Source organism: Pongo abelii, chromosome 18 (assembly GCF_028885655.2).
Source record: "Pongo abelii isolate AG06213 chromosome 18, NHGRI_mPonAbe1-v2.0_pri, whole genome shotgun sequence".
NCBI classification, from domain to species: domain Eukaryota; kingdom Metazoa; phylum Chordata; class Mammalia; order Primates; family Hominidae; genus Pongo; species Pongo abelii.
The window spans coordinates 79,095,311-79,239,489 of record NC_072003.2 but is presented as its reverse complement, the minus strand read 5'-3'; the positions used below and the strand labels follow the sequence as shown (position 1 = coordinate 79,239,489).

General features: G+C 40.9%; 1 protein-coding gene across 1 annotated transcript; it reads left to right on the top strand.

Annotated features, from left to right (window-relative positions):
• Positions 1–36,829: 36,829 nt before the first annotated feature.
• On the top strand, positions 36,830–85,953 carry LOC103892713 (uncharacterized). Its single transcript, XM_009250970.2, has 7 exons — positions 36,830–36,931; positions 38,310–38,388; positions 49,827–49,891; positions 55,238–55,300; positions 66,463–66,553; positions 69,487–69,490; positions 85,648–85,953. Exons 1-7 carry the CDS (start codon positions 36,869–36,871, stop codon positions 85,793–85,795), a joined length of 513 nt encoding a protein of 170 aa, XP_009249245.1. The 5' UTR covers positions 36,830–36,868; the 3' UTR covers positions 85,796–85,953.
• The last annotated feature ends 58,226 nt before the right edge of the window (positions 85,954–144,179 follow it).

Here is a 144,179-nt window from a genome sequence, read left to right as displayed (position 1 = left end):
TTCTGGATTCAACCAGTTTTTGTTTTTTCCAAGGCTAAGCTTCTTCTTGGAACTTTCTAAAACAACAACAACTCAGGGTGTAACAGTTACAAGTAGATACTTTTACACAGTGCATTCCCCAAAACCCAGAGACCCTGGGTTACACTTTCAGTCTGTGATGAGTATTCCCATGAATCAAGCTACAAACTGCATGCACTTCATCAAAGGCTTCATTTAATCAGTAGTCCTGAGAGCAGAAGAAGGAGCAAAACCAGAAGTTAGAGGAGGCCCAGTTTTCGGTTCAATGTTAAGAGATCACTTTCTTACAACTGCAGTTATCTGAAATAGAAAAGGTTGCTTGGAAGGTTTGTATCTTTCCATCTCTGGATGTGCTGAAGGAGAAGCTTTCTAGCTTCTTTTCTGGGATGTGGTGGTGAAAATCGAAGCATTGATAAGGTGTTTGTGCTGAAAGACTTGTTAGTTTCCTTCCAGCCCTGATGTCCTAGGAGACTATACCTCTTAAGTGGGAGAGATTCCCAGAGGGCATTTCATAAACAGGTGCTGACTGCAATAAAACATTCTCAACTAGAGTGGAGAGAAGGGCAGTTCTTTGCAGCATCTAAGTAACTGGTAAATTGAATCAATGCTGATTTCCTATACACCCTATGTAAGTTCAGCAGAACCCAGCTGAGTCCTCAAATATTAATTGCCAGGAATGACTTGTCTGCTCTAAGGAGTGATGCATAGCTTTGGGTCCATCTTTATTCTGTAATATCGCCCACAAGCAAAGTACATTTATTTTTTTTCCCTGACCCCCCACCCCCACCCCACCCCCGCCACACACACACTGCCCTTCCTCATGCCAGGTTAATAAATGTCAATGCTTTGTTGTCAGAGGCAATTCTCTCTGCATTTTAGATTCCATCTTCTTTTGGTGGGATACTAGACCCATGCTCCCACAGACTAAAACTCTCAGCTACATAAATCATAGAGCAAGGGGATTTTTATGCAAAATAAAGCACTTTCCATGCTTTTTCCCTTGCAATGATTACATGATTTTCCCCTGAAACCGAACAATGTATGTTTCATAAATAGATCTCTCTCTCTGTAAGCAAACCTTGGAAATGAATTATTTGTTTGGTTTGCATTTTGTTTCCCAGTGTTGCAGCAACCAGAAGCCAGTTCTCATAGACACACCACAAAGAGGAGGAATGAGAAGGGCTGCAAGTCATCAAAGAGCCTGTCCTTTACTTAGGGACTTGCTGTCTCTGAATGGCATATTGCTTATTATAACTTGGATCGTGAGACAGTCAGAGAGTGTTGAAAAGTGTCCATTTCTAATCCTGGGGTGGGGGTTAGTTCTCAAATTATTGGTGAGAAAAAAAAAGTGAGAAAAAATGTGTACTTTAACATCTGAAAGTTCATAGCATTTCTAAGCAGATGTTTATTTTTAATAACTTCATGTCATTTTTGAGAAAAACTAAGAAAGTCTGACGTTTGAGGGGTATTACCAATCTCTGCAGAAGGTACCAAACTGTAGGAAGTCTGTGGCATTCTTCACATAGTAGCACGTGTTAGATACACAGTCTGTTGAACAAAAAAGACATTGGGGATCCCTTTGAAAGATATGATACATTTAATACCAGGGTTGCAGGTGGTGTTCGATAGCAAAATACTTCTAAAAGGTATTTATCCTCCATTTCAGAGAACACCTGTGGTGCAGAAGTCCCCTCCCACTGTCAGAGATGGAGATGTAGATTACATCTCCTGGCTCTCTGACTTAGCGTGGCCAATGGCCATGTGAGAGCCAGGGCTCCATGCCCAACTTCTCTAAAGAGACTAAGTCATTTGATTCCCAGGACAAAGGAACTCCAACAGAGTGGACACAGCCCAGCAGGGAAATCCTGACATCACACAAAACAGAGACAACCTCATTCTTCCGGAATGTGAAGGGTTTAAAGGATAGCAGAGTTGAAATGTGCCTTTGTACCTTACCTAAATCTGAACTAAGCCCATGAGTTTTCAAGTATCACTGAGAATATGGTAAATAATCTCATTGCCTGCAGTATGTGAAACATTTGATGTGAATTACAGGTTAGTTCATTTCAAAAGATCCTCTATGTCTCAGGAAGGTAATATAGCCTCGTGGCTTCAGACCCTGGAACTCTGAATGTCAGACCTCCTGAACTCAAATTGCACTTCTCCTACATGTTACCTACACGATAACTTTGCAACAAAATGCTTCTCTGAACCTCAGTTAACTCATCTGTAAAATGGAATAAGAACGGATGATTGTCAGAATGTACACAATTCTTACCTGATAGTATACACATTATCGTCATACTGTCAGCACTCTCATCAGTGCAAAAATAGATTTCCTAAATATTTTGACTGGTCATCCTTTGCTATTGCAGTGACACTAAGTTGAGAACCCATACACATTCAAAATTACAAAAATTCTAGACATGAGAATAAAAAGCATCCAGGGTTTAAAGTCTGAGTTCTCGAGTTCTCTACATGCAAATGCATTAGCATGTGTTTTGACACGGATGTTAATTTTAATGCCTGTGATTGAGAGAAAGAGCAAAAAGCAGGGCAACTAATGTACATGGCAAGTCCAATCCCTGGTACACAGCATGGTTAGCATGGTTTTGGCTTTCCATCAACTCATAGCCAAGTCCCTGTGCTTGACAAGCCTTTGAGAATGCAGGGAGGGATTACAGTACCAAGACATGCTGTCTGGTTGTTCTTGATAAAGGGTCTCTTGGAATGGGGCATAACTCTAGTATCTGCTATCTGAAACCTCCTCATTCCTTGTGCCATACTTCAGCTACCTCTGGCCATAGCATTCAGGCTACTTTCCCTTCACTTCTTGGACTACAAGCTTTTAGGAGCAGCTGAAGGGTCTAGGTATCTTTCTCATCCCCAGTGTACAGAACATGAGCAATGTATGTGCGTGAGTGTCAATCGTTAGGTGCGTAATGAATGAATGAATAATGAAACATTGCCTTTCCCTATTGTTGAACACAGCAAGCCATATCACATGTGTTGATTTAATTATGTCTTTTTAGGCAGCACATATATGCTGGTTTTACTTGGTGTCATATCCTCAGGCTGAACACAGTGCCTGGCCCATGGTGGATGCTTAATAAATGTTTGTGTTGTGAATGAATGAAGGAGTGAATAAATGAGTAAACCATGGACTGGCTCAATAAATATTTAATGTTGTAGGCTAAATAAAACATTTGCCATCTGATGATTTGGGTAACTTGGGGTATATGCATCAGCTCATTAAGTATATGGCAAAGAATCAGTCATTAAGCTTGTCTTGTTATAAAATATGATTTGAGGGCTGCAATAAACCCAGAATTATGCATACATGAAATAAAACTTTGGTTGTAGGCTTTCTGTAGCAATTCCTTCATCTAAGTTCCATCCTGACTTGAAGGTCTTTTTTTCAAAGCCTGTTTTGATTGTTTGTTTGTTTGTTTGTTTTGTTTTTTCCATTCCCCATCTCAGGGGCAGACCTGTAAATGCCAGTATACGCTTTTCGTAAACTCTTTCTCACAAAAAGATAAAAATAAAGCATGATCGGGTGTGTGATTCTTTTCATAGACACAATTCAGGCTTTATTTTATAAAGCAGAGAATGTACAAGGGGCTTATCAAACACAAATGTCAGGACATCCCTAAGTGTTGGCAAGGATGTGAGAAGAACTGTCATACATTACTGCTAAGAATATGAAATGGCAAAACTACCTTAGAAATCTGTTTGTAGTTTCTATTAAAATGAATCTTACAATTGCACTATAACCCAGCAATTCTATTCATAGGAATATATACCCATATATTTGCATATGTCCAAAAATACATATATAAGAATGTTTACAAATGACTTACTTATCTTAGCCAAAACATAAATAGATGCAGTGTCTCCAGTCAATGGAATACCATATAGCAATTAAAAAGAACAAACTACTGGTACAACCATACTGTCCATGTATAACTTAGTCTGGAAGAATCCCATACATATTTTGTTGAGTTAAAGAAAGCAGACAAAAAGAGTATGTGTCTATGTGTGTGTGTGTATGTGTGTGTGTGTATATATATATTTATATATGTGTATATATATATAAGTGTACATACATAAGTATATATATATACACTCTTTGTTTTATATATATATACATATATACATATATATATATACACACACAAGCATAAAACATTCAAAGACAGGCAAAACAAATCCATGATGATGGACATTTGAATAGTGGTAGAGGGAAGAGTACAGTGGTGGAGGGAGGCACATGGTAGCCCTCTAGAGAGTGGAGATGTTTTCTATCTTGCTCTCAGGGGTGTGTACATGGGTAACCTGTCTCATTAAGCTGTATACTTAAGATTAGCATACTTTATGTACACCTGACTATAGGTATATTACTCCTTATTTAAAAAACTAAATAAATAATGGCACCTGGACCAGTGGCTCACACCTGTAACCCCAGCACTTTGGGAGGCTGATGCAGGTGAACTGCTTGAGGTCAGGAGTTCAAGATCAGCCTGGCCAACATGGCAAAACTCCATCTCTACTAAAAATATGAAAATTAGCTGGATGTGATGGTGCACGCCTATGATCCCAGCTACTCCAAAGGCTGGGGCAGGAGAATCCCTTGAACCTGGGAGGTAGAGGTTGCAGTGAACCGAGATCACACCACTGCACTCCAGCCTGGGTGACAGAGTGAGACCCTGCCTCAAGAAACAAATTAAATAAATAAATAAATAAATAATGGCAACAAATGTCAGGATACTCTCGCTATACCAAAATTGCTTAATTCCTTCATTCATAACTGCAATCTTCTTCTTGGTCCAATTTAAATAACAACAAATGGCCTTGGTTAGATTTCCTAGGTGTTACGTTAACAAAATCAGTGCATCTACTCTGATGTTGGTAACATGGACCTGTTATTGCAGAGGACAGTTGTCATATGCTGCATCTAGCTTTGACCCAGTAGCCATGTGAGTTGGGTTGGTATTCTGGCTTTGCTGTATATTATCTATGGGACCTTGGGCATGTCACCTTACCCCACTCAAGTCTCAGTCCATTTATCTAGGAAGTGAGAGTAATATCAGTGTAACCTCATAGGGATGAAATGAGAAAATATATGTGAAAATGGTTAGCTCAGTGCTTGGCACAGAATAAAGGTTGCCCAGCCATGGTATCAAGAGAATTAATACCAGTATTTGTGCTAGCATAAAGAGCAATTGCAAAGGTAGTAACAGAATTACTAGAGTCACATTGATCTGTGCAGACCATAGCCTAGATAGCTGTGTTTTGAGCTACAGGGATCACAGTGAGGGGAATATGAGTGCTGGTAGTTCTAATGATACTGTGGCCATATCATGTCAGAATGGAAACCTCCATTCTGGCTGGGAAAAAGGGGAATGTGGCCTGTAAGATATTTGTTCCTGGATCTGGAACAGCCCATACTTAAGGTAGGGCATTTATCCATGTTCCTGGTGTCACCAGACCCCAAAATAAAGCCAGATGTTCCATGCTCCTGCCTGCACCCCTGCCTGTGGTTCAGTGGGCAGATGGACCACATAATTCTCCATAATGATTCTCCTCCAGTGGCTGCCGCAGGACAGTGTGTGATTGCCACGAAGAAAAGGAAACCAGGGGTTAAACCTTGGTGGAACCCATGTCTGGTTAGATCATTTACGTTCGTAATTACTTTCCGTCACCACAATGGAGTGTGTCTGGTTGTTCATTATGGGAAAAGTGATTTGCTGTGGTGTCCACATGGAGAAGGCTGCATGACTCATAGGTCGGGGCCCAGATCAGGGAATGCCAAGTCCTGGATAGGGCTGATTCAGCCTGAGATGTTGCCACTTTTCCTGACAAAGCTTTAACATTCAGAGGTAAGAAAGGCGTGCACTCAATTAGCACATAGAAGATAAATGGATGATTCTCCCAGCAAGTCGTACCCTTACCAACAGCAATGGAAGCTGCCTTTTGTGTAGTACTCACTATATGCTAAGCACTTATGTGCAGTGTGGCATGATGACCTTGCATGGTCTTCTATTCTGTCTGTCTAGGCACAATTCATCCCCACTTTAAAGATGATGAAATGGAGGATTATAGGAATGAAGTCAAGCATGTAGGTAACAGAGCCAGATGTCAAATTCTGTCATGCAGGATTCTCAAGTAGGGGCTTCCCAAGAGGACCTGGCTGACTCTTTGAGAGTCTAAACTTCTGCCAGCTCTGACTAGGCTCCATACTGAGGCTCTCCTTAAGGATGATCAGATTGCTTTACTCAAGGGAACTTTGTCTGTATTGGGCCAGTTATCCTTGTCCTACATATCAGCTCTCAATCTCCAAACGAAATATTACATTTATTCATGCAGGGTTGTAAGTTCATGGAGGCTTCTGGATTTTTCCAACAAAGCTGACTACACAAAGAAAAATCTTCAGGAAAACGCAGATTCAAAATAACTCAGATTTTACAGGTGAAATCTCACACACATTTTTAGATTCCTGGAAGATCCTAAGATGAAAAGAAGAGATACAAAAACTTACGTTGGCTCCACCGAAACACAAGCTCACATCTCAATGCACTAAAGTACCATAATGGTTTGACACTAAGACAGTATCCAAAAGCTTTGACGACAGAGCCCAATAAATAAAAGTAGTTACAATTGGCTCTTATGCCTAGTATACAAGATGTGTTCAGTGAAGTATAGTAATTGTTTGTCATTCTGTAAAAGATAGATAGGTATTAGTTTTTATCTTCTGCAGGTGAGCCAAGAGACTTCTTAAAATAATTCAGCTTCCAGACAAGACTCTATCCCCCAAGAGAGTCCCACACACCATTCTGCATGGAGAGTAGATTCCACCTTTGCCCATGGGCATCAAGTTCTCCTGGACCAAGTTGAAACCCACTTCTTCTACAGAATCATGGGAGCAATGTGTCTTCCAACCAGAGGACAGAGTCAAGCTCTTGTTAATGATGTGGAAGACTAGAGGAAAAAAACAAATGCACAAGCATTTGCTTGAGAAGAACTTATGCCTAATCTGCAATGAAATTTATTTATTCCCATCCACTCTGGGGCTGCTAGGAGCCACTGTGGCTGGCTGGTGTAGGGATATTGTCCGCCAAGCCATCTCCAGGGACCTCAGACATGCACTCACAGAAACAAGTTGCATGCATACAGAGGGTGCTATGGTGGCCTGAGATTGTAGCAACTGTGCATTGAGAGACACTAGAAGTCGAAAAAATGGCAGGCAGGGGTGAGTTGCAGTCACATGTCCCAGATTCACATCTGCTTAGAATATTTTTAGCTCAACACATTTCTTGTCACTGAAACTGAGCATGAGCTGTCACGTACATTTCAAGATAGGGCCAGACTTGACTCTGTTTCCTATTTTTCAGCAGCGAAAGGCCCATACTTCAGAACTCATTTGGGTGATTATAGGAATGATGAAGTCATGACAATTTCATCATCGGGAAGGCCTGCCATGTCTTGTAAGTGATTTGATATTTACATAGATGGGGCTTGGAAAATAATAAACTCTCAAGAAAGATATGGACACATCTCCCTAAGTCACAGAGAAGAAAATGCTAATTGCAAGGAAGAAACCAAAGCAATGTGTCCCCAAAGTTGCTCTGTGGAAGCCCAAATGTAGCTACCTTTCATGAAAAGACAATGGATGCCTATCATAGCACCATTTTAGAGATCTTCAAACTACATCAGCAAACAAAAGGCTCTGAAGTCCAGCAGTTATAAAACCTTCATGGCAGGATTTCCTACAAGTCTTTGCTCATGAAAACATTTTTTTGCCCAAGGAACACCTATTACCTGGAATGACTTTTAGGAAATGCTGGCCAACAAAATGGCTTGTGTTGTTGCAGACGTCCAGAAAAACATTTTCTCCTAATTTGCAAGTCCTTAGAGACGCCTCCCAAACAAAAGTCCTGCTGAATAGATTCTATCTGGCAATAATTAGTTCACACTGATTTTCAGAGAAAGAACTAAGAGGCTGGAGTTAAATCACACTCAAAAATAAAAGAAATCCCACTTCTGGGTATATCCCAAAGGAATTGAAATCAGTATATCAAAGAGATAGCTGCACATTAATGTTCATTGCAGCGTTATTCACATTAGCTAAGATATGGAATCAACCTAAGTGCCCATCAACAAATAAATGGATAAAAGAAATGTGGTCTATATAAACAAAGGAATACTATCAGCCTTTTAGAAATAGTAAATTCTGTAATTTGCAATAACATGGATGAACTTGGAGGATATTGTGCTAAGTGAAATAAGCTAGGTAAAGAAAGACAAATACTGCATAATCCCACCTGTATGTGGAATCTAAGAAAGTTGAGTTCAAAGAAGCAGAGAGTAGAATGTTGGTGACCAGAGACTGGGGAGGGGTGTGGGTGGGGAAAAAGGAGATATTGATCAATGGGTGCAAAGTTTCAGTTAGACGAGAGGAATAAGCTTTAGTGATCTATTGCACAGAATGATGACTATAATTTTTAAAAATGCATTGTACATTTCATAATTGCTAAAAGGATAGATTTTCAATGTTTTACCAAACAAAAAAATACATATGTGAAGTGCCAGACTTGGTAATGAGACTCATTTAATTACAAGGTAGCCATATCAAAATATCATATCTTACCTTATACATATATACAATTAGCATTTGTAAATTAAAATAAATTTAAAAAATAAATGAATGCTTAAAATATGAAAGAGAAGTTCTCAACTTTCTTGTAATTGCCACTCAAGTTCCTTTCTCGGAAAGGAAGTCAAAACTCCAGGTAGAAGGCCAGCTGCGACCTTCAGAAAGTTCTAAGCAGGGCCTTGGTCACTGACCGTGGTTCTAAAGTTGGAAGAACAAGTTTCTAAGTCCTTTTTCCTTTCTTGACTTCAGTGTAACCTCTAATGACTTCCTTAACCTCCTCAACCCTCCCCATCCTGACCTTTAAAATGAGAAAAATACAGTAATACCAGCAGCACCTACTTGTTTGATTCTCATGTGGATAAAAGGAGGCAACAGATGGAGAACTCCGAGCCTGTTGTTAGCATCCATCCATTCCATGGTGGCTATTAGGACAATTGGCCATTTGTGTTACTCTCCAGTGTTCCCATAGCAAGCTGCACTGAAACCCTTTAAATGGTGAAACTTCATTATTTTTTTTTCAGGGCAATGAAGAAGGTGGCAGCCAGACTGAAGGGAAGAGGGGCTGCAAGACGTGGAGTTGGTGGTGGCGACCCTGGAGAGGAAAGGAACATGGCCAAGAGGTTGGGATTCGTGCTGGATCAAGAAGGAAGAACCCAGAAGCAGCCCAGAGGCTTCACAGCTACATAAGAAAAAAAAGGGGGGCCAGGCACGATGCCTCATGCCTGTAATCCAGCACTTTGGGAGGCTGAGGCGGGTGGATCACGAGGTCAGGAGTTCAAGAGCAGCCTGACCAACACAGTGAAACCCTGTCTTCACTGAGAATACAAAAATCAGCCAGGCTTGGTGGCGCACGCCTATAATCCCAGCTACTCAGGAGGCTGAGGCAGGAGAATCCAGGAGGTGGAATTGCAGTGGGCAGAGATCACGCCACTGTATTCTGGGTGACAGAGTAAGACTCCATCTCAGAAAAAAAAAAAAAAAAAAAAAAAAAAAGGATGCGACTATTGCCAAAACCAACTTGTAAAACATCACCATGAAATGTCACCAAGCTACCTATGAGATGCTGGGCATACCTTCGGGGGAAGGAAGAAACAGCTATACAACTTTGGGTTGCTTCATTTTTCTCTTGCATTTCTAGTTCAGGTTGGTTTTGGTTTTCTGTTATTGTTGCTGTTCTGCATTCCAAAAAAAATAAAAAATAAAAAGAATTGCTATCATCTGGGCCTACAGGTTTTTCAAGAATATGTAGCCTGCTCATTACTTACATTACATGGAGCCTGGGCATGTAAGCCTGAATGAAAGGAGTACCCAGCCCTGCTCAGAATCCACGAGGGGTGCTCAGATGGGCACTTCGGGGATGGGTTGGGGCTTCACTTGTGTGTGAGTTTTCCAGGGTGCTGTAACAAATGATGAGAAGCTGGGTGCCTTTAAACAAGAGATGGAACCGAAGTATCAGGAGCCTATGTTCCCACGGAAGCCTCCAGGGGAGAATCCACTCCAGCCTCCTCCAGCTTCTGGTGCTCCTGGCCTCCTTTAACTCCAGGCAGCATCACTCAAGAACACTATGAAAATAGTATTATGAGACCCATTTTACAAATAAGGAAATTAGAGTCCATATTGATTAAGCAATTTGTAAAAATGTGCATAGGTATTTCATGGTGCGAGTGGAATTTGAATCCACGCCTGAGTGGCTTTAAAGTTCGTACCCTTAAGCACTAGTTCAGGTGTTCTCAAACTTAAATATGCATAATAATAGCTTAGGGGAATTGATTCAACATAGGTTTCCAGCCTCAGAGGATCTGGAATCACTGGTATGGACTGGAGCCTGAGAATGTTCATTTTAGCAAGAAAGGTGATCTTGGTGTGATTCTTAAGAATTACACTCTACAGAAAGTTACACTGCATGCTAAGCTCACGCCCAAAGTAGGGCGACCAGCTGTCTTAGTTTGCACACAGAAAGTCTCTCATGCCAGGGAAACTGGGATAGCTGGTCACCCCGCAGGCCTCACTCAAGCCTACACAAACCACTTTTAGCACAATGCCTGGCACATGGTGGACCCTTGAAAAATATTTGGGGAATGAATGAAGGAAGGAAGGAATATAGCTCCCAGTGGAAGCCTAGGGTTGACTGGCTTGGCTTCCCTGCAGCAAGAGATTTAAGGAAAACTTCAAAGGCTAACTCAGAGGGACAGCTTCGCCTGCTGCCCTGAGGAGCTGGTCACAGCCCTGGAAAAAGTGGTACCCCATCATGTTCCCATTTGTGCTGACATGTGCAGGCGACACTTGTCCTTAATGCAAAAAGAAAGGAGAAGAAGGCCGGAGTAAATCTCTTCTGTCATGATTACTCTTCCTGCCTTTTCACTGTCCTTTCTCTAAACCCTCAACCCTCCCCTTCCCCTTCTGCAGAGAGACCTGTCTACTGAGGAGTGGGAGGTGAGGGAGGGACCCAGGCATTGGGAGACTGAATTCCGTTCATGCTCTGCCTCTGACCCATTGATGCTTCTTCTTGACAAATCAGTGAATCTGTTGGGACCTGAGAAATGTCACTGAAAAGCTATGGGGATTGAGCTCCTTTCTTATGTCACAAGGTTGGCCTGTGTTATGTGCATGTGGACAGCACTATGCTAAACCAGCAAGGCTCAGATAATAAAATGCAGTTCTCTTAAACATCCATTCATTCATCATTCCCCTATGCAATGGGTGGCTTGAAGGCCCTGTTCAGAGCTAAGGCCAGCACTGGGCTTTTGGAATCTTACTAGTTCAGAACTTTTGATCCTTGAGGAAGACTAGCATGTAACAGACAATCATATAGACCAGGATACATAATTATAATCATTATATCATGACGTGTGCTACAAAAAAAAAAAAAAGACAGATTCATCAGACTGCATAATATGGGGACCTGACCCAGTCTTGTGGCTTATGGAAGATTTCCCCAAGGAAATAACATTAAGGTGAGGTCACAGATTGAGTTGGAGTTCGCCAGGTGAAGAAAGGGTGGAATGGCATTCTAAGACAACGGAATAGCTGGTGCAAACACGTTGTTACAAAGGGTAGCAAAGTTTTTCAATCCATCCATTTTTTTCTCTTTCCCCTCTTGCTCCCTCTCTCCCTCCTTGTCTTTTTCTCTCCTTCTCCTCCATATCATTCTAACATCTTTCTCGTTTTCCTTCTAATGTGGTCAATATACATTCATCTGCTTTCTATTGGTGTCGTTAAACAGATATTATCGCTGGATCCCCAATTGACACAAATATTGTGGTAGACTTTCCTTCCAAATTTCCATCTCTAAGCATGCCCCAACATAAACACTGGCATTCAGTGGTGTGAAAGAAAATACAAGGCCACAAAAAACTCCTCATTCCATTGAGTTTTGCATTACATTGCAAATCTCTCAAAAACACGATTTCTGGTACTGACCTTGCACCAGCTTCCGAGGTGTCTTGGGCTGCTGGTGGATCCTGAGGTCTTCAGGTGGGCAAGGCAGCCACAGTTGAGTTGGTTCAGCTTGCAGATTTGGTAAAGAACTTGGAAGACATTTCCCCGGGAGTAGAAACAAGTGGCATCCTTCCAGGAGAAACAGAACTCTTTTTCACGTCGTTCGCTCTAATTTGTGCTACATTAAAATAAACCTTCAGTGTCAGCTTCTGGTGCGAGCCTTAGGACTCTTCTAAATGTATCGTTTTCACAAAGACATTTTCGGTGTTAATCAACAGAGCGCCATGGATTTGACGCTCTGGTATTAGAGTACAGGTTTTGCAGTTATTTATTTACTGAGAGGGAAACAGAACAGTGGTTCCATTTGCCACTCCTAAATTTATTGTCAGTCCTTCTGCGTGGTGTAAAATTGTTAGTCGTCTTCAACAGCTCTCAGAAATAAGCATTCCAAATATATTCGCCTACTGTACTAAGATGTGCTGATGCCACTCCTTGCAATTTTGCCAGAGAGGATGGGAAATAGTAGATGTAACTGGTAGGAAACGAATCTTGGGGAGAAAACAAAAACCTAGGACTTTTGCAAAGGCTATGAAATAGCAGAAATTGCAAAGGTGCTTCCTGGCACAGCCTACTTAAAAATGCCCGGGTTAATCACTACAGGCATAAAAGAGAACAGAAGGAGAGTTCCCATATTAACACAGTGGGAAAGGGCAAGAGGATGAACTTTCTGTGCAAGATGGTCCCAACCAATGATCAACCAATGGGCCCACCAGCGCTTCCATCTACATCCACTACCTGGCAACTCATACCCTTCTCTCTTCTCTGCCAAAAGAAAGAAAAATGGTCTGATACTGACCAGAGAATTAGAATTGTGTAAACTGAAGCAATCTGGAAGTCCCCAAACCTTTCTGCCTGAGGGAGAAACTTCCCAAAAATAAACAGGAAGTGGAACAGGGATTTGCAACTATTTTACCACCCAAGTCAAAGGTGTGCTGGGCCACGAGTGCCCCAGGTCACGGGAGCTGATTGGAAAGATCTCTTTCCAACTCAGCATTCAGTAACCTCTTAACGGCAGTGTGAAATCTGCCATGATTATCAATCAGGACTAAGCTAATTTATCAGCACACTTCTGCCTAACATCTACAGTTATCCACTTCCTACTCCTAGATTATATATCTATTTATTCATTCATTTAATTCATATATATTGAGCCCTTATTACGTGCCAGCCCTCTGGAATAGGAAATCCAGTCCCCATTTTATGCATGTAAAAGCTGAAGTTTAGAGAAGTGAGTTGACTTGTCCAGAAACACTTAGTGCCAGCCCTCTCCCAGGCACTAGGAATACAGGATGAAAAAGACAGTTTAGGTCGCTGCCTACATGGAGTTTAGATACCGTCCCCTTTAAAATCTGCATTTATTATATAATTATTCATTTATTTTTCATTTTTAAGAAATGGCTTGAAGGCATGTAAAACTGCCCAGTGGAACTTCCGATCAGCTGAAAGATGCAATGTGATCACAATGAACTAAAGTCCTGTCACAAAAAGTAAAGGCATTTTATATGACTTTGTGGGTGTTGAAGATGTCTAAGTGTGTGTCTGATTTTCGTTCATATTGCCAGTCACCAAAAAGAGTCATAGATAAGCCCTCGGGGTAAAACTCCCAGTTCCCATTTTATACGTGTGAAATGGGAGCGGTTACACCTTTAAGAAGTGGGAAGTGCCAATATCACATCTTTAGGAAGTGGAATAGGAATAGTGATTGACGCCAGAGACCCCCAAAATGAGGCTACATATTCCCAGGTACTTTGTAAATAAAAAAGTGCTTTAAATTGTCACCACTGATTGCCATAATTATTAGCGGCTGGCATTGTTATTAGTACCACCTAAAAGCATAAGGTCTTCTAATACCAAACCTGATCCTGAGCTTAGCTTTCTAGAAGAAAGAAGCAATGTTAAATTTTTAGGTGTTGTTGCCTCCATAGCAGCCCTCCATAGAATTTCCTGGAGTGGTAGGGAGGGGATGGGAGAGAAGGGGGGTTAGACAGCCAGGATTTTCTGAGGGCCAATGCTCTGCAGTGTCTGAGATGATACGCAGACGGAGATTCCATTAGCTCCACTGATCCAGCATTGGGCTTTAGCCAACAGCAGACCCATCACGAGACCCTGGGCCAAAGATGAGCAACAGCTGCTAGAAACCGAGGCTTCTCTCCCCATCCACACAGTAAACCACTCTTCCTAGCGAAACAAAATGTTCTCATTTATAATTATTTATTTATTTTTTAAAGAAAGCCATGCAAGGCATTAAAGTTGTGCTGAAGCTGGTTGTGTTCAAAAACTCCACAAATGATAACAAATGTTTTTATTTTATGTCATTTTATTTTCCAAACCATACGGATGTGCCAGCTCAACGCATCACCGCTTGTTTATGCCAGAGCAGCTGTCGGCACTCTGATAATGCTATATAGCATCACTCAAGTGCAAATTGCCAAACCAATGGAAATCATCTCACAAATTGAAAAAAATAATACAAATGAAAATAAAACCCCACTTCAAATAAGATTCCAACAGTAAACTGCTGCAAGAAAGAGGGTCGGGTGGGGGCTGGGGTGTGGAATCCTATAAGTAGTCTTAAAATTCAGTATTGTTTTAACCAGAGTAAAGTGTGACTCGTCTGGTTAATCACAACTAGTATTTGACCTTTACAAAGGTACAATTTATGTTTCATGGCCAAGTGCAATTTCGTGTTTTCTTTTTTTAATTATAACACTATGATTCAGAAGTCAGCCGCAAGAACAGAGTTTGGAAACTTGATTCCCTATAGGTTTTAGGCACTTTTTATGTATTTATTTGTTTCGACCATGAAAAAATAACCACTCATGACAGGGGTAAGCAGCCAAAGACACACATCTCCGCCTGGTGTCCTAGAATCACCCAAAATCTTTATTAAAGTCAGTTCACATGTCCAGCCCCTGCGTCCTACATAGATGAGAGTAAGTTAAGCAGAGGATTACACTACAAAGAAAAGTCCTCCAGCTGGAAGGAAGCGAGCTCTGAAAGAACACATAGAACGTTGTGCTTCTGTTTGGCCTCTGTGAGCCAAAATTCTACCTGCTGGAACTTCCTTTTTTGTCAATATTTCATGCTTTCATGCTGCAAACAGCTAGAAAGAAAGAGGAAGAGAAGTCATAGGCACAGCCCTCCAATGCAGGAGGCACTATGCATGATCTCATTCAACCCCTGACTTCAGCGAGGTAGGCAAGATTATGCCCATTTTACAGATGCAGTAATGGAGGCCTGGAGTGGAGAAGTCACTTGTCCAGGGTTGTTGTGAGTTGAACTGTGTCACCCAAAATATGTGTTGAAGTCCTAACCACTAATACCTGTGAATGTGACCTTATTTGGAAATAGGGTCTTTGCAGATATAATTACGACTCAAGTTAAGATAAGATTGTACTGGAATAAGGTGGGCCCTCAACCCAACGTGGCTGGTGTCCTTATAAGAAAAGGAGAAGAGACACACACACGGAGGCAAATGTCATGTGAGATATGGACATGTACAGAAAGAAGAGGACGGAAGGACACATGTGAACACCATGTGACAATGGAGGCAGAGGTTGGAGCAATGTGTCTACAAGCCAAGGAAAGCCAAAGATTGTTAGCAACCACCAGAAGCTAAGAGAAAGGCAGGAATCAGACCCTCCTCTAGAGTCCTCAGTGAGAGTGTGGCCCTGCCGGCACCTTGATTTCAGACTTCTAGCCTCTAAGCTGTGAGAGAATAAATTCCTGCTGTTTTAAGCCACCTCATTTGTGGTAATTTGTTATGGCAGCCCTAGGAGATTAATACAAAGGTTAATATGTTTCAGACATCTTACAATGGCCAGATATCTTTTACTCAAAATGAGAAAGAGAAACACTCTCGGCTGGGAGCAGTGGCTCACACCTGTAATCTTAACACTTTAGTAGGCCGAGGCACGAGAACCACTTGAGCCCAGGAGTTCAAGACCAGTCTGGGCAGCATAGTGAGACCTAGTCTCTGCAATATTTTTTAATCAGCTGGACATGGTGGTACACTCCTATAGTCCCAGCTACTCAGGAGGCTGAGGCAGAAGGACACTTTGAGCCCAGGAGTTTGAGGCTGCAGTGAGCCATGATCCCACCGCTGCACTCCAGCCTGAACGACAGCGTGTGACCCTGTCTCAAATAAATAAATAAATAAATAAATACAATATATAGAGAGAAGCAATTTCTATGCAGGAATTTTGGTGTATTTCAAAGAATTTCAAAGATAAAGGAGAAATATATGACGGAATGGGAGAATTAGGGAGCATTCTCCATAGCTGTATTCATGACTCAGTACTGAATGCCTTCTCCATGCCACGTGTCTCACCAGGTATTGAGGATTCAGAGCTGAGTCCATGGGCCCAGCCTTGGAGAGCTTAGCGTTCGGTCTATAAGGCTAGGTAGTACTGGAAATGCCAGTGATGGATTTTACAGTGCAGCGAGGCACTGGAGGCATTCTCACTAGAGAACTCACCTTTGTATTAGACTTAAAAGGATGAACAAGATAGTGCATGATGGAGAAGGCACAGAAAATTGCCAAGCAGATGGAGCTGTTTGAGCAAAGGCCTAAAAGCAGAAGGTTGCTGGGTTTAGTAACAAAAGAAAACCAAATTACAGAATTCCAAGCTAAGTTTGAATTTCAGATAAATAATGAGTTTTTTTTAGTATAAATATTTGTTATGCAATAGTTGGGACATGACTTATACTAAAACAGTATTCATTGTTTATCTGAAATTCAAATTTAATTTGGCATGCTATATTTTCTCTGGCAATCTGATTGAAGCATGAACAGGAGCATTGTGTCCAGAGAACCACTAAGGTTTCCATATAACAGGGGGAAAGAACAAAACTGAGCAAAGGGCTGGCAGGAAAAGAATCTGAAACAGCAGAGGGAGACCAGGTCTTGAAAGGGTTTCCATGCCATGCTATGGCAGTGGAGAGACAACACTGTGGTTAGGAACCCGAACTCTGGTGCCAGAATGCTTGGGTTTGAACATCACCTTCACTGTTTACTCATGATATAAACTGGATCCTCAGTTTACCCATCTGAAATTGAGTGATAAAATAGCATCCAATCCAGAGCATTGCTGTGGCAAGTAAATGAGTGGGTACATTGTAAGCATTTGGCCATGTTAAACTGCTTTTGTTGACGCTGGACACACGCTTATGTATAAAAGCAAGAAAGAAATGCGACTATCCAAATCCAGTTGTTATCAGAAGTTGATAGACAAATATTGAGAGCACATATTGTGTACTTGGGATACAAATGTTTGTGATGAATTCTTTGCTCTCCAGAGGTATGCATGTGTTTGGATACAAATTACCTAGAATATCAACTATGACAGTAGGTCCAATTATTTTTAAAGTACTTGTTGCCAGCTATAATTTATTGGGCACTTTCTACGTACCATTTCCAAAGTCAAATGCAATGGAGTCTATCAACTCTGACATGCTCTTTACAAAATTATCTGGTTTAATTCTCATAAAAATCCAGTGATGTTGGCATCATTATCCCCAATTTATGGATGAGCTATCCAAGAATGGAGATGGAATCGTAACAATAGGAGTTTGGATGCCAAACATCAGTGCAGGCAAGAGCTGAAGACATCTTCTTCTTAATAGCATGGGGGATGTTTAAGGCAGAATTTGATGGGTATGTGGAATTAGATTAGGTGACAGGAAGGGTGGTGATTGAGGAACAACTGCAAGTAAAGATCCCTGGCAATGATTCACGCATTGGGGTGGTGAGGCAGCACTGAGGAGGAAGGTTGATTGATGCAGAAGCCATGTGGTGGCAAAGAGAAGCCTGGCATCTTCACAGGAGGGCCTCCCTTGGCAGGGTGAGTGGTTTTCTGTGGCTCTGGTGATCTGCTGCAGGTTTTACAGAGAGGACAGACAGACAGGATGCCTGAGCTAGTTCTAAATGACAGTCTGGAAGCAGGGTGGGAGCCAGAAAAGTCAACCTCTTGCCCAGACTCATCCCTGGCCAACGGCTTTCTCAGGTTGATTTATTTCTCTGGAACCAGTCTAGCCAGTGTGGGAGCTCTAGATTCACTAGCAGTGAGCCAAACCTGTGGGCGCCCAAGGCCTGATATATCTACTTGCCCTCCTCTCAAGGGACATGACATCATCCAAGCACCAGAATGGGTCATTTTGATAATGCGCTACCTGGCCTCAATGGGCAAGAAAAATCCTACCAAGGAGAAACTGCACCCCAGTCCGGGGACCTACGAGTAGTGGGTTTAAGGAATGAAGAACCATTTTGCTTGCATGAGAAATATGTGGGTCTCTTCAAAGGCAAAATGGTTTTACAGGAGGAGAGCGTTCTTTGAAATCTTAACATTTACTTAGCAAACCAGGTTTACTCCTCATTGCATGTTGCAGTTCAGATTTTTTCCTGGGTTTAAGATTTAAACCAATTACTGTGAACACATAAATCTCCATATTTTTCAACATGTTTACTCAGTGTCTATTTTGTGTTAGTTTATTGAGTATCAGTTTTATGTCAGGCACTATGTTTGACTTTTACATACTCTTTGAACATTAGTACATTCTCACTTAATCCTAATGGCACCAGGTGTTAACCCTATTTCATAGATAAGAAAACTAAGATTCAGAGAAGTTAAGGGACTCACCCATGATTAACTAGCCTGTAAGTGACAGATCACAGACCTTGAATACAGGTCTCTTGACCCTAACCCTTACCTTTTTACCCACTTTTTATCTTTACAAAGGATTAAAAGACAAATAATGTTCATTTTCTAGATGACGAAAGGAGAGAACCATAGCCTGATTTTTTACTGACTCAGAGAGACAGAAAACCCTTTCAGAATATCCTGCTCTTCTGAACTCTATCAGCTCAGAGATTCTTCCTGAAATATTCCTATTGCCAAACACATAACACACATACACAAACACACACACACAACTGAAGCTATAAAAACATCTTTACTCTTCAAAGGGGTCCTGGAAACAGCTTGAAATCAAAGATGCCAATCTTTTAACACTTTGTCCTAAGAAAATGTCGTGGGTAAAAATCGTGGCAATGGGTTTCGGGTAGTGAAGTTAACAGGTGTCTCTTACTCTACATAGTAATTTCTTTGCTAGAAGTTGCATGTAAATTGATTCTTGCTTAATTCAATGTGATTTAAAATTCACTTGCAAAACTTTAATTGAAATGAGTTCTACAGCATCTTGGTTTATAAGATGAATAGTCCTTTTGTAATCTGTGCATTTACAAATTGTGATTCCTTTAAATTGTGTTATAGGAAAGCTGTGACTATCTATCTGCTAGAGAGGTTGATCATTTCTTTATTTTTCCTCTTCTTGGAAACAACTCTAATTTAAGATTGGTCAATCTCAAAACATTAAGAGATGTAAGTCTTCTAAGTCTCCATGAGGCACTTAATATAAACTCTTTTAAAAAATTCACCTGCAGTTAGGTATAGACATTCCAAGTTCTTGGGTCTCAGTGTTCCCATCTAAAAACTTAGATTAAATATTCTTTTCATTAACTTATATTTCTGTCAAATGCTCTCACATCTCCCAGGCTCTCTAAGTCAGAGTTTCTGGATACAGAAGTATAGCATAGCCTAGAAACGATGAAGAGACTTGTTTTCACACACACGAAAAATGATAAATTCTAAATAGGAAAGAGAAATGATAATAAACAATTCCTGGAGCCACCTGCTTTGCAGAACTTTTATTATTCAGACAAGAATGTCAAGCTGCATAGAATTTACTCATTAGAGTCCTTACTGAAGACTTAAGCTGCACCCAGAGAGGGCCAAAGAGTCCACGAAAATAGCAGCCATTCAAAGATCATCTCCTTTCATGACAAAAGCTCTCACCAAATCAGGTGCAACAACAATGTATGTCGACATAATAAAGGCCATATATGACAAGCCACACCTAGCATCATGTTCAACAGTGCAAAGCTAAAAGCTTTTCCCCTCTAAGATCAGGACAAGACAAAGATGCCCACAGTCACCACTGCTATTCAGTGTAGTACTGCAGGTCATAGCCAGAACAGTTACACAGGAGAAAGAAATAAAAGGCATTCAAATCAGAAAGAAAGAAGTACAATTGTCTCTGTCTGCAAAGGAGCAATAATTTGGGGGTGGTAGTGCTAATGGTGATGATGGTGATAATACTGATGATGGCAATAGTGGGCATGGTGATGGTGATGGTGGCAGTAATAGTAGTCGTGGCAATGATGATGTTGATGATGGTGGTGGTGGTAGTGATGGTGATGGTGCTGGTAGTAGTGATAATGGTGGTGGTAATGATGATGGTGGTGGTGGTGGTGGTGATGGTGATGGTGGCTATAATCATTGTGGCAATGATGGTGGTGATGATGGTGGCTGTGGTGGTGGGGATGGTAACGGTTATAATAGTAGGTGTGACAGTGGTGCTGGTGAGCATGACAGTGGTTGTGGTGGTGGTGATGGTGGTGGTAACGATGGTGATGGTGGTAGTGATGGTGGCGATGGTGATGGTAGTAGAAATAGTTGTGGCAATGATGATAGTGAGCATGATGGTGGTTGTGGTAGTAATGGTGATGGTGATAGTGGTGGTGATGATGGTAGCAATAGTAATTGTGGCAATGATGCTAGTGATGTTAATGGTGGTGGTGGTGGTGATGGTGATGGTGGTAGTAATAGTAGTTATGGCAGTGATGGTGGTGATGATAATGGTGGTGATGATAATGATGGTGATAGTTGTTATTGTGGTGGTGCTGTCAGTGGTGATGGTAGTGGTGGAGGAAATGGCATGGAAACTGTTATTTTAATAGCCTTGGAACTAATACATACTCTCATTCACTGCCCTTGATTCAGCTTCCACTCTCCCAACACTCAACCTCTAACCAGCATCCTTCTCTTGGTGTCTCCATACAACTACCCACCTGATATAAGTCTATCTTATCACCTCCCGTTCTCGTTATTCCTCTTTTCAAATCTAATTCTCCAACCAGAGACCTGTCTCATCTGCTCCCACTGAATCCAAATACTTTATTAGTGCCCCTGTATTTCTATTTCTGCCATGTGCACTATTTTTTCTTCTCCTTTTGCTCTTTTGAAATGACTTCATTGATTCTACCATCTTTTATTTACTTTCAGACCTGTCTTCTGTGGACACCATCATATTGGAGCAGTCCTCTTCTCTTAAATGATCTCCAAAATTATTTGGCTATATGGTGTTTCTTTGGAATAAGCCCTAAAATGGTGAAATGTTTTCTCTTTCTGAAACTTAATGACCGTCGTAAAGGCCTTTATGCACTCCTAAAAGCTTCCCTCTCCAGTTCCAGAAGGCATCTGGACTGGCTTAGTCCACCTGTCCTGATATTGTGCTAAGAAACTATTACTGCATTACACATTCTCCTTCATGTTTTCTTTTCTAAACAAATAGCTGAACCAGTTAGACAATCCTAGCTCCTCCAGTACATGCAAAATGCCCTTTCTACTCTCTTCTATTAACTGAAGTTTCTTTGGCCTTGGGTCTTCTCTTATGTCATGAGTTTATACCAATACTGTGAATCTAGGTTTAGCATATACAGTTGTTGTCTATGCTGCACTGTGATCTTGCATATATTAGATTCTCCTCATCCAAAAATCACTTTCAAGGATGGCTGTTGGAATAAGAAGTCAATGGGTGACTGAATGAGCAAACACTGATTCAGTGCTGTAGACCTAGCACAATCGTCAGCATCTATTGGGAACTTGGTATTTGTTGACAGACTGACTGATTGACTGAATGAATGAATGAAAATGAGGAACCCAGAAAGAATGAGAAGACATGTTCCAACCATTCTCCTTGAGATGATCAGAAAAATTGTTACAAAGGAGGTGAGGCAATTTGCTTTTGGTGGCTAGAATTTGGATTGACAAAGAAGAAATGGATAAGGTGATAGGGTCCCTAAGAGGAACAAATAGGATATGAGGGTGGAGGTAAGAAGCAAATCTCATCTCTTTCCATGAGAATATTTCCAAATACAATCTCCTTCTCCTCCTCCTCTTTCTTCTTCTTCTTGGATAATGGCTCTTTTCACTTCTTTCTTTTTTTTGCCTTTTATGTATTTATTTATGGTTGTTTTAACTTTTATTTTAGGTTTAGGTGTTTATGTGCAGGTTTGTTATATAGGTAAACTGCTGGTGGTGGGGTTTGGTGTACATATTATGTTGTCAGCCAGGTGATAAGCATAGTACCCAATAGGTAGCTTTTTAATCTTCACCCTCCTCCCACCTTCCACCCTCAAGTAGGGACTGGTGTCTGTTGTTCTCTTCTTAGGTCCATGTGTACTCATTGTTTAGCACCCACTTTTAAGTGAGAATATTAAGAATTTGGTTTTCTGTTCCTGTGTTAGTTTGTTTAGAATAATGGCCTCCAGTTCCATCCATGTTACTACAAAGGACATAATCTTGTTCTTTTTTTATGGCTGCACGGTATTTCATGGGATATATGTGCCACATTTTCTTTATCCACTAATCAAATCATGCCAAGGCCACTGACTCCTAGAAGGTGCCTGGAGTGAATGAGGTGGCTCTAGCCATTTTCCCGTGGTTTCTCACAATCCACCAGGACTCAGCCCTCACTTGCTTGGCCACATGGACAGTGGTTCTCAGTGGCCACTGTCCGTGTTTTATATTCCCACGGTCTCTGGCCCCATTAGAATGGTGACAAAACCTCCACTGCTGGTTCCAGGTGGTGACCGCTTTTTGGTTTCTATCACAGTGCTAAGCTCCTGAAGAACATGGAACCCCTGGCAGAGAACTCTTCTCTTCATAGGCTAAGGGAGCAGAAGTTGGTGAGCAGATTAGCTCATCACTCAGCAAGGCAACAAGGAAAGAGCTTTGCTGTCTGTTCAGACCGAACGCACCCAACTCATACTGTCACATTGCAAGTTTATCTCCCCAACTAGTTGTACATTCCTTAGAAGCAAGGACTATGTTTCTTTCAACTCTGTACTCCCACAATGCCTAACACATGGTTTGAAAACAGTAAATATTTATAAGAACAAATTGGTGAAAGCTTATCCCTTAAGCCGGCCTGAAATGAGTCATCATCAATGATGCTTAGGATGATATGGTATTTGAGACTACAAGCTTTGGACCCAGAGGGACGAGGGGTTATGTCCTGATTCTGATCCTGTTGAATGACCTTGACCTTGACAAGTGATTACAATTTTAAGTGTCAGCTCCCTCATCCACGCAGTAAACACACCAGAACCTACCTCACAGGGTCAGATGAGGATTAGATAAGACAATATACTTAAAACGCCAGATAGCACCTAACATATATCAAATGTTTAGTAAATATGGCCCACAGTTATTCCTTATGTTATGGCTTAAATATATAGAGTATAATCCACAAATACCCATAACAAGGCCATTCCCCTGTTCAACTTCACAAAGATGCTCAAGATCAAGGCGATCTAAGATGACAAACCCAGCAGAAATGGAGGTCCCAAATGATGATCTTGAGACCTCTCAGACAAGCAGAGGTGCAGGGAAACGTAAAGTACGTGGAGACGAGATCTGAAAAAATAAGAAAATTAGGCCCCTCTTAAATTACCTTTACCCAGCATTAATCACAATGGATGCAGCACAAGGTCTATTTTTATACCAACACTAAAGGTCATAGCCAGTGGACATTTTAGATTTTTTTTCTCTACTTCTCAAATTACTCAGGACTCAAAGTGGAAAAGACGACCTGTTGGTTTGCTGACGGGATATTTTAGGCAAAGTCATGGGGCACTGACTTTTCTCTCCTCAGGACAAAGTAAAGTGATGCTTTGTCAACCACCTGGCCAATTTTGTTGCTGTCAACAGTGGATCCTAATAACATGGTCGGCAAAGTAGGCTGGGGGCTCCTGTGTGATCTACTTTAGCTCCTGGATTCCCTATACAAGCTGTCTCCATTGATCAGATATAATCGAATAATGGCTGAAATTCTGCATCTCCTTGGGCCCTATAGGGCATTTCTTTATGACATGACCAAATTGGCCATAGCGCATTCAATTTGTTTTAATGGCCAACACAGATGCAATTAAGCGGATTGACTGCGCAGCGATCCAAATTGTCCATTAAGAAGGTGGCCGAAATAACTGGACCAAAAGCATGTACCCCCCATCCACTTATTTTGGGATGTCTAGACTTGGCCACACCTTTAATTTTCTTAAAACCCCTGTTAACTAGCTCTGTTTAATGTTGATGCTACAGCATTTTTGAGAATGAAATGAAGCAGGTTTGAAAAAATAAAAAGATATTTTTAGGATTATTCTAAACCTTCTGATCTGAGTGAAGTAATAGGAAGTAAGCACCTCATTCGAGCTCTGAAGATTTACAAGGATATGAGAAATTAAATGCATTGGTGCAGATTGCTACTAATACTCGTTTTATGAGGAGGGATTTATCCTCTCACATTAGCAGCCCCCAAGGTTGTGATCTGTCTCTATAATATGTACCTGCATTGGAACAATTGACAATTGACTTCATCTGTTCCTACTTTGCTAATTCAATCTGTGAAGAATAACTACTCTTGCAGGAATTTTATAGATGAAAAACACATCCATTATATTATTGAATACAATTGATCTTTGAGTACCTGTGTATGGTTAGATATATGCATTTGATTCCTTTGTACAACTATCAGACAGTCTATATAGGCAGTCTCATTTATTAGGTAAAGGTAGAATGTGTCTGCTAAGATATTTTCAACTAGATATTTAGCAGTACAGGACCAGTTATTGCTAACAGAAATAGGCAAAAAAATGAATAGAATCAATCTGATCTATCTTGAACTTTCATGTTTAAAGTCTCTACTTTCCATTTCAATGAGCATTTTTCTTTTATATATGTATCATCAATAGTCATGGGCAAAATCAAAAAAGAGACGCATCAAAATAGAGTAACTAGCAAATAAATAAATGCATCTCAGCTGCCTTCCAAGCAATATATTTCTCCCATCATTTGCTATAATTACTAGTATCTTAGATTGATACTGTGTTTTTTGACTTCGAAAATACATTTTCACTACAATCTCATTTTATTCTCCAGGACTTCTAAGTCAGGCATGGCTATCCCCATTTGGCTGATAAGGGAAGCACAGCAAAACTGAGTGACTTACCAAGGTTACATGGTAATTAGTGGCAAATGGAGGAACTAGGGCTGCTGCCTCAGAGCCTTGGTCCCCCTCCTGAGAAGGCAAGGAATGCTCTGCAGTCACACTGACTATCTAGGCCCAGTTCTCTTACAGATTCGGAGGAGGATGGCTCATCTCAACCAAACCATCCCATCCCCAGTGTCTCAATTCTCTTGATCCCAAGCACTTTCCTCGGAGGCAATATGGTGTCATGGTTAAAAGTGAAGTATCTGGATTTGAATCATATCTTCATTTTTGTTGGACATAAACTAAAGATAACAAAATCACCTACCTCATAGTGTTGTTCTATACTATCTCCTGACTGGGTTTATGAGTTCTCTCCTGTTGACCAGTCTATACTGATTGGGCCACTATGAATACCTAGCATTCAGTAAATATTTGTTGAATGAATAAATGAGAAATAAACAAGATGAAAATGTCAACTGCCTGTCACATAGTCATAAATACTCTATAAATGTTCACTATTACTAATAAAAGTCTTTGTAATAGATTATATCAGAAAGACGGAGCCTTAGTTTCTTTATCTCTAAAATGGGCTAAATAATATTGCTCTTTTAGGGTTGTCAGAACTATTTTAGAAAGATCTATACAGGGTGCCTGATATGGTGTTTAGTCTTAGTGTTGCTGAGCTGTTATTATTATTGTTGGTGCTTGTGGTATTTAAACACTTTGGGACCCCTCTAAGAATTTACATATGTAAAGAAAGTGAAAGTGGAAAAGAAACAATTGAAAAAGGCTATTAGTCATTGGGCAAAATCAAAAGACAGAGGCATCAAAATAGAGTAGCTAGCAAATAAATAAATATATCTCAACTGCCTTCCAAGCAATATATTTCTCCCACCATTTGCTAAAATTATTAGTATCTTAAATTGATGCTGTATTTTTTTGACTTTCAAAATACATTTTCACTGCAGTCTCATTTTATTCTCCAGGACCTCTATGTGTTCACCATATACCAGATATTTTATGTACAACACAATAACTAGTGTGTGTGGAAAATATCTGTTTTGCAGGTTGCAGAAGCTGAGGCTCAGCCCTGTGCAAGGTCATGGCCGATGGAACTTCGGTGCCATTGTGCTTTTCTCCAAAATCTTTGATTTTTTTGAACTATATGTCCCTCGACTAGTGCTCTTGCCCTTCCCCACACTGAAGCATATTCTTCTCTAGGAATTTAATGCAGAGGCAAACTTTGAGAGCAGAGGCCACGTGAGGCTATTGTAGCTGCTCCCTCATTGGTTTGCGGGTAAGGCAAGGACTAGCATCAAATATCTGACATACAGCAGAGGCACAGTAAATACCTGCTGGATGATTAATAAATTCTTCCTTATCTGGGGAGAAGATCAGAGGGGTAGAAGTCTCAAGGCCTCCTCACCTGCCTTGGGTCTCAGGCAAACCCCAGAGGCTCCATGAGAACTCAAGACCATAGTGGATCTCTGTCATGCTATTGCTACTGCAAACACTTTTCAGGATATATCTCATATTTTCTCTCAATTTAGAAAGACAGATTTGTTTAGTAGCCCTACATTAATACCTTCCCTTCTGCTCTGCCCCACAGCTCCTGCATTCATCAGGCCCCCAGAAGACCCCATTTGTAACACACGGCAAATTTAATGATACTTGCAAAACATGAACCACCTCCTCAACTCTTCTATTTTTTTTATGGTGACACAATTAGCCAGATGACGAAGCTCTTTAAAATGAAAGAAAACACTAAAAAAATATTGATTTTTCTACAGAGCCATAATATTAAATGTATCATTCCAAACTGAAGTGGGGACTAATTTAGAAGCGATGCATAAATCTAAAACTATCTGAGTATGGTGACAATTTTTTTAAAAAGCCTAACAAAAAAATTATATATATGGAAACTTGTCTATCATTAAATTACTTGGTTTGGATTTCCACTAATAAAATATAAGGACTTGTTACTATATTAGGCAAGTCACTCCCATTATTAATTTGTTAGATAAATGGCTCCTCTATCTTGGAACTTTAAATGAAATGGAATTCACTAATCCTAATTGCTTTGCCTTCTACTGGAATTTTTTCCCATTAGTTCAGCATGTTTTTTTTTCTTCTTCTTCTCTTTTCCACTTGAAGAGGGGAGCCTTCTTCAACTTAAAGCCTTAGGGTATACTTTATGGGTTTATTAATTATCAGGTATTCATTCAAAGGGGTTAATTAAGCAATAACTTTCTATTGACTGCAGTATACAAAGAATTAAAGGCTTGACTTCACCTGCTGATTAAACACCTAGTGACCATGCCTTCATGTTCCTCCCTGTGGTTGGGTGAAATAAAAATCTTTGACCAGTTCTGGTCATGGGTTGCAAGGCCACTCAGGAGGACAATTAAAACCAGTATGTATTTACAACTCAAGCTACCTTGAGATTGCCCAGAAAGAGAAAGGACTTCTGCTTCTCAGGGTTTCCGAAGAGAAATTTTGTCCCTAGCATCTTTGCTAAGAATCACAATTTTTTTTTCTGCAGCATGCTTTTCAGCAACAGAAGGTGAAGGATGATTTCCTTCCCCGCCTCTGAGTTTTATAAAATTAAAACAAGTCAACATAATAACCTCACAGGGGTGACAGTAGTTTACTCACCAATCTTGGAATTTTTGGGGATCATTTCAAGTTCAGGGTACATCTAAGCTTCATGTCCAGTGGTTGCAATTCTCCAAATCAAACTAGTGACAGAGGCATATCATACTTTCAAGGAAGATGGGCTCTTTGAAGACTGACCAACAACTCATCAAACAAGGGAAGAAGGAGATGAGTGTTAGCTCAGAAGATTCCACAAATTCAGCTTTTAGGAGGGAATAAAATAAAGCAGCTTTAAAGTCATGGTCTTGGGATGTGCTAGGATGTTCTTCTGAGAAGAGAAAATAAAAGGACAGTTCATGAAAAACCCATTCAACAGATGCTTCTGATTCATGGCCAACCCTACCCCAAAATTATGTGGTGATAGGAAAAAACAGAAAACTGCATCCTTGGGTCTCCAGTATCATCCTTTCCTACTCCTTCCTTTACCAGAATAACTCAAATGAGATGGTACTTTATCCAGGAGGACATACAGCATACAGTACGGTATTCACAAACATGGATATGGAATGATTTGCACTTGGATTTGAGCCACACTTCTCCCATTTATTAACTGAGTGACCTTGGGCTGGTTATTACATTATCTGAGACTCACACACATACAATCCCATTCATTCCACATAAAAATTTCATAAGGTAGATATTTCTCTAGTTTCCGTAAAACTGATGAGGAAATGGAAGAATAGAGCAGTTAAGTGGATGATCCAAAGCCGCTCAGCTATCTCAAAGGTTGATATAAGATCAAATAAGATGCATGTAAAATCTTTGGAACAGGACTGGTCCTACTAAGCACCTGATAAATGTCAGAGGTTGCTATTATTATTACATCACTCTTGTCAACTTAGCCATCTTTTTCTTAGCTAAATATAATCTAAAAGAAATAGGTACATACAGGGTAACCATATCTTTTTTTTCTTAAAATGTAACAGAAATAAATCTATTAAGTTTTTGCATGTAATTTTGACCTCACAATACACACACACACACACACACACACACAAACGCACACATACCCACGCAAATAATTTTGCTCATAACTCTGTATTTTATAAAATTTGCAAAGCATTGCTTTTAATGGCAAAAAACTGCAATTACTTTTGCACCAACCTAATATCAAAAACACACAGAGAATCCATTCTCTGTATAAGGAGACATACATATATAAGACCACATAAAACTATTGCAATACACACCCTTGAGAAATGACATCATGCTACTCACAGTGGAGAACAAAAATCCATATGCTATAGTGACTCTCTTCCAAAGAGTACAGTATAGAAGGTAGGGGACAAGAGTTACTGTACAATGAGAAAACCTGGCAAACAATACTTCAGCCAGGTAATCAAGGTAATCAAGGTCAATGGCAACAATTCCAAATCCTGTTGATAGTATGTGCCCTTGATGTGGTGTGATGAGAAGGGCACTTTACCTCTGGAGTCTTTCTCCCAAGATCCCTTAAATGCAGTCCAATCATGAGAAAGTCATCAGAAAAAATTCCACTGGTGGGACATTTAGAAAATAACTGGCCAGTATTTCTCAAAACTGTCAATGTCATCAAAACCAAGGAAAGTCTGAGAACCTGTCCCAGCTCATAGAGACACAGCAACTAACTGGAATATAGAATCTTCGATTGGATCCTGGAATAGAGAAAGGATATTAGGGGAAAAAACATGGAAATCTGAATAAATTAGGGACTTTAGTTAATAATAATGTATTGATATTAGTTTGCTGATTGTAACAGATGCGCCCCACTAATATATTAATAATGAAAACTGAGTGCAGGGGGCGGGAAAGAGGTAATATGAGAACTCACTACTATGTGCCCAATTTTTCTGTAAATCTAAAACTGTTCTTAGTTTATTAATAAAAAATACAAAAATAAATTTTTAATAAACGTTAAGAATGCGTATAGCAAACAGAGGCCTGCCTTACTGCCCACATGCCAAGCTCTCACTACCATGACCAGGTGAAAGGGGGGCCCCAGCCAGGCAAATGTTCAGGAGGAGAGTTCTTTTGCATGTTCACTCCCTGAGACTGGAGCCCATCTGGCCAGTAGGAGCATCCATAACCTAAGGGTACCTTTGATATTGGAAGTCCCCAGAGCAAATCTTGGTACCTTCTGAAGAAGGGGGTCCTTTAAGGACAATGCTGGGGACGTAGTGAATCCATGACTTCCAAAATCAAGTCTGTGTCCTTTGGTCAAACCTCCCTTCTCCACTTCTAAGTAGGTTGGAGAGGCTAAGAAAAGAGGCAACACTCACTTATGCATTGAAGCATCCTAAAAATATGTATTAAGTGGTAACCCTGTGTCAGGCTCTGATCAGAGCAATTGCCTGGCTTCAGGGAGCTTAAAGTCTCCTGAAAAAGAACAGGGAGGTGGCCCTACTACAAGGTAACACCAAAGCTCTGCCTTATAAAAGGCCCCAAGACAATGATCTGTGAAGGGCAGGAAGGGGATTATAAATCCCTATGTTCACTAAAGGGAAGGGTCTAGAAGGTCAATGTTTAGATATGAGGTCACAGTGGTGCACAGACCTGGAGTCTCTCCCATGAGCTTGCAGCCCTCTTTCTATTTGCCTTGTCCCGTCCTTCTGGGATAAAGGCAAGCCTAAATTCAACATTTAAGAGAACAAAAGAGAAGCAGTGTGACCCAGAGACTACAAATGTTTTTCTTAAGCAACCACAAGGGACAGGCTGTTTGGTGAGCACACTCACCAGATGGCTGGGGCTCATCAGCTGCTTCCAATCAAATCTTGCACCACTGAGTTGGTGCATCCCACACACTCAGCAAGATTCTGCTGAGGTTGGGGGGAAAAACACCCTATTTTCTCCATACCTAGAAAGTGTGCTCTTGGGGTTTTCAGGGCAGAATCCAAAACTAACAAGAAAGTATCAGGAGAAGGCAAAAGGAAACTGAAGACAGCACCCTGTTCTGGGCCATGTGTTTTCTTTTAAGTTTATGACTTTGGAGTAAAGGCAAGGAGAGAAACTGGTTCTTCAAGTCTGTGTGGCCATAGAGAGGCAGGAAAGGGTTGGAAGAGGAGATGGAGGGAGCTGGCTGGGAAGAGATGAATGAGAAAGAGGGAACAAGAAAGAAATTCGAACATCTAAAGATAATTTGCAAAGATCACAAGGTGCAGAAGCTCAATTCATGACAATTAATATTATTTTGTAAATTAGATCTTCTTTACTTAATTTCAGATATGGAGAAAATCAAAGGCTGAATTTATTCATTTATATATAAATATGAATGTTGTACATATGGATATATATTCATATGTATGCATATAAATATGCACACATACACGTATATACACACATATATATAAAATAGGAATTTTGGAAAATGCACCTTAGTGGAAATTTTAAAATGTATATTCAATATCCTACCTCCTTAAAGACCAGAATGTTTCCTTTTAAAGAAATGACCATTAGAACAAATGTTCTTCCATGAAGGGGTTTCAGTGAGGAATGAGATGCAATTCTAATCATCAAATATGATGATGTTTGACTTTTAGCACCTCCCTGTCCATGCATCCACAATAAAATATAGCTCCCGAGTATAACCTATAATCTAGATAGCACATTGGGCTTTGAACCACAGAACTCCAACAAAGATTCCAGTAGAAACAAGTGGGCATTAGAAATGCTGCCTCCAACAGACCCTCCCTCTCAATCTGTCTCCTTCTCAATCTGAATGATGAGTTTTTCAGCTTTTTCCTAGAAACAGAACATCTTTTCGGGCACTGGAACGATGCTTGCTGAATTGGACACCCCTACATAGTTCATAGGCTCTAAAACACAGGGGACTGCAAAACACCCAGGTTTGCTGAGGACATTCAGTGTCATGTAGGTATGCACACCTTGCCATGTCCTGGGGCCACCAGGCTTGTTCATACCTGCTTATCATTCCAAGATGCACAGCAGGCAGATCTGTCCCTATGAGACACTTACATAAGAGAAAACGCCAGACTCTACGTGGAACAGAACACATGCCCCATCCCAAGCTATTCCAGACAGCAGGGATGGAAGAGGCCTTATTGGAGTTCAATAAAAGGCTTAGTTTTTGCCTTGTTCTCCTTTCCCTCCACTAAATCACAGGAATATAAAAATTAAGCCCAGCAATCTCTTACAAATGCAAATCAAAATTATCACTTAGATTATATACCTCTTGCTATCCAATGCTTCTTCCAAGCCCAGTATAAAAGCACCACCAGACAGGATTTGAGCACTGGACATGCTAAGGTTGAAAGTGTCTTAGTATGGCCGGGCACAGTGACTCACACCAGTAAACCCAACACTTTGGGAGGCCGAGGCGGATGGATTACCCGAGGTCAGGAGTTCGAGACCAGCTTGGTCAACATGGCGAAACCCCGCCTCTACTAAAAATACAAAAATTAGCCAGGTGTGGTGGCAGGCTCCTGGTAATCCCAGCTACCCAGGAGGCTGAGGCCCAAGAATCTCTTGAACCCAGGAGGAGGTTGCAGTGACCCGAGATGGCACCACTGCACTCTAGCCTGGACAACAAGAGCAAAACTCCATCTCAAAAACAAAAGTTGTGTTAGTGTGAACTGGACACATATATATGAACTGGAATATGAAACCTTTCAGGGAAAGAAGAAGAGTGGAGAAGAAGGGAGGAAGAAAATCGCTACTCTTTCCTTTACTTAGGACGGAATATTACCTTCCAAATTGGTCAACTTCTCTCTGCCCAGGAGTGGCTGGAATCCGTGTACTTTTACCGCCTATGGTTTGATGGTTAGAAATCTGTCCCTAAAACTCGATCAGTAAGATGGTTAGAAATCTGTCCCTAAAACTTGATCAGTAAGCTATAATTTTCCCTCTCCAAGATTGCTCCATTGTGTAGAGATTTTGCTTGCTTGTTTGTTTGTTTATTTGTTTTAATTCTGATGAGATGCTAAAAATACCATGGGACTCATTGTTGACAAGGGTTGCTAAGTGTTTCTAAATCAGGATTTCAATGGATTTTGCTGCCATTATATGTAAGCTTTCTCTGAGAAAGAAGAAGTACGATGAAAAGGGCCAGGATGCAAATATACTATCCTGTTTGTTTTATTTTAATTCAGTCAAGACTTTCCTCAGTCTTTTAAGCCAGCCAAAAGCATTTTAAATATTACAAGATCCCAGGTATCTACATTATTATTCATCAGTGGGTTATTAGCCCTTCACTAAAGTGATTCATAGTATATAACAGATGACCAATAAATATAGACTTGGAGGATAAAGGGGTGGCTGTGTAAGAGGATGACAGAATTAATGGTAAGCGATTTCAAGGTTCTGGCTAGTTCTTTCTCTCTTCAATTCATCACTCAAAACTCTATTTCCTAGAAAATGCACAAATTATGCCAGGTGAGCCTGATTGTAGGCAATCTCTAGGCTGTCTCTGGCTTCTCTCCCACAAACTTCTCTTAACCTGTCAGAGTGCTTGCTCCTGGTTTGTACAGAGCATGTAAGTTGCAGGAGTGTTTCCAAACTCCTCTGATCAGAACCATCACCTGAGATGCTTACTAAACACACAGCTTCCCAAGTTCCTCCTATGGATTGCAACTTCGGTTGCACATTAGATTCATCTGGGGAGCTTTTAAAACTCCTGATGACCGAGCTGTCTTTCAGACCAACTCCATCAGAAATGCAGGGTATGGGATTCAAACATCAGGAGTTTTAATGCTCCCCAGGTGATTCCCGTGTGCAGCCCAGTGTGAGTACCACCGTAGAGACTGGGAATCAGCAGATCTGCTTTGAGACCTCAGAGAATGTGCAACAAACCCCAGGTAATATTTGCCAATTTCACCTAGAACCAAATGGTTTAATCAACGAAGCCATTTGCTAATAATTGTTTTATTTTTTATTTTTTCTGAAACACCAAGCAAATCATTAGACTGTATTTTGGTTAGACTGAGATTTTTAGTTGACATTAAATAAACTGTAAATTGGTCTGCAATGTCAAAGGGAAGTAACACATCATTACCATAAAGCCTCAAAAAACTTGAGACAAAACTGAATTAAGAGCAATTAATGACCCAAAGTTAGCTTAATGATGACCAAAATAGTTAACTTCTATTTGGTAGGACGAGACTCATTTATTTAATCTATATTGTCATTAAAATGGGCTACCATGGCACCATGATAATTTGAATGGTTTAATATTGCTATCTAGGAATGAAGAATAACAGAGTTTACATCTTGGCTAATCCATTAACAAGTTGAGGGACCTATGCAAGTTACTCCATGACTTTGTGCCTCACTTTCTTCATCTGTTAAGTGGAAATAATGCTGCTTATGTTCTCTCAATATTATCCAGAAGATTCTCTTAAATGAGATGATATAGACAAAACAGGAGCAAACAGCAACCACTAATACATACTGGTCACCTTCCCTTGTGACCCCATATGGTTATTTATTAAGTCAATAACCTCTCTTCACAGGAACTGATTACGGAATGTTTTATGGTATTTTTCTGTTCATACAGAAAAGCAAGAAAGAGCCCTGGGTCAGAAGTCAGGCAAAGTGGATTCTAACCTATATATCACTACCACCTAGCTGTGTAACGTGTAGTAACTTAGCCTATTTCTCAGGGCGTCAGTTTCCCTCAACACCAAATAAAGTGCTCCAAAATTTGGAGATGGTTTCAAAGCCATGTCAGAGTCCCTTACAACTGCCACAGAGTATGATTATCTTTGTTGGCAAACTAAGTGTGAGGGAAACACTCAGGCTTTCTTCTCATTTATTTCAGACTTTCACGCCATTGGTGATTTACTGATCATTTCATCTCTTAGCTAACAGAATTAGATCAACACAATCCAGAGAATAAAAACTAGGCCTATCTTTACTAGAAAAGAAGATTCAGATTTCAGGGTAACACAGATGCAAGAATAGGTGGCTTTTCTGCCAGGCCCAGTGGAAGTGTATTCAAGATTTGTTCCCTCCAGGGCCAGCCGGCATCACACCAACCTCACTCACAGTCCAGTGTTTACAGGCACTCCAAAACCTCCTAAGAGTGTATTTCATAAAAGCAGGGCCTGTCCAAATCCCCTGTAATGTCTCCAAAGGGAAAGGATAGAGTCAATAATCAGGGCTGTATCTGTGTGTTGTAAATGCCCCAAACCTCTATTCCCTCTCTGAGTTCTCACACGCACGTGTGCATGCACACACACGCACATAAACACAGCCATAAATATATACACTCCCATTTAATAGACTGGGGATTCAAATTACAGTTATAGTGTCATAAAACTGACTATCTGCAGGGTGTGTGCAGAAGTCTAAGTGTGTGTGTGATGTGGGTTGGGGCAGCCAGCTTACAACCTTTCTCCTTTCCTTGAGGTTCTACATTCTCAAAACGTGAGATTCCTCTGGGACATTTAAATAAGCTGTATTCATAGAGGCGGCTACATAATTTGCAGGCCCAGTGCAAAATGAAAACACGGGGCCTCTTCTTCAAATCGTATTAGTAATTTCAAAACAGCAACAGCAGAGCAGTAAACCAAGTGTAAGACCTTCTAAGTACAGAATCTGTGCATTTGGGCTGGTCACACACCCACAAAGCAAGCTGGGGTTTGAGGATAACACATAGAGAGTCTGGATTCGATTTTTGCAATATGCACCATTTCTTTAGGAAAGTTCAAACTTTCCCCCTGAAGGCTCTAATCTGAGTCTGCTGAATGAATTGACAGGAAATTAACAGGAGAAAAGCCGTAATAAATCTATTTAATCATAGTTTTATGTGACATGGGAGCCCTCAAAATGAAGACCCAAAGTCCCAGATAAAAATAGATACCCCGGGTATCTATTTTTACCCGGGCTTAAGTTTGATGAAGCATGGATACCCAGGTAGAAGTAGGGCTGGACAAAGAAGAGTCTCATCTAATAGCAAGAGACTGAGGCAGAAAACCAAGCATGGCCTGTCTGTTCAAACTTTTCTTAGCTTCTCCATGTAGCACGTCTTCCTCTCCAGTATGGGGCAGGACCTACAACCAACAAGATAGGTCAGAGAATTTCTTTATGGCCAGTTCTGAAAAGTGCTTGCAGAGGTGCCTGGCATCATGAAACCAGAGTGTCTTGGGAATCAGACTGGCTTGGGTTTGAATCCCGTGGAACCATGTACTAACAGAATTTCTCTGACACTTCCACTCACCATTTTGAACTTCAACTTCCCATCTATTAAATGGAGACAGGGCAACCCACTCTCCGAATTACAATTAATTAGAGGATTAAATGCAATAAGGCATAGAAAGCAAACAAAAATCGAGGTCAAAGCCGGGTACATAATAAGTGTTCCAAATTGCCCTTCCTTTTGGGCACAGATCTTGCAGATCAGTTCAAACAAAAACACACTATATATTAAAAGTGAAGCTATTGTAATAGAAGACCAAGAGAGATTCGGAAACCTGACAAATCGTTTTCAACCTGTCCGTTCTTTTGCCTCTAATGAGACTTCTCCTTTGGGTGGGAAGAGATGACCTTCTGAAAAGGCCCTCCGTCCGCGTCAGAATTTGGCGACTAAAGCATGCATCAGCTGGGAACGGTGACAAGTTGCAAAGGGAAAGGGGGAGGGTAGGCAGGGTACGAATGAAAACTTAGGGCTGGGGTGTGAAGGGTCTTGTGGTTTGTTTTCCTGGCTGCGACAGCGAACGTCTCCGCACCCAAGTTTCTGGAGCGGGGCCGGCCGCTTCGCGGCTCCCATTGGTCCGGCCGCGGCTGTTGCTAGGCGGATGGACCAATGGCGCGCGAGGGGCGTCTGGGCTCCTCCTCTTCTGGGCTGCGGCTGGAGCCCGGGAAGCTGCGGGCTCCGTGCTTCTCCCCGCGGCTTTTTCTCTTCTTCTTCTTTTTTCTTTTTTTTAAAGGGGGGGCGGGGCTGGGGGCGCGGCGCCCCGGAGCTCGGGCCGGTGGAAGGTTCACCTGCTAGGCTCGTCCGACATGTCTCGCGCTCCCATCGCACTCCAGCGTTGCGCAGCCTGGAGGGACAGGACGGACACGCGTGTTTTTTTTCCCCCCTCATGCAAATGTGTATTTTGTGTTTTAATAACTTTATCAACTCGGTGAACTCTCGCGAGAGCACTCGCTGCGTGTCTTGCCTCTGTCGTCCTTCCTAGTCTCTAACCGGCCTCTGGGCCACCTCCCACAGTTGAGCCCCGACCCCCTGAACACACACACACACACACACATACACACACACACACACACACACACACGCTGAGCTACCGCCAATGCTTGAGCCCCCAGCCCTTACACACACCCATACACGTGCACAAACACACACACACACGCTGAACCACCTTCAACACTTGAGCACCCAGCCCCTAGACACATACACACACACACACACACACACACACGTTGGACCACCTGCAACACTTAAGCCCCCAGCCCGTGCACACATACACACACACACATGCTCTGGGCCCCTTCCAACACTTGAGCCCCTTCCCCCCCGCCCCCGCACACACACACACGCTGATGCGGAGCATTTAGCACAGTTTCCTTGCTGAAAAAGCAGGACCTCACTTTAGAAAATGGAAATTGCCCAGGAGGAAAAGAGAACTGAGATATATGCAGCCCCAGGTACTTCGGGTTAGTAATAATAGTTAATAATACTATCGTTTCTGAGGGCTTTCTACCAGATACTGTGTTGAGTAGTTGCCATGCTTCATCCTATTTAGAGCTTGGTGTGCCCATGGGTAAACAGAGACACTGAGCAGGGGAGGCAGAAGCAGGACTGGAAACGTCTGTGTGACGGGAACTCTTGGTTCTACCCACTTACTGGTGTGGTTGCATGGCTGTACAACTGCCCATGTGGTTATGGCCCCCATCTGCGGATAGGTCTCAGTAGAACCTACGTCGCCAGGGCTATGCCAGCCCCATGCAGTCCTACGCATAACTACCAATTCTCAGAAGGAGCATGTTTATCACCCTTGGCCCATCCTGCCCCATCACTGTATTTAACACTTGCATCTTAGGTGGATCTTCCTCAAGAATCTAGGAATGAGTAGAAAAGACACATGTTCTGTGTGTTTGGGGAACATCTTGTCTTCATCCTGCAACACATATCCACCTCTGCAGCTTCCCCTCAACTAATGTGGGAACTACCACTCAGAGAGGAAAGTGACTGGATCAAGGCTACTCTGATCAAAGCTGGTCACTTCCCACATCTGTGAGACAGTAGAGCCAGTTCTCTGCCTGGTGAAGAAAGTCTGTAAAAGCATTTCTCTAACAAGTGACTGCAGAGTTCATGTAAACTCAACTGCATACTGGAAGTCACTGTGATTCTAATTTTATGAAGAATTATCAAGTTGAGCATATTTAACAAACTGTGTGGGTTTTTTTTTCTTATACAGTTTCCTTTTTTCTTTTTTTCCAGGTGCCTCCTTCTAATTCATCTTGTATGGCTTCACCATTGTGGTTGTCAATATGGCATGCAGAATTATCCCTCTTTCCAGGTGAGGACGCGGAGACATGGAGACACATGTAGCCCAGTCGCATAACAACACAGTAGGCAGGCCCAGTCCTGGAGCACAGATTCCCCCTCCCACTCCCCACACCTTAGCTAGCTTCTCTGCTCTCCCAGAGTGCCTATGGCTTACAAGTTATCCATTTACAACAAAAGGTTGTTTATTCAGAATGTAGGGACTGGGAATGCAGAAGCCAAAAAAAAAAAAAAAAAAATGAAGTGAGAAATGAAGTCTCTTCTGTTTTTTTGTTTGTAAACTGCTTGGGAAGTGGCCTGCCAGCTAGGAGCAGGGTTGGCCGGTGAAGAAGCCCCTGCTGGCATGACATTTTTCTGCTTAGCAGGCACCTGTGTGCCACCCTCGCCCTTGCTCTGAGCCTGGCACTCGAGGGAAACGTGTCTGTACTCACTGTGCTGTTGTCTAACAGGCTCAGCAGAAAGGCCCCAGCTAGCTTCCTTCTTCCCTTCGCAGCAGGAGAAGACCTAGGCATGCCCACCTCCTACCCTAACAGACAGCACCTAAGAGATGGTTCTTTTGATAACTTAAAGGAGATGTTTTTGAACGTCAACACAAGACAGTATCGCCCAGCAAGTGAGAGGTTTTCGGCTCCACCCATCCCCAGAAACTCACTTGGTCTCAGAGAGATAGTACTGTCTCCTTTCCTTAAATCCCCCTAGCTTAAAAAGCCTAGCCAGAACTCTGCTTATAATCTTTCGCCATAAAGTTTATCTTCTAACTTTTCTTTAAAACCTATGGAAAATAAAAATCGGGATCGGAGCAAAGCAGATTATTCTGTTTGCAGAGGCTGATATAATTGCTGGCTGTTTTCCCTGGGATCCCACTGTAACTCGTTAGGCAGCCCTGAATTTTAAAGGATGTTTGCAAAACAGCTTTCTTCCTGAACACTGTCCTAAATCCCTCCTGTTGTAACCCTCCACTCCCTCTGTTTGCCCGGCTTTGCCCGGTGTAGTGAGACGCCTATCCACACAATGGTTTGTCTCTCCTGCTTTCAGTTTTCTTTTCAGCCAACAGCTTCACAAGCATTCTTTCTCCCTTCTGTAAGTATTCCTGTGGAGTGTGTTCTGCCTCTCTGCTAGACGCTGGGATATAGGGAGCCAACACAGACAGGGCTTACAGTCAAGTGGGAGAAATAATATTACCCAAACCTTCACAAACCCAAACTTAACACTACTACAAAGATGTATGTTCATGACACAGTGACAACGTACGCTAAAGGGACTTAAACCCAATTAGAGCAACCAAGACAGGCTTCATAGAGGAACAGACCTGTGAGGTCTCACAGATAGACAGAGGGTAGAAGTTGGAGATGAGAGTGGATAGAAGTAGAGCTAGCACAGGCAAATGCCCTCTGCTGGGCTTGGCATCTGCCCTGAGAACAGTTAACAGAGCCTGTTCAGGCCAATCCACTTTCCATGGATGGGAAATTACTTTTTACGGAAACTGGTAAAAATTAGCTTCTGTAAGAACACTGGTCTTTCCCTTGAGACAAGAAATTGGGACCATATGTTTAGGCCTGGTCTTGCTAGGTGGGTGTACAGCTCACCAAAAGGACAAAATCAACACATTTTTCACTGCTTCCATAATCAGGGAGTGGGAACGTTGGAGTCCTACTGATTTTTGCCTTGGCTCAGGGTAGCTTATATTATTGAGAAAGGCTAAACTTTCAGTGCCCCTGCATTGAAAGAGTTCAGATTCAAATTTAACCGAGATTTATTAAGTGCTGACTAGGAACCTGGTATTTCCTAAGTATTACCCCTTGGAAGCCTTACAACAATTCTAGGAGATAGAATTTTTCAACCCCTTTTCACAGATGAGAAAACCAAGGACTAGAAAAACCCCTGGATCCTCATCCCAAGTGTTTGTCATGGATGCATAGGAGGATAAAGTCTTCTTTGACAGCTCACCAAATGAATGTTTTATGTCACAGGCTCACAAAATGTCAGGTTCAGACAGCATTTCATACAAACATTTTTTTTTCAATTATTTGCCAGTGTTTGATCTTTAGCATCCTTGACATGTCCAGCCTCAAGTTGAATCTCTCTTCTCTTAGGAAATTCACTGCCCTTTTGATGAAGCCAGTTTGACTTTCAGATAGATTGTTCAAAAAAGCTTTTAGCCTTCAGACTTCCAATTGGCTTAAACAGGAAACATAACCATTTTAGGAATGATGTGGATATAATGTTTAAGCAAAGGTAATGGGTATAAACAGAATCAGGGTACTAACAGCAAAGCTCATTACTTGGTGATTATGCCAATTCTGCAAATAAAGGAAGAACTCAGAGTAGCTTCATAAACACCATAATCTAAGTGTTTAAGAATCCCTGAGGGCTAGGCTCATCTCCTCTTGACCCTACAACCTCTCCTGCATTCTTGGGATTCTAAATTGCAACATTAAGTCATTGAATTGACCGTTCTTCTCAATGGCCTAACAATGGAAATCCTTCTAGACCTAATACCACCAAATTGCTGCTCTGAGGTTTACCTTTCCACACTTCTATGCCGGGGTTGGAGCAGAAAGGGCCATGAAGTTGACATATTCGGAGCCAATGATGAGCCAAACCTAGAGTCAGTTTCCTAACTCCACCGGCAACCTACGTTCTGCTTCATATTGCTTCTCCAGTTGGGTGCTCCCTTGATAGATACCAATCGGATTGCACGTGTCTTAAGTATCAGTCACAGCAGTCCCCTCCACCACTACCAGATAGAACCTCTCTTAATTCATCCATCCATCCAACAAATATTTACTGAACTCCCACTATGTACAACAGTGAGGGGGTGAAGTGAAGTGAAAAAGCAGCCCTGTCTCCACTTTCATGACATGTGCAGTTTCGTGGAAGAAAAAAGATAATATTTAAAGGGTCAGTAATGAAATGGCGAAGTCCAATGATTATGCATAATCACATTTTCCCTTCAAAAATTTATCTTTGGTTCCTGAGAATGGAATGGAAGACAGAGAAGCAGACTTTAATCTCAGTCCGTTGCTAACAACACTGACATTTTATGACCTTTACTAATTTTTTTTCAAGTACCTATCAGGCTGTGAGGTTATTGTGTCTGTTGGCTTGTTTACCAATTGATGATCTTCCTTTACTCCATTAGAATGAAAGTTCCATGAAACGAGGAACTTTCTCTAGCTTACTCACCTCTGAACCTCCAGCCCCTATCAGTATTTCTGGAACCAAGTGAGAACATCATCAGATTTTTTGAGCTAACACATGACTTTCTACTTAAACCTGACTGAGGCAGGAGTGCTAGAAGCAGCTCAACATCCAGGTGAGCAGGAGTTTCAGCAGGCAGCTTTCCCAGCCTGCACCTGTCTGGAGCTTCCTGCTGCCATTTTGTGTTATTGTCATTCCAAGAGCTCTAGTTTACTCTTTAGCAATTCTTTGGGGATTTGGAGAGAAGGCTATTTTTGTTTTAATAATTTAATTACTGGTTAATTATTACATCGAAGTTCAGAGATAACTTCTTGAGTTTGCAACTGAAAACCTTTTTTTCTACTTTCTCTCCCTGATCATCCACCCATCTCTTCCCAGAAATAGGGGCCTAACATAAAACCCGTGTACTTGGCAGCTGGTCATGGTAGCATGTGACCCTTATCCCATCCTAATCAAGGAAGGGAGAAATGGAAAACTTGATCCCCAGGTGGCTTCATAGGATCCAAAAAAAAAGAAAAAAATAGAGGAGATGCTGGCATTGTCCAATGCTGATAACATTTTCCTTTTTTAAAACAATCATTATGTTTGTGCTTGCAGCATGCTTTGTAATCACTTCTGATCACCATTCTTTACATCAGCACAGCATTTTATCCATTTTGAGGAAGCTGCAGTTGAGGTCAAGAGTGGATGAGGGCCTTCTCCTTGAGATAGGACAAACAGCTCTAACCCTGGATCAGATCCACATCCACAAAAGTCTCTGCTGTCCCTGCTACCATTTCCTCCAATGATTAAATCTCCCACTTGATCAAGTGCAAAGGGGAACATCCACTTTCTGAGTGGGATTTGCGCATGAAGAAAGAAGTAGCATCTCCAGGAAGCTGTTGTCAGGGCTGGAAGCAGGGGCTATGCTCAGAGCCCAACATCCACCCCGTCTCTGTAGTGTGGCACTGGCAATTAGGGATGTTGTCTGTCATCCCCAAATCCCAGACTAGGAGGGGGGCAGTTGGATGTCACTGGAGGAGACAGAAGATGGATGGTCCTGGGAGGTTCCTCTGTCCTATCGATGCAGACACACCCGTCTCTCTGTCTCATTGCTTACATCACTTTCAATTTGACCAGATGGACATCATGGGAGGATTTTCGTCTGGATCAAGATTCTTAAAACACTAGCAAAAAGAGCTGGCTCTTGGGAGAAATGAGGATGGGGCCATTAATAGTTGGGAGCTGGGGCCATTAGGAAGCAGCCAGGCTGTGTGGAGGCACAGGGGGATTTCTGCTCAATAATGAGAAATGTGAACACAGGTTAGTGCTGTGATTACAGCATCCTGGAGGGGGGCCCTGAGAGGCCAGGAATAGATTATGACTCACTCAAGCAAAACGTAGGGGAAGGGACTAAGGTTGCCCCTCCAGACTCTGGGAAAGGCACCCCTGTGGGAAGAGATATTCCACTCCAGGGTGTGGATGGGAAGGGTCATTTCAGAGCATCACACTGGGAAGTGGCATGTAAGTATTCGTGGACCTGGGAGAACTAGACCAGATTGGATCAGTTCAATGAAAGCCCAGAACAGAACTCTTTAGAGAGCTTGTAAAAGCATCTGCTAGCCCTGGAGTGGCAAGATCACTGAATTGTGGAGTTTTCACCCTGTTTCTGGGGGGTAATTTGGCAACATACATCCAGAGCCTGGGGGAACGAACTCAAAAACACAGATTTATTCCAAGAAAATGTTTAGATATACACATAAAGATTTATACGTAAGAAAGTACATCCGTGGGATATTTATGTGGGTGAAAAAATGAGAAATAATCTAAATGTCCCACAACAGAGGAAATGACTTAATCAATTTCAGTGCCTTCCTACAATAGTACTTAGCAAACCTTTAAATATAAAATCATGTTTTCAAAGCAATGTTAATGACATGAAAGAATGATTATGACATGCTAAGTGAAAAATGCAGCTTACCTTATGAAAGCGAATTGGACATAATCCCAATTTAATATAGAGAAAAAAACCCAAAAGGAAATAGGCCAAACTGTTAACAGTGGTTATCTGTATATAGCAGAACTAGGGGTAATATTTTTAAATGGTGTTCAATGTTTCCCAGAGTATCTACATATTAATATGGATTGATACGTATGTGTGTATAACTAATATATATATTACGTACACATTAGTTTTTCTCTCCTCCTTATCTTTCTTGCCCTGCTTATTCCTCTCCACACCAATGTTCACCACTTGACATACTATGTATTTAGTGGTTTATTTGCTATATTTCACTGTTTGCTCTTTTTGTCATCATAAAAATTAAATATTCTTAAAATATTTTAGAAGAATAATTATAATTGCAGAAAGGCTAAGCTTTCCCCATTTTTATAACCATGACAAGTCAAGACCAGGATACAGGATATATTAAGCTTATCCTTTGTCATGGGGGCTGGTCAATGGCAGCCATTAGTTTCAGTCCCAAATGGGGAAGTAGAGTTAAGAGGCTCCCCCAGGAGTAGAAAGATAGCATTGATGACCCCAGAGTAGAGGCTCTGAACCCTGCAATTCCACTAGGAAAAAGACTAAGTCCTTAGGATATAAATTCCCAATGTAAGACTAGCAGGTACCAAGGGCTGACTGCGGCAATGTGAATTTAGTCAATTCATCCATAATGTCCAAGTTCTCCCGTGAATCACTGTTGCTCCAATCACGATCAACCCGTGACACATTTTGCTTGAAGGCAGGAGTTTAGATGTTGCATGGTATACTGAAAATGGTCAAATATATATGTTGATTTAGAATCCTGATTTCAGTACTTCTTAGCCATGTGACCTCACTGAAGGTATTTAAACTGCTGTCCTAATCCTTAGTTCCCTCACCTGCAAAGTAACACTAATCTCCCTAAGTTATTTTAAGTATGAAATGAGTCTATAGATAAAAGTTCTCACACAGGGCTGGGTATAGGGTCTGCCCCAAATTCACCCTGGCCACTGTTCTGAAAGTCTAGTTTTCTAAGAACAAACCCAATCAGTAATAGCTTCATACAACACATATCAGTCTCCACATTGGCTTAATCATGATTTAATGATTCTATAATCTCATTGCAGATTGTAATCAGGACATAAAGGGGTCTTTGAGCAGGGAATTCCTCTATTTCAGTGTGGTGTGGGGACCCCCAACATCCCAACTCCCAGCAGGGCTTGTTAAAATAGGGCACAGGTTAACAATGAGGAGTTCCTGGCCTCACTGGACATCTGAGTCACAAGGTCTAGGGGTGAAACCAGAGAATCTACACTTTTAGAGGGTCACCAGGTCATTCTTTTGCACAGTAGAATTTGAGATCCACTGCAACTAATGTTTCCAAAGATCAACAGAGGTGCTCATGACCTTTTTTAGGTCAAGGCACAAACTTTGCATCCTTTCTCCTCTTCCAACCCATAATTCTTTTTGTAAGGGTGATGTCTAAGAGAGTGGCCTTGCAGAAAGAATACAGTCATTTTCCATGTAGTGTTTGCGATCCTTCCGAAGATTCCTGTTCAGTGGCAAAACTGTGACATGTTGAGCCTGGCCTTGCAGGGCTGTGGTTAGCCATACAGTAGTCCTGAAAGTCTGGGGTTCAACACGGATTCATACAGTCTGTGCTTTGGTTCCAAGACTTATACAAATGATCTCACTGAAATCAGAATCAAAGAAAGAAAAGATTTATCTTCATTTTCATAGCTCCCCACAAATTAATTTTTTTCCCTGTTTCACCATATTTCTTCCTTGCAGGCCTTGAATATTTAAGTGTTATAAATTCATAATCATTACACTGATATGCTTCTGAGATACGGGTCTTTTAATTTCATGATCAATATTCTTTTCGCTTTCCCTTTTCTGGTGTTCCTCCCATGCTATAGAATTTCCTTGTAATAATTAATTCTTAACCTTTATGAGACTTTGCAGTTCTCACAGCATTTTCATGCCCATTATCTTATTAACAGAATAATTTATTTAGATAGCTTTGTTCCTTCTCATGAAAAGTATCTCAACAGAGATTCACCCAGCAAAGTGGTTAGAAGCATGAGCTCTGGAACCACAGACCCAAGTTTAATTCCTGCCATTTAATAACTGAGAGAATTCAGACAAGTAATGTAGCCTCCCAGAACCTGTTTCTCTTGTCTCTACCATGTAGGTAGATAATCACAGTACCCACCCAAAGTGTAGGATGAAACGAGATAATCACTTGTAAAATGCTTAGCGTGATGCCCAGCATAGAGTAAGGGTTCCATTAACGTCAATAATTATTGTCATTATCATTGTTATTAAAATATTAGATAAAGACTTTTAATGACTATAGGAAGTAAGAGGAAACTAACTTCATTTGACCGGATCTGACCCCCAAATCTAGCTTACACCAATCCAGTTTTCAGCCCAGAGTTCAGGAAAGAGAGGAAAACATTTTAGGCAATGCCCATCACTGATTGTCTAATGGAGAGATTATGATTCCGTATTGTAGAAGTAACAGCTTCACCTGAGACAGAGAGATAACTTTTGAGTTTTTACACCAGACTTAGATATAGCTGGTTAAAATTAAATCCAAATTTTTCATAGCTTAGAAATGTTTGAAACCTGCTTTTCATAGTTTTCACATGGTTCTTTTTAGACTGGGTATGAGAATGAGGAGAGGGGGTTCTTATTGCCAAGTTTCTCATGGGGAAGCATGTTCTTGCAGGCCCCAGCAAACTTGCTTGGTTCCAGGAGTTCAGGCCCAGGTAAGCTTTGGACAAACACCTGAGGCTCTGGGAAGCTTAATTGAGATGAGCCTGAACTTAAATGTTTTATGAGGTACGCCCATTGCTAATTTTCTTGGCCAAGTTTGAGTCTGTCTCACTCCTGCTAGCACCTGACAAACTCAAGTCTTCACCATGAAGCCTTGATTGATTTCACCTTACTGTTTCTTTGAGCACAGTAGACTGTGTGTGTGTGTGTCCTGGGCACCCAGCACTGAGACCTGCAGCCTCCTATCCTTTCAACCTGGGAGTCATTACTGCCTTTGTGCAACTTGTCTGGAAGTTCCGGAAAAGCCAGGCCTCATGTCTTCTATAGCAAAGTCCTTAAGGACAAGACCAAATTCTCTCTCAAATATAACAAGTCTGGTGAACAAGGGAACATGAAATCCAAGCATCTTACCAAGCTTCCATGTGACTTGGGAGCAAAACAGCCTATTTTATGAAAGAAGAAAAAAATACCCCAGCTAGATAAAGCCCATGGGGTGATCTGAGAGAGAAGCCAATTACTCTACTGAGATTTGCCATCTCTTTTTGGTTTCAACAAGCTTTTCCCCACCAAAGTTCAGAGTCATCTGGAAAACTTTTTCTCAGCTACCTCCAACCTTCAGACTGTATATCCCTCAGTTGATTTATTTTTTGTTTATATCAAGAATCACTCATACATATGCTGACAATATTATCAGAAAACGCACACCAAGAAAGCTTGAGTGGAACAATACCTATGGGTCCATGCAATTTTCAGAATGTTTTTCAGGCCAGCAGGAAACAAACTGAAAAGTCACCGGCCAGTTAGATAACAGCACACTGACATTTCACTTCTACATGTGTATTGCTGTTTGGAATGTTCTAGATGTTCTAGATTAGTTATGTTCCAGCCAGAAGAAGAATCAAAGCCTAGGAGCTCAATGGCAAACATTCAATATGGGAAACCATATCATAAGGTACAAAGACATTAAAGGGTATGAGGAAGCAACCCACGGATTTGCAGCAGCTAGATTCTCCTAGGGCTGGAGAGACAAAAGGATGTGGCTTTCTCAAAACTCAAAAGCCGGAGCTGTGTGGCAGCAGCTTGGATGATAGAGGCTTTCTGGGTGGAGTTGGAATTCTGGAGGAGAGACAAACATTTGCTGGAGATGCTGATCAGAGCATAACAAGAAAAGGAAAAGTATCCTGGCTACTCTCTTTCTCTCGCATTCCCACTGCAACCAGTGGTTCCCATTGGCTAAAGCCAATCAGGAGCCAGTTCCTAAAGGAATGGGAGAAATATAGTTTTCAGGATTCAGTTTTCCCAAGGAATAGGTCTAAAAATAGTCAGTATACAGCCAGCACACAGATACAACCAATGCCATTATATGTAATTTTTATACTTGTTACCTAAAATCAAAGTTACCAAAGAGCAAAGTACATTTTTTTCTTTTCTTTTTTTTTTTTTTTTTTTTTTTTTTTGAGATGGAGTCTCACTCTGTCGCCCAGGCTGGAGTGCAGTGGCGCGATCTCAGCTCACTGCAACCTCCGCCTCCCGGGTTAAAGCAATTCTCCTGCCTCAGCCCCCTGAGTAGCTGGAATTACAGGCGCCCACTACCATGCCTGGCTAATTTTTGTATTTTTAGTAGAGACGTGGTTTCACTATCTTGGCCAGGCTGGTCTTGAACTCCTGACCTCGTGATCCACCCGCCTTAGCCTCCCAAAGTGCTGGGATTACAGGCGTGAGCCACCGCGCCCAGCCAAGCAAAGTACATTTTCAAGTGCATTAGTATGTGTTGCCTCTATATTACTATCTTCACATGTTGTGGTAGATACTTTATTCTCATACTGTCAATACCTAGTGCATACAGTAAAACCTCCATCAATGTTTCTGATTTAAGAAAGAACACCAAGTCTATGAAGAGCAAATTTTTAACTCTAAGGAGAGACAGCAGGAACGTAGGTGGTGAGTGGACTCCTGGGCTGACGGAAGGATTCCGTGAGATGTTAGATTTATATATGCCTCATAAGTGTAAGGCCCAGACAAATACACACATTGTCAGTTCTCTTTGCACTGTGTGTGCCAGTAAAACAATCCAACATCTTTTTTTCAGGGTGATGTTGACACATGTCAAATACATTAACATTCCTATTGAAATGACTCATTTACAGGGAACAGTCAGCTCAGAAAGATAGGAGGGGAAGAGTGAGAAAAGCATTTTACAATTGTTCAAGATTTTATGAGCAGCACGTCTTTTGTTTTTTGTTTTAAAGACGGCAATCATGGTATTACTGTTATCATATCGTTATTTTACATCATCACGATGGTTATTGCTGTAATTTGTATGTTGCATTAACTGCACCAACTTAGAAGTCCAAAGGAGGTCACCGAGCTAGAGACTGGACGTGAATGACAACACCTCGCCTGCCGGGCTGCTGTAGCTCCCCATGCTTGCTAGGTTCTCTCTCTTCCTTAGTGTGTCGAAAGTGGCAGTGCCCTAAACCTTCTCTGGCATCTGTGTGGCTCCTGCCCCATCCTCCTTTCTCTCACACTCTGCTGAGACCTCTGCTCAGCCTCCTCAGGTGGGTGCTCATCCCACGAGGCTGAACTCTGGGGTCAGGTTTTGGGGAGCTGCCCTCCCTTCCCTTCAAAGCCTCCTCTGCATAAAGTTAGAACTTTGCTGTTGATGTTGCTTGGTTGACTTGCGTTTTGTTTTTAGGAATATTTGACTGTATCTGGGGCTGTAAATGAAAGGAAACAAGAACCTATCAATTTTTGCAACTAACGGTGAGCCTGTTTAGAACACCCCCACCCTAGGCCTAGACCCTTCCTCATGAGGTCTTCACAGAGCTGCCTCGCTGTGTGCATTCTAAACTTCTCCATGCAGGGAGAGCAGCTTCTCTCTCTAGGAAATAATCTCAAGCATGTCTTAGTCCCAGAGTCCATGCCTACTCACCATGGGATGCAGAGGGAGGGAACTGTGCTTCCTGCATCATGTTTAAGACCAGCTTTCTATCTCTGTCCTAGTATTGACCTCAATCCTGGATAATAGACAATGGGGATTTCCATTGTCTTCAAGAAAACACATCTCCTCCCCATCGTCCACACCTGCCACCCACACACACACACATAACGCTAAATAGGTGATCAGAATGCAGTTGTCTGACATCCAGGCAGTTATCCAAGCCTGAGCCATTAAATGTTCAAGAACTCTGCCCATAGATTATCAACACAATGGTTTAGGGTGGTCTTTGTCCAGGATGGTCTACTTTCTGTTTTTCACCATGCTTTTTCAAGATGACAGGAGCATTCACCAGCCATCTTCTGCCTTATACATTATAACAGAAACACGCTAATACCACCAAGGACAAGCCCTGGTTCACAGGCACAGTGCAAATGGAATCTCAATGGAAAAAAAAAATTCCACTTCTGTTCCACCTGAAAACAGAGCTATGGCTCAGCCAAACATTCCATTTTAAGTTACCAAACTTCTTCTAAAAATGTATATTCAATTTCATGGCTCCTTACAGGTTTTCCTCAAGGACCCTGGACAATGCTGGTTTTTTCTATGTGCACCACCAAAGGGCCCATCCAGGTAATTTTTCTCAGACAAGAAAATAGGGTACTATGTCCCTAAAGGGGTAGTCATGTTTTTAGCAGAAAACTGCCTGCAGATCTGAAATGATAGAGCTTCCAGCTTTGACAAGACCTAGGCAAGGACTTGAAAGGCAGTTTTAGTCCTGACACATATACACCACTGTTGCTCAAGTCTGGTGGCTTCAACAAGTGGTTACCCTGCTCGGTAGTGACCCACTGTGGCCATTGGTCCTGTCTTCACTTGATTTACCCATCGCATGGTTCCCCACCTCCCCCTCATATGTACACGCCATTGCAAGGCCTCTGCACATGTGATCTAATTTAGACCAGCTGCCTTCCCTGTGTTAGTCCAGATAAACATACCCCAGGAAAGTGCTCCATCAACTTGCCCATGTGAGAAGTCCAACTGCAAATCAACCTCTCAAGCCTGGAACATTCTCTCTTGTGACATTTGATGTGTCTTTCCTGCTTGAATGCTTTGGATTTTTTGATGTTATTGGTGATGATTTTCTGTATATAGCATCTTCAGTATCTGTGCCATCTCTCCTACCAAGAGATCACAGGATCTTCCCTTGAACTTCAGTTTCAGCTACTTGGAGAATAACTATTTCTTAGAAACCTCTGTAACCCCTACACTGAAATTTATATGTGCCATAAAGCTTACAGTAGAAGGAAACCCATTGCAAAGAAATCCTGAAAATTTTGTGATATTGTTTGACTGTCTTTACATGATGCAACAATAGACAGAGTTTTTAAAAAATGGATTTGTGGTAGAAAGCAAAAGGAGAGGGTGTTTTTAGAAACTGTGACTCGCCTTGAGAAACTGTTCTTCCATGCAGTCAACTCTGTTTTGCCACCGTGTTGTTTCCCTGGGATTGCAGGGTAGGTTTCCCTGATTTCAAAGCCTCATCTCTTTTCACATTACCACACTGCCTACCATTTAGTTGAGCAGTTGTTTGACAGCCATGTCTTAGTTCTGTGATGCATCACTCAAATCAAAGTTCTGAATTCTGCAGTCAGTTTACCCAGAAAAACAGCCAGGAACAAACAGCCTCAAACTACCCTTCCTACCTTCCTTCCTTCCTTCCTCTCTCCCTCCCTCCTTCCCTTCCTGCCTTCCTGCCTTCATTTCTTTTTTCCTTTTTTCCTTATTTTCTTACTCCCTTCTTCCTTCTTTCTTTTATCCTTTTTTTCTTTATTTTATCAGTTTTGGTAATTTACCTGGGTATCTTTTAACTCCTATCAAAACTTAATTTGCTATCATCTTTTACCTAAGCACATGAAAATTAATCTTCTCACAGAAGTGGAGACATCTGTGATTCATTTCCTGAGCTTCTCCAGCTGCTGTCAAATTGCTTTCACTTCACCTCTGTCCCTACCAGCCTGAGCCCAGTCTAGGAGAAACATTCTAAATCACCTCCACAAACCTTTTCTCTCCTTTTTCCTATGAACCCAAAATATCAAAGGCCTTTCTAGAGAGAATGGCCATTTTCCCCAGTGTATGCCTATTGTCCTTAAATGGTTATTTCAAACGTGCCCTTTAACTCTCAAAAGTGTCCTGATTTTCTGACAAATTATGCAGCCGCTCAATTCCTAAGAGATCTTTCAACTTGGCTTAGACCCCAATTTCATGGCTTGGGGCAAGCAAGCTGAAGCCCTCCCCGGGATTTCCCAGAAATCTGTGCGTTCCTGAGGTTCACTCCCACTTGCTTCTTTGTGCCTCCCTGAATTTTCTTTTTCTCTCCTACCAACCTGGATACAAAATTCAGCTTTCATTGCATGACTCAAAATCTCCACTAATGTAAATCTTATAAGCCTTTTGATATACTTTATTTAAATTTTGAGAGAGTGCTGGGAATAGCCACATTGTGGTTTATAAGCCCCTCCCAGTTGATCCTTCTGGTCCTCTCCCACTTCCTGGGCCTCAACCTCCCTATCTCTCCTCCTCAGCTCAGGAGCAATAAACACATTCCTGTCTGCCCCCTACAGAGCCTTGCTGTTCATATCAAGCCCCTAGAGGCCTCAGCTCATATCCTAAGTACTTGCCAAGAAAGTTTTCTAAATAACTTGTTCTTCCTGAAAGAAAGCCTGGTGAATTCATTTTTCATCATGTAATTAAATCTAACTACCTAAATACATTTGATTTCATTGTACTTATCTTGGTTGTCACTGGCATGTGGACAAGAGTAAGCTTTGGCAGAAAATATGGGAGAAAAGAAGTGATTAAAGCTTAAAAGAAAAAAAAAGCATGGGACAGGAAAAAGAAGAGGAGAAGGAAAGAGAGGGAGGAAAGGAAGGAGAAAAGGAGGGAGGGAGGGAGAGAAGGAGGGAAGGAGGGAAAGAAGGAGGAAGAGACCCTTTGTTCTGCAGTTTAAGATGTTATCCTCATGAACAGTGATTTTAAAACTTTTCTGTGAGTAGGTGTTCCTGGGAGTGTTTGTTAAAAGTTTAGATTTACAGAGTCTCACACTCAAAGACCTCGACCTGGTAAGACTGACAAAAACCATGCTTTGAAAACTCTTCTGGAACACGCCTAAGCTTAAGGGAGACAGCAAGATTATATGAAACTAAACACAGCTAAATCGGAGAGGATCACAATTATTTTTTCTTTCACCGATTTATTTGAACTCTACAGAGATCATCCTGTCCGGCTTGATACCTCCTTTTAGCCTTAGAATATGAAGTCATCTTGAGTGACAAAAGTATAGAACACAAGCATTAGAATATCAAGGTCCTTTTCAAATCTGACCTTAGTTTAAACAATGTACATATTAGCCTTATCCAGTATCTTTGTAAACAGACACAAAGCCAGATCATCCAGGAGAGCATTGGCCAAATTACTGGGTTGTTTACTGAGCTTCTTTGAAAGAGCGTGTCAGGGAAATATTAAATAGTACATGGAAAGTACCTAGTATTTTGCCTGAAATCAAGTATTATTATATTGGAAAGGACAATGATTTTTCTGATGGAGACACCGAATGACAAGCTTCTCAGCACATGATGTCCAATGTATTTAAACGATGTCCTGATTATGAGGAGTGTCCCTAGTCCAAGTGGGTGACACTGACAAAGCTGACATTAGCTGGTGTTGAAGGGGCCATCACAAAGGCTATATGTGACCCTTGCTCTACTTTCATTCCTTCTGCAGTTGTCATCCAAGCAATTGTCCCCTGCTCCTTCATGCCCATGCTATCCCTGGCTCCCTCCCTCCTTCATTGCAGAGCTGCAATGGGGCAGACAACACAGGTGATCAGAGCTCACCAGTCAAATACGAGGAACAGAAGACCATACCCATAAAACTGAAAGAGCTAACACATGGGCATCAGAATACAACTGAGAAAAGAAACCCCACAGTAAAGAGGCTGTATGAAATTAGTCCAGTGTGCTTTGTGAATATCTTGGAAAACCTTCTTCAAATGGACACTTCCTGGTCTGCCATCTTGCTATCTGATTCTCACCATACCCCCAATTCTATGTCTAGCTCATAAACTGCTTTCTTGGTTTTCCCGTCTTGGCTTTCTACTTAGAGCTGGCTTCTGTGCTACATTCTTCTATATATCTGCCCATAAAGGAGGAAAATCTGTACCCCTCAGCCAGAGAACTAAATTCTCTTTTAAGGAAAATCCAAAGACCCCCAATAGCATTGTGGTAAGTCTTCTGTTGATGTGTTTTTGTCTCCACACCTCCTTCAAGGCTCCTACAGGTTGGTTACCTTCATTCTCCAGGAAGTAGAGAGCCTCGTAAGACCTCCCCAGGGTCCTTAAGCAGATCCCCTCTCTCAGTTCTCACAAGTGTGAGAGATCACCAACTCTCATCATTTTAAGATAATAAAGTCAGGTGTTGTTTTTCATGCAAAAGAAAAGTTGAATGTCTTATCTAGGGCCAACCAGTGACTTTGTGCGAGATCAGATCTGGATGAACAACAGTTCTGTAAAGGACCCGTACAAAGGTCAGCTCTCCCTGTATTCACTCCTAGTCTCCTGGTACTAAAAACAAGTTTGAGCAGGATCTATTTCACAGGACCTTGCTCACTCAGAGGCCACTGGGCAGATGACTTCATCATCTTCCATGTAGATATTAAGTTTCAGAATCCCTAAGCAATCATATGGGAATACTTATTTTAAGTCTCATAATTCATTGCACATACATTCATAATCACAAAGAGAAATTTACAAAAACCACTTTTTGGTGTGAACTGAGCTTGGTATGTTTTGAGCACTATCTGATTCACAAGAGTTACTTAAAATAGATGAATGCAAAATGATGTACCCTCCAGAGGGATTTTCATACTGGCTTGCTATATAGCTGTTTGATAAATGGGACTTGCTTTAGCATTTTTGGGGTCAGATTGAGAGGGCTCAAAATATACCTATCCTCATGACATGGGCCCTCCCCTTGACCAGGAGTGTGAAAAAATGCACCCACAGCCTCCATCATAATGTTTAACTTGCCTTGGGATCCTTCCCTCAATACTGGGGATAGTCTAACGTGACATATCTGCAATTAAAGGGTGATGTCAGTTGACACCATGCCACAGAGACCAGTTAAACATTGTTCCTTAGAAAATAAGAGCAGGATTCAATCCTAAAAAACTTTGGTAGTAGTCCAGAGACTGAGTCATTTGGCGCACTCGGAGCGTCTCAGCTAGCTGGAACACGTCGAGAAGCACAAGCTCCCTTCACACCATGGAAGCAGGAAAGCAAGAAGTAGGAAAATGTAATTTCAAAATAACATACTGTTCTAGGTATCTACTATTTCCCTCACAATTCAGGTCTAATCTTATTCATGGGTATTAACCCTGGTACTGCAGTTCACCACCTCTGCTGGGTGGAAAAAGTGAAGAGCTGCACTTCTATATTCTTTCCATATTCAACACAATGTTAGGTGCTTGCATTTTTTTCTCTTCTTTGCTTCTTGCAAAAGAGCTGGGAATTGAAAGATTAAATCTACTTTGATTTATGGGCACCTCCCATTTTGATGGGAATACTTGGAATGTACTATATGCTTGTAAAATAAATGACTTAATGGAAACTTAAAAGTGTACCCAAGTGAATCTGTGCTCATGTTTGCTGGATTGAAATTTCATACAAAAATAAAGATATCTAGTGTGGAAGAGAGATACTGTGCCTACCTCTCTAGGGGGAGAATGCAGTTAACTTCCTGCAGGAGTTTTTTTATGGCTGATGTAGCAAATTACCAAAAACTTGGTGTCTTCAAACAACAGATTCATCACTTAGAGTTCTGAAGGTCAGAATTTTAACATGCGTCTCACTAAAATCAAAGTGTCAGCAGGACTACATTCCTTTGAAGGCTCTCAGGAGAACCCATTTCTTGCCTTTTTCAGCTTCTAGAGTCTACCTGGTTTCCTGGGCTCATGGCCCCTTCCTCCATCTTCAAACCAGCAATGGTGAGTTGGGTCTTATTCACATCGTATCTCTCTGTGATCATCTTCTGCCCTCTCCTCCACTTTTAAAAACCTTTGTCATTAGATTGGACCTGCCTGAATAATCCAGGATAATCTTTGTATTTTAAGTTGAGTTGATTAACAGCCTTAATTTCATGTGCCATCTTAATTCTTTGCCAAGGAAAGTAACATCGTCACAGGTTCTGAAGATTAGGGCATGGACATCTTGGAAAAAGGGCACCATTCTGCCTACTGCGATTTCTAACTTATCCTATGAAGTAAATCATACCACGTAAATTCCAAATGCGAAGGAATTCTTTTCCATCTGTTTTTCTACAAAGAAAAACAACTGAAATTGGCTTCATACAACAATTACATGAGTAAACTTCCAGTTATAATTTATAGTAGAAAGAGAAAGGTGTTTTCTGATAATGCATTTTGGTTAAGAGCCAAAGAGTCTTCACTAAAAATTTGCTGAAAATACTGCTATAAACAATGACTATTAAAGTTAAATAATCATCAAGTTAAGTAAAATTCAATTTAACTTAAATATTTATTAGGAGTGAAAGCCAACAAAAATGTTGAAAACTCAAATCCTTATTTCTCAACTGTCTCCTCATTTTTCCACAATGTATTTCTGGCTGTTCGGAGGTAATTTCCTAGGTTTTATTAACCTGTAACAGAAGGAGTTTACAGCTGAATCCATGCCAGAGAAAAACTCATTTGCAACCCGATGTCGCAGCATCCAGGGCCAAAGAGATTGAAAGAAAAAAAAAAGCATGAACTCAGAAAACCTTGTTGCCTGGAAGCTGCAACAGGATTAGAAAAAGAGGGTCACCCCAAGAAATGTAGGTAACCTGATCCATTAGCAACATGCCAGCTTTTCTTTGCTAAAAATTTCCAGATAAATAGAGTATACATTTAAAAAAATTATTAAGTGACTAATCTATGCCTAGCATGGTTTCAGCTACTGAGAATACAGTCATGCTGTGAACAAGGAAGACCAGGTGTCTCCCTTTGTGGGGTTTATATTCTTGTAGAAGGTGTTAGACAACAGAAATGTAAATGCTGAAAATGATGAAACAATTTAATTGTGAGTTTTAATAGCTAGGTCTCTCTGTCTCTGTCACACACACGCACACACACACACACACGTGCGCGCTACTAAACCCATGACACAAATCGAATCATTAAGGAGAATTTCATACAGGACTATTTATAAAGGTGTGAGTAGGTTCACAGTGGACAAAGGAAGGATGGTGCAGTACCCCAGAGCTAGCAATTGCAGGGAGCTGTTACCAGACCCAGGCTTGAAGGAAAGGACCACCCGATTCAAACCCAACCTTCAGAAGCAGCGTGTCCTTAATCCATGGCAGCCCAGCAGGAAGGGGACTGGGGACATCATTATTCTGATTCATACTCCTATTGCCTGACTGCCCTCCCCCAGCTAAATCCAACTGGAAGCCTGAGGTTCAGGGAACCCACTACTGCAGTCCATAAGGATCAGCCTCCCTTGGCACAGAAGAGGATGGGGAAAGGTGGAGACTGTATAGCTAGATGAGCAAACCAAAAACTTCCAGCACGTACTGCTATGTGGAGATGCATTGCAGTAACAAAATGGGGTCTGGTTGGGTATGGGATGGTGCACTGAGATTATTTAGGCAGAGTTCAAGAAATATTTCTTTTAGAGGGTGACATGTGAGCTGTGGCCACAAAACAAGAAGAGGCCACCAAGGTACAATAGTATGGGCAAAAAGGACCAAGTGCAAGTGCAAAGGACCTAAGGGAGGAATGAACTTGGTGTGTTGAGAAGGGAAAAAAGTTCGGTATGGGTGTAACCTAGTCAGGTAGGAAGCAAATTGTAGATGAAGTCAAAGAGATAGGTGGCAGCTATGTCAAAAAAAAAAAAAAAAAAAAAAAAAAAGCCTTGTCTTAGGTTGGGTCTCGCCAGAAGAAAACCACAAGATGAAGGTTTGAGTACAAACAGCTATTTGGGAGGGCACAATAAGGTGAGTGGGAAGTGAGAGAGGGAGGGAAAAGATTCCAATTAAGAGTGTGTTATTGACCTGGCTACCATATGGGGCTCTATCCCACGGGGACTGTCCATGAGGCTGTACACAGCACATTGCACACTGCTTCCTCCAGAGAGAAGTGGGCTTCTTACTCCTCCACCCATCTTAGGCTCCCTAAGGAGCCTAAGATTAAATTTATTTATATTTCCTGGCTCTTCTGAAGAAGGCACAATCCCCAGGTGAGGAGTTGCAAGTGTTTGCAGTGGGATGCTGCTGTGCAGGTGTGATCAGGAAGGGTAAGTGCTGGATGACAAGGGTCAGGCACCCTCAGAGTCTGCTAAATGTCTGAAAGTCATTTGGACTTTTTCTAAGTGTGATGGAAAGCCATCAGAGGTGATGAATTATTCACATTTGCTCTCTAACTGGGCTGAGTCATTAGAGTATAGGGGTATGAATGGGTTACTTTTATTATTATTGAGATATAACTCACATACCATAAAATGTACATTTAAAGTGCACAATTAAGTGCATTTTACTATATTCATAGAATCACGTAACCATCATCACTATTTAATTTTAATACGTTTTCATCACCCCCAAAAGGAACCCCATACCCATTAAGTCATTCTTAAATGGTTGTATGGGGAAGATGGTTAATAATTGTCTCAGTGTCCATAAAGGAAATATTGGGATAGAGAAAATAGTATTGGCTCCTGAGTCAAACACCCCTGGCTTTGATTACTGTACCTCTTTCCAGCCCTGTATCTATGGCATGTTGCTTCCTTCCCTGACCTCAGTGTTCTTATCTATAAAACGGAGGTAGTAGTGTCTCGGTGTTATAGTTTTTCTGACAATTGCAAGCACTCTTGTGAATAAGAGTGCCTGCCCCATAGTCAGCTTTGACGCATTTTAGATGCTATAATCATCACATGTTATATACAAATGTGGGTTGGGGATGTTTGCTTCAGATAGGAAAGACAGTCCCACGAGAGTGTAAAGTCCTATGTTTGGGAAGAATGCAAGACTTAGAAACAAAAGAGTAATAATAAGTTAGAAGGGAAGTTTTGGTGAGTTGAGGCAGGAAGCAAAGCTTCCTGAGAAGGGCTGGTTTGGGATGCTGTTTGGAGTGTTGCCTTCCAGTCAAGAAATACAGAGATAGAGTGACAGATAGCAGCAACCCCAGGCAATATGGAACTTGCACACCCGAGACCAGAAGTTGCTGGTGACCCATGGAAAATGACCTAGCTCTGTCACAGACAAGGCGAGCTCAGAAAAAATGCTCTGGCTAGGGTGATGGGGAAATGGACTGATATTAGGAAGAGGTATGAGGTCACTCAGGGAGCCAGGGTGGGGCAGGGCGTGACTCAGGAGGGAGCTAAACTCAGTACCTGGGCTGTGTACCTATCATTTATAGGCCCGCATGTATCCCCTTCCATGAGTTTAAATATGTGGCTTGGCCAAGGTTGATGTTGCAAATGAACTGACACTGAAGAGGGGGAAGGATACAGAACAACGTGGCAAAAGGGGTGACGTCTTCTCCCCAGCACTTGAAAAGCAAACACAAAACTCTACCCCCAAGTCAAGGAGCAAATACTATCGGTTTTTCTTAGGTGCTCTGAGAATACTGTAATTACCTCAAGCTCCCATACCTCTGACTACCACAAATAATCAATGACACTTATTTATAGAGTCTGTACCAACTTTATCATGCCCTGCTCACCACTCTGGGAGCTTGTACAATAAATGATTCATAGTTGTGAAAGGCACCCCATGTAGCACATGGGAAAACTAAGGACAGAAATCTAATAAATTGTCCAAATTCTAAATAGAGCTGGGATTTGAACCCTGGAAGTGTAACTCCACAGCCTGCACTCTTTGACACCAATGAAATATCAAAATGGGAGTATTATCTAAGAAGTCACAACATAACAAGGTGGACAGTGCCAAATTACCCATTTTTACAGAGATACCAAGATGTTAGACTCTCATGCACTCACATTTTCTTCTTCCTCCTCCTCTTCTTCTCCTTCTTCTCCTCCTCCTCCTTCCTCCTCCTTCTCCTCTTCTCCTTCTTCTTCTTCCTCTTCCTCTTCTTCCTCTTTCTCTTCCTCTTCCCCTTCCCCTTCTCCTTCTCCTTCTCCTTCCCCTTCCTCTTCCTCCTCTTCTTCTTCTTCTTCTTCCTCTTCCTCTTCTTCCTCTTTCTCTTCCTCTTCCCCTTCCCCTTCTCCTTCTCCTTCTCCTTCTCCTTCCCCTTCCTCTTCCTCCTCTTCTTCTTCCTTCTTCTCTTCTTCTTCCTCTTCCTCTTCCTCTTCCTGTTCTTCTTCTTCTTCTTCCTTCTTCCTTCTTCCTTCTTCCTTCTTCTTCTTTGGTTAATTGCTTCAGTGTCGTAAGTACATAATATAATATAATTGAACAACAGAAATAGAACCTACACCATGGGATGTGGGGAGTAATAAAAACACCGACATCAACCATCCGCCCTTCCATCAGGGCCTCACAGGCTCCTCCTGGTGCGTTCTGGAGCCTACAAACCAAATTAGGAAACCATTCACTTCTCAAGGCTGAAGCTCACCCTTTAAGAAAGACCTCAACGATGAGACCCAGGAGTAGAGATGTTGAGCAAACGTTCAACAACCCTGCTTTGAACGCTCCTTATGCCCTAGCTGGAAGCTTTACAACATTACACCAATTCTGAGGCAAGCGGAGACAGTGAACATGTACCCCTGAAGATCTGGGGACATCACCACCAACTGCCATAATTTTGACAGTTTCATCACATAATCTGACAGTCCCTGTTTCAACTTCAAAATCTTTCAGGTTTTGCATTCATCTTCATAATGTGGCTATAAAGTTATTGTTTAACAGTGAAGGTGCGGCTGGGCATCGTGGCTCACACCTGTAATCCAAGCACTTTGGGAGGCCAAGGTGGGTGGGGCACCTGAGGTAGGTTGGGAGTTCGAGACGAGCCTGACCAACATGGAGAAACCCTGTCTCTACTAAAAATAGAAAATTAGCCAGGCATGGTGGCACATGCCTGTAATTCCAACTACTCAGGAGGCTGAGGCAGGAGAATCACTTGAACCTGGGAGGCAGAGGTTGCAGTGAGCCAAGATGATCATGCCACTGCACTCCAGCCTGGGCGACAGAGTGAGACTCCATCTCAAAAAAAAAAAAAAACAACCAAAAAACCAGTGGAGATGCTTTTTTCCAAATGGCCTGGGATTGGGTTGTGGCTCCAACAATTTCAGGTTGAATAGATATGAAATTTAATTTCTCTATGACTCAGTTTTTTCCTCTCTATTAAATTATAGAGATGGTATAATGTTGCTGTGAGAAAAGAATTAATAAATACCTGAACCCCACTAAGATCAAGGTCTGATGTATAGTAAACATTCAGTACATGTTGTCCTTTATATATTTACCCAAGAAATAGTAAATAAATGTTCATACAGACTTGATACTGTCCTGGGTTTTGGAGAGACAGCGATTTTAAAAAATTGAAACAGTTAAAGAAAAAGAGTCCTTGTCTTCCTGGAGCTTACAGTCTAGTGGTAAGAGATTATAATAATCTCTGATCTCATGAACAATTTAACAGAATGATGGTGTTTTATATTTTTACTAATAAAGCAGCCAGCCTCTACCCTCTAACTTCTCAATCTTCTTTGAAGATTGATAATGTAGAAGGATGCCCATGTTTTATTTCCTGCATTCCCATACTTGCTTGCTGTCTGCCTCCGTTTAAGGAGCCAGGGGTGCTAGGGGACTTCGATGAAGAACAGAATCTCTACTAAGTGCCTCAAGAGCAGGATCACGGGGCCTAGAATCAGACTGCAGGGCTTCACATCCTCACTCTGCACTTCCTAGCTATGGGACCTCAAGCAAGAATCTTGACCTCTTAGTTTCCTCATTTGTAAAATGGAAACAATAATAATAATACTAATAATACCTATTATATATCCGAAGGTTGCTTTGATTACCAATATTAATTCATTTTGCAATCACCAACATGATTGCAAAATGAACCAATATATCTAAAGTACTTAGAAAAAGTTTTGGCATAAAACCAGTTCTCAATGTGTATTAGCTTCTACCATTTTAATTATTATTGTTTTTATTATATATCATTATAATTATCTTTATATATTCAATGCTAACCATGAAGTGTGTACTTAAATCTTTATTGAACTAAATAGGAGATGATGCCTGGCATGGAGATACTCATGGTCTAGTGAGAAGAAAGACATGAGGATAACATACAAACATCCAAAGCAAGCTGATGGGTGCTAAGGGCGGCCTAAGAGCCAGCCAAGGCCAAGTGCACTGGTGGCACCATTTGCCTTCCCTCCCCACAGTTCCTGATTTGTCATATATTGAGAAACCAGAACTTGTGAAAGTCTCCTTCCCAATTCAAGGAAGAGTCAATAACTCATCTTCCCACATCAGGGAAGATGATGTGGGAAGATGAGTGTTTTGTTTTGTTTTGTTGAGATGAAGTTTTGCTCTTGTTGCCCAGGCTGGAGTGCAATGGCACGACCTCAGCTCACTGCAACCTCCGCCTCTTGGGGTCAAGTGATTCTCCTGTCTCAGCCTCCTGAGTAGATGGGATTACAGGCGCCCGCCACCCTGCCTGGCTAACTTCTGTTTTCTTTAAGTAGAGATGGGGTTTCACCACGTTGGCCAGGCTGGTCTCAAACTCCTGACCTCAGGTGATCTACCCGCCTCGGCCTCCCAAAGTGCTGGGATTACAAGCATAAGCCATCACTCCCGGCCAGAAGATGAGTTATTATTTCAACTTATGTTGTAAGTTGTGATAAATTTTTTTATTATGTATTATATAAATTGTGATATTATTTTACAAATTGTGATGAATTTCATATAACATAAAATTTACCATTTCAGACAGTTTAAAGTGTACAATGAAGTGGTTTTTAGTGTATTTATGATGTTATACAATCATCACTACTGATTTCAGAACATTTCCATCACCCTAAAAAGAAATTACTTACTTCCCAATTACTTCTACCCCATCATCCACTGGCTACTACTATACTATTTTATGTCTTCCTGGATTCATCTGTTCTAGACACAATATAAATAGATTTATACAATTTTTGGCCTTGTGCATTTGGCTTTTTTCACATAGTAAAATTCTTTTAAGATTCATGCATGTTGTAGTATGCATCAGTGCTTCATTCCTTTTTATGATTGGATAATATTCCATTGTATGGATAGTCCACATTTTGTTTACCCATTCATTGATTGGTAGACATTTGGGATTTTTTCCATTTGTTTGGTATTATGAATAATGCTGCCATGGCATTTGTCTACTAGTGTTATATGGATATATGTTTTTATTCTTTTGGGTGTATATTTAGGTGTGGTATTGCTTAGTCATGTGGTATCCCCGTCTTTAGGTTTTTGAGGAAGTGACAAAATTTTCCACAGTGGCTGCTATATTTTACATTCCTATCAACAATGAATGAGGGCTCCAGTTTATCCACATTCTCACCAATACTTGTTATATTTCTTTTTTCTTGTTAATTATAGCTATCCTAGAGAATGTATATTGATATGACATTATAGTTTTCATTTGCATTTCCCCGATGATTGATGATGTTAATCTTTTTTTATGTGCATTTTAGCCATCGGTATACTTTCTTTAGAGAAATGTCTGCTCAAATCCAAGTCCATTGCATATATTTTAATTAGATTGTCATTTTATTGCTGAGTTGTAAGTGTCCATCACAGATTCTGGATTCTAGACCCTCATCAGATGTATGGTTTGAAAATATATATATTTCCTTCTATCTGTGGGTTATCTTTTTTACTTTCTTTATACTATCCTTTGATGCACAAAGTTTTTAATTTTGTTAAAGTACAATTTATATATTTTTTCTTTAGTTGTTTGTGCTTTTGGTGTCATATTTAAGAAACCATAACATAATCCAAGGTCATCAAGATTTATATCTATGTCTCCTTCTAAGAATACTATGACTTCAGTTCTATATTTAAGTCTTTGATCCATTTTCAGGTTCTTTGTATAAGGTGTGAGGTAGAGGGTTCAAATTTATTCTTTTGTCTGTGCATATCAAGTTATTCCAGTACCATTTGTTGAAAAGACTATTCTTTCCCCATTGAACGGTCTCAGTTACCTTCTTGAAAATCAATTGACCGTGGATATTTAGGTTTGTTTCTGTATTCTCATTTCTATTCTGTTGATCTATATGTCTATCTCTTTGCTAGTACCACAAAGTTTGATTAATGTAGCTTTGTATTACATGTTAATATTAAAAGTGTGAGTCCTTCAACTTTGTTATTCATCTGGACTTTGGTTATTCAGGGTTCCTCACATTCCCATATGAATTTTAGGATCAACTAGCCCATTTGTGCAAAAAAAAAAAAAGCAGTTATAGTTTTGATAGCAATTGTACTAAGTCTATAGATTAATTGGGTACTAATGTCATCTTTACAATATTTTCTAGTTTTCCGGTTCACTAATATGAGATGTGTTTCTATTTATTTAGGTTGTGCTTTCAAAAGTGTGTTGTAGTTTTCAGTGCTTAAGTCTTGTACTGTCTTGGTTAAATTTATTACCAAGCGTTTTATTCTTTTTGATGGTATTGTAAATGTAATTGTTTTTTAAATTTTGTTTTTGTGTTGTTCATTGTTGGTGTACAGAAGTAGAACTGATTTTTAAATTAATCTTGTATCCTACAACTTTCCTAAACTTATTAGCTCTAATAGTATTTTTTATAGATTCTTCAGGATTTTCTCTACATAAAATCATGTCTTCTGCTAATAGAGATAGTTTTGTTTCTCATTTCAATCTAGGTGCTTATTCCTTTTTCTTACCTGACTGCTTTGACTGGAACTTCCAGTATAATATTGAATAGAAGTGGAGAGAACAGACATCCGTATACTGTTTCTCATAAATAAAATGTCCAGCCTTTCACTGTTAAGTATGACGTTAGTTGTGTTTTTTTTTAAATAGACGCTCTTTATCAGATTGAGGAAGTTCCCTTCTATTCCTAGTTTATTGTGTGCTTTCAACATGAAAGGTGACAGATCGTGTCTGATTCTTTTTATGCATCTATTGATATGATCCTGTGGCTTTCTCTCCCTTTATTCTATAAATATAATGTATTATATCAATTGATTTTTAACAAACCTTGCATTCCTTGGATAAACTCCACTTGGTAATGATGTATAATTCTTTAAATATGCTGGTGGAGTTGGTTTGCTAGTATTTTGTTGGGAATTTTTGTGCTAGTGTTCACAGGTGATATTGATCTATAATTTTCTTTTATTGTGATTCTTTGTCTGACTTTGGTATCAAGGTAATACTAGCCTCAGAATAAGTCCAGAAGTGTTCCCTCTTTTTCTATTTTTGTAAGGTTTGAGAAGAATTGATGTTATATTTTTTAAATGTTTGGTAAAATTTACCATAAAGCCACGTGATCCTCAGCTTTTCTTTTTTAGAAATGTTTGTTGGATTGTTGGTTGGTTTTAATTGTTGACTCAATATATTTACTTGTTATAGGTCTATTCCGATTTTATATTTCTTCTTTAGTCAGTTTTGATAGTTTGCATGCTTCTAGAAATTTGTTATATCCAAGTTATCTAATTTGTTGGTATACAGCTGTTCATAGTATTCTCTTTTATTTCTTTTTATTTCTGTAAGGTTGGTAATGATGTCCCCACTTTCATTTATTATTTTAGCCATTTGAATCTTCCCTTTTTGCTTGGCTAGTCTAGCTAAAAGTATGCCAATTTTACTGATCTTTTCAAAGAACCACCTTTTTGTGTCATTGATCAGGGTTTATTTTTGAAGGGAGGTTTTCACTTTGTAATATCTGCTTGCAATTTGAGGGAGATTATATTGGTTTCTGCAATCACTAATGTACTGTTCTGTAAGGTGCAGTGTTTAAAAAGTGATGTCTCTGTATTTGATGAATGGAGTAATACATGTATTGACTTACAGAGAAAATTCTCCCCCTTTTGGTTAAATGATGTTGGCTACATTCTGACAGATGAAGCCTTGAGCAGGTAATAAGGAGAAATTATTGCTAAGGACACTGAAATGTGTTACAATAATTTTAGTGCTTATATTTTCTGCCAAAAATAAGTTAAACCAAATATAAATCTGCAAATGTAAACAATTCCTTTATGTTGTCAACTTATTCTCAAATTCTTCCTCAATTTTTTATTTTTATTTATTTATTTTTTTGAGATGGAGTCTTGCTCTCTCACCCAGACTGGAGTACAGTGGCATGATCTCAGCTCACTTCAATCTCCACCTCCCAGGTTCAAGCGATTCTCCTGCCTCAGCCTCCTGAGTAGCTGGGATTACAGGTGCCCACCACCACGCCTGGCTAATTTTTGTATTCTTAGTAGAGACGGGGTTTCACCATGTTGATCAGACTGGTCTTGAATTCCTGACCTTGTGGTCTGCCCTCCTCGGCCTCCCAAAGTGCTGAGATTACAGGTGTGAGCCACCGCGCCTGGCCAATATTTTATTCTCTATGTACAGCACTACCTTTTTTTTGTCTTTTCTTTTTTTTTTAAAACAGAAGGCCCCTTTCATCTTATCCCACAAACCCATAGAAATCTCCCTTTCAGAGGTAAAACCAGAAAAGAAGTCCTGACAAATAGCTACACAGCCTTCCCTTTTCCAGATCTGAAACTTTTCACAGCCTGTCTGCTCTGCCCCATGACCTGATCTATATCTAGCAAATTCCTATCCATTTTCTTACATCTTTCAGAATAGAGAAGGGTCAAGAATGCTGGACTTGTTTTTGCCAGAAGAATCTTTATGAAGAGCATAAAGCAGGTGGACCTTGATCTACTAATTGCAGAAAAGCAAATACATGGTCTTGTGCACGAGGCAGGTCAGTCACGCGTGAGCGATGGTCTGGGCAAAGGGTTAGTGACAGGAAAAGCTGAATTGAGAACAAGACATCACAGGATAGCTCAAGATCTGAATATAAAGTCTAAAATGACCTTCACCTCCCTGCCAGATACACACGCATGGGTGCACGAACACATGCCATGCACAAGTACACATACAGACCACGAAGGCCTTCCTTTCAGTCACACAAAAACATATGACTACCTGTGATCTGAAACCACTTTCTTTTGCATTTATCTCCAAAGGAAATGGAAATGAAAGCAAAATGGAAGGACGTGAGGTCCTTATCCTTGGAGATCCTATGGCGTCTCCACAGACATTCCTTGAAGAAATCAGGTATGATGGATGCTAACGCAGAGCCTGGCGTTTAGCAAAAGTGAGTCCTACATTTCGTGAGTTGGATTATGTGTGTATGTGTTAGATCATCTACACAGACAACCACCAGCAGTTCCTCCCATTCCTGTACACTCATGCCACTACTTCTATCAAGAATAGGAGTCTCCTTCTCCTGAATCAAAGCTGTTCCTGTGATTGTTTTGACCAACACAGTGCAACAGAAGTGATACTGTTTCTTGGGAAGCCTGAAAGTTTTCACATTTGCCTTTTGGAATCCAGCTCTTATTGAAAGAAGCTGGATAGACTACTTAAAAAAGAGAGAGAAACAATGTGGAGAGAAAAAACTCATTTGCTTACTTTTATAAGATCTTAGGTGGTTTGACTTCTTAAAAACATGGCTTTCAATTTGAAATAAAAGTAAAATAGCTGTGTCTGTTAAGTGCTAGAGAGGGATGCAACTGCACACTGGTCTGTGAAGTCATGTCTGCACAGCCTACACACAGCTTCTAGAAATAGGCTTTCAAGACTTGGTTCAAGATGCCCTTAAATATGTCTTTGTTTTCAGGGTGATGAACATAATGTTTCTTAGAGAAGCAGAAAGTCAAGACTTGGGTCACATATTCACCTCTTCTAGTCTTGAATACTTCTTTGTATGGGGAGCTCATCAGCTTCCAAGGCAGAAGTTCTACATAGAGACTACTCAAATGGAGAGTGAAGTTCCAACAGAATTCCAGCAGAGCCACAAAATCAATCCATGTCTCATGCACATTCCATTCTCTGTTCACACTAATCACTCCAAAGGAGAATTAAGGGACTAGGCAAAACTCGTTAACTTTCTCAGGTCCCCTGGGTAAATGTCAAATGACTGTGAAAATGGGACTCTAGTGAAGGAGAGAATGGGGCTCTGCAGAGTCTGACTTGTTCCAGCTAAGAAGGTTTGGACTTTTGAGGAGGATCCAGGTTCCTTGACTTATTTACCCAGATTTATTCCATTCTTACTCATCCATTTGCTCATTGCATAAATATATATCTATTATTGATCAAGTGCATGTGTTGGGAAGTATCTTTAAATACCTTAACGCTCATCTTCAAAACACTCTACAGAGTAAGTATTTTTATCCCTTTTACAGCAGATTCAGAGAAGGACTTTGCAACAGTCACACATTTAGCTATGGCCAGAGTCAAAAATCTTACAAGGTCTTTGTATTTCAAAGCTCATGTTGACTCTGTTACCTTTGTGTTACCCAGCTGACATGAGATTGAAACATCTAGTTTAACCTATATTATAATTTGCTTATTTAAAAAAATTTTACTCACTCTTTATAAATAAATTTATTTTAAGAAACTCTGCATGGTTAGCAAGAGAAAAATCATACATTGTTTTAAATATCATAGCAATATTACTGACCACAAATGGAAAGGAGCAATGAAAATGAAGCTGAATTGTTGGGTTTTGGTTAGATAAGAGGCATTTTCAAGGGCTTGAGCCTAAAGTTTGTTCTCACTGTTATAAAGGGAAACTAGCAAGCAGTACCCAGAGGTATTAGAAACATATTGACACACAGCTGAGACTTTTCCCCCCTATTATTTAAATGAGGAAGAATAAAAGAGAATTCAAAGGGCAGTGAGTTCTCAACAGGCGTTCGCGACCTTCCTTTTGTGCACCTTCTAAAACTACCCCCATATCACTGTCAAAGAACTGCGGCTGTGTATGGTGTTTCTTCTCTCAAGAGTGCCTTGAAAGATCTTGAAGAGACAGACAAAATCCAGACAAATACCATGCAGTATGAAAAGTATAATGTCATCATGATCTCCAAACTTTTTGATCACAAACTCTTGTAATAAACTTTTGAACCTATAGTCTCTACATATATTTATAGTCCCCCTTTTAAAATGAATATATGTGCAATGGCATGCCAGTATTTTACGCATCTTGTAAAGCAAACAAAAGTATAATTTTTTTAAATTAATATTTTTTTTTTCTGAATTACTCAAAAGAAGGCCATGAGTTGTCCCATTTGGGAGACTACGGGCTAAGGTGGAAAGTGCAGGGAGCACAAATAGAAGGCGCCCAGCTCACCCAAAAAGATGAAATGGAGGCTCAGACAAGGCTCTCTGGAGGGGGGTTCACATGAAATGACCCTGGTGTCAGCAAAGTAGACAACTCAGAATAGAAGGGGCCAACCCAAGTGGGCATCCATACACATATACACAGGCTGCAAATGAGGGAGTAGGGAAATGAAATGGGAGAAAAGGGGGAGGAAAGAAAGCGGAATCAGTTCCTGAACAGCTTTGCAAGCTGAGCTGAGCCAAGAGGCAATGGGGAACCATTGAAGGGTTTTAGCAGGGAGCAATCCAAGCTCCAGAATATCCTTCCTCCATTCTCAAAAACTCACACATGGGTGCACAAAGCCACCCTCACCCTTACACAAACAAGGAAAAGAACTGCCTGCCTACCAAATGATTCAATTCACAGCAGTCATTTGTGCAGTCATTCAGCACACATTTATTAAGTGCCTACTATGTGCTATTTGTAGTGGGTAGTCAGAAGCGAACAAAACATCATAGAGCTTTCAGTCATGTGGGGAAGATAGACTAAAAGCAAGTAAATAATCAAATTCATTCATAATCAAATTGCAGAAAGAAAGAATGTGACTATGAGAGAATCGGAATAGCAATTGGCAATTGAAAAAGCAGTATCCTGAGGTGGGCTTCTCAAGCAAGGCCTCTGGGTAGGAGGTGGGTAGGCCAAGATATGAGTGAATTAAAATAACCAGTCTGTAAAGGGGTTGGGGAGGAGTTGTCCAGGCTCTAGGAATGTTTTAGATGAAGAGACCATGAGTATACAAAATCTTTGCATAGGTGGGGAAACAAAGAAGCCTGGAAAGCTGAATTAGAGTGAGGGAAGATGAGATCATAGATGGTTTTATAAGATGGGCAGACACCTGATGCCCAGGAAGCAATGGGAAGGCAATGAAGGTGATTGACAGGGAGGAGTGAGTCTTGCATTACATTTTGACTTTAAAAAATGCTTTTAAAGAGATGGGGTCTTGCTATGTTGCCCAGGCTGGCCTTGAACTTCTGAGATCAAGGGATCATCGTGCTTTAACCTTCCTAGTAACTGGGAAGACACGTGTGCACCAACACTGTGCCCAGCTCACATTACATTTTGAATAGCTCCATCTGGCTGCTGCGAGGCCTGGTGATTTTTGTTGTTGGTCTCCTTCAGGGGAGCTTGCTTGGCAAAAGGTGGTAGTCATAAATGAAGAGACAAGTAGACATTTGAGTAATAATATGGACAGAACTTGGTGATTGTAAGAGTGAAAAGAGTAGAATTTGGGAAAAGACGCAGAACTCAAGCACATGATGTCCAGAGAGCCCAACTGCATAAAACAAGGAGAGCCTCAGCCTCCAGACAGCGTGGGGGCAGGACTGTCTCATGTCACAGCAACAGGGCATCTCACTGCTTCTGGAAGGAGACAAATCTCTCAGAGGATCCGGGGTGTCCTGAAGTCCAAACTCAAAGGGTGGCTGGTTACATTTTTCTTTGTCTCCAAAAACTTATGCATGTTTGATGCTGCTTTTCAAAACAACATTGAAGAATTAAAAATTATAATGAAATCTGGAAATGTGGTACTGATCAGGGGTGTTTTCTTCCTTCATTACTGGGCTCTGGAGTGACTCGGAGAGAGCTCAATGCAGGCATGAATTATCTTTTCCATCAACACTATCGCCCATAAGGAAGCCACATCTGCAGCACCACTCACCAACCAGTTTTGGGGACCACCTGGGAAAGGGGTGGGGGGGACTCCAGTTGATTACTCAGGACAGACCACCCTTTGGTAGGAACTGCCCCCAGGAAGCTGATCTTCAGCCTGATCTAGCCCCCAGTGTTTGCTTTTTCCTTTGTTTTCTTCTTCTTGCTTCTTCCATTGATCCTAAGTCAATAGCAGTGCTTTGAGCTCTCTTGGAGAAAAGGGAACTGACGTTTTAAGCAAGAAAGCACTTGCTACAACCAAGTCCCTGAGTTACTGGCTTTACATGGCTTATCTGATCAGAGGTTCACAGCAAAGCTTCAATGTGGGAAGTATTACCCCTGTGTTACCAACAAGAAAAATGAAGTTCAGAGATGTCAAGAGAGGTATCCAAGGGTCTTGCAGCTAACAAGTGGTAAGGCCAACAAGACCACAGATAATAAAATCAACAGTGTCCATTTTGATAGCTTTACCATGGGCTAAACAAGGGTTTAAGTGGTTTACACACACCTACCTAAATAATCCTCACCCTCAGTCCTCAGGAGGAAGCAATAAGGAGGAAAGACCCCCTATGAGGAAGGTGTTCCTATTATCCCCATAGCCCGAGGTCATCCAGATAATAAGAACTGGGATTTGATCTCAGCCATTCTGGGTCTACTCTCTGCCCTAGATTTGCTCAAATTTGTACCCTTTTCATTGTACAACTTTGCACACAGAATCACTTAGAAGACAGTAATTCTAAACCCATTATGAGGACCTCAGTGGGAGTCAGGAATGAGAGATAATTAAAGAAACACTTTCTGTAATGAATGTCACATGGGCCCACTGCCTGGGTTTGCATATGTTTGCATATGTCAGCCACATGGGTACATTTCAAGGGACAGATAGCATGAAGTCTTGGGGGCTTTTCGTGTTCTTATGTGTGAGCTAGAACACATGGTTGAAGCTTTCTGTCCTCAGTTCCCTCACTGTTAAAATGAGGCTAATTTCTTCTACATGAGATATCTCCATGGAAGTGTTTTATAACATCTAGCACATAGAGGCATAGACACACAGATGTCAGTCCCTTTCCCACTTCTAAGGAATCAGTGTGTCAAGAAAAGAAAAGTGGAGGAGAAAGAAATGGACACACAGGTTTTCTTTGGGTTCAAAATGGAAGCACTTACTGAAGACACAGTGCCTACAAGGGAATTCAAAATGGAGATAGAATAGAACCCAGAGGAATCAGGCAATGAGTGTGATAAGAACAACTAGAATAGCAGAAGAAATATTATAGTGAAAGAATCTCTTATTAGTCAGATTGTAGGGAAACAAAGGGTCCGGCCTGCCAATTTTTTTTTCTTTTTTACAATCTGCATATGCCTCACCCAGACACACTGTAGGCCACCCACAACGAGTATAATAGGCTTTCAGGCTAAAGAGAATCTCTTCTGGGGGGGATGAGTTGGACACCCAGACGTTTACATATTGACTTATTCAGAGTAGAGATAAACAGGGACGTAGAAAGAGAATGTCTCCAGCCTCCACTGAGGAAAACTGGCCACTGAGCAGCATAGACAAGAGGAAGGAGTAAAATCCAAGTATAACATGGGAAAGAAGATATTGCAGAACAAGAAACCAGGAGGAGAGAGTGTGGAGGGAAAAGACTCAGGGATGTGAGGAAAATGAGTGAGGTGTGCAGGATTCAGGGTGGGTTTGGGAGGGTATGAGTTTTGCGGAAAAAAGATGTTAAGGAGTTACTGAAAAAAAATGGGATAGAATTGTAAATTCTCAAGAGTTTTCCCTTTGAGGCAAAATGAAGTGGTGGGGAGCAGGGCATTTTGTGATACCTATGATTACTGCTCAGTGTAGGATGGCCTCAGGGTAAGGACTTTGTTTCATTTGCCTCATGGCCCCTGCTATCCAGCAGGATGTGGACACACAGTTGGCGCTCAGTTAGTGCTGAATGAATCAGCACCTATGGTAAGAGGGGAGTCATCTTGATCCATGGCCCCTGCTATCCTGCACCATGAATGCAGGGAGCCCAGAATCCCAGCAGCAAGGTGAGGATGGAGGTGGTTGGGTTGGGGAGACAGAAACCCCCCAGTAGCCAGTGCTGTGTGCTGGAAGGAGAAGCCCTTCATCTCTTTGCACTGCCCACAGGCACCCAATCAGCTGAGGGGCGAAGCTGTGTGCTCTGCACTAGGGCAGGAGAAAGGAGGAGAGGTAGCAGTGGTGGGATGTTCTCTCTCCAGGGGGGCTGAACCTGCCCAGACCTCTCTCAGTCTCATGCCAAACCAGACTATGTGGCTTTCCATCCCCCTCCCTCCCACAAATAGATCCTTTTGTTTGCCTTTCTTTTAGTTTTCTCAGAGTCAACTTGAACTCCCAGTGGTCAGTATGAGGTCACCAAGATGTTAGTCTAACACTATCACAGACGAGAGTCAGGGCAAAGACTAAGGACCTGTACTGAGTCCTCATTATGTACGAGACACTGTGCTAAGGGTTGTACGTGTCTTCTCCAGTCTTCATAATAACCAGAAAAGATGTTGTCCAAGTCCATGATGAATTACATGAAGATCAGAGTAGATTCACAGCTTTCTCAAGATAACCTCGCTAATAAATTTGGTCTTTCTGGCTCTTAAATCTCCTCCTATAAAACCACATGGGCATTCAGCCATTTTGATATTAGTTTTTGGGGTGGTGATGGGGTGATAATGGTAGGGATGGGGAAGGTGACAATAATCATTTCTATGATTTTATCATGATAATACTGAAATAATTATAGATGAGAAAACTGAGACTCAGAGAGGTTAAATGATTTGCCCAAGATCACAGAATTGGTAGATGAATCCTTAAAATACACCAGAAAACTACTTAGAATGTGCCACACTGCTGATACACAGACATAAATAGAGATTGAAGAGTGGTGGGTGATGGGTTGAGGTTTAAGGCATACATTTTCCTCCTACACCCAACATGTTGCATTCAGACAAATTACTTGTTTTTACGCTAACCAGTAGATATGTTAGGTATGCTGTATGGCCTTACTGCAGCCATTTTTGGGGACTGTTTCCATGTCTATTTATCTTATTCCACCGCCTTGGGATCTCACCATAGAGGGTTGGAAGGGAATGAACAAGTCTGACCACAGACCCAGCTTGGAGAAGAACCCTTGGTAACAGAAAGTAAATTTCAGCCATTTAATATCAGTTTTCATTTCTTATTGATCCATTTTATTTTCCTTTTATAGAAGAGGAGCGCCCCTGCAGTCTAGCTCATCAGTGGACCTTTAAATGTTTCCTATTGATCTGTGAAACTATTGTCTCAGTCTGCATTATCCCTTTTGGAGACACCCTTTGCTTTTGGGTCATGTTCTGTATTTAGCTTGCCTTCCCAACATGGCTTCTTTTCTGGGAGCAAAGAGTAGACATCTTGTGCTCAAGCTTACAGATTGATCTGATGTGGTAATGCTGCTGACACCTTTTTTGGGGCTCCAGGACATCTGCAATTCTGAAAAGCAATGGGCAATGTTGGTAGAGGGGTGAGGGTGTAGTGAGGACCCAATGGCCTCATTCCAAAGGAATAAAGTAAGGTTAAAAACAAGAACTGCCCTTTAGTGAGCACTTTGTCCTTGCTTCATCCTCACAACAACCATGGGAAGAAAGGTTATACAGATGTAGAAACTGAGGCTGAGACATATGTAGTTGTTTGTGCAGACATACTCAGCTTTGAATCGTTTTACTAGAGCGCGTCTGTGAAATCCTTGTCTCCAAGATGAGAATCATGATAGAACATTCTAGGGTCATTCTAAGGTTCCCATCAGGTGATACATCTGAGGCCCCTTATAGAGTGTCCAGCACAGAGGGCGTACCCAGTAGATACTTGATGAACAAAAAGATACCTCTTTCAACCCATCTGCTTATAAAATTCATTTGTCTCCTCTATCCCCGTCATTAGAGGGAAATCCATTATTCTTTCTAAAACTAACACTTTCCATGAAGTGTAGCTTCCAGATTATTTTTTTAAAAAGTATTTGAAAATAGCTAGTTTAGTGCCTGGCATACAGTAGGTGCTCAATACATGTTGGTTATTTCATTTATTCTTCCTCCCCTGGCTCCTGAGAAACTCTATGACTCCTGTCTCCAGCATCCTCAAATTTCCTTATTCTTTACCTTCTGACACAATCTTCCTAACATTCTTTTTTTTCTTTCCAACTTTTATTTTAGGTTTGGAGGATACAAGCACAGGTTTGTTAATGGGTAAATTGCATGTTGCAGGGGTTTGGCATATAAATTATTTTGTCACCCATGTAATGAGCATGGTACTCAATAGTTAGTTTTTTGATCCTCATCCTTCTCCTGCCCTCCACCCTCAAGTGGGCCCTGGTATCCATTGTTCCCTTCTTTGTGTCCACATGTACTTAATGTTTAGCTCCTACTTACAAGTGAGAACATGTGGTATTTAATTTCTGTTCCAGCTTTAATTCACAAACACTATTAACCTCTCTCCAATATTTTTTTTCAGCCATACTCCTTGAGCCTTCATCAGCACAAGCTTTCTTCCTCGCAGCTCACTCTTTTCTTCTCAGCTCCTAGGAATTGCCTCTGACTTCTCCTAAGCTCCTATCTCTTCAATGTTCTATTGACCTATTCATTTCTTGACATTCATACTTGTCTTTCTTAGCCTCTCTCTTGCTTTTTATAATGTTCATTATCCCCTCTTCCTTGACAAAGTGCTCTCCTCTCTTGGCTTCTGGGTCATTTCATTAGTTCATTCATTTATTCTCTCACTCCACCATTTCCATGTGCCTTTGTGTGCTATAAGAGGCACCAGAATTAAACATAGCAACTATTCAAGGAGTATTGAGATACGATGGTATACTCTGAGCTTTCTTTTCTCTTCTGCCCTTCTGCCTTCTGTCCAACCCTGAAGGATCCTTTCAGCCTCCCTACAGATGTCATCATCTCTGCAAAGACATCCTGATCATCCTTAGACTGGGACTATTGTTTCTTTTTGTCTTCACTGTTTCTATTCATTCAGCTTACTTCAATCATTGCGTATATCCCTTGGATGGAAATTCTCTAGTTTTGCTCCCAACTCACACTGTGCGTTCCTTAGAGGTATGGAATAGGCGAGGCTTGAGAAGTATCTACTGAGTTCAATGGAATATTGCTAGTAACTCCTTCACTTTCTCCCGTGCTTACTCGTTTTCGTTCTGTTCTATAAATGGAGACATGTCTTGAGAAGTTCAATCTTTGTCTCTTCATGCTCTTTAGGTGGTTTGTTTATTATAAAACAAGCTGGAAAAGACATACTCTATTTATTCCATTATGGCCTTCAGCTATTATCTTGTACACAACCGTACAAATAGAAACTTACCATTTTTTCTCACCTTGGCCCTCATTTTCCAGGGCAGCACTCACACATCCTTTAACCAGGAATCTTCTTCACCCCAGTCAGTTGTGTCTTGCATTCATTTCTCAAGGCTGTTATAACAAATTATCACAAATTGTGTGGTTTAGAACAACAGAAGTTTATTATCCTGTAGCTCTAGAGGCTGAAAGTCTGAAATCAAGGTGTTGGCAGGGCTGTGCTCCATCCAAAGGTTCTAGGAAATAATCTGTTCCATGCAACTCTCCAAGCAGCTAGTGGTGGCCAGAAATCCTTGGCGTTCCTTGGCTTGTAGCCATATCACTCTGATATCTGCCCTTCTTACCTCTGTCTGTGTCTGTATCTTTACAAGGACACTAGTCACTGGATTTATGGATTTATTACCCACCCTAAATCATTATGACTTCATCTTAATTTCATTATATCTGCAAAGACCCTATTTACACATAATCTCACATTCTGAGGTTCTGGGAGGACATGAATTTTGGGAGGACACTACTCACTCTCCATTCTTCAATCTATCTTGCTACCAAAATCACATTACCCAGTCACTGCATGGTCGTATCCTTCCAGGCCTCAAAAAGCTGAAAACAACTTTACATGTTCCCGCTTTCTTGACCACCATAAGCTACCTAAGCAGTCTGTTTTCCAATCATAGTGCACATTAATTTTAAGTACTTAAAAGAATTATGACCCTGATAAACTATAAACTCTATGGGAATAGAAATCTAGTCTGCCTTTTTTATTCTCATTTCCAAGCATGCTACGCAGTTTGTGTGTAGGTGTTCAATTGCTGTCTCTTGAATGAAGATGCGGTGAGTTAAGCCTCAGTTTCGAGTCCTCTACCTGACTTTGAAGAGTCCTCTGTTACCTGTTACTGCACCATCTGCTCCCGTCAGCATTTGCTGAGCAAAAATTAGGTGCTCTCAATAAATACTTGCTGGTTGATTGATCAATCCGTCAACCAGGTTTCCTGCTCTGAAGCGTTTTTAATCTGGGTCTCCAGAGGGGTGAGGTAAGGGGCATAAGAGGGTCAAAAGATGGACAGTAGAGACATTTGATCAGCATTCCCACCTTAGAACTTCTGGGACTTGCCCACGGTTTCAATTTGCCTGAGAATCCACTTCTAGTCCTTCAAGGAGAGATAAAAACAATGACCTTTGGAGCCATGGAATGTGGGGACCAGTACCTGGACATGAAGATTCATATGAAGAATATGGTATGAATTAAGATTCACGTTTCTCTGCAGAGAATGTTGGAGAAAGGCAGGGTGCTGACTTAAGTTGGAGAGATGCCAGTAACTTGTATTCTCACCTGGATCACCAATAGGTCTGTGCCAGTAACAAAAGTTTGTGAAAGTTACACCGGATGGCCACACATCTTCTAGTACACACCACCTTGGCGTAACTTGCACCTGGGTCTTTGAAAAATGATGTTCTGAGACTCTGGATGAGGTTGCCACTAGAATAAAGCTGAGACTACTGGAAGCAGCTGTTTCTGATGTAGCTGATCTTTCTGTCAGTTGGCTTCTGCAGAAAATGTTAATGTCTATCTAGGATGATTACAAAAAAACAGAAAGAGCAGAGGAGAGGTTGGGGTACCAATCACTTTACTGTGGAATTTGGTCATAGGCCATCACAATTGTTACCCACATCTGAGTCAACTCCCTTCCCCACCTCTACCCCAAGCTGATGTGCCCTGAAGCAATGAAGTTCAGACATCTGGTAAGTCAAAAGACATGTGCATCTACTGTTTTATTTTTCCGTGTTGGTTTTTCTTTTGTAAGTGTCCTAAGTCACCCATCCTCTTAGCACTTATTTTTTTCAGGGATTACAGAACTAAAGCTGGCTTTATTTTGTTTCAGTTCCCTTGTATCCATTTCAATAGAATCACTAATACCACTCATTTTCAGATTTTGTGTGCTTAATAGATTGGGAATATGAGGTCATGTGTCCAAAAAGATAATTATCATTCTGGGCAATGATTGAATGGTTTCATTGTCCTCAAAATATACTGCAGGCAAAAACGACTTTTGTTATGGCATTACCTGATGTGTGTGTGATTCCCGAAACTTCACATGACTCAATTTGCCATTCTAGAATAACAAAAAGTTAACTTTGCTACAAGGAAAGTGGAATTTTAATAGCAGATACATCTGTATTATCAGGAAATGCAAGCTATGCAAAAATTGTATTAACTACTAGTCTATCAGATCCTGGTGAGTGAGAGTTTATCACATGTGCCTATAAGTTACTGAATTTATTTATTTCCAAATAATAAATCACTTGGAGCTGGAGGGATGAGCAGCACCTCCCCTGGCTTTCTGTAGTAAGAACATTGGTTGACAACACTTCTTTCACAGCCTCTTTTACTTCCTGGAGGCAGAGAGGGCCTCAGCTTTGTGCTCTCCCGGTGGAATGTGGATGAACTGAGGTCACCATTCCCACAACTCTTTGAATCCCAAAAGGACTGACATAAAGGATTCTTGGAAAGAATGTACAGCTTCAGCCCAAAGCAGGAAATAGGAAATGCCAAGGACTAGGTGCATAGATTAAATCATGACGAGCAACCTAGAACTTTCCTTTTCAGTATTTCAACTCATCATGTTGCTGCTGAGCTCAACATGGACGTGCCAAGAGTGGCCCCACTTAGAGGTCTGCCTCATCTGTGTGGCTGTGTAGCTTCCCTATGGCTCCAGACTTCCCACCGCTCCTGACCTAACCACAGCAGCACCCAAGACAACAGGGCACCACGGACAGGGTTTATGTTGCCATCTCTGGCCAAGCATGTTTCATTCTCTATTTGCTTTCTATCTCTTCAACATCCCCTTCATCTCTCATCATCAATCCGCGTCAATGTAGCATTAATCTTCAATAATAATCAAAGATGAGACCAATCAGTCAAAAGACTGGATGTAGAAACTGAAACTTTAGGGTATGAGTCTCACTGCATCACTTACTAGGTGAGTGAACCTAGGTAAGTGAATGAACACCTCCCCGCATTCCCAAGCCTAAATGTCCTCCAATAGAAAACAGGTAACAATACCCACCTGACACAAGCTGAGATTCAAAATGCCTGTACCACATGCCATAATCCAGGGTCAGGGTGGGAAAACCGCCTTTGCTGCTGGAACTTTTGAACCATGTGCTCTCATTGCAACGATAATCTAGAGTAAAATTGGCAAAGCATTTTCTGCGCTATCCGAATGACCCTTTATATTTAAAGAACTGCCATTGCATTTTAATGCTGATGGTTGCAAAGAAAGTTTGCAAGATCTAATACTAATTTGATTGGCTCTACTAGTGAAAAAGGAATAAAAGGGAAATAAATTTAAAATGATGCACTGCTGTCAAATCAATGCCAAGTAACATCATGATTCCCAGTATAAATGGGGAGCAATCATGGGACAGTTGAGTCATCATACCACGTGTAGTCTTGGTGAATGGAAATGTCCTGTACAGCAGAATTCAATACCGCTTTTGCGTAGTAAGTTTTGAATCAGTTTCATCAAAACTATATCATCTGTTGCATTTAAGTAAAATGTATATAGCTTTGTTTGCATTAAATTTATTAATTTATTTTGTTTTATAGTTTCTTAGCAGCAATAAGCATTGGGAGGTAAAACAGAATTTTACTTTCCAAATATTTTTTTAAAATGTCATACTAAAAAGAATATGTCAGATTTTTTTCTGTACTTTAAAGGAATTCTGTGCGTAACTAAATTGGGGAAGCATTCTAATAACATACTTGAACTTCTACATAGTAAATGACCCATAGAAGATACATAAGACATGCTGAGTTTTCTTTTTGGAGGTGTGTGTATGGCAGTATATCTTCCGCATGGTGAAGGATAGGAAGGATAAAAAAAAATGAATAGTCATAAATCTGTCTATTCATCACTTTTTATGTGCACCTAGTAATATGCTAAGGGTGTTGCTTAGATTGCCTTTCTAATCTTCATAACTATTTGAAGACACAGGATATTCTCCACTATATCACATTGCCTTCCTGCCTTCAAGGATCTGACAGTCTACTCAGGAGATGACTCAAGCATAGAAATCATTCATTTGAGGTAATGAATGTTAAATGCTAAAAGAAAGGTGTGTGAGAGCTCTAAGAGGAGAGGGATCTGTCAGCGTGGGTTGTCTGGAAGGTTTCGTGAATTGAGAGTCAGATCTCAATTGACAGCATTGCAGGAATGTTCCATCTGTCCCTCCAGACTCACTGTTCCCCTTCTGCACCCTCCTCTGGAACCCCAGGAAGCACCTTTCATAGATAATAACAACAGTTTCTCTTGCCAACTACCTGGCTTCCCTTTGGGCTCCACCAAAGGGATGACATCTTCTTGCTCCACAGAAGCTTGGAAAAAAGTTTTCTCCTTTCAGAGGTCATCTTCTTCTGGAAGTCTCTTAGTAGGTTTCATGGTCAGATCACTAGTGGGACTGGATATCTAGAATGGAGGGTCTCGTGAGGGTTCCAGAGCAGTTTCAAAATGATTTGCATGGTGTTGCTTTTCATACATTTAGCCACTAAGCTGCGTGCCAGGCAGAGGTGTATCCAATGGTGTATCCAATGGTGTCCCCTCAGGAAATGCAGCTTTATCATGAGCATGTAACATGGGCACATAAGTAGCTGCCTGCCAATATCAGAAAGTTGGTTGAAATCAATCAGAGGAGAAGCCAAGCCAAGATCTTGGCAAAAGCATGAGGAGGACACAGGAGTGTGAGAAGACAGGGGTCAGGCTATTTATTCCTTGGCATCCCCCTTCTTGACAAGTTGGCTGTTCTCTCTACTGAAAGCCAGAAGCTGGCAGGGAATGTGCTTCCTCAACCCCTATCCATGCCACTGTTTGTTATTTATTCCTCAAGTCCCGCCCTCACCTCAGTTAAATATCCCTTTTGTAAAATCTCCTCCCACTACCCAGTTTTTGTATGTATCTGTTTTCCTCTACCCACTGCCTGATACACAGAGGGATGGGGTGATGGAGACCCCATACCAGGGATCTCAGGTGGGCAGCGGGTGAGGGCTCATCTAGGCAGGTACAAGGTGTATGTTAAGGTGCAAAGGATGGTGAACACTGAATAAAAATAATAATTATTAGTATTGGCATTTGCAAGCCTGCTTTTACCTAACTGGAAACTAGGATCTTTAGCTCCATAAGTTTGAATCCTGGAGAGACAAGAGCATTGCCACTTCCATTTTCCATGGGAGGAAACAGAGTCACTGCTTAGGCCTAAGGCAGTTTAGCCATTAACTGGCAAGGTAAAAATTAAACTGAGGTTCTATCTAATTCTGTCTCTGGATGCTCATTCAGACCTCTTTCAACCTCTCTGTGACAGAAACAGTCTGATGAGAATAAGATAAATACTGGGCTCAAGTACCCAAGTAAGTATCCCAGTCTCCGCTGAGGGAACTCAAAAGGAAGAAAAGACCTTATACCCACCTACCCTTAGATCACAAGGGTCCTCTCTCAGGCCACCCCTTAGAGGAAGGGCTAGTGGAGCCATCTGTTTTGTACAAGGAACTTCCTTGAGCTCCTTTAAACTGCAGAAAGCACCCGGCCATGTTAACTGGAACGCCCTTTCCAAGTGCAGCCAGAATCAGACTTTAAAAACTCTCTGGGCTTCTCTGAGTTAATAACTGTCCATCTTGCACCTGGCTGGCCTGCACGCCTCTGGGCCCTGAACTCTGGCCAGCAGCTATATCTGAGCTGGGGCCCACCTGCTCCTTAGAGAGCTGAAGCCTCCAGAATGAGCACGCATTAATGTGATTTCCTTGTGGTTAGGAAGCTGAAAAGGCCTAGCGTGGCTCTAGGAGAAAATCATGGCATCAGGCATGCAGACCTGGCAAAGAATGTGCTGGAAAACCTGGCTGTGTGACAAACTTTTAGAGAAGGGAAGAACTTGCATCAATAAAATTTATTGCATTTTTAAATGTTTTTACATGTTTGTTATTAAATTTCTGGGAAAGATAGTACAGTTTAGTGAAGGGGGTGAAAAACACTGTCCCCCATCTTGAGTATAGCCTAGGAATTTTTTTCTATATTTCTGTATAAATGCGTATACACATTTTTTATTGTAAAAGTGTACATCCTGTTTACTCAAAGTGGGGTCCATGGACGGGTAGCCCTGGAATCACTTGAGAATGCACTGGAAATGCGTAATCTTGGGCTGACCCCAGATTTACCAAATGAGAATTTTAGCAAGATCTCCAGGTGGTGGAAGGGCACATAGACTATAAAGCTGAACAGTGTCCAATGGTGTGAATGTGCCATGAATAATTTCATTAATCTCCTTTTAGCTCAAAAAATTATGCTTTGTCTAAATTTTCATGATCACATGTTACAATACAGTGAAAAATGCTACATAATAGCCTTTTCCATTCAACTTTGTACAAACAATAATGACGGTGATCACCATTATTACTATGATTTATTGAGTGCTAATTACTTGCTAGGCCCTGTGATGAAAGCTTTACAGGAATTCTCATCTCATCCTTATCATGGCCTCCTACAAAGGGGCTATCTCTCATTTAGAATGATGTTACAGAGGCATATTTTAAATAAAGTATTTCAAATAATTATGATATTTTAAATATTGATATTACTATGACCGATGATAACGGTGATAGCACGTATTGGTCACACACTACAGAGACTGTAGTAACTGCTTTATGTTCATTTTCTAAATCTGAACTTCAAAGTTCTGAAGAGGCAAGTGTTATTATTAACCTCTCAAAATCAAGGTAAACAAGCTCAGAGGTTAAAAATCTTGTCCAAGGTCATATCTCAAGATCACAGTAGAATCCCAATCTGGACATGGGCTTGCTGGGTTCCTCCACTCTCAGTCATCATGGTGCAGGAAGAGGAATGTGCTAATTTGCTTTCAGTTCTTCAGTGCATCCTTGGGGCCTCACCTCTCTGTCACTGTTGAGCTCCTAAGCAGGCCATTCTTCTCCCCAATCCTTTGTGTGTGAATAGAGAAGGGGATTCACCGCACTGCCTCCTTGGGGGGATGGGCTTAGAGAACAGAGGATTTGTTCCTAATCACACATCTCCACAGCAGAGCTGCAGGCATCGGAATCCTCAGACATTCAGACTGGCCAGCCGAGTGGCAAATATCCCAGGACTTTGCGGGGAACAATGGGCACTGAACTGCAGGTGACCCGACCTGCTAATCGCTGCCTGATTACCAGCTAATCAGTGCCTTGTTTGGGACACTGAATCCCAATTCCCTTTGGACTGGGCTGGGCCTTGGCAGACAGTCACCTGGTTAATGTGGCAGGGGCGAGGCAGAGGGTCATGTGCTCCAGTGCACGGAGTGGCCAAAGGCCGCCTTTGGGGAAATGATCACAGGGTCTGTCTCTCCCTCTGATCCTGGGCAACTATAACATTTGTCAACAGCGTGGAAGTGAATTGAGGTGGAGAAGTAAAGGCCAGTGCCTCTTTCCCGAAGCCTATGGAAAAAACAAGTGAATCGACCTTTAAAGGCACAGAGAAAATGGAAGTGTTCTTTTTTCAGAATTTCTCAAAAGAAGATATCATCTGGGAGGGTAAATTAACCACCGTCAAGAACCCCACAGCTACCACCTCCATAATCAATATCATCACCACCTCATCACTCTTATCACTTCTGTCATGGTAACCATCACCCCACCCCCATCCTCACCACCACCACCACCTCCACCACTACCACCACCACTATCATCACCATTACCATCATCACCACCAGCAACAACGCTTCTATTTCCACCACCACCCCACCACCACCCTCACCACCACCACCACACCACACCACTACCACAACAGTTGCCACCCTCTCTCCTACCATGGCCTCACCACCACCACCAGCACCATCACCACCAGCACCATCACCACCAGCACCACCACCACCAGCACCATCACCACCAGCACCACCACCACCAGAACCATCACCACCAGCACCATCAACACCACCACCATCACCACCAGCACCATCACCACCACCACCATTACCACCAGCACCATCACCAGCACCATCACCACCACCACCATCACCACCACCACCATCACCACCACCATCACCACCAGCACCATCACCACCAGCACCACCACCACCAGCACCATCACCACCAGCACCACCACCACCAGCACCATCACCACCACCACCACCATCACCACCACCACCATCACCACCAGCACCATCACCACCAGCACCATCACCACCACCACCATTACCACCAGCACCATCACCATCATGATCATCATCCCTCTCCCACCTTCACCACCACCACCACCACTATCACCATCATCATCACCACTGCTGTCACCATCACCACCGCTTCCCCACCATCACCACCATCACCACCACCACTATCACCATCATCATCACCACTGCTATCACCATCACTACCCCTTCCCCACCATCACCACCACCACCACCACCATTACCACCACCACCATCACCACCAGCACCATCACCACCACCACCATCACCACCAGCACCATCACCACCAGCACCATCACTATCATGATCATCATCCCTCTCCCACTATCACCACCACCACCACCACTATCACCATCATCATCACCACTGCTGTCACCATCACCACCCCCTCCCCACCATCACCACCACAATCACCACCACCACTATCACCATCATCATCACCACTGCTGTCACCATCACCACCCCCTCCCCACCATCACCACCACAATCACCACCACCACTATCACCATCATCATCACCACTGCTGTCACCATCACCACCCCCTCCCCACCATCACCATCACAATCACCACCACCATCACCCCACCCCCACCTCCACCATCACCACCACCAACACCATCATCACCATGCCCTCCTCACACCTCCCACCAACACCATGTCCATCACCACCACCATCACCACCACCACCATCACTACTTCTGGCCTTGCTGCCACACCACCACCACCACCATAGTTATCACTGCCACTACCAACACTGCCATCACTGCTACAACCATTACTACCACCATTATCACTATTATCACCACCCACGCCACCATCACCAGCACCACTTCTACCACCACCAACACCATCATACCACTATGTGGACAACCACCTTCACCAATTATTTATCATCATTAATATCACCACCACCAAGAACAATGAAAACAGCACCATCACTGCTGTTCCGACTACCATAACACCACCACGATAGCTGCCACACCTAACTCACATTGCCATATCCCAAGGAAGCAGTTTAGAGTAGTATTTTTAAAACATTGGTTTGAGAGTCAGACCAATTTAGGATCTATTCCAAGAAGTACTAGTTGTTTGAGTTTAAATAATTAATTAACCTTTGAAACTTAATTCCTCCCCCCCAAAAAAAAACAGAAACAGTAATAGAGCCAGCTCATAGGAACATGGCTCATACCGAACATTTATCACAATGTTTGACCCATAACTCAATGAAAGTTCACTATCTTTATTATCATTATTTCCGCCCCAACTCCTTTTTAATACACAGCTGCTCCCCTAGCATTTTTGCTTGAAAATGGGTGAGGAAAGGACAATTTATCCCTTTATTTCTAAATCTCCTGGGATCCTCTAGGCTGCCTGACATCCCTTAGAAGCAGGGGTGTAGTCATGGCAGTATGGGCTGAAGAAAGTTCCAGATTGGACTCAGCTGTCTGGGTTTGAATCCAGATCTGCTTTTTAAAAGCTATCTGACCTTCAAAATGTGTCTGTCCTCTCAGAGACTTCCTCTTCTGAAAAATGGGGAACGATCGTCTTTTCCTTGAAGCATTTGGGGAGGATTCTATGAGATAAGAAGAGAAAAGCCCCAGCAGATGATGGGCAGAGAGTAGGTACTCAATGCATGGAGTAGACTTTGATTTGCTGATATTTCAGTTTTGAATAAATAATTATAAGGAAGTGAAAAACGTATGCACTGCTCTAGAGAACCTTCTACTGGGGAATAAAATCAAGTCTTTCTCTCTTCCACAAAGAGCTGAGCCTGACACTCTAACCGGTTCTCTGGGTGTACTGCAAAGGTCTAATAAAAGGCACCTTTGCCCGGTTGCTTCAATTCTAGGAAGCTGTTCAATGTTTGACTGTATTTCTCCATACTCATTTGAAAACAGTTCATCAGGTTAGTTCAGTTGAATTATTGCTCCTTGGGAGTTTTCCAAACCCTGGATTTCCTTCGGAGAGAGCTAGATTCTATTCCATTCTTGGAATTCAGCTCCTTGCCCCTCTCCATGACCCCTGATTGCAAATGCAGTAAAAATAAAAATATCCTGCCACCTCCTGCACTAAGAAAGGACTCCCTGGCCTCCTGCTTAGAGATGGAATCTCATCTCTTGGGATTTTCAGAGCAAGAATGTTAGACAAGCTGTCCATTTTCCTTCTTCATTTCTACATTTTGGTCACCGACATTTTGGTAGCAGACACTAGCAATAATGGATACTCCTAAAAGTATATATATGGTAAGAAGAAGAAAGGGAAAAAAAAATCATTCTATCCAATCACATTTGGCTCCTCCATACCCTGTATGAAGTGTTACTCAGTAGATTTTGTTAACCACGGTGAAAGAACTTTCAGCACAATTCTGTCCATGGCCACTTAGCACAGACTACATATGAGGGAGTTAAGGGAGACAGTGAAGAATTCTGAACCCACATAAACAAATTCCCTAGAATTAACTTTAGCAAATGCAGCACCTGGTTGGGGCAATTCTCAGATCTCCTATGGAACACCAGGAGAGGTAGACTGTGAGCCAGAGATGCAGTGTTTCATGTTCTGAGTTTTCTTTCTTATAAAAGTCTAGATTCCACTACCAAGTGAGAAAGAAAGGATGCAGGAAAGAAAATTTATTAGCAGATAGTCCACAAAGTCTCTTTTGAATCGTTTCAAATTTCACTTCCATCTCTATGGTCTTGAGTCTTTTGTCGGGGTGGACTGACCCCTCTAATTCCCCACCTACCTGTGGATAGGATCTAAAGTCTTCTTTGAGCCAATTGCTACATCAAGGGTTTTATTGCCATTTAATTCTCCAAGCAACCCTGATTGCTTTGCCTTTTCTTATTTTTTTACCCAGTGCTGCATTTTTAAAAAACTTCACATACTACTAATCAGTGATTCCAGATAATTGTTTCTAACTACTGCATGGTATTCCATAAAGGGCACCTCTTTAATTTACTTTCCCATTTCTGCAGCTAAGGACCCCCTGGTTGCCTCTGTGGCCCAGCAATCACAGGTCTTGGCTGCATGAAATCCTCTTAGATTCCCTCTTCTGGACCCAAGGACCCAAGTGGGGATTCTTTAGGTTATTCTGAAAGGGAACTACTGATTCTAATGTACATAGATGCTCAATTTTTGTGAGCTTATTCTTTAGATTGTCTTCACTTCTATAATCCTAAGAGCTGGACATGAAGAGTCATGTGTTCTCACATCTTAGACTTGGCATTATCCAACTTGCCCATCTTTACCAATCTGATGAGTATAAACTTATAGCTCATTGGATTTGGTTTGCTTTACCCTGATTTTGAGCTTTGTATTATTATGTGAACCATTTGGATTTTTACCTCTGTGATTTACCTGTCATATTCTTTGCCTCTGTTTATTTTTGCTTGTTTGTTTCTTTTTTTATTTTTGTTTTTGAGACACAGTCTCGCTCTGTTGCCCAGGCTGGAGTGCAGTGGTGCGATCTTGGCTCACTGCAACCTCTGCCTCCCGGGTTCAAGCAGCTCTCCTGCCTCAGCCTCCTGAGCAGCTGGGACTACAGGCACACACCATCGCACCCAGCTAATTTTTGTATTTTTAGTAGAGACAGGCTTTCACCATGTTGGCCAGGCTGATCTCAAACTCTTGACCTCAGGTGATCCGCCCGCCTTGGCCTCCCAAAGTGCTGGGAGTACAGGCGTGAGCCACCATGCCCAGCCCTTTTTCTTTTTCTTTCTTTCTTTCTTTTTTTTTGATAGGGTTTTGCTCTGTTGCCCTGGCTGGAGTACGTGGTGTGATGCTAGTTCACTGTAGCCTTGAACTCCTGGGCTCAAGCAATCCTCAAACCTCAGCCTTCTCAAGTAGCTTGGACTACAGGTGCACACCACTACATCTGGCTAATCTTTTTGTTTTTATTTTTGTAGAGACTGGATCTCACTATGTAGCTCAGGCTGATCTTGACCTCCTGGCCTTAAGTAATCCCACCTCGGCCTCCCGAAGTACTAGGATTGCAGGTATGAACTGCCATACCCAGCCCTTTGACCCTATTTCTGATGGATTTTATGATCCTTTTCTTGTTAACTTACAGGTTACCCTCATATATCCTACATTGGTTGTTAGTCAGTTGTAAATGTTGCACATATTGTGTTGCAATTTTTTAATTTTTAACTTCATCTTTACAATCTTTGATTTAAAAAAAATCCTCAATTTTTGTGTCATCAAACACTTCATTTTTTTTTTTTTTTTGCTTTATATTTGGTAATTTTAGATCTTCTTTAGAAAGTTTCTCCCCACCTCTAAGTTGTAAAAACACTCTTCTAAATTTTCTTTTGTTAACCATATAAGCTTTCCTCTTATACTGGATATCATATGCATCTGGAGTCCACCTTCGTGTACTATAGAAATATAGATGTTATTGGGCCAGGCGTGGTGGCTCACACCGGTAATCCCAGCACTTTAGGAGGCTGAGGCAGGCAGATCATTAGGTCAGGAGATCGAGACCATCCTGGCTAACACGGTGAAACCCCGTCTCTACTAAAACACAAAAAATTAGCTGGGCATGGTGGCTGGCGCCTGTAGTCCCAGCTACTCGGGAGGCTGAGGCAGGAGAATGGCGTGAACCCGGGAGGCGGAGCTTGCAGTGAACCGAGATTGCGGCACTGCACTTCAGCCTGGGCAACAGAGTGAGACTCTGTCTGAAAAAAAAAAAAAAAGAAATATAGATGTTATTGTTCTCCGTATGGTAAGCCAGTTTCTCAATACCATCTACTGAATAATCTAACCATTCCCAATGATTTTTAAGCCATGTTAAACATATTTCAAGTCCTCATTTATAAAGAGGCCTGTCTTCTAGGCCTCTGTTCTGTTCACTGGTCTCTGTTCTCAAGCCAGAAGCAGACCAATTTTACGATGATGGTTTTGTAGAAGGTTAACATTTTGTAGGATAAGCCCCTCCTCCATATTCCTCTTCTTCACAGTTGGCCTAGCTCTCTGGGGGGACTTTACTCTTCTGTATCCATTTTAGCATTAACTTTTCTGTGTTCCACAACAATAAATTTTTAAAAAATACATCCAGCTGGAGTTTTTTTTGCAATTGCATTGCGTTGCGTTTTCTTTTCATCCTTTAAATAAAACAAGACGTTTTTCTTCAGATGTTTTTCAGGTGTAAGCTGAGTCTTGAGATGTGCTCTCATTTCACATTGTAAGTCAAGGTGAAGGGTGTAACTCCACTGAGGGACACTGGTGCTTTTCTCCTGACCAGCACTGTCCCAGGGCACCCAGGAAGCCTTAGCTTTGGTGCTGGGTTGGGATAGTTCTGTTAATGCCTGATCCCTTCTCGAGTAATGACTCTGCTCAGGAAACTGTGCCTCAGGGCTCAGATTTCCCCCCATTTAAGCTTGTGGCTTCTTGGCCTGGAGCTTGTTCCCTTCCCAAAATGTTTGTTAGTGCAGTGGCTTTTTATGGCACTTTATGGAAAAATTAACGGGTGGGGGTGATGACCGTATTCTGCAAATCAGCCCGTCTTTAACCTTCGTTTACTGGAATTTGAGTCCTCTGCATACCTTGTTAGCAGAAAAAACTTCAAATATATTTTTTTTCCATCCAAGCTCACAATTGGAATGTTCTTTACCTCTTAACTCAGGCCAGGACAAATGTGGCCCTGGTTCTGAAAAACAGCCTCTTATTTAAAAGGGTTGTACAGCAGCCTTCGCATAACATTTACCACTGCAGTTATCTACACGTGGATCTGGAGGGGGCCTGGCCTGTGAAAATCAGAGGACAGAGGCCACTTCATCCTGCAAATTGCTCAGGCAGGCAGTGTTGGTGAACTCAGCCCTCACTCCCCGGAGCCCCTTTCCAGCTTTAAAATCATTCCTGGGAAACTATTAGATTAGAAAGGAGCCCTTCAGAAGGTGGCAGTTTCTCTGCTTCTGGAAAAGGGGGTTAGGAGACTTAAGATACAACCTAGTCTCAGATAAAGGGCGGGAAGTCAGAGATATTGGCCATGGTACTAGCAGAGGAACAAAGGCCAAAACAAGGTCTTCCAGACATGTCATGTTTTTCTTAGAACTAGGGCCTATATTACACACAAATTTGAGATTATCTCCAACATTTATCTAAAATTAACTGTGGTTTTCAAAAGAAAAACATTTAGGGGAGGATCAGATAAGAAGGAGGCCTATTTATAATACTTGCCACGGGGAGGGAAAGGGAAGAGAAAAAGCAAGAGTGAGAACAAGAGCGAGAGCAAGAGAGAGAGAGAGAAGGAGAGAGAGATCCTTAAAATGATACTGAACATTCTTGCAACACCATAAGCCATAACTCTGACTCTCTTTCCCTGCCTTTTATGAATAACAGAAAAGAGAACTTTTATCCTGATCCGCCTAAGTTTCTTAGAGAAAATCCTGCTCCCAGGTAGAATGCTGGATTTCCATCTCATTCTAGATATAGCCAGAATTGGGTTACAATCATTCTGAACCACTGAGTGTGGCACAAGTCAAAATGTTTGTTCCTAGAGATTGAGATATTAGTCAGTGATGTCTGGCTCTGAAATGGTTATTTATAGATTGGAACGACCTGGAGCAGCCAGCAGAGCGACAAATGAGGAAGAGGACAGAATCTAGCTGAAGAAGCTCTGGAAGATACCATTTGAAGTCTGAGTTCTTGAACTCACAAAGAAAGCACGTGAGTACACACTAGTACTTGAGCTCTTCATTTTAAACAGAATAAAGAATGTACTGCTATTATTGTCATTTTACAGACTGGGAAATTCAGACTCACCAGGGCTACCCAGATAGAAAGAAAATGAGCCAGAATTTCAAGCAAGCCTGAGCTTAGAATCTACACCCTCTTTTTTTTTTTTTTTTTTTTTTTTTTGAGACAGGGTCTTACTTTGTCACCCAGGCTGGAGTTCAGTGGTATTAGGTTGGCACAAAAGTAATTGCGGTCTTTGCCATTTAAAACTAGAGCCCGAAACTGCAATTACTTTTGCACCAACCTAATGCACTTACCAGAGCTCACTTAAGCTTTGACCTCCTGGGCTCAAGTGATTCTCCCACCTCAGCCTCCCAAGTGGCTGGGAATATGGGCATGCACCATCCTGCCCGGCTAGATTTTCTTTCTTTCTTTTTTTTTTTTTTTTTTTTTGTGGAGACAAGATTTTGCCATGTTGTCCTGGCTGGTCTTTAACTCCTGAGCTCAAACTATCCTTCTGCCCTGGCCTCCCAAAGTTCTGGGATTACAGGCATGAGCCACTGTGCCCGGCCCAGAACCTATGCTCCTAACTGCCACACCAATTGACCTCTATTCATCCATTTTTATTTCTATAGCACTTGGTATAATTTCACTTTGCACACAGTATCTATAGATAATCATTCCAGGGCATGTAATCGTCATAAGATTATTTATGTTATTGCATGTGTATTACTGCATGTAATCTTCACATGTTATTGCCTCTAACAAGTTACGTATTTGCATGTAGTCTTCATAACTGTGTATAGAAGGCCATTTTAGAGATGGAAAACTGAGACTCAGAAGTGGTAATCGTCCTACTGGTCAGAGATTTAGCCAGGGTTTGGATTGTGGAATGCAGAGGACCACTTACTTTTCACTACACCATAATACTCCTCACCACTGAGGCATGTCAAATGCCAGATATCTCCAGGAACCTTAGGCTACGTCTCCATTGTTTTTGCTTTTTCCCCCCTAGACACAGCTTGGCAAAGAACAAATGATCCCAAACATCAAACAGCACAGTTGGAAACATTTAACCCACATACTTTCAGACTTTCTGGCATGGACCAACCTCTTGTCTTACCTTTGTTCCTGGCCAGAAAGAAATGGCATGAAAAGATGGACGGTTTTTATAACCTCTTTGAGCTCTAAACCATGTTTCCTGTGCACTTAGGAGATCTTCATAGAAACCAAGTACTTCTTTTAGGCATCTATACTCTTAATGCCGTAAGTCAAGTCAAGTACCCAGGTGGATAAGACAACTGTACCAACAGAAACATTTTTAAAAAATATCCTAACACAACACGAAGTGACCATCGCAAATTCAAAGAAGCAGGCATATTTCTTAAAGGTTGAAAAGAGGTGAGTCTTTCACAAGATTCTAGCTCAAGGCCATATTTGCACAAGTATAGTCATTCCTCTAGCAAGGTTTTGTTTATCTGGCCATTAAAAAAAATTAAAACAACTTTTACTTTCGGCGTTTTGAACAAGAACTGTTTTTCCAGCTGTGCAGTCTAAGGAGGATACAAGCGGCCTGGTTTGGTTATATTTTTTCCAGAATAGGAGGAAAGTTTCCTACACAATTCTGCTTGGGCTAAACTGCATACAGAGCAGTTTATTTATACTGTTTTATCGCACACCTGTTTGGATATGGGCTATTTTCTGGTATTTAAACATACCATTTCTTGCCAATTGCTTTATCTTCAGAGTCGTATGGTTTGGCTGAAAATGTTTCTTATTAACTCAGAAAGAAACACCAATTGCTCCATGAACATTATTAGTGAGGACTAAGATAACTTAACTGTTACTTACTTCAAACATGTTGTCACTGAAGAACTTTATCCCAGAAATCCATTCAAAATAAGGTAAAGGCCATTTCACTATACTTAAAGGGAAAAAAGGAGTAACAAAGCCTTTTTGGAATACAATCCTTTAATAAAACACTGTTTTTCTAAAAAAAGCCATCTGCTTATTTTGAGCTAGTATGTTGCAATGGAAGGAAAACATTGCCATTCTAGTCAGTAATGAGCTATTTTACCCACTAAGGAAGTTCTGGGATACACAGATGGCAGCCTGAGAATTTGGGCAAAAGCCCTGACTCCACTCACATGACCTTCTCTGAATCACTTAAACTCTAGGTACTTCTCTTATTATATCAGTAAAATGTGGGTCATAATAGCTATCCAGTAATTAGATCGTTTAAATCAACCCATCGATATTAAATAGCTATGATGTGATAAAGTTTGGTCTAGGCCTTGGGGTATGGAGATGAATGAGACAAAGTCTTTATATCTAGAAATTTACATTTCATAATCCTGCACATAGTAGGCCTCTCTTCTATGTTAGGGGAATCTGAATATTTATGTGTAGATTCATTAGTAGCTAACTATAAAGTCGAAAACTGAACCTATAGAGTTGAAATCTAACTGTTTATGTGAAGGGGTTAGTTTTACCTTACAGCTAAAAAAGCAGACTAAAATACTAACTTAACAAACTCTATTAGTTATCTATAGCTGTGTAACAAACCATCCCCAAAGTATAGTGGTTTAAAAAAATAGGCACTTACTGCTCACAGTTTCTGTAAGTCAGAGCCCTCAGTTGGTTCAGTTGGGTGCTTCTGCCTTAAGGTCTTTCCATAGGCTGCAATTTGTTTGCTGGCCAGGGCTGTGGTCTCATCTGAAGGCTCAACTAAATGGAGATCTTCCAAGCACAATCAAATAGCTGTTGGCATTATTCAGTCCTTTGTGGAGGCTACTGTACTGAGCACCTTAGTTCCTGGCTGGCTGGTGACTGGAAGGCATTCCCTCCGTTTCTTGACATGTGTGCCCCTCCATAGGGCAGTACATAAAGAGGTAGCTAGCTTCCCTGAGTAAAAGGGAGTGAGCAAAAAAGAAACCACATTCTCTGTGTAATCTAATTTTAGAAGTGACATTTCATCACTTTTTCAATCATCTGTTTGGCAGAAGAGAGCCAGTAGATCCAGCCCACACTCATGGGGAGTGGATTACACAAAGACAGAACTGTCACAAGGCAGTGATATCTGGAGCCATCTTAGCAGCTGCCTACCATACAAATGGAAGCTACAATAAGTAAAGACCCATCAGCAGCCTCAACCCTATCTCAGTATAATGGCATTGGTTCCATAGAGTCTCCACTTTCTCACACAGCGGGGCAGCCCCCTCCACATCTCCATGAGAAACTTCTGTTTCACTTGCAGGGCAAATCTTCTGGGACATAACCACAGTGACCTCCCCTGAAACCATTTCATGGAGGTTCTCCAAAGAGGAGCGATCTCTACACCTAGCAGCTCCCGTCGTGTCCTGAGATGATGGCATTGGGATAACACAGCCCCAGGCCTGTGGTCCTTGGTGTCTTCTTCTTTTCCTCTCCCTTCAGCATGGATCTCTTTTATCTTTTGAAGCCTCAGGTGTGAAATAGAAAGACTGGACAACTCTTACCTCATGGAGTTGTGAGGATTAAATAACATAAGCAGTTAACAGAAGTGCATACTGAGTATTTCAGGTTGCAGGTCCACTATACTCTAAAACCCGCCCCTGCTTTCTGGATTTTAGAATGTTACCAATAAGACAAATAATCACTGCTCTATAACATGATTATGAGACAAATAATCATAAGGCAGAAATATGAGCAGGGATTACATGGGCCAATCAGAATGGATGTTGGCTGTAACCTCAGATCAGGGGTCTGGAAGTCCACTATGGTGCCAGAGAATAAACTTTTAGTTGCTTGATTTTGGAGTAATGGGGAGTGGGCAAAAGGGAATGTTCCAAAGCGGGCCACTGTGGCCAGGGCTTGGCACTGGGGGCTCAGAGCAGTAATAAATCATCAACAATTACAAAACTGTTGTCTTCAGTGTTTTAACTGGTAATCATACAGTGAGGGACACAGTTTTACTGATTGCCATGAGCTCTGAGAATGGGCATGGTAGAAATATAGGGTGAAATGACCTGACTTGTTTGGAGGATTTGAGAAAGCCTTCTCTGACAGAGACTTTAGCATAAAACAGGAAAATAAGTAGAGGTTATAAAGGTGAAAAGAAATGGGAAAAGCATTTTATCACATGGGAACTTCCTGTGCAAAGACCCTGAGACTAGAGAAGGCATGACATATTCAGAGATCCGTGGACAATATGGGGACACTAGAGTAGGGAGGACAAGAGACAGACTGCGGCCACTCTAAGTCACAGGAAGGATTTGGACTTTGATTTTACAGGCTCCAAAGAAAACAAGGCACTGAAGGGATGTAAGCAAAGGCATGATAGTAAGAGCTTTTCATTCCAAGGGATCATTCCAGCTAAAGATCCCAGCACATAATCATTGTAAGAATTATTATAATTTTTCCCTGTTTCCTGTTGCCATTGCAAACACAAAGACACAGTTAGTAAAAGAACACATGGGCTCTGCTGCCTGCCCTCTTGGGGAACACAAAAAGTCCCTGGACCTTTGGATTCAACCCACCAAAGTCTGGGTCCAAGTCTCCAGAATTAGTCAGGCAGCACAAACAATAGGAACCCTATCCCCAATCCCTGCTGCCCTGGTTTGAGTAATATTTTAAAGATTCTAGCACAAATCCTAATGTTATTTAGAGAATTAAAAACTTGATTGGGCCGGGCATGGTGGCTCACGCCTGTAATCCCAGCACTTTGGGAGGCCAAGGCAGGCGAATCATGAGGTCTGGAGATTGAGACCATCCTGTCCAACATGGTGAAACCCCGTCTCTACTAAAAATACAAAAATTAGCTGGGCATGTTGGCGCACAGCTGTTGTTCCAGCTACTTGAGAGGCTGAGGCAGGTGAATCACTTGAACCGGGGAGAGGCAGAGGTTGCAGTGAGCCGGGATCGCGCCACTGCACTCAGGCCTGGCAACAGAGTGAGACTCCGTCAAAAAAAGAAAAAAAAAAATCTTGATTGGGTGTAATAAATTTTGACATAGCATCAGTGAGGACAGGAAACAGACCTAGCATTCTTGAAGACCAATATGCCAGTCACGATATTTTCTTTAATCTCTACAACATCTTCTTGAGGGTAGAGTTATCATACACACTTCTCAAATGATTAAGAAAATAAGATTCAGAAAGATTGTAAAATCCAGGACACTAAACTAGTGAATGGATGTTTATTTCAAAGCTCATTTTCCCACTTGGAGTAGAGTTTTTCTCAGATGACATTGGTGTATAGCACAGTTTCTCAGCCTCCATACCATTCACATTGAGGGTTGGATACTTCTTTTTTTGTGGGGAGCTATTCTGCACATTGTAGGATGTTTAGCAGCATCCCTGGCCTCTACTCACTAATGCCAGCAGCATTACCCCCAGATGTGACAACCAAAATGGTCTCCAGATATTGCCAATTGTCCCATGGGAAGAAAAATCAAGCCCTAGTTGAGAACCACTGGTATAGAATTTACTCCTCCATTAAGGTGTTTAACTAGCGATGGCTAAAAATGGTGCATTTCACTGTGTTTTTTCATTGGCTAAATCAGGTCACATGGCCAGAACCGACATAAATGGAGTAGGGAAATACACTCTTCCCATAGAGAGGAACTGTAGGTCATACAATAACAGGCAAGGATAATAATCCTCTTACAATACAAATAATTGGAAAAGATAGTAAAATTACTAATTTCAGGTGTGATTCATGCTATAAGAGAGAGTATAGTGTGCTATGCAAATGATATCAGAGAGAAATAGACTAATCTGGGTGGTCAGAGACATCTCTGAAGAAGGGAGTTTTAAACTTAGACCCAGAGGATAAGCCATTGTTAACCAGGCAAAGGACAGCTGTGCCTAAAGGGAGTGTTTCCGGCATAGGGACAAGCATGTGTATGGGAATATGTAAGTACCTATGATGATTTCTCCAAAAAACTTAGTGGTCCAACCAAAAGCCCTGATTTCCATCAATAAAATATGAAAACAACTGTTATTAGTGGTGTTATTTGTGTAATGTTAACTTTGTGCCAGGGAGTGTGATATAAATATTATGGAGTCCTGGCTACAAGATGCTTACAGTCTAGTTAGTTGGGCAGTAAACACACCGTTAAATTGGCAGCTAGTAAGATATATCAGAGGAATACACCACAAAGTGGGTGTGTTGGGAATTTGGAGACTGGCTAGAGACTTGTAGTCTGGGGAAGTAGAGGAAATAGAGCTTTAGTTTAACTTGAAGGTTGGTGTATTAGGTTGTTCTCACACTGCTAATAAAGACATACCAGAGACTGGGTAATTTATAAAGGAAAGAGGTTTAATTGACTGACAGTTCAGCATGGCTGGGGAGGCCTCAGGAAACTTACAATCGTGGTAGAAAAGGAAGCAAGTAAATTCTCCTTCAAGTGGTGGCAGGAAGAAGTGCAGAGTGAAAGGGGAAAAAGCCCCTTATAAAACCATCAGATGTCATGAGAACTCACTCACTATCATGAGAACTGCATAAGACTAACCACCTACGTGATGAAATTACCTCCCACTGGGTCCTTCCCATGACACCTGGGGATTATGAGAACTACAATTCAAGATGAGATTTGGGTGGGGACACAACCAGACCATATCAGTTAGGTAAAGATTAAAAGAATGAAGGGAAAGATGACAACATTTCTGATGTGAAAGGTAGCAAAACCAAAGATGGGGGAATTGGGCTGGAAGGAGACCTGTGAAGCAAAGAAAAGAATCTAAGAAGGAGGAGAAAAAACTTCAATGAGAAGACCACTGCCAGGTTTAAGCTGTAAATGCCAGTCTAAATTTCAAGGTTGAAGCTGATGGGTGACAGCCAATGGAGAAAAAGGAAGGAGACTTACAAAGTAAAAACAGTGTGTTCTAGGACCTGCCTCTCAAAGTGACATCCACGAACCACCAGCCTCAGCATGTGAGATTGCCAAACCTCAGGTGATCCTGCAGAACAATGAACAGGGAATCTCATTTTCACAGGACTTCTAGATAATTCTAGTGCTTGTCATAGTTTCAGAAACACAGCACTCAAAGATCAATTTGAATAAATTCAAATAAGAAAAGATGGCAGACAGGGAAGCAAATGAAGTGTCTTCTGCCGGCTTTTAGCATGAACTTCTAAGGATCTTGTTTGTGATTAACCAGAGACATGAGAAGAGACAAGTGGTGTGGATGAAGAATCAAAAAGGCATGATACCTGCACAGTTAGAGTAGATAATGCACAGACAACGCAGAGAGTGGGCAACTGGAGGAAGGAGGAAGAAGAATGCTGGAACCATGATAGTCACACGAAAGTCAAGGACAAGGTGGCATGGAGGGCAGCTGATATTTGGAGAGAGAGTAAGAAATGGCCTTTTGAACACATTGAGTAGAAATTTCCAGGACAGCCTAACCATAGAGGTCTTCAAATGATGTCATGGAAGATCCAGTGGAGGGAAGGGCAGCATGCATTCCCCATGAAGGGAGGACCACTCTTTGGGTCTCCACTCTATTTTCAGTTCCTACAGCAGTACTGGGCATAGAACTGGCACTTTAAAAAAAAAGAAAAAGTTAATAAACCAGGAAGGGAGTGGTAGAGTGATGCACAGACCACCTGCCTGCAGGTAGCCTTGGGAGCTTGTTATAAATGCACCTCCAGGACCCATCCAAGCCCTACTACTTCCCACTTTCTCAGGGTGGACCTTGAAATATGAACTTTTACCAAGCTAAGAGATTCTGAGACTTTCTCAAATTTGAGGCTTTCAATTATAAAGACAAAGAAATAAAAGCAAAGGAAGACTCAAGATAACAAATTTGGACCATGCCCACCAATAGGAGAACGAAGCATGTAATGAAGAAAGAGAAGTAAAGTGAAAGCAAAAGTGGCTAAAAATGATCACAATCCATTTGGATCTCCTCAGCATTCAGTATCTTACTTTTTCTGTAATGCATTCATAGTTGTATTGGTCCATTTCTTGGGGGTAATAAACTCCATAAGTTTGCTACCTGGTAGAGAAAGCCTTATTTAATTTTCTTTTGAGCACCAGATGAAATCTACCTTTATGAAATAAGTTTGACATGCAATGATTAAGCTGCTAGTGTGTACAAGTTGCACTGAGGTCAAGGAATATAAACATTAGTAAGATTCAGTCCCTGCCATGGACACACCCATTGCCTATGTGAAAGACTCACAATAACAGCAGCAGCAACAACATCAATAGTCCAAGTGCTGAGAAATGGCCAAAAGGTAGATTGTGTGAGGGCAACCAAAGCATCGCAGAAGAGTGGAGTAAGCCTCTTCAGCAACCCAGGAAGGCTTCTTGGAAGTGGCAGCACACGAAGAATAAGCAGGAACTTGCTAAACAGAGAAGATAGGTACAGAGAGAAGAGTTTGGGAGAGACAGCTGTGATCTGATCCCTGTGGTCCATATGGGCATTTGCCCATGGTTACTGGGCATGATGAACACGGACAGGCAGATGAGGATGGAGAAGAGGACTTAGGATTGTGGGTGGAGCCCAGCAGACTCCGCCTGTTGAGAGCCATCAAGATGGCACACGGGTAGAGCTGGGAAGAGGGCTGCCCCTTCCTCCCACACTGCCAGGGCCTCCAGCCCAGTGCCTTGGAAGGCAAAGCCTGGAGAGAGGGAGCGAGAAAAGCAAATCCTGGCACCCCCGCCCTGTGACTCACTCTTGGCCTTTTGAGCTCTTGCCTTTGCCGAGAAGCCCGGAGGTGCTCAGGGAAGCTGCTGGGAAGTGAGACCTAGGCTGGCCAAAGCCCTCCTTTTCCGTCCGACACACAGGGACAGGCAGTAGACAAATGCTCGTGAGGCTCTAAGATGCCATCAATTGCAGGAGAAAGTCAAGGGACATGCATGCCAGCTGAGGCTGACCGAGGGCTGAGAGGTCAACTGTTATAAGATGGGGAAACTGAGTCTTAGTGAAGGAACAGAGTTGCCAAGTCCATACAGTTAGATCTGAGCCAAGTTTGCAATCATTTCCAGGCCTCCCAATGTGTATCCAGTGTCTCAAAGAGCATCTCCTTTTGTCAGATGAGAATAAATGAGGCTAACATATGAATTCAGGCTTCAAGCTATTTTGGTTGACTGAACGGTTCATCCCAGAGGCTGTAAACTATGTCTCACAGGCCAATTCTAGACATAACCATCTATGTATTGCCTGTAGCTGCTTTCATGTTGCAATGCCCAGTTGAGACTTTGCAACAGAGTCCACAAAGCCTAAAGTATTTACCGTCTGGCCCGTTTGAGAAAAAAAATGTGTCAACCCCTTTTCTAACCCAATGCTTCTCAGATTTTAGCATGCCTGATAATCTGCTAGGGAACTGATATGAAATAGTTGGTGCATTTACAGTAGGACCTAGAAATCTGAAGGTAATAAGAGTCTTAGGGATTTTGATGTAGATAACTCAAGACCACTCTTTGAGAAACTTTGGCCTATCCTTGGCTCAGGAGAGGCAGGGCTGACTCTAGGAGCATCCTGGGCTTTGGGGACCAGGTCTGCAGTTCAGGCTACACCAGGTAGGATATAAAGGCTTCTTTACAGACTTCCAGAGCACCTCCAGCTTCCACAGAGAAAAGCCCCAAGAGGCCTCTGCAGGGTTACTCACTTGGAAGGCACAGAGTACTGGCCACAGAGGAATGAACCTCTCTTATCAACTATGTGGCTCTGGTGGAGGCATTTTCTCCCTGGGCCTTAGCATTCTCATCTGTAAAATAGACCACTCAAATCCTATTTATTCAGATGTCTTTCTGTCCTGTGGTTGCTAATCTTTTCTTTCTTTCTTTCTTTCTCTTTCCCTCTTTTTTTTTCTTTTTCAGAGTCTCACTCTGTCACCCAGGCTGGAGTGCAGTAGCGCGATCTCAGCTCACTGCAACCTCCGTCTCCTGGGTTCAGGTGGTTCTCCTGCCTCAGCTTTCTGAGTAGCTGGGAGTACAGGTGTGTGCCACCATGCCTAGCTAATTTTTGTATTTTTAGTAGAGATGGGGGTGTCACCATGTTGGCCAGGTTGGTCTCGAACTCCTGATCTCAAGTGACCTGCTCGCCTCAGCCTCCCAAAGTGCTGGGATTACAGATGTGACCACCATGCCCAGCCCAGCTGCTGATCTATTATAACGAATGATACACTAATACCAATGTCGCTGACCTTCCCATAACATTGGCAGAGTACCGGGAAGCGATGATGTGACTAGGCATCTGCTTTCTAATTCCCAGTCTCAGGGGCCAACAGACCTCATGAAAAGAGACTAAAGGGAAAGTTGGGGAAAAGGGAAAGTTGTTGAGAATAAAATGAATAACCTCCACTGCCAACAAGCATTTATTCACATAACTAACCATTGGACAATCATCTTTTGTTGAGAACATATGATAAACCTTGTGAGTATAAAGAATTACTACTGGCTCTGCCTTGAGGGGCTTATCCTACTGAAGAGCCATGATCATTTTGGCATTTACAATACCCATGGCTTTAATTTGGCTCAGTGGTTACAGAAAAAGAGAGGAATACTAATGTGTTGTGTTAATTTGAAACACTTAAATGTGTTCAATGTTATTTGTATTAGCTACAAAAATTTGTGATAACTTATACACCCAACGATAGAGGACTGGTGTTTAACTAAATGAAAAACTTTCAAACCATAGAACAGTATGCAGCCATCAAAAATTACATCTACTGTGAGGTCTCCAACATTGGTGTTTTACTGACACTGGGAACTGGATCATTCTTTGTGGTGGGGGATGCCCTGTGTATCATAGGTTATTCAGCAGCATCCTTGGTCTTGAACCACTAGATGTCAAAAGCAAAACCCCTACCCACTACCTCCAATTAGTTGTCACTAACTGTGACAATTAAAAATATCTATACACATTGTCAAATATCCCCTGGGGGATAAAATTGCCCCTTGTAGAGACTTATTCGTCCACAGAAAATTTTGAATCATCCTAGAAATTACATACACTAGCATAGGCAAGAAAAACAAAAAAAAATGAAAACTAGGCATAGAGTATGATCTTCTCTATAGAAAATAATAGTAGAAGGAGGATGAGGAAAAGAGAAAAGAAAGGGGAAAAAGGATAGACGAAAATGAAAAACTTACTGACACAGAAAGGACTGAAAGGAAATAGCCCAAAAGCTTAAAAATAGCTGCTTCCAAGTGGTGAGATGATAATCACTTAGATGTTTCTATAAATGTTCTGAATATGATTTCAATGAACAGGAAGAACATGTAGAGGAAACAAGTTAAAATACTGAGAACTTGCACAAAGATAGACATTATTTCTGATTTACTTAGGTGTGATTTATATTAGCTACAAAAATTTGTAATAACATACACATTCAACAATAGAGGGCTGGTGTTTAACTAAATAAAAAACTTTTGACTGAGGCTGGTGGATCACTAGGTCAGGAGTTCAAGACCAGCCTGGCCAATATGGTGAAACCCCATCTCTACTAAAAATACAAAAGGTAGCCAGGCATGGTGGTGCCTGTAGTCCCAGTTACTTGGGAGGCTGAGGTGGGATAATCACTTGAACCCAGAAGGCGGAGTTTGCAATGAGCTGAGATCCCACCACTGCACTCCAGCCTGGGCGACAGAGCAAGAGTCTATCTCAAAAACAAACAAACATTTCAAACCATAGAATTATATGTAACCATCAAAAACTGCATCTATAGTGAGGTCTCTCAACATTACCATTTTATTGACTTTGGGAACTAGATAATGCTTTGTGGTGGGGGCGGCCATGTGTACCCAACTTAAAATACTGAGAACATGCACAAAGATAGATATTATTTCTGATGTATTTAGTTATTTATATTAGCTACAAAAATTTGTAATAACTTACACATCCAAAAATAAATGTAGACTGAGCCACTAAAATCCTATTTATTGAGGTATCTTTGGACTTCACGTTTCTGAAAATTGCGCTTTCATTCAGATCTATCTGGGGCTTGCTGTTATGGGCCTGTGTCTACACTGTGGAATCTCACCGGCCGGCAGGACATCTTATGGTTCTACTCACAGGGAAGTTTTAAACTGAGACCCATAGGATAAGCCATTGTTAACCAGGCAAAGGACAACTGTGCATAAAGGGAGTATTTCTGGCAGAGGGACAGGCATGTGTGTGGGAAGATGTAAGTACCTTTGATAATTTCTCCAAAAAACTTAGTGGTCTCAACCAAAAGCTCCTATTTCCATCAATAAAATATGAAAACAACTATTATTAGTGGTGTTATTTGTTTAATATTAATTGTGTGCCAGGTAGTGTGATGTAAATAATATGCAGTCTTGGCCACAAGATACTCACAGTCTAGTTAGTCAGGCAGAAAATACACCATTAAATTGGCAGCTAGTAAGACATATCAGAGGAATGTACCAGGAAGTGGGTATGTTGGGAATTTGGAGAGTGGCTAGAGACCTGTAGCCTGGGGAAGCAGAGGAGACAGAGCTTTAGTTTAACTTGAAATTTGGTGTATTAGTTGTACTCACAGGGGAGTTTTCCCTATCCTCAACTTACAGTGGGTTTGAATAAAGTCACATTGATCTTGATATAAACTTTTGCTCTTTCATCTCTATTGACATATCATAGAGACCCTAAACCTTTCTAGAATTTGCCCCAGTAATTTCTGAGAGGCTTCAGGGGATGTCCTATGGGATCATCAAGTTGTCCTTGGGACTCTGCCTAAATGCTATTGATGATCTTCGTCCAGAAAGACATTGGAAGATAGCACCTAACCCACAATATTGTTGCCTCTTCATGCTCATGTCTGCATCAATGCTGCCTCCTCCAGCTGCTCCCGAGGCAGGTAGGCCCTGAGATGCCACACTACTTTATGTCCCAAAGCTCTCATGCTTCACTGCCTGGACCAGCTGGTAGAAAAAAAAAAAAAAAAACCTCTGATTCTGACTCTATCATCTTCATCCATAATTCCTGAGCTCTATATCAGAAACTGAGAAGCTTTTTTTCTTTTACTCTAAAGGGCTAGATATTTCTGTCTGTGTGCACTATATGGTTTCTGTTTCAATTATTTAACTCTGCCATTGTAGCATGAAAGTTAGCACAGGCAATACATACAAAAATGCACATGAGTGTGTTCTAATAAAACTTGATTTGTATGGGCACAGTGGTGGATGCCTGTATTCTTAGCTACTCAGGAGATTGAAGAGAGAGGACTGCTTGAGCCCAGAAGTTCAAGAACAGCTTAGGGAACAAAGTGAGACCCTGTCTCAAAAGAATGAGAAACAAAACAACTTTATTCCCAGACTTTGAAACTTGAATTTCATAGAATCATTTCCTGTCATGAAATTGTATTCTTCTTAAAAATGTCTAATCATTTAAAAATGCAAAAGCAATGATTCACTCATAGGCCAAAGTTTTTAAGTGTTAGGTGTCAGGCTAGATTTGGCCTGACAGTCATAGTATAGTACCCTCTGCTCTAATGCAAGGGGAGATGCCAGAAGACAGACCAAAAGGGAAATTTGGATAGGACTTGATGGGAAGACTGGAGCAGAAAGATAGCATGGTTCATTGGTTCATGTGTCCATTCATGTAATGACAATTATTGAGCACCAACTATATAGGTGTCAGGTACTCAATGAAGTGTTAGGGTCAGAGTAGTGAGAAAGATAGCAAAGGACCCAGTGCTCACCAAGCTTACTATCTACCAGGAAAAACAGACTTTGAATCAACATTTAAAACTGTGCTGGCCAGGTGCAGTGGCTCATGCCTGCAATCCCAGCACCTTAGGAGGCCGAGGCGTGTGGATCATGAGGTCAGGAGATTGAGACCATCCTGGGTAACACGGTGAAACCTCGCCTCTACTAAAAATACAAAAAATTAGCCGGGCATGGTGGCGGGCTCCTGTAGTCCCAGCTACTCAGGAGGCTGAGGCAGGGGAATGGTGTGAACCTGGGAGGCGGAGCTTGCAGTGAGCCAAGATCGCACCAGCACGCTCCAGCCTGGGCGACAGGGTGAGACTCTGTCTCAAAAACAAACAAACAAAAAACTAAAAACTAAAAACTGTGCTAAACGCTGTGAACAATTCCAGGAGTCCAAGAAAACATATGTGACGGAGAATACAGGAGAGGTATTAGTTGTCTATCACAGCATAATAAATTACCATGAACTTAATGTCTTAAAATAACACATATTTATTATCTACCAGTGTCTGTAGGTTGAGAGTCCAAGTACAGCTTAACTGGGTCCCCTGCTCAGGGTTTCACAAGGCAGCAAACAAGGTGTCCATTGAGCTGCATTCTCATCTGAAGGCTTAAATGGGGGAAATTTTTAATTCCAAGCTCTTTTGAGTTGTTGGCAGAATTGATTTCCTTGTGGTGGTAAAACTGGAGGTATTGGCCTTTCTTGGCCACTGACTGGAGGGAACCCATAAGCCCCCAGGGCAGCCCACAGTTCCTTGCCCCAGGGACTTCTCCATCATGTCTATGGCCACTTACATTATCAAGCTCGCAAGGAAAGTCTCTCTTTGGGAAGACCCAGTGTCTCTCTCAAAGGCTTTTACCTGGTTTAGTCAGGTCCAGAAGGGCAGGATAGTCTTTTAATTAACTAAAAATTGATTCATTTTGGAGCTTAATTATATCTGCAAAACCTTTCACCTTTGCCATATTCTATTGGCCAGAGGCAAGGCACAGGTCTCACCCAACTCAAGAAGAGGGGATAACGCAGGCTCTGAATATGAGGGCTGGAATCACAGGACCACCCTAAGGTCGGCTCACCACAGGAAGGGAAGATTTTTCATTGAAAGCAGTATTTACTATGCAGCCATAAAAAATGATGAGTTCACGTCCTTTGTAGGGACATGGATGAAATTGGAAATCATCATTCTCAGTAAACTATCGCAAGAACAAAAAACCAAACACCGCATATTCTCACTCATAGGTGGGAATTGAACAATGAGAACACATGGACACAGGAAGGGGAACATCACACTTTGGGGACTGTTGTGGGGTGGGGGGAGGGGGGAGGGATAGCATTGGGAGATATACCTAATGCTAGATGACGAGTTGGTGGGTGCAGCGCACCAGCATGGCACATGTATACATATGTAACTTACCTGCACATTGCACACATGTACCATAGAGCCTAAAGTATAATAATAATAATAATAATAATAATAAAAAGAAAAAAAAAGAAAGCAGTATTTATTTTTGGACTGATAGATTAATAGGATCTAGCTAGGTGAAACCTAGAGGGAACAGAGTTCTGGGAAGAGCAAACAGTGTGCGCAAACACCCTGTTTTGAGGAGAAATGGCAATTTTGCAGAGCTGTAAAAAAACCAGTTTAGTAGAATGGCTCTCATTTCTGGCTGTATACATCACCTGAAGAACCTCAAAAATAGTCATTTTTTAAAAACTATTTTAAACCAATAAAATTGTAAAGTTCTTGGCTTAGGGTTTGGCAACATCTTTTAAAATTTTCCCTAAAATCTCCCAAATTATCTCTGGGTTGGACAGGGGCTGCCCAGATGTTGGGAACAGAGAGATAAGCAACATTTCTGTTGACTCAGACCAAAAATTGCTCGGTGAGATTTCTCAAAGAATGTAAAACAGAACTACCATTCAACCCAGCAATCTCATTACTGAGTAGATAGCCAAAAGAAAATAAATGATTCTACCAAAAATACACATGCACGTGTATGTTCATCACAACACTATTCAAAATAGCAAAGATGGAATCAACTTAGGTGCCCATCGGTTGTGGACTGGAAAAAGAAAATATGGTATGTAACATATGGAATACTATGTAGCCATAAGAAAGAATGAAATCGTGTCCTTTACAGCAATATGGTTGCAGTCAGAGGCCATTTCCTAAGCAAATTAATGCAGGAACAGAAAAATAAATATCACATGTTGACACTTATAGGTGGGGGCTATACACTGGGTACTCGTGGACATAAAGATAAGAACAATGGACACTGGGGACCACTAGAGGAGGGAGGAAGAGAGGGGGAAAGGGTTGAAAAACTATTGAGTACTCTGCTCACTCTCTGGGTGACAAGATCAGTCATTTCTTAAACCTTGGCATCACACAATATAACCAGAGAACAAACCTGCCCATGGACCCTCTGAATCTCAAAGGAAGTTGAAATTGTTTTTTTTTTCTTCTTAAAGAAAAAAAACATTGCTCAGTTAGAAGACGCAAAGAACAGCTCCTTGCTGTTTTCAAAATCCAGACATCATTTAAATGTTCATTTAAGGAAATCAAATTCATGTTATTTAGAAAGCAATATTTTCTTTGGACCAACAAAGCTAGACTTTAATTGGAGACGTGCAGCACAAGTTTTGGCAGAGTTGCCCAAGGTGCTCTCCATTATGGCCATCTCTGTTTTAAAAATATACAATCAAGCCGGGCACAGCGGCTCACACCAGTAATCCCAGCACTTTGGGAGGCCAAGGCATCAGGATTGCCTGACTCAGGAGTTCGAGACCAGCCTGGGCAACGTGGTGAAACTCTGTCTCTACTAAAATACAAAAAATTAGCCGGGTGTGGTGGCATGCACCTGTAGTTCCAGCTACTTGGGAGGCTGAGGCAGGAGAACTGATTGAACCCAGGAGGCAGAGGTTGCAGTGAGCTGAGATCATGCCACTGCACTCCAGCCTGGACAACAGAGTGAGACTCCATCATATATATATGATGGAGATATATATATCTCCATCATATATATATATGGAGATATATATGTTTGTGTGTGTGCGTGTGTGTGTATATATATATATATATACACACACACATACATATGTATCTCCAATCAAAATGTACTTAGGTTTTACTTAAGTCTGCATTTGATTCAAGAAGCTGTGTTTGAGACAAAAGATTCAAAAGCAGCTTGCAAATGAAACTTTGATTTCAAAGCAATTAGTATGTATCACTCACTGACTGTGTGTGAAGTACTTTCCTGAGCATCTTTGTGTAGAATACAGTATTTAACACACACAATAGTACAAAAACAGCACAAAGAAGATATTATCATTCCTACTTCACAGGCAAAGAAGAGGACGCTCAAAAAGTAATTTGTGCCAGGCAAGGTAGCAGATGGGAGAGTTCAGGAGTTTTGGAAATAGGCAGTGTTGATGTTCTTCAAATCCTGGGCCCCTTTCTCATGGCCTTTCTGAGCTTAGAGAAGCTATTCAGTCCCTTTAGTCAAAAATCTTCGTTTGTTAAATAGACAACAATAATACCAACCTTCTAGCATTGCTGGGAGGACGAACAAGGCAATCTTTACAGTCCTGGGAAGAAAAGGTGAGTTCTGTTTCTTAGTATTCTTCTGACCTACACCTACACCAAGTCATAATAAACAGATTCGGGATGCCTACCCCACCTTCTCAATTCCAAGTCCAGTGGACTTTGCACTGAGTAAAAGCAGAAGTACATACTCTTTAGCAGTTTTCTAGGAGAAAATTTTCTCACCCAGGTAAAAAGGAAGATGATTATTCAAGTACCCTCTGGAAGTGGAAAGATCTTTAATTTTTCTCATCCCTAAACATTTTATTTAGAAATCGAGCAATCTCACAGATTTAAGGTTAAGAATCAACTATGAATTCTTTTATGAATTCATAGTCTTTTATGAATTCTTCTGTGAGACTCAGATTTTTCACAATGAGTTAAGATAATGACGACTACTGGGTTTTTGTTTATTAGTGGTGCAATCATAGCTCACTACAGCCTCAAACTCCCTAGCAGGTGGGACTACAGGTGGTCGCAATCATACCTGGCCATTCTTTTTCTTTTCTTTTTTTTTTTTTTTTTTGGTAGGGACAAAGTCTCACTATGTTGCCCAGGTTGTCTCGAACTCCTGGGCTCAAGTGATCATGATCCACACCCTTGGCTTCCCAAAGTGCTAGGATTACAAGCATCAGCCATTGCGCCCAGTGATGCCTACTTGTAAATATTTTTGCAGCTCTCTAAAGCCCAATGCTCATGCGGCTCTGACTTAGCTTGCTGTCTGGATCTTTGCAGTTGCTCAATAAAGAGTCTCTGTTAATACAAGGACCAAAGAATAAAGGGTGCATCAAGGAAAGTGGTGAAGGAGATTTTCCCCAAATTATTTACTGAACTGTTCCACTCATTAGTCCTTAAAAAGATGACTATTTTGATTCTCCTTATCTAGCACCCACTGAATGATGTGAAAAGATGTTAAATATAGTGAGACCCTGCATTATATAAATAACACACACTCTGAGGTTTCAGCCCACAGTTTATTTTAGGTCTCATTCTTCAGGTACTTGGCATCCAAGGTCAGGTATACTGAAAACCATTGTCCTTTCACCATGAGGCTGGAACGTGTCATAGAGGAAGGCCTGTCACAATCATTATTAAATTGTCTGTTCACTCAAGCCTGGAGTACATTCTGAGGTTATGTTGCATATCGCCAGCCCACGGCCAAGGACAGCCAAGCTCAACCCTCACTGGCCCCCTACCAGACCCAGAAGATTCACAGTTTTGCAATTCGAATGGCCCAAGACCTTCGGGTCATTGCATAGACTGAGTTTCCAACCCTGAATTCTTGCTTTTGACTCCAGTGCTATATTGGGAAAGTTATCTTCTAGAAAAGCAAACAAAAAGAAGGCCGCTTGACTCCTAAGGGTCATTTCCGAATGCATGTGTAATACTCCAAGAGCAATGGAAAACAGCTGTGGAACTCCAGCTGCTGCTTTGAGTAGTAAGAGAGAAACCGCCAGGCTTGCGTGGACTCCCTTTGGTAGCCACGTATCTCAAGTGGCTTTTGTTTTTGAATGATAAGATAGTGCATGTGCTTCTTATTTTTTAAAATTCCATGTCATCTGCTGCAGCAGCAGAAGCGCTGGCAATCTAAAATCTAAAGGAGAGCTCAATGCACCAGAAGTTGAGCCAGCGTTAGGAACATTGCCAAAGGATCTTTGTGGGTTTCTCATAAATATTGGAGTGCACAGATGATGCTGAAATAAAAGGAAAACAGATAATCCAAACTACCCATGATAGAACAACAACAAAAAATCTTTTAAGATTCCAGAAAAAAGCCCTTACAATTAGATTTCATTTTTTAAAAGAAATATGAAAGAAAATGTCTTCCTCATTTCTTAGAACAGAAATGATTGCAAGAAAGATATAGAAGAAACAGACAACATGTTTTGCTTAGTGAGTATGCTAACTGTTGGCAAGAAAGGAAGGCAAGAAAGGAAAGGAAAGGAGAGAAGAGGAGAGGAGAAGGAAGAGAGAGTGAGCAAGAAAGAGAAAAAAGAAAGAAAGAAAAAAGAAAAAGGAAAGAAAGAAGAGCAAGAGAGGAAGGAAGAAAGGAGAAAAAAGAAAAAGGAAGAAAGAAGAAGGAGAAAGAGAGAGAGGAGGGAAGGAAGGAAAGAAGGAAGGGAGGAAAGGAGGGAGGGAGGGAGGAGGAAGAAACAAAGAAATAAATGAAGAAAGAAAAAGAAGAAAGAAAAGAAAGAAAAGAAAAAGAAAAGAAGAAAGAAAGAAAGGAAAGAAAGAGAGAAAGAAGAAAGAAAGAGAAAGAAAGTGGAAAGAAAGACAGGGAGAGAGAGAGGGAGGAAGGAAGGAAGGAAGGAAAAAAGGGAGGGAGGCAGGGAGGAAAGAAGAAGAGAGAGAGAAAATTAGGAAGTAAGGGAGGAGGAAAGGAGGGAGAGAGGGAAGAAATGGAGTTACCTTCTCCACTAGGTAGAAGAGGCCCATTATTTAGAGACTGATACTTTTAGGGGTCCACATCAATGTTTTAACTATATTTTTCTTTAAAATCAGAAGAAAAAAGTGAATATAATAACAAATATGTACTATTGAAGCCTGCCTGTATCATATTTATTCATATACCAATGCAGTCATAAAATGTAGTTTTTAAATTTATTTAATGGAGAAAGTGACCCATACAGTGCCCTGAGCCTACAAAAGTCATAACAGTCTTAGGAAGGAGGAAAGGGGAGGGGAGAAGAGAGGAGGGAACTGGGGGCAACAAAAGAAGAAAAGCTAGAAGGGAAATACGGTAAGATTGTGAGATTTTGTGCTTGGTAATAATGGTTGCTAAAGATTCTTCCAGTGGTAGCTTCTAGATGGTTATCCAGTTAGAAAACCTGGTTTGGAGACTTGGATGCAATTACTGAAAGCTGTATTTTAACTTTCCGGTGATCATTAAGGCACTGGGGAAAGAGTTACAAAGGCAGTAAGTTACTTTAACTCATCCCATGTTTCCTGGTCTGTATTGTAGCACATTTGTGGCCTTAGATTACCTGAACCCTTTAAGTCATTTTTTTTTCTTTTTTTTTTGAGATGGAGTCTCGCTCTGTCGCCCAGGCTGGAGTGCAGTGGCGCGATCTCGGCTCACCGCAAGCTCCGCCTCCCGGGTTCACGCCATTCTCCTGATTCAGCCTCCGGAGCGGCTGGTACCACAGGCGCTCGCCACTACGCCCGGCTAATTTTTTTTTGTATTTTTAGTAGAGACGGGGTTTCACCGTGTTAGCCAGGATGGTCTCGATCTCTTGACCTCGTGATCCGCCCGCCTCGGCCTCCCAAAGTGCTGGGATTACAGGTGTGAGCCACCGCGCCTAGCGGTCATATTTATGATCTTTAAACTTTAGGGAAGCTGAGGGCAAAGGAAAATTTTCACCCTCAGGGGAACAGACTTCCTTTTTCTAATGTTGTAAATTACTAGGTCCAATGCTTCGTTTCCTAAGTAAGGGATGGTTGCAAGTTAAGGAACTTATAAAAGTTCTGGCCTTCCGGGGCATCTGTCATCCTTTGACACTTTTTAAATTTTAATTTTCGAAATCCTAAGTCCAAGTAGTCACCGCCAAGCCTGGCCTCCCCTCTTCCGCTTGCAGAGGGGGCCGCATGAATTCTTTGGAAAACTGTTTCTCTGGGATCCATCTAGACCTTTACAGACTGAATGCAGAAAAGAAGAATTTACTGTAAGAATGTGTCCTTCTGAGTTGGACTAGAGTACAAAATATTACCATGAAACTCAGCTGAACCATTTGATTCACTGGCAAATATTTAGGTAAGTTGCTCTGTGCCTCAGCTTCCCCATTTGAAAATGTGACAAGCAGCACCTTCTATGCAAAATTATTGTCAGGATTAAAATTAACTTATGTGTATGAAGCATTTAGCACATGCTTGACAAGTTTTGGATGCCAGTTAAATGATGGCTATTATCTTTACTATTGTTATTTAATTTTCATTTTTTCTCAATTATTAAAGAGATGATACCTATTGTACAAAAATTAAAAGTATTGAAAAGTGTAAAGAATCAAATAGAAAATCACCCATAATCACTTCACCTAGAAGCAACTAATTCAACATTTTGGCATATCCCTATTCCACTCATATGTTTGACAGCATTTTAGATACAAACTATTGAAACTAATAGGAGGGTGCCATACAAAAATCAATTGTGTTCTTATTTATCTGACATCACATAATTACAAAATGTATTTATTAAATCGGGTGTGATTTATAATGGCAACCCAAATATTTAGAGAAAAAAACTAACAAAAATGTACACTTTCTGTGGAAAAAAATAGAAAATGTTACCTTACATAAAAGAAAAAATCAGTATCTGAAGATATAGATCATAGTTATGGGTATTCAGATTATAAACTGACAGTTCTTCCCAAATGAATCTATATTTAAATTAAAAGTAATTCCTATAAAATCCCAAAAAGGAACATGAGAAGATAATACTAAAATTTCACATGAGAGATAAAAGAGGCTGTAATAAAGAAAATTTTGAATAAGCAGAAAAAACCAAGGGACTTACCAGGTATCAAGGTAAGTCATCATTATAAGGTGAAAATACAGACCAATGGGATTGAATAGGAAACTCCAAAACAGATCCAAGCATTTATGGAAATGTAACATAGAATATAACAGCTATAGAAATCAGCAAAGGGAAAGTGAACTACATAATCAATAGTCCTGGTGCAGCTGGTTTTCCAAAAGAAGATAAATAGAACCAATCGCTTTCTCACTCCATACACAAAAAATTATTCCAAATGGATTAAGACCTAAATGTGAAAATCAGAACTAAAAATGTAGTGGAATATGTAGAAGAGTATTATCTTTATGCCTTGTAATAGTAGATTTCTCAACCATTGCTCAAATGCATTATAATTTCTTTAAAGAAAATTAATGATAACTTTGCCTTTATTAAAATTTGAAAATTCCGTACAACAAAATACTTTAAAACAAAGCCAAAAGGCATCAGAGAAGATATTAGCAATCCACTATCTAAGGGTTGATATACAGAATATCTTACAATTAATAAAGAAATGCAAAGAAGGCAATAATAAGATGAGCAAAATTTATGAATGGACAAGTGTTAGAACAGAAAACCCAAAAGAGTAATGTGTGAGTGAAAAGATGACCAGTCTCACTAATAATAAAGAAAATCAACACTAAGATACCATTCCACACACATAAGGTAGTTTAGAATTGAAAAGTCTAACAATACCAAATGTTGGCAAGAATGCAGAACAAAGCAAATTCTCCTACTTTCTTGTTCAGTGTGTAAATTTTTATAATCATTTGGGAGAGTAGTTTTGCAAAATCTAGCAAAATTAAAGATAGGCATAACTGAGACCCAGCAATTTTACTCCCAGGAATATGCCCTGGAGAAAGCTTTGTACATATGTATGATGTGCAGGTACTGGAATGTGTAGTGCTATAACCTAGGATGTTCATAATAGCCAAAAGTGGAAAGCCCTGCAGATGTCCATCAGTAGGAGAATAGATAAATTAATTGCATATTAATGCAGTGAAATAATCCTCAGCAGATAAAATAAATCAACTAAAAATATATACCTATCAAAATGAATTGATCTGCCAAACATAGTATTACATAGAAAAAGAAGACTACAGGAAGTTGTTGATTACATAAAATTTCAAATATAAAAACAACACTATTATGTTGTTTATGGGTATTTCTATATTTAGTAAAAGTATAAAATTATGAATTTGATTAATAATCAGCAAATTCAGGGTAGTTGCTTCTGAGAAGAGACTGAGAAAAACGGAATGAGGGAAATTCAGTGGATTTCAACTGTCTTTATAATAATGCATCATTTAGGAAAAAAATGAATGTGAATATGGCAGAGAAAAACATTTTAACAAAGTTGAGTGATGAATGCACTGGCTAAGTGATATCATTGTCTGCATTTTTCTATATACTTTAAAGATTTCATAATATGACAAATATTTTTAAAGCTTATAACAAATACCTATTGCAATTGCAGTTAAAGGAATAAAACCCAATTGTTCACAAATATGCCAAATGAAAACACATTGGTAAAAAATTAGTAATAATAAATAAAGGTCTGGGAGAGGAGTAACTTCCCAGGGAGGGAACTGCTAAATGGAAAAGTTGAGTTTTTCTTCTTGACTGCCTGATATCTTCTGGAATTTTCTTGTATTAAGTGTCAAGCCATTTGTACTTGGTACTATGATGTGGGGAAACCTGGAGCAACAGGCATCCATGCATTCTGCATTTTCCCCACCAGCACCACAACCAAACACAAAACAAAAACATTTGGACCATGACCAGCAAAACCAACATGCACCAGGTAAGAGGTAAAAATGCAAAATGTACCATGATGTGACCCATGTTTGCTTAGTGAGATCTGGCTCTGAACTTCCCTGAAGTCAAAACAAAGAGGAAAGCACGGCCAATCCCAAGATTTGCAACATCCAACAGGCAAAATCAAAGGGCTTATCAGGAGAAGTACAAACATTTCAGGAGATTAGAGCCCCAAAGAAAATTCTCCCTTGTTATGATAAAGATAAATAGAAAATGAGAAACAAAGCCATCTACCCAAGAAATAGTTTAAACACTGAGCACTGAATCTGCTCCAACCATACACACAACTTACTGTCTACACTGCATTATCATGACTTTCCTATGCCGTTGTCTTCATTAATGACTTCACTACTCAAACGGACTTTTGTCCAGGCATTGATTGTTCATTACAGGAACTTCGCCAAAGACCTAGCCACTCTTCCCTTGAAAGCATCAACAGACAAGTGGGGCCCTAAGAGCCTTTGAATCTTTATTGTTTCCCTAATCCTTTAGGTAGAAAGAGGATACAGAATGGGTGCTGGTATCTGTTACTAGGTAATAACTGTCTTCCACAATTTTAAATTGTATTACTAATATCAACAATTGGCATTCAGTGGGTCCTAAAGATTTTGCATTTATTATCTCATTTAATCATTAAAACATCTCTAAATGCTTGGTACTGATATTTTTCCCATTTTACAGATATAGGAAAACCAAGGCTCAGACAGATTGAGTAACTGGTCCAATGTCAGATAGGCAGTAACTATCAGAATCAGGCCTTGAATTGGACCTGTGTGCCTTCAGTGTCTGAGTTCTATAACCAATATGCTTTACTGTTTCTATTGGAAAAAATCAAGTCTATACCACCAACAACTGGTTGATTCTAGACTCCATGAAAGGAAGGCATGGCCCTTTCTCCATCTTGAAAATTAGTTCCATGAGACAGCTATTCTGAATCTGACCCTGTAGTTCTCTGGGGTTTGTGACTAGCCAATGCCCCTCTTTAACACAGCCCCGTGTCTCCCACTCCATCCCAAGAAGAAAGCATTGCCTTTGTGAGCCAAGCTCCTGGAGCCCCCTCCATGAAAGCAGTTCTGGGGTCCACAGACCCAGCCCAGGGACCATTTGGCAGGCTGAGCCATGTGGTCGTGGGCCAAGGTTCACACAGGAGTGCAGAGTGATTTGCAATCAGTTGGGAGTGATTACACATTGTTTCTCATCGATAGGCAGGAGGGAGCCCTGATGGGATAATCACATGCAGCTGATGGAAAATCACAGCTGACTGTCGCCAGTGAGCAAGCTCGTACAGCCCTACAGTGCTGCAGTCGAGTCCTCCCCACTGCAAAGACCAGGAGGAAAATCTGTGGAATTTTAATACGAAGCCACCCCACAGTGCCAAGGGAAATTGACTGGAGGGTCCACCAGTTGAGTAGCAGATAATTGGGTAAGAACAGGATACAGGGGATTCCTCTGGACAAACCACAAACCCTGCCAGGATAGGGCTCCAAATACCTTTCCTAAAAAGAGAGAGCAGCAATGCACAGGCAGCCCCTGGGAAAGGGCTAAAATGCAGAGTACTCAAGCATGGGGCCCCTTTATCTTGCCTGGCCCCAGCAAAACAAAATGAGTTTCTTTGTCTCTGTGCATTACCTGTGCAGGGTTAGAAACTGCCACGGAGTGTTTTCCTCACTGTGCTCAACGAGAGAATCTGTTTAAGCTATGTTTCCATGGATCAGTTCGCTAAGGGCCAACTTGAGCCCTGTTTACCCTTCTGTAGTCAAGGAAAGACAGCTGTTTGCTGAAATTGAGGTCTCCTTCTTCCATGACAGTCATTACTGCTTCCCCAGTTAGAGATAATAAGCTTGAATTTCCCAAGCAGATGTGAGTTGCTCAAGTCTTGACTATTCTTGTAAAGGCCATCCAGAACCCAGAGTGATGTTCCCGAGGAAGGTACTGTGAGACTAAATCTTCATTACCATTCCCGATGGACATACAAAGAGGTCCCTAATAAATAAACTTGCTGAGTGCACAACTCTGGCCCAGACCTTTAACCCCGTTTCCTCACATAGCATTTCTATCTCCTACATTTAGGCTGCGTTGCCCCTGAGCAACTCACTGGACTCATTCATAAGAAAGGAGGTGGAATTTGGCCAATCAGTGCTTGGCTAGTGAGTGCCTAAATAAACAAATAGTGCAGTAAGTTGAAATGACTCAAATCCTTGGTTAACCCATTCAGTTTTGTTTTGTTAAGAACTTACAATATTACTTTTTTAAATTAAAGACTTTTTTTATTTTGAGAAAACTGTAGATTCAAAAGCAGTCGTAAGAAATAATGCAAAGAGATTCCATGTAGACTTTACCTTGTTTTTCCCAATGGTAACATCTTGCAAAATTATAGGGTCAAATCACAACCAGGATATCGGCAATGATACAATTCATTGATTCTCAGATATGCCTTGTTTTGCTCATTTGTTTTATGCAATTTTGTCTTACAGGTAGGTTCCAGCATCCAGCACCATGGTCAAGGTAGAGAAGAGTTCCATCACCACAAGAATGCCTTGGGTGCCTTTTTTTAACCCTCCTCCCTGACCCATCCCTAACCCCTGGCAGCCATTAATCTGTGTTCTATTTCTATAATTTTCTCACTTTAAGAATTCTACATCAATGGAATTGTAGAGTATGTATTATTTCAGAATTGACTACTTTTTCACTTACCATCATTATCTGGATTCATCCAAGTCGTTGCATGTATCCATAACTCGTATCTTTTTATTGCTGAGTAGTACTCCATACTATGGATGTACCACAGTTTATTTAACCATTCACTTGCTGAAGAACATCTGGGTTACTTCTGGTTTGGGGCTATTTTGAATAAAGTTGTTTTGAATATTCACGTTAGGTTTTTTTGTAAACATATATTTTCATTTTTCTGGGATAAATATCCCAAAGAATAATGGTGCAGTCATATGACAATTACATAGTTAATTGTATAAGAAATTGCCAAACTGCTTTTCAGAATGGCATGGCCATGTTACATTCCCACCAGAAACGTATCAGTGATCCAGTTTCTCTGCATGCTCACTACCTTTTGGTGTTGTCACTATTTTTTATCTTAGCCGTTCTGATAGGTGTGTAATGATATTTCACTGTGGTTTTAATTTTTACTTACCTGAGGGCTATTGATGTTCAACATCTTTTAATGTGTTTATTTGCCATCTGTACACCCTCTTCAGTGAAATGTTTATTCATATATTTTGTGAATTTTCAAATTGGATAGCTTGGCTTTTTTTTTTTTTTTTTTACTGCTGACCCATCCCACTTTTCCATTTATTGCTAGAGACAGAAACTAAAAACCATGGCTTCAGGCTGCTAAAAGCTGAAAACAAAACAAAATACAACAACAACAACAACAACAAAATAAAGTGTGTTGGAAAAGCTTGCATGAGTTTACATATGTCCTCTCACTTAATGATCACAATCCTGTGAGTTAATTTCTGTTTCCTTACTTATGTTACTGTAAGGAAAAAAGCTTGGAGAAATTGTGTGTCCAGGGCCACAGAACAAGAAAGTTGCAGAGATGGAAACCCAGGTATCTTGACACTATAATTTGTCCTCAAATGCCTGTATTATAATGTCTACCTGTATATTGTTTGAATTATTTGACAACATGAAGTCATGTCTGTTGTAATCACACACAAGAAAATATTGCTGAAAATACCTTAATCTTGTAAATCTGTAAAAGAAGAGATATGTCCTCTCTTTGGCTAGCTTAGCTGCAATGTCAATTTACCATCTGTGGGGTTGAGTCTGTGGTCTATGTACAGCCTATGGGAATGTTCCCATTAGGACTCTTTGCCCATAAACAAACTTCTAAAATTTCTAGAATATTCTAATGACTTACAGTCTCTAAAAAGAAATCTTTTTTTTTTAAGAATATAATTTTTTTCCTTAAAATGGGTTTGGCTGCTTTCTAATAGCTCTTGAGAATTAAATGGTCTCTACAATGTCTCCTCCATATTCCAAATAAACAAGTCAAAGCCTGAAAGCCCTGTGGTGGGACATGACCCAAACACACAAGTCTTTATGGCCTAAAGTCACCTTGCCAGAATGCACTGAAAGACAAACAGAGAACATTCTTTAAATATTTCTAGTTTAAGAAAAAAAAAAAAAAAAAAAAAAAAAAACCTTATTTCTTTTTTTTAAACTAACAAGCCCCTAGAAAGAAAATAGTAAATAAATGAAAAAGTAAATCGTAAATAAAATGTACATTAATTAAAATAAATAAGTATTCGCTTGACAAAAAGCATCTCCAGTAACCCCAAATCCTGCAAATGAAAGAAGTGGGGGAGTGGGGGCTTGGCATAAATATTCCAGAGCTCTCCCTCAGTCTCTTTATTTCATATTTTTCTGATCCGCTGACACCTCCCCACATACTCAAACCTCTACAAAAAATAAACACTAAAAATTTAAAAAAATAAAAATAATAAAAATAAGTATGGTTATTTTTCTAAGGGCTGTTCATTCTACCCTGGAAATATTTCTTCCATTACTAACATCCTTTCTGTTGTGATGACCACTAACTTAGTTGGGCTCATGTCACTCGTTTTCTTCTGGATTCTTCTAACAATCTTCTCCTAACTTCAGTTTCTTTCTTCTTCAACCCATCTTACCCAGACTGCCATATTAACTGTCGCAAAACACAGCTCAAAGACCTTCAGTGGCTCCCCACCACCTGCTGATGCAAGTATAAACTCTGCAATTTGGAATTCAAGGATATTGAAATAATTATTTCAATCTAACTTTCCCTGCTTTTTCTCCCGCCTTCACTGTGTCCAACCTGGGGGGAGAACCGTTTCCAAGCTGACCTTGCTATCTCTGTGCCTTTCTTCAAGCTGAGCCTTTAGCCTGGGCTGTCCTCAGGGGATATGTGGCCATTCGCTGCCTCCTTCAAAGCCATCAGAGCCCCTCTTCCATAGGATTTTCTTTTTCTCCTATAAGTCAAGACCTGGAACATTAGCTAATGGTAATCCTCGGTTTAGCATAGCTGCCTGCAAAGATAAGCACTCTGAAGGCACTCTTAATCTAATCTTAACAATGATGTGAGTTAGGCAGCGGTGTGCTGGTAAATGTTTAACAACTGGTTCTTGGGGGAAGGGAGGGAGACAGTACGTGCATATATTTGCATACATACATTTATTGTAACTGTTGTTGATATAAAGGACACAAAGCCCCCTTACAAATAATAATGAAATATTCAATACTCTTTTTTATAAATTCCATATAGCCCCTCGATTCTTAAATAATATTTTGTTGTTTTTTGGTCAAATAATTATATCTATAACCAAACTGTGGTTGCGAAGGACAAGTGAGGATAATTCCAACATAAATATTTGTTGATATTTTTGTTTTCATTAGTGAGTAAGATGAAAGTGAAATGTGAAATGCTGGAACTTCACTTACTGATTAATGACATGAGTGAATTCTTTGCTAGCTTAGATAATAGCGATGAAATACTGAAATAATATTTGCTCAAGTTGTTATTTGAAATATTATATTCTTAATGTAACAGTTGCAGACACTGCACAATTTTATGGTTAATCTGCATCATTAACATCATTTCTAACACTTATTTAAGTCTAGAGAATCAAAATAGCAATTAAGCCCTGATTTGCCTATTTCCATGGTGTAAATATTTCCATCAGCACTGATTTCAAGCTACTAACCTGACATTACTGAACATGGAGGCAAGAAAAGATGCACAGCAGCTCCCTATTACATAATATTTCTGCTATACAGATATAATAGATGTAAATAAACCAAAGAATATAGGCACATGTAAAATAATTAGAAAGTTTTAAGTCTTGAGGATTTATTACCTTTGTTTTAATGTGATTGATTTGATGATAAATTTGTATAATTTAGTTCTTGATTATGACTGTGCTTAATAATTGGCCTGAACATTTTCTGAAAATTTAACAATCAGCTCTCATATTCCAGCACAAGCCAGCCCCAGCATCTCACTGGAATGAGAGATTATTAATGCCCTTTTTACTGATGAGGAAACAGTTCTCTACTCCAAACTCAAATGTGTCGATTGAGTAAATAAATCTATATGAATCAAAATTATTTCCCCAGTTCTGCAGCAACCTGAGATCCTGCTCATATTTATCTTCTTGATCTCTGTATCAGTGGGCCCAGCGCGGCAACTGGCTCAGGGGCAGAGTTCGATTGATTCTTGTCAACCTTGCTCTTCCTTCCCTATTCAGCTGTTTATAAAGAAGGCTGACCTACAAACTTATTTTGGTGAGAGCATAGGAAAGATCTATTCTTGAGCAGTGAAACACAACTGGCTTACCCCACTCCATATCGTAGGTCTGACCTAGCTCTGTGACCTCAGCCCGCCACTGCACTCTAAGGCTCAAAATGGAAACCACGTGATACAAACAGAATAAGAGAATAATTACAAAAGGCTTTTTGTAAACTGTAGAGTACTGCATTCTAGGGATTTGTTCTTTTGAAAGAAGAGAACCCATGGTAGAGGTGGGAAGAAAGATTTTCTCACTTCTCTGTAGGTATCCATGTCTCTTACTAAAAACTATATTGACTCTGGACAAGATGGGAGAAGCCCTCCCACTATAAGCAACTATAACAGTAGACAAAAAATATATGAAATAATTATCTCCAAGCACTGTTGCAAGCAGCAGTGCAGGATTCCATTGGCTTTCCCGCTGGACACACTTTTTTGTAATGTAAACTAGGGAGAAGGATCTAGAGCAGTACAATCCAGCTCAGCTGGGGAGACTGAGATGAGAGTTTGGGGTCATGATGTTTTTGTAACATGACATTACAAAATTATGTATACATTAGATATTTATTCTGGATTCAAGATAGACCAATGTATTTTAACATGACATAGTATGAAAAGTTTATTAATATGGTTTCAGATTCTGCATTGCAACTAATCTCACTAATTTTTTGACGATATAGTTGCTTTTCATAAAAACATATTTTTTATGTGTAATGGGGTTTATTATTGCCATTTTAAATAACTTAATAAACATTTACAATTTTCAGTTTTAATTTATAATATTTTAAACATAGATAAATACAATACACTTGAAGGGCCACAAGACAACAGTATTTGACAAGGGCTTCCCTAGAGTCAAGGTTATTCTAGACCCCTAATGGAATTTAAAAGAAGGGTTGAAAGGATTGCACTGATCTGAAAGTAAGTTAACTGCCTAATAGGACAAAATTCAACACTTTATTAAGACTTTATTAGCAATGATTAGGAAATTCAGACACTCAAAATTTAGTATCCATACAATCCAATATCCAACCAAAAATTACTAGACATTTGAAGAACCAGAAATATGTGGTCCATATCTAGGAGAAAATTCACTCCATAGAAACAGACCCCAACAAAATGACAGAGATAATAAAATTAGCAAAAGAAGAATTTGAAAGAGTCACTATAAATATGTTTGTATTTAGGATTCTCCAGAGAAACAGAACCAACAGCATAGAGTTTTATTATGATGGATTGGCTCACATGGTTAGGAAGGTTGAGAAGCCCCACAATCTGCCATCTGCAAGCTGGAGCCCCAAGAAAGCCTGATGGTCTAGTTTCAGTCCAAACTTGAAGGCCTGAGAACCAGGGGAACCAAGAGTGTGTCCCAGCCAGAGTCCAAAGGCTGAAGAACCAGGAGTTCCAGTGTCCAAGGGCAGGAGAAGATGGATGTCCCAGCTCAGGAATACAGAGCAAATTCACCCTTCCTCCGACTTTCTATTCAGGTTCTCAATAGACTGAGCGATGCCCAACTGTATTATGATGTCAATCTTCTTTATTCAGTTGACTGATTCAAATGCTAATATCTTCCAGAAATACACTGACAGACACATACAAAAATGTTTTACCAGCCAACTGGGCATTCTTTGGCTGAGTCAAATTGACATGGCCATGCATAGTGGCTCATGCCTGTAATCCCAGCACTTTGGGAGACCGAGGCAGGCAGATCACTTGAGGCCAGGAGTTCAAGACCAGCCTGGCCAACATGGTGAAACCCTGTCTCTAATAAAAATACCAAAAAATTAGCAAGGTGTGGTGGCATGCACCTGTCGTCCCAGCTACTCAGGAGGCTGAGGCAGGAGAATCACTTGAACTTGGGAGGAGGAGGTTGCAGTGAGCCAAGATCACACCACTGAACTCCAGCCTGTGCAACAGAGTGAGACTCCATCTCAAAAAAATACAAACAAACAAACAAACAAATTGACATGTAGAATTAGCAATCACAATGTTAATGAGTATAAAAGAAAAGAATAATGTAGAGGAAACATAAGGAATCTCAAGAAAGAAGTAGGCTGGGCACCATGGCTCACACCTGTAATCCTAGCACTTTGGGAGACTGAGATGGGTGAATTGCTTGAGCCCAGGAGTTCAAGTCCAACCTGGGCAACATGGTGAAACCTCATCTCTACAAAAAAATAAATTAGCCAGGCATAGTGGTGTGTACCTGTGACCTGTGGTCCCAGCCACTTGGGAGGCCGAAGCAGGATCATCTGAACTGGGAGGTTGAGTGTGTTGTGAGCCAAGCTCATGACACTGCACTCCAGCCAGGGCGACAGAGTGAGATCTTGTCAAGAAGAAGGAGAAGGAGAAAGAGAAGAAATAGAGGCTATAAGAAAATAAACAAATAGAAATTCTATAATTTGAAAATACAGTATCTAGAATTTGAAAATAGAGTATCTAAAAATCTAGAATTTGAAAATACGGTATCTAAATTTCACTAGTTAAATTGCTAGATGGCTTAATAACAGACTAAACACTGCAGAAGAAATGATGAGAAACTTTAACACAGAACAATACAAACTATCCAACATAAGGACAAGAGGAAACAAAGCTGGAAACAAAATGGAACAAATTTTCAGTGACTTGTGGGACTGTATCATGCAGTCTAATATACGTGTGACTAAAGCAGCAGTAGGAGAGAAGAGACTGGAGCAGAAAATATATGGAGAAATAATGATGGAAGTTTTTCAAAGTTTTTGAAGTTCACTAAACTTTAAGCAGGATAGCCAGAGACACACACACACACACACACACACACACACACACACACACACACACACACCCCCCCTAACCAAGACATATCATAATCAAATTGCTAAAATCCATGATACAAAGAAAATTTTAAAAGCACCAGAAGAGGAAGAGTTAAAACAATGGGCCGGGCACAGTGGCTCACGCCTGTAATCCCAGCACTTTGGGAGGCCGAGGTGGGTGGATCACGAGGTCAGGAGATCAAGACCATCCTGGCTAACATGGTGAAACCACGTCTCCACTAAAAAATACAAAAAATTAGCCAGGCGTGGTGGCGGGTGCCTGTAGTCCCAGCCACTAGGGAGGCTGAGGCAGGAGGATGGCGTGAACCCGGGAGGCAGAGCTTGCAGTGAGCCGAGATCATGCCACTGCACTCCAGCCTGGGCGACAGAGCGAGACTCCGTCTCAAAAAAAAAAAAAAAAAAAGAAAAAGAAAATACACATTATATAAGAAAAACAATAAGAATATCCAAAGTCTTTGTAAAAAAAAAATGCAAGCTAAAAGGTAATAAAATGATGTCATTAATACGCTGAAAGAAAAAAAAATTTCAACCTAGAATTCCATATTCAGTTAAAATACTCATTAACAATTAAAGAAACGACAACAACAAAAATTTCTCAGACAAATGCAAACTCAGATAATTTTTCATCAGAAGGCCTGCACTCTTAAGAATATTGATGAAAATGTTTCAGGCTGAAGGAAAGTGACATTAGACAGGAACTCACTTATGAATAAAGGAATGAAGAGTGTAATTCTGTAGGTAGATATAAATAAAATACTTTTATTATTTTTCAATGTAATTTAAGGCTTACAATTGATAACAATATATTTCAGTATTATCATAGATTTTGAAGTAAAACATACGACAATAATAACAAATAGTGGAAGGGGATAACAGAAATAAACTGTGCTAAAGTTCTTACATTTACGTCAAGTTTTGTAATAGTATTTGAAGGTATACAATGATAAAGTATACATGTATACTGTAAATATAAGAACAGGAACCTCAGTAAATATATATATACACATATATGTATATATATGTCTACATACATACACATGGAAATTAATAAATAAAACACTGAGATGCAGATCATAAACCAATACAGAATACAAGGTAGAATACTAAAAAAAAATCTGAAAAAAGTACTCATTTTATCCAAAGAATGACAAAAAAGAGAAGGAAAGAAACAAATAGAAACAAATATCAAGGTGGCAGGCTTAAACCCAAGCATACCAATTTTAAATAGAATGTAAATGGGTTCAGCACTCCAAATGAAAAATAGAATTTAACAGACTAGATGGAAAAGAAAGACACAACTATATGTTTTTTCACTAAAGATACATTTTATATATAATGACATAAACAAGTTAAATATAAAATAATAAAAATAATATGCCCTACAGCTATGAAGCGTAAGAAAGCTGGAGTGGCTATATTGATGTGAGACTAAGTAGACGTTAGGACAAGAAATTTTTCCAAACATGAAGAAAGATATTTTATGTCAATCAATAGGTCAGTTTACTAAGAAGACTTAACAATCCTAAATCTGTGTGCTCCTAATGACACAGCTTCAAAATACTTGAAGCAAAAATGACAGCACTGAGTGAGAAATGAACAAATTCGCGATTAGAGGTGAAGATTAATAAGGGCATGTAGACAGAAAAATCAGTGTAGCCTATCAGTGAAATTGACTTTATAGAACACCGTATCCAACAACTTCAAAATATGTATTATTTTCAAGTAAGCGTGGAATAGTTCTAATACAAGATATGTGTGTTGGGGCACGAAAGAAGTCTCAGTGAATTTTTCTTAATTAAAATCTTACAGAGTATTTCTCTGGCCAAAGGAATTAAACTAGAAGTCAATTACCAAAAAATCTGGAAAATCCACAAATATTTTGAAATCAAACAACACTCTTGAAAATAATGCATAGGTCAAAAAAGAAACATAAGGGAAATCAGAAAATAATTATAACTGAACAAAAAGAGATGACAACCCATCAAAATTTGTGGGATGCAACTAAAGCAGTGTTTTTTGTTTGATTGTTTGTTTGTTTTGGGATGGAGTCTCGCTCTTGTCATCCCTACTGGAGTGCAGTGGCTCCATCTTGGCTCACTGCAGCCTCCACCTCCCAGGTTCACGTGATTCTCCTGCCTCAGCTTCCCGAGTAGCTGGGATTACAGGCACGCACACCACACCTGGCTAATTTTTGTATTTTTAGTAGAGAGGGGGTTTCACCATGTTGCCCAGGCTTGTCTTGAATTCCTGACCTCATGTGATCCTCCCACCTCAGCCTCTGAAAGTGCTGGAATTACAGGCATGAGCCACTACACCTGGCCTAAAGCAGTGATATAAAGAAATTTTTGTAACTTTTATTTTAGTTTCACGTATACATGTGCAGGTTTGTTCTACAGATAAACTGCCTGTCACAGGGGTTTTGTGTACACATTATTTGTCACCCGGGTAATAAGCGTAGGACCCAAACAAGCGTAGTTGTTTGATCCTCACCCACCTCCCACTCTCCAACCTCAAGTAGGGCTGGTGGCTGTTATTCCCATCTTTACGTCCATGTGTACCCAATGTTTAACTCCGGCTTATAAGTTAGAACATGCTGTGTTTGGTTTCTGTTCCTGCTTTGGTTCGCATAGCAGAATGGCCTCCAGCTCCATCTATGGTGCTGCAAAAAACATTATCTCATTTGTTTTTATGGCAGCATAGTATAGGAGGAAATTTATAGCTTTAAGTGTTTATATTAACATAAAAGAAAGATTTAAAAGTGTGGACCTAAATTTCCACTGTAAGAAACTAGAAAAATAATAGCAAATTATATCTAAACTATTCAGAAAAAAGGCAATAATAGAAAGAGTGGAAATAAATGAAAAAAATGGATAAACAACAGAGAAAAATCAAGGAAACAAAAGATTGGTTCCTCGAAAATATTAATAAAATTCATAAACCCCTAATTCCACTAGTCAAGAAAAAAAGAGGAATCATTTACTAGCAATATAAAGAATGAAAACAGTATAAACACTACCAACATTAAAAAGATAATAAAGGAGTATTGAAAGAGCTTTCTACCAGTACCAAGACCTATTTCTTAAAATACACAAATTATTAAAACTGATAGAAGAAGAAATAGAAGTTTCAAATATTCCACATCTATTAAAGAATTTTAATTCATAAACACCTATCACAAAAAAAAATCAGGTTCAAATGGCTTCCCTGGTAAATATTATTAGGCTTGCAAAGAAGAAATAATGCTACTCCTACATAAATTCTTTCAGAAAACAGAGGAAGAAGGAACAATTTTTACCTCATTTTATGAAGACAACATAACCCTGATAGCAAAACCAGACAGACATTACAAGAAAAAAAAATCCTCATTAACATGGGTTGAAAAACAAAAACCTTTAACAGAATACCAGGAAATGGAAGTTGACATTATTTTGGCAACCAAGAGGATAATATGTCATGATCAAGTTCGATTTGTTTTAAGAATGTAAGGTAGGTTTAATACTTGAAAATACAATACACCACATTAACAGAATATAAGAGAAAATTATATAATTATCTAAGTGAATGCACACTTTAACAATGTGTAAAACCTCTTTGTGATAGAAATTCTTAGCATAGTAGGAGTTGAAGGAAATGTTCTCAATCTAATAAAAGGAATCTATGGAAAACACTATAGCTAACATTGTACTTAAAATAAAAGATTAAGCACTTTTTCCCTAAGGTCAGGAATAAGGTAAAGATGTCTTTCCTCATAAATTTTATTCAACGTTTTACTGGAGGTCCTAGCCAGTGCCATAAGACAAGAAAAATAAAAGCCAAATATATTAGGAAGGACGAAGTAGAACTACCTTTATTAGCTGATGACATCATCCTGTATGTAGAAAATCAAAAAGAATGTAACAAAGTGCTACCAGAGGGAATAAATAAATTCATTGAGGTCACAGGATACCGTCAATATAGAAAAATAAATTATGTTTCCATATGTTTACAGAAATCCATCTTAAAATAACGTTTTTAAAAATTTTTCAATAACACAAAAATATAAATAATATCACAGAATATAAAATACTTACACACTTATTTAAATATGTACTAGGCTTCTATGCTAAAAAACTACAAAACATTATGGAGAGAAGTAAAAATTTAAATAAATGAAGAGTAAATCATTTTTGGATTGTAAAAATACAGTTAGGGTGCTAATACTTTGAAAATTGTTTTTTAAATGCAGTTCAACATCAATCAAAATTCTAGCTGGCACTTTTATAGAAATTGACAATTAGATTTTAAAATTTCTGTGAAAATACAAAAGACTTTATTATTATTATTATTATTATTATTATTATTATTATTATTTGAGATGGAGTCTCACTCCATCACCCAGACTGGCTGGAGTGCAGTGGTGCAATTTGGCTCATGCAATCTCCACCTCCCGGGTTCAAGCAATTCTCCTGTGTCCGCTTCTCAGAAAGCTGGGATTACAGAAGCATACCACCACGCCTGGCTAATTTTTGTATTTTTAGTACTGATGGGGTTTTACCATGTTAGCCAGGCTGTTCTCGAACTCTTGACCTCAAATAACCCACCCGCACCTCCTCCCAAAATGCTGGCATTACAGGCGTGAGCCGCCGCATGCAGCGGCAAAAGACTTTAAATAGCCAGAATCATTTTGAAAAGGAAGAGATTCAAAGTTGAAGAAATTATATTACTTGATTTTATGACAGTAGAAAGCTGAGGGTAATCACAATAGTGTCTCATGTTAGTGTAACATTGGAAAAATATATCAATATGACAGAATAGAAAATTCAGAAATAGACCCAGACTTAAATGGTTAGTAGATTTTTCAACAATGGACCAAAGCCATTTATTGGGGAAGGAATTTATCTATATATAAAATAGATGAAACCTGACTTATATGTCACACCATATACAAAAATTAATTTCAGATGGTTCATGGACCTCAATGTAAAAGATAAAACTAAAAATCTTCTATAATGAATCTCAGAGGATTTTTTCACAACATTAAAGTGATCAAAAGTTTCTTAGGAGACAAATGGTACCTACCATGAAGGAAAAATAACATGGCGAAAATGGACTTCATTAAAATTAAGCATACCTACCTTTCAAAATACAACATTATAAAGTGCATATTAAGACATACACATTGAGAAAATAGTCAAAAGACTGATACTCGGCAAGGTGTAGTGGCTCACGCCTGTAATCCCAGCACTTTGGGAGGCCTAGGCGTGTGGATCACCTGAGGTCAGGAGTTCGAGGCCAGCCTGGCCAACATGATGAAACTCCATCTCGCCTAAAAATAAGAAAATTAGCTCAGCGTGATGGCGGGCATCTGTAATCCCAGCTACTCTGGAGGCTGAGGCAGGAGAATCGCTTAACCCTGGGAGGTGGAGGTTGCAGTGAGCTGAGATGACGCCACTGCACTCCAGGCTGGGCAACAGAATGAGACACTGTCTCAAAAAAAAAAAAAAAAAAGACTGATACTCAAAATATATAAATGTATAAACAACCCTTAAACCTCAATATCTGAAAGATAAATGACTCTGCTTTTTTAATGAACAGGAAACTCAAACTGGAACTTAATTTTAAAAATACTCAGATGGTCAAAAGCACACGAAAAAGTGTTCAACATTAGTCATCAGGAAAATATAAATAAAACCATGAGATAGTGTCATGCAGTGACTAGAATGGCTGAAACAAAAGAGATTGACAGCACCAGATGTTGCTGTGGACCTGGAAGGAGTGCAAAATGGTAGGATCATTTGGAAACCAGTCCAGCAATATCATAAAAGTAAACATACGCCTACTCCAGGACCCAGCAATACCACTTTTAATGTGCACCCAAAAGAGATGAAAGGATATGTACGTAAAAAGACTCGTACAAGAATATTTATAGAAGCTTCACCAACAATAATAAATAACTATACAGAGTTCAGATGTCCATCAAAAGGAAATGAATAAACAATTAGTGACATATACATACAATGGAATACCATATAACAATAACATGTAATAAACTATGAAACATGCCACAACATGAATCCACCTCAAATACTGAACAGAAGAAGCCGGATATGAAGCAGAACTCTGTATGATCCCATTCAACTGAAGTTTTGAAATAGGCAAAACTAATCTCTGATGAAAAAAGTATGGCTTAAGTCATTTTTCTTCTTACCACCAATAATGCCAATGTAAAACCCTTAAATACACACACACACACACACACACACACACACACACACCACAACCTTCCGACAGATGATACCAAATGTGACTTAGAGTTCTCCTTCACTGAGATGCAGAAATTGGATTTTTCCGCCTGCTAGTACAGAATCCTATGTACTCAAGAATGCAAACTGTAAATCAATACCTATGACTTAAAGGTGACATTTCAACAACTGTACATCCTGGAGCCTCTCAGGATCTCAGGATCATTTTGTTCCTGTCAAATATCTAACTTTTTAAATAATTTATGAGCATTTAACTCCACATCTTACAATTCCAGGATGAACTTTCTTCATTTTAGATGTGTATGTTGTCATTCAAAGAGCCAGTTATTTATTCCTTAAATATTATTGAACATGTACTATGTGCCAGACACTAACTATATTGTGCAGTGTGGATATAATAGTGGAAAAGACAGTCACAACCTAGACCTGAAGCTTACATGGGGAGGAAGAGAGAATAAGCATCAACTTAGGGGTTGTACCAATAGTTGTTCTTTTTTTTTTTTTTTTTTTTCTGAGATAGGGTCTCACTCTGTCACCCAGGTTGTAGTGCAGTGGCTTGATCTCTGCTCACTGCAACCTCTACTTCTTGGGCTCGAGTGATTCTCCAGCCTCAGCCTCCCAAGTAACTGGGACTACAGGTGTATGCCACCAACTCTCAGCTAGTTTTTGTAGAGACAGCGTTTTACCATGTTGCCCAGGCTGGTCTCGAACTCCTGAGCTCAAAGCAATCGGTCCGCCTCAGCCTCGCAAAGTGCTGGGATTACAGATGTGAGCCTGTGCCGGGCCTAATTGTTAAATTTTAGTTGTAATGATTGTTAAAAATAAAAAGAATTGGACAGCATAGGCTTCTTATGTGAACATTTACCAAGAAGGCATGATCTTGTCTTGGATGAATGGAGTCAGAATAGAGCTCAAGGAGTGCTTCTTTCAGGAAGAAGCTTTTGAGTTTGGCTTTAAATGTGAACAAAAATATATTTGGAGGGTGCTAATATTTAAGATGCCATGAGAAAACTCCTCACTGAGGAAAGCAGAGATACAGTCTGATGTAACTAGCAAGGTCTGTAATAAGCAGGGCTGTGTTAAGAATTTTGGCTTGATCAATAAATAAAATCAGTGGGGAAGCTATTAAGGAATTTGCACTATGAAGGGATATGACCATCTGGTTACAGTGTGTAGAATAGACAGGAAAGTATGGGTACAAGCAGTGGGGAGACCAGATTGACAATAATAATGATAAACATGTGCCCCTATTAATTCCCAAGGACAGATGTGCTCTGAAGTCTATGGACTATCAAGATACAGCTAATTTGAGACTTAGATAGCCATACTTTGAAGAATTAGCAAATACGTGGCACTGCTTTGTGGACAAAAAACAGAAATCTAAGAGGTTTAGCAGACAAAGTGAAAGAAGAGTGAGAAGAAGAGGACATAAGAATAAACAGACCCAAGAAGATGGCCTCAGAAGACAAACACCTGGGATAAGCTATGTGCCAGTTTTTCTTTTTAATTTTTATTTAGATTTAGCAATTAATAAGAGCTCATTCTGCCTCAAAAGTGCACCAAGGGCTTTATATTTATCACAGAACTGGAAGTTTAGGGAGGTAGAGTAACTTACTCAGGGTTACAAAATCTGTAGGTGGCAGAGACAAGATTTGAACCAAGGGCTTTCTAGTGTGAAATGTTGACTCCTCACACTACATGATGTTCCTCTTTAATGGTTACCTCCTGCCCTTGGAGTTCTCCATTACTCCAAGCCCATTATATTTGGAACGATTCTGAGTTCTTCTATACTTCACCATGGATACATGAACCTTAGCCCTAATGGAGCCTTAGAAATTGGCCGGGCGCGGTGGCTTATGCCTGTAATCCCAGCAGTTTGGGAGGCCAAGGCGGGTGGATCAAGAGGTCAGGAGATCGAGACCATCCTGGCTAATGCGGTGAAACCCCTTCTCTGCTACAAATACAAAAAATTAGCCAGGCATGGTGGCAGGCGCCTGTAGTCCCAGCTACGCAGGAGGCTGAGGCAGGAGAATGGCATAAACCCGGGAGGCCGAGCTTGCAGTGAGCTGAGATCCAGCCAACAGTGCGAGACTCCGTCTCAAAAAAAAAAAAGAAAAAAAAAAGAAATTAAGTAGTTCAATCCCCTAATTTTATAAAAGGATAATGTGAGATTTAGGGAGATGCTGGGTTCCACCCAGGGCCCCTCAACAAATATTGGCAAGTGAGGTACAGAACCCGCAGTCTTCCATTAAACCATACTATTTATTCAGCTGATCTATCCTCTTTATAGATTTGGGGATTTTGCAAACCCCAAATTATACTGCTTGTAAGTTATACTGAGCCTGGGCTAGCTTGATAGAGAAGGGCAGTTCTTAAGCACTGGTCTGTAAACAGAGTAAACATCAAAATGACTTGGAGAAAAGGAGGTTGAAGTCTAGACAATTACTTTGTTTAGTTCCCTTCTCCAGTGGGAGGAAGAAGTATTGCTTTATATATATATATATAATGTTGAACATTTTAGAACTTGTAGCTGTACTCATTGTTTGACTATTCAGATTCCTCAGGGAAAAATACCTTCTACTAATGCAAGAATGATTATTTGGTTACCTACAACTTCAATTTAGATAGGAAAACTTTATTTCACAAACGGTAAAATAATAATCTCCATTAGGTAGAACACTGCACTAGTTAATATTTCCAAAAGGGAAATTTGCATTATTTATGCTTTAAATTATACATTGGTACCCAAAAGAAAGCACAAACTACCTAGAAGATATTTGATGATCTAGCCTTGTGTAATTAAATGCAATTCATTTGCAATTATTCCACATTCTGGAACTATTCGAATCTCTCGGCAATTCTTGGCAAAGAAGCATCCACAGCGATCCCAACTGGGAGAGGTCTTTTCTGGGTAGGAGGGACCCGGATTTGGCAGCAGCAAACTTGAAACTCAAGGAAGACTCTTCATGTTCCCAAAGGAAGTCCTAGGGCACCATGCCTATGGTGAACAAGGGTGCTTGTTCAAAATGCCAAAGTGTGATGATTTTAAGAGGATTCTCCTCTTTTAATAATCTCTGGGTACACTTGGAAAGAAATTGTACCTTCTGTGCTGTAATTGAATGGATTTTATATTTTTAAGATAAAGAACATTCAATTTTACAACTCTAAAAGGAAAGTCTACAGGCTGCTTTCTCTAATTCAATCCTAAAGCTCTTCTCTTTGATGAGGAGCAGATATTGTTTAATTTCTGACCCACCAATATGTCTTCCCAGCCTATGGAGAGACAGGGGGTGCTCTGTACTTCCTTCCTGTTTACCACTGTAACTTCTTCCCTGACTATATTCTCCACTGTGGAAAAACTCAGAGTTGTGACTAGGAAAAAAAATTCCTGGAGGTATTTATAAAAAAAAAAAAAAAGGCAGGGTAATGCAATGTGTGGAATTTGGATTAAGCGCTGAAATGTTTTTAATTCCATCTCCACTGTTCACTAGTTGTGTGATATTAATGAAGTTAAATAACTTCTCTGAACCTCAGTTTCTCCGTTGAGGTAAAATTCTTTCAGCATTATCATGATGATAAAGTGAGACCCCTACAATGTAACAGGTTTCTAGCATAATCCCTGGCAACAAGTTGAATCCCATGATTATTCCTTTCATTAAAAAAAAAAAAATTGAACCAACCCCCATGTATCGTTTCACAAACCCAGAAGAGCCCATCTTATTTTAGATAAGACACTGTGAGAACTTAAAAGGAAAGATAGAGAAGAAGTTTGAGAAAGGCTTTGAGCAAAAACAAGAGACAACCAACAATAACAGGGGATTTGCTATAATCATTTCTGGAGATCTTTGCTGCATAATGCGGGTTCTTCTTGCACAACAGCCAAACATGAATTTGACAAATGAAATGACTGTTTTGGTCTGCGGTAGGTCAGAAAACAACAGTAGACCAGAAGGCCGTGAAGGGGATTTAAATTGGGTAAATCTTTCAACCTCTTCTGACAAGTTAAGTATAGTTGGCCTTGATAGAAACTGCCAACAGTAACTTCTCAGTTTCCAATATCCCCCCACACCGGTGGACACCTGGGATGTTCATAGGCATTACTGTGTTTGTTTTGGATGTGGAAATACGTGGAAATAGAACGAGATCTTCCCAAGATTCTTACACATAATCGTTTCTTGAATTTCACTAAATTATGGAGTAAGGTTTATTTTGGAGCCTGCAACCCCAGATAATGAGGTCATAGCCCCAATTTAAACCAGAGACCAAAGCCAGACTTCTTTTAGCTTAGATGTAACACATTCAGAAAACACACACACACAGAGAGCAGATAATATATATTATGTATTTATTAGAGTCAGTATTTTTCTCTTATTTTCTTCCTTTAGTTTCCACACACACCCTCAGAATGCCTGTTATCAATCACACCCCTTAACAGTGACAGACATAGATGTGATCTCAGGGAGTAGTGCATTTCTATTGTTTGATGATGAGGAATTGGGCTGTCCCCACTCAACTCCATGATAGCAAGATGAGGAAATCAATGCTCAAAACAGGGGTGAACAGCTCTCATAATAAAACTGAAGAGGGAGTACTGCTATTAATAATAGTTAATCATTAATAATAACAATAATGATCATAATAATGACAGTAGTTGGGCCACTTACTGAGCACATTCGAAGCACCATGGTGAGAGCTTGCAGACATTTTATTGTGTAATTCTCATAATAATCCATTTACTGTCACCATTTTACAGTTGAGGATACTGAGGCTGAGAAGGTGGTCACATCACTGGAAAGTAACGGGGAGGGAGTTGGAACTCCTGTCTGTAAAGTCTTTTAACAGCCACGTGGGTTTAGGTTAAGGATAAACTGTGAGCTCCACACATAGTCACTCCCTCATTCAAGAGTTATTTATTGCATGTTGACTCCATCACTGGGACTAGGAGAGATGGTAAGAACACAAAGATGAATTAGACTCAGTGGTTTCCCCAGCATTGCAAATGAGGCACCTGTGAGGAACAGCTGGCAGCTGGTGTGGTGAAGAAGCTGTGAGAGGTTGGGAGCTGTGGCTGAGGTGACTGAAGCAGTGGGCCAGGCTCCATTAGGGAGGATCTTGTGACCGCAGCTATGGAAGTTCACCTGTATCTTCTGCACATGTCAGGGGTTTAAGTCATGTTGAGGCAGAATTAGATTCAAATTCTAGAACAGTATCAGACTCTAGATCATGAATTAGTTGGGAAGAGTCCAAAATTGAGACAGGAAGTCTATTTAGAGAAGCACTGGAATGGTCCAGGCAACAGAGATTAAGGGCTTGAGTTGTGGCCACTATAACTGAGACAGTGAATTCATAAACTACTTATGAGGTTGAATCAGCAAGACTTGTGAATATTGGGGATTGGTTAGATTTGAAGAGGGAAGGAGAGAAAGGATTGCAGTAACTCTTGTACTATGGCTGTAGGGACATAAGATGGTCCTGAGACCATTCCATCGAAGAGCAGAGTTTTTGAAGGGTAGAGAAGTAGAGCCATTAAAAGGGAATATACTGTTCCTTTCTGCTAGCACCTTGATTTCCTGTCCACTCCTGGAGTCCCACTTCTTCACTGTTCCCTCAAAAGTCCAGAACTTCATGAATTAAAACAGAGGCTTTTCTCTCAACTATTGTGGTTGGTCATAATCCAGCTCTGTAGCCAAACATGACCCTCATCCTCAGAGGAACCAGGGTTGTACAGCCAGGCTTTGTCTCCTACAGAGCTACCTGTTTTTTTCCAGCTTCCAGGTGCTGTGGTCTCTAGATAGTTGAGTCATAATTTCCCAGGATGGGAGGTTGCACCAAACACCTCCGTTTTAATAAGCTACTTTTAACCTGCCTGTGTTGACATTCTGCCTTGTTATTCATAATAATATATGAAAGTTTCATTTGAAGTTTGCTTTACCACTGGACTACCTATAACAGACTAGTTTTTGGGCTAACTCCTGATTAGCCTGGATAGAAGCCATTTTGGCATGGTATTTTCATGGGAGTTTGGAGATTTAATAGTTCAAATACCTGCTCTCTGTAGACTCTTAAGACCCTCAACATTTCAGTCCTTGGAGTCTTTTCTACTTGCTCTCATGAATGAGAGCTGGCTTGGTGCACACCTCCAAAACGAAGAACAAAACTCTAATAGAATATCTTTGCCCCCATTGCCTAACCCTTTAGCAACCAGATAATTTTGTTAGACTTTCTATGTGACCCCTTGTCTTTTGCTTTCCTCCTCCTCCTCAGAGGTGAGTCCAAACTTTGCACAAAAGAAAAAGCTACTAGGTGATGTCCAGCAGCAGAAATAGACCTTTAACATGAGCTCTGGGGAGCAAAATTTAGTGGACTGTACTCACTCAGAACTGCTAGAGCCTTCAGCTACAGAATTTATAGAATCAACACATACACACACTGAGCTGCATTGTAACACATACAAAGCTATCCAGAAAGAAACTCAGGGAAACTGACATGTGTGACTACCCAGCTCAATGGCTCCAAAGGATCAGGATTTGCAAACTTCTGCATCCCCCTCACAGTCTATGTTCTAGCCCCAGTGAACCACTCTAGCTCATACCCTGAGAATGCAAGGATTTCTTTTTCTTCCAAGTGTAGGCATGCACTTCTCCCTTTACTAGCTAACTTTTCCCTTTTTCTCATCTAAGTTTAAGAAGAATTTATTGGGAGAAATATTCCCTGATACCTACAAGTTAGATTAGGTGTCCCTACCCAAGTTCCAAGTATATGTGATATGTTCTGGCTCTGTGTCTCCACCCAAGTCTCATCTTGAATTGTAATCCAAATTATAATTCCCACATATTAGGGGAGGGACCTCATGGGAAGTGATTAGATCATGAGGGTGGTTCTCCCATGCTGTTCCCTCTCCTGCTGCCATGTGAATAAGGATGTGTTTGCTTCGCCTTCCACCATGATAGTAAGTTCCCTGAGGCCTCCCCAGCCACACAGAGCTGTGAGTCAATTAAATCTCTTTCCTTTATAAATTGCCCAGTCTTGGGTATTTCCTCATAGCGTGCAAAAATGAACTAATACAATGTTGTAGTGCTTTCTTTCCTTGTATTCCAATAATCATTTTACCTTTCTGTATGACTAAACTTTAAACTTAAGGGCCACAACTCTCATCTCCGTATCCCCAGCAGTTTGTGCGTGTACTGCATACAGCACTTAATAGAGATGAAGATGGTAATGAAGGAATAGGAGGTTGCCTCTGCTCAACATTCTCACTCAGCATGAAAACAGGAAGAGAATGTAACCTTCTTTCTGACAGGCCCACTCTTTTAGGTTTTTCTACTAGTGTGACTCCAACCAGGACAGAGAAACAAGCCTTATCTAGCACTTCCCCAGCCATGATGGGCTCTTCACTGTGCCCCCAAAAATATGACTCTTCCAGGGCCTAGGAAAACACTGACCTCACAGAGAACAGAAAGCTCGAATTGGGTATCGTGAGGTACGCCTCAAAGAAGACCCAGGCATTCCTCCCGCAGGTGCTGAATGTGCTTTTCAAGCCAATGCTTTGGAGAGAAATCCTCACCACCACCTCCTATCTCTTCATGTTCTGCACTCAACCTCTGGGATACCATTGCCCATTTTACAAGCCAGCACCTGCATATCTCCCAGGCACCAGCCTGTTGGTGCAATCCTGAAACTCACTGGACTGGCTGCCCCAATCTCCTCCAGTGACACGAAGTGTGCCACGTCTTAAAGATGCCCACCATATGCCAAGATGAGAAAATGGGAAGGTGCATTCAGATTTTAACCTCCCTGTTTACCCTTTTTCTGGCGCCTCTAAGCCAGGATTCACTAATACTGCTTTACATGCAAGTTTTCAAAATCACATCTGTCTCTTTCCTTGATGGTGGTGGCGGGAATTCTTTCCCCCCACCATTCAGAACTCTCCCAATACTTGCCTCTTTAATTGGAGAACACCCTTCAGGTTTCACTGTAGTCACAATACAACATCTTTGATATTAAAAGTCAGTGCAAAAATCATTGCAGTTTTTTACCATTACTTTTAATGGCAAAAACTGCAATTACTTTTGCACCAACCTAATATTAGGGTCTGCCTCTTCTCTAAGGCTCTTGAAGGCACAAAACAAGTCTTACTTTTCCTTACCATCCTGACAGGAATCTAGTACCAGAGGCTTATACATATTTGGCAAGTAGTACATATTTATGTAAAGAAATGGAGTGACATTATCTGGAATGAATGGATTCATTAAATGAGGCATGGTTTGGCACACCACACATCTGCAAAATAATGCAATATTCAATAAGCATTTATAGTCTCTTTGATTCTTTTTGATGACTTTGATACCAATGTACTTTTTATTCAGTAGTAAATGGAAGCAGAAGGAATACAAATGCACATAGAAATTATTGTGAACCATGAGAAAATCACTAGAATGGCTAAAGAGAAAAATAATGACAGCATCAAATGATGGAGAAGATATGGAGCCACTAGAACTCTAATACATTGTTGGTGAGAGTGTAAAATGGTAAAATCACCTAGGAAAATTGCCGAGTGGTTTCTCAAACAGTTAAACTTATATCCACCTAACGACCTAGCAATTCTACTCTCGGGTATTTATCCAAGAGAAATGAAAACATGTAGGTCTACAAAAAAAACTTATGAAAGAATGTTCATAGCAGCTTCTCTCATAACAGGCAAACACTGGAAAGAAACCAAATGTTCATCAACAGAAAAATAGATAAACAAACTGTGATATATTTATACGATGGAATATTACTCTGCAAAAAAGGAATAAATTATATACATAAAACAATATATGTGAATCTCAGAAATGATATACAGAGTGAAAGAATCAGACAACACAGAAATATATAAAATTTTAGAATTTCATAGAAGACTTGCCTACAGTGATAGAAATCAATTCAGTGGTTGCTTCTGGGGTGGAGAACTGACTGGAAATTGGCACAAGGGAACTTTTTGTGGTGAGGGAAACATTCTGTGTCCTCGTTGGTAAATGAGGTTACACAAGTATATGTGTTTGTCGAAATCTGAGTCAACAGCACACTGAACAGCATGTCATTGTATGCAAATTATACCTCAAACTAAGAAAGTCATTTTGGATACTTTGTCTCTCAAGTCTCAAACAAAGAGAAGCCTAGATTTTTAGGGCAGAAAGAAGCCTGAGTAAATCCTAAGGTCCCACTCACTGTGTAGATGAAGAAACTGAGTCCCCAGATGGAGAACTGACATGTTCAATATCGCACAGAAGTAGTGGCTGAGGCAGGATGAGAACGCAAGGTCCTTAATGTGCAAGAAGGTTGGAACTTCATCGAGTGATCCCTTAGAATGGAAATGCTGGGAATTATTACAATGGCACAAAAGTAATTGCGGTTTTTGCCATTGAAAGTAATGGCCAGAACCACAACCACTATTGCAACAATCCAGTACTTCACCCATACATTCCCTTTGCTTAGATATTATCAGTTAATTTTCCTAGTGTGCCCTTGTACCCACCCCCACCCTGCTCAATACCATTCCACAACTCCTTCTTATGGTATTTCACCAAGGTAGATGATTTCCTAAGCTTTATCTTCATGAATACTAGGGCAGAGCTAAACTAACTAGAGTAAACTAGAGTTGCATTCTCTCTAGATATAGGAGCTCTAGGTTTTAGGTTTTAGGTTATCCTAGGGCCAATGCAGAGACCCAAAAAAGAAACTCAGTGACTCAGAAGAAAGGTAGAGAAAACCCTGTTTGTCAGAAACCAGGAAAAATGTAATAGGATCAGACACAGAAGCCCAGGCTGCTATAGAGACTGGCCAGAGGTCACTAAGTTGGGCAGGAAATGGAGCAAGGAGAGTAATCTGCCCATTCCCACTCCCTCCCATCATCCATGCAAGCCAGGCTGGGTTACTTGGTCTATTCTAGACAGTCTCTCTCTTACCAGACTCAGGCTCCTCGTGGTGACCTCCAATCCCATTGCTGGCTCTTTGCTCTTTACTTCAACCACATGTCACTTGGATACCCCAGAGAGTAGCAGGAAAGGATCAACCAGGTAAGATGTGGTCCCCAGACCCATCACCTCTCACTAAGGAGAGGGATACTGTTCAACCATGACACTACTCTGAGACAAAAACCTAAATTTTTACTCATAAAAAATCAGTTGTGAATCATCGCCCTGTGATTTCAATTCCTTGCATGTCAGCTTAGGAGGGATGCTTCTGGGTATTGGCTGATTTCGTTCCTTGGCTACTGCTTTTCAGACAATAAAGTCCTGGGTAGGGCAACCACCCCTATCTCCTTCACTATGGATTCCTGTATGTCCACTCTTACTGAAGGGACAAATTGTGGGAAGGCAGGCCATAAGCTCCCAGTTGAAAGCTCTCTCTTGAAGAGAGGTAACCAGGCTATCAGCTGTGCAAGACATTTTGTAAGCTTCAAAGGGCCATCTCTTATACAATACCAGACAGTAGATGTCTTTTAAAAACCATATTAGTCGAGTAAAGAAAGAGTGAACATTCGCCTTCTGGAATCTGTGGCATTGCATCTGAGTGTATTCTGGGAAAGAAAGCAATTGTGCTTTGGAGCCTGGTCAATCTGTTTCAGGGCACACATTGCCATACTGCCCAAGGGTATAGAATGTAACTTCTCTGAGCCTCAGTTTACTCATTTTCTATGTTAAAAATAATAATACTGAACTTAAAGTAGGGGCTTGTAACCTGGAGTCCATGGATCCTTAAGGGCACCTTAAGATGCCCTTAAAATTGAATATAATTGTCTATATATATGAATTTTTATGAGGGAAAGAGTTTTAGATTTCATCAGATTCGTTAACTAGGTCAGTAACTTCTTTTAAAAAAAAAAGAGAAAAAGAAACCACTGTGGCCTTAGATATTTTTGTGAAGATGGAGATAACGTATGTAAAGTGCCTGAGAAAGCTAGAATGCACTGCAGCAGCTGCACAATCATCTGGCCTGTGCAGCGAGCTTTCTGAGCTTTGGAATTGGTTATTCCAACTCTTATGAGTCTGCAAGCTTCAAAATACCCACCTTTGAGTGGCCATCTAGGTCATTCGAGGCAAATTCCTTATTCTCTTCTGGACCCAGTTTGTACCTGCTGTTCGCCCGAACCTTGCAGATGTTAACATTCTGACTGTGCTCCCCACCTTCGATGATAGGAATAAAATGCAGGGAAGCATCAATGTATTTAGCTGTGTTTCATTTTCCAGAGGGGTTAAGGAGAGTGCCCTCTGCTTTTTACTTCCAAGAGAACTTAAGTTGGTTACTGGAAGTCAACTTCAGTGCAAAGAAAGGTCTGGGAACAGGGTGTGGGAAGGGCATTCTCAGGATTGTGCAAGGAGCAAAGCAGACCAGGGCCTTTGGGTTTCTCCTTTGAAAAGAGGTGATGCAGTCAAAATCCCAGGTTTTGGAGGAGCAAAGCAGTTCGAAGGGGCGGAGTGCAGGTGGGGTCATCACTTCTCTGCTTCTTCCAATCTCTCAATCAGCTGAAAAGGAAACTGAGATAAACACTCATGTTTGGAGGGCAAACCACCAATTTGCATAGATTTAGGCAGGAAAGAGCCCCTTTGGCTCTCTTTCTCTTTGGCTTGCTTCCAAAGGCTCTTGAAGAGCTTCTCTCATGTAGACCCCTAGGTTAGGGTAGAGTTTTGAACCCACCCTCTGCTTGGCTTTGGAGAAAGAAGACAGGAGTCTGAAACACCCCTCCCATGCACTTCACAGTTATATCAAAGACCTGGTGTGAGCATTTGGAGCAAATGCACTTAAAACCCACTCATCCTTGGCTAGTTCTTAGATGAGTCCATTACCAAGCCAGGCAGAATTTCTCATGAAAGGGGGCTCTGGGTTATCCCAAGAAGTGGGTTCTCCATATGGGGGCTTTAGTTACTTATCTGGTTTATACATTAGCCCACCTCAAATTTCACAATTCTCTAAAAGGAGTTGAAACGTGACCCATTGCTATGGTGTGAATATGGTTGGTCCCCACCCCAACTCATGTTGAAATGTGATCCCCAAGGTGGCAGCGTGGTGTCCAGTAGACAAAATTCATGGATGGCAGGAAGACTATAAGGAAATCAAAACAAGGAAAGGACCAGAGTCTGATCATATTTATCAGGCAGGAATAATGGCAACATCTCATTAAAATTGATGCAAAAATAAATACAAAACACACCTACTATGATTTAGAAGAAAAATCTAAAAACACAACATAGATTGGAAAAAAAAGGACCAAGCAGGCACACACAAGAAAAAAAAAAAAGCCAGCATTGTCCTAGTCAACAAGAATGATCAATATAAAGCAAGGGTAATGTCTGGCTGATGAAGAAGTTAATACAGATTTGGGATATATTAACAGAAGTTGATGTTCCAGTGTAACAGAGGTGATCATCTTGTCTTCCTCCTCCATGGTCAGCCCAGCATTCAAGTCAGACCTAGTATGAGAGAAACTGTGAAACTGGTTCAATAGTACATTCCATGATAGGGACAAAATGAGAACGAAATAAAGAAATAAATTTCTGAAATTTGGAACATTTCTACCCGCAACAGGTTAACAGTCCTACCCTCAGAGGCCTCTAAGAATAAACTGAGTGACCAAGGCCAGGCCTGGTGGCTCACACCTGTAATCCCGGCACTTTGGGAGGCTGAGGTAGGAGGACCACTTGAGTCCAGGAGTTCAAGACCAACCTGGGCAACATAGTGAGACCACATTTCCACAAAAAAAATAAATAAATAAAATATTAGCCATACATGGTGGCAAGTGCCTGCAGTCCTAGCTACTTGGGAGGCTGAGGCAGGAGGATCACTGGAACCCAGAAGGTCAAGGCTGCAGTGAATCATGATCATACCATTTCACTCCAGCCTGGACAACAGAGTGAGATCTTGTCTTAAATAAATAAATAAGTGACCACATTGAACAAAATATATTACAGGAGAAATTCCTAGAGAAATTGGATATGAGAGATGCTGTGCACTTCCAGGGTGCTATGATTCTCTACTCTTTCTGTGAACCTTAATGCTATGGACAAGTAACAGAGTGTCCTACTAATGCCTTTCATTATGTTAAGGCAGGTTTAATTGCTTGTCAAACCAGTTGGTTTACCGGATGTCAAGCCTCCCTGGGGAGGCAAGGGTTGTGCCAAGTTCTTTGCCATCCAGATGGTCAGGGCATAGAGTATTCCCTGGAGGGACCTATCCTACCCCACCCCAGAAACCTGCTGGACCTTAGCATGTGAGAAAACCTGGGACCCTCCAGATTTACATGGTGAGGGAGTGGGAGCTGCCCCACCTGCCGGTTTGGCTGCGCGAAGTCCCATCCCACACAGGTTTGATAGCTCCGTAGGAATAGACTTTGGCGTGGGCCCCAAAAGTTGTCTGGTAGAGACACTCATATTGGGCACAGTCTATGCCTGCCCACCCAGGCCTCACAGCACTTCTCTGGCTCTGGTGTTTGCTGTATCCTGCCTGCTAGATTGTGAGGTTCCCTAGGATAAATATAGATTAAAAGCTGACTTCCTCTGGGAAGCTTTCCAAAATTAGGCCCTCCCCCCACAACCCCAGACGTGAGCTTCTAACTCCAAAATCCACAGTATGGATTTTGACTTCTCTTCTAGTGGAAACCACTTTCTAAGTTGAATTATAACCGTTTACACATGAATCTTATATCTTGCTCTCTTACTTGTTCATTCCATTCTCATTTTAATTTTTTGTCCCCAGCATCTGTGTGTTGTCAATTTTTAAATCCATTTGTTCAATCATTTACTCATTCATTCAAAAAATATTAATTGAGCACATATTCAGTCTCTATTCTCATTGAACTCTCTCACAATCTAAGGGGTAAGGTAGATTGTAATCAAGTTGTGCTGTATAATAGGGAGGGAGGGAGATGACATGCTGAGAGTACAGAATATTGAGATATGACCCAAGCAGGTTAGGGAAGACTCCCCTTGGCAGAGGAGAAGAGTGAGTAGGAAACAACTGGGCAAGAAGTGGGGAGGAGTGTGTTCCATGAAAAAAGGAACAGCACGTGCGAAGATCCTGCGGTAGGAGAAGCCATGGTATCTGCTGGAACACGAAAGAGCAGTAGTGTGGCCGGGGCAGGGAGGAGCAAGGGGGCAAGATAGGGCTGGAGAGGAAGGAAAGGATGAGTGATCAATTGGATGACTAATTAAATTCATGATTCAATGAATCAATGAATGAATGAGAATATTCCCTGCCTCTTCACTGGGAATTATGTAGGAGTATTGGTTTGAAAGCCAAGAGAGTGGAGCTCCTGTCACGTTTCTACCACTAGCTCCTCTATGGTATGGGATTAATGGGCCCTCTTTCTGAGCCTCAGCGTGTTCATCTGTCATGATGATAGAGGCCATTGCTGTGATGTTTTTGTTACTGTTTACTGTGGATGCTGCTTGTAAGGTTTACTACAGGGGGTGCTGATGGAAGCTCTAAGTTTCTACCAGATTTCACAAAAGCGAATGCCTCCCAAGGCTGTGCTGGTCCCATAAATTCATCTAGCCAGCCCAGTGTTAAACAGCGGGGTTGATGTGCTGCCTCATACTCGCCTTGCACAACACCCTCCCGGGTAAGGCAGAACATGCCAGATCCCATTGGTCTGCAAGCTGCCGGTCAGGGCATGGGCACCCTATGCAGTGACATGCCTACTAAAGAATCATCTGAGAATGAACTCCTTCAGGCAAAGCAAATAAAA

Coding starts and splice junctions, on each gene's coding strand:
- LOC103892713 (XM_009250970.2), top strand. CDS start 36,869: ATGTCTCGCGCTCCCATCGCACTCCAGCGTTGCGCAGCCTGGAGGGAC. Junction 36,932..38,309: donor GGGACAGGACGGACACGCGT/GTTTTTTTTCCC, acceptor CTTTTTTTCCAG/GTGCCTCCTTCTAATTCATC. Junction 38,389..49,826: donor AGAATTATCCCTCTTTCCAG/GTGAGGACGCGG, acceptor GGCTCCTTACAG/GTTTTCCTCAAGGACCCTGG.